The 131,925-nt window shown below is 43.6% G+C and overlaps 3 protein-coding genes, 1 long non-coding RNA gene and 1 pseudogene across 5 annotated transcripts; 2 read left to right on the forward strand and 3 right to left on the reverse strand.

The window, feature by feature from the left end:
• The first annotated feature begins 33,926 nt into the window (after nt 1-33,926).
• LOC101472818 (trace amine-associated receptor 13c-like) lies at nt 33,927-35,071 on the forward strand. The gene is made up of 2 exons (XM_023155376.3): nt 33,927-34,090; nt 34,255-35,071. The coding sequence occupies exons 1-2, from the start codon at nt 33,927-33,929 to the stop codon at nt 35,069-35,071; spliced, it is 981 nt and encodes a 326-aa protein (XP_023011144.3).
• A 23,615-nt stretch (nt 35,072-58,686) lies between these two features.
• LOC111501640 (trace amine-associated receptor 13c-like) lies at nt 58,687-59,832 on the forward strand (annotated as a pseudogene).
• A 2,587-nt stretch (nt 59,833-62,419) lies between these two features.
• On the reverse strand, nt 62,420-63,233 carry LOC143413003 (uncharacterized). Its single transcript, XM_076875090.1, has one exon. The coding sequence runs from the start codon at nt 63,219-63,221 to the stop codon at nt 62,475-62,477; it is 747 nt and encodes a 248-aa protein (XP_076731205.1). The 5' UTR covers nt 63,222-63,233; the 3' UTR covers nt 62,420-62,474.
• Nucleotides 63,234-69,650: 6,417 nt separating this feature from the next.
• LOC143413033 (uncharacterized) lies at nt 69,651-72,054 on the reverse strand. Of its 2 annotated transcripts, XR_013093590.1 has the most exons (5): nt 71,921-72,054; nt 71,342-71,388; nt 70,880-70,972; nt 70,114-70,247; nt 69,651-70,028 (listed from the first exon to the last, which is right to left on the reverse strand). It is a non-coding gene; the product is annotated as an uncharacterized LOC143413033 (long non-coding RNA). The 2 variants fall into 2 exon arrangements; XR_013093589.1 differs by lacking the exon at nt 69,651-70,028 and having other exon boundaries at nt 70,091-70,247.
• An 18,636-nt stretch (nt 72,055-90,690) lies between these two features.
• On the reverse strand, nt 90,691-92,567 carry LOC106676738 (trace amine-associated receptor 13c-like). Its single transcript, XM_014413938.3, has 3 exons — nt 92,404-92,567; nt 91,711-92,288; nt 90,691-90,704 (listed from the first exon to the last, which is right to left on the reverse strand). The coding sequence occupies exons 1-3, from the start codon at nt 92,565-92,567 to the stop codon at nt 90,691-90,693; spliced, it is 756 nt and encodes a 251-aa protein (XP_014269424.3).
• Between the last annotated feature and the right edge of the window lie 39,358 nt (nt 92,568-131,925).

The following is a 131,925-nucleotide window of genomic DNA, read 5'->3' on the forward strand; positions in this document are numbered from 1 at the left end:
TAAGCCAAATGGCTCCCTGACCTAAGTTGGGCAATGGGTGTGGCTTGTGGCTCAGCTGCAGAGGAGGGATAGGACAGTGATTTCAGGGGACAGTGCCAGGAGAGGATGGTTGACAATTGGTGATTATTGTTTAATCATGCCCCTCATACTTAGAAAGTGCGCTGGGACTCAGAGGAAGGAGAGATGAAGAGGAGATGAGAGACAACTGTCTGCCTACAGTCTGCATGTAAACAGTTTGTGTGAAAGAACAGTGTGAAACAGCTGGCAAGAATGTCAAAAGTCAATAACACAAGTATGGAGGCCTCTCTCCCCTCACCACACTCCCTGCGGGTGGCTAATGCCCTCAGGCATCGATGCTTTGGTGGTTTTTGGTGTCCAGGGCTGGGCGCTCAGGTATGTACTGGCTCACTCCCAGTGGCTGCTTGGCTGGGCCTGGCATCCATGGCTCGGTCGAACGCCTTCGGGGGGTGGGGGGGCCCTCAGTCCTCTTGGCCTGGGGCTTAGTCCACTCCGGCGCAGCTGGGCTATGGCTCCCCACACCCTCTATGTGTTATAGTGGCGCCTAACTGTCTAGTAAAACATGCCAAACCCACAAAGCAAACAACCAGCGGAGGTACAGGCATAAATGGTGACGGAGCTAGCTGCAATCCAATGGGAACAGGAGGATGCCGAAGTTGTGGTGCTGAGCCCCCTGGTGGTAGCAAGGAGCCACTTCAGTGATGTTTGCCTGGTGATCATAGACTAGCTGGGGCTTGTGCGGGAGGACCACTGATGACAATTCCAGGGAGGTCAAATGGGGCTAGAGGATCGACCTTTCGCTTGTGCTAGGAGGCTGCATTACACAATGATAATGTGACTGCTGCCCAGCCCCAAAGAGGGAGAAGCTTGTTACTGAGCCTCGATGCTCGAGCAGTTCATGGAGGGGCAGGAACGGCGAAGGCGTGTCTTCTGCCACTAACCAGCGAGAGATATGTACAGTGTGCCGGTATGGTGCCAAGGGGGCATATGCAGGGCTATGATGGACTCGAGCTGTACGCCCAGGGGCATTGTTGGAAGCAGAGTGTGGAGGTTAGGCGTGTGCATAGAGCAATCTGCAACTATTCCACAGTGCTCGTGGAAATCCAATGTAGCAGAAAAATGCAAAGACTCAAGGTTGCTGTTAGCTCCTGCCTGGCACATCTCTTATGAATTGGCCATAGTTCAGTATGTAGGGGTGACCAATAGCGACATGTGAAGTCATTAATTCCAGTAATTCACTCCATGAAAGATTTTTTACTAGAGAAGATGTGACAACACTCTACGTTCGTCCTTTGACCAAGTGAATAAAAATAATGGTCAAATGGTGTGTCCTGACATAGCATTGATATTTTCACATTTTTTGATGATTAGGGAAATGTTATATCCAGTGAGTCACAACACACAGAAAGTGTCAGGGTTTCTGGGTCTTTGACCCAGTATTCTTAGTTCATGTTCACTGTTTATATTCTGTCGGCTTCACCTCCTGTTTTATTGTGTTAGCCTTGGTCCATGTGCATTATGTTCCGTCCTCTTCCCGTTTATCATTAGTTCATTATGTTCAGCTGTGTACTCACCAGGTTCTAATCTCTCATCACTCAGCCTGTGTATTTATGTCCCTCAGTGCAACCAGTCCAATGTCGTGTCATTGATGTTCGTGATGTTGTCCTCGCCGTTGTTAGGTTGTCCTCTGTTCAGTTCCGTCAGGTCAGCCGGTCAGTTGTCAGTCAGTCTTTCATTCATCCATTCAGTCAGTCGTCCAGCCGGCCAGCCGTTTCCTACCTCTGTTCTGTTTGTTCACTCCGTTGACAATAAAACACCAATCTTCACCTACCTGTGAGTCCAGCGTTTGGGTCCTCCTTCTTTCGTCCACGACCTCACCCTGACAGAATGACATGACCCGTGCCACGAAGACACGATGTGGACCCAGCGGACTCGGACCTCTTCGAGCGGCAGGACGCAGCGCTCTCCATTTGGGCGGAGAACCTCAGGTGGAAACAGCGGCTCTTCTCAGAGAGGGAGCACGTCTTCGAGGGGACTCGTCTGGCTCTGGGCGGGCCTCGGAGACGCCGCGGTCCCCCACCTGCTGCCTCACCTGCAGCGGAGCATTCGCCGCGGAGAGCGGGCATCACAGGCCAAGCTTCGGCCGCTCGCTCTCCCGCTGCTCCGCTCCTCGCTCGCCCGCCAGCCGTTCTACTCACCGGACCTTCAACCTCGCCATGGCACAGCGGCTCCGCCTACCACCTCGGCTCAATGGAGGCTCCTGTGCCAGAGGCTCATCTGTTTACCACGCACACGCCACCGTAACATGGACTGTTTCCAGCCACTCCCGGCGGTGAGTCCCAGTGACTGTTTGCCACCTTCCTCAGTTGACTCTTCACATCAGATAAATAATAGACGCCTCTCCGATTCATGGGGAACGTCCCTCTTGGACGACAATGTGGACTGGGTAGACTTTTTCTGCTCTGTTTCCCCAAGGACAGCTCAGTTAAAGACTGTAAATAGCGGTGGCAGGAAGACCAGAACACTCCCCAATAAACCCGTCAGTATCACTCACCCAGTCGTTGTTTCCACACCCGTTATTCAGCCATTTCCCACCAGCACGGGGGCCCAGCCTACGCCCACACCAGTGCCAGCCCCCAGGAGGAGGGCAGCTGTGACCCGGTCTGCCTCCACACCTGCTTCTGTTTCGCAGGTGGGGGTGACAGGTGTCCAGCCACCTTCCGTGCCCGTCCCAGCGCCCAGGTTGAGGGCAACCAGAACCCAGCTTGACCCCCCTGGAGGCTTGGAAGAGCTAACCGGTCCACCTGCCACTTCACCTCTTCATCCACCTCCTGATCCAGCTTTTCATGCCCTCGCACTATCACTGGTTAGGCTAGCTGAGGTGTCCCCTGCTCAGGCCCCAGCTTTACTAGCCCAGGCTGCATTGTTGTCCCCTTCACTAGCTCGATCTGTAGCTCAGCCATTAGCCACACCAACCTCAGCTCCGTCGTCAGCCTCGCCTGCTGTTCAGCATCCATTCCAGTCAGTTCCCTCGCCTGCTGTTCAGCTTCCAGTTCAGTCAGTTCACTCACCTGCTCTCCAGTCCGCTCCTGTCCAGTCACCTGTGGCTCAGTCCCCTGTCCAGTCAGTCCAGTCTGCTCCTGTCCAGTCAGTAGTCCAGTTGCCTCCTGTCCAGTCAGTTTCCCAGTCGCCTGTCCACCATCCCGTCCAGTTCCCGGACCTGCAGCCACAGCACCCAGAGCCAGCTGTGAGCTCTCCTGCTCCTCAGCCAGGGGTTTCCGCACCCGCTGGCCCGGCCGCTCCTCAGCCAGGGGTTTCCGCACCCGCTGGCCCGGCCGCTCCTCAGCCAGAGGCTTCCGCGCCTACTGGCCCTGCCTGTCTCCAGCCAGAGGCGTCCGCTTCAGCCGCTCCCGGCCCGGCCTCTGCCTCAGCTGCACCCACGCCCGGCCCGGCCTCTGCCTCAGCTGCACCCACGCCCGGCCCGGCCTCTGCCTCAGCTGTACCCACGCCCGGTCCGGCGTCGGCCTCTGCTTCTGCTCTGCCTGGCCCGGCCTCAGAGCCTTCGTCTTCGTCTGGCTCGGCCTCAGAGCCTTCGTCTGGCCCGGCCTCAGAACCTTCGTCTTCGTCTGGCCCGGCCTCATAACCTTCGTCTTCGTCTGGCCCGGCCTCAGAACCTTCGTCTTTGTCTGGCCCGGCCTCAGAGTCTTCGTCCTCGTCTGGCCCGGCCTCAGAGTCTTCGTCCTCGTCTGGCCAAGTTTCAGCCTGTGCTTCGTCTGGTCCGGCCCCGCCGTCGTCTGGTCCTGCCTCGTCTGGTCCGGCCCCCGCATCGCCGTCGTCTGGTCCTGCCTCGTCTGGTCCGGCCCCCGCATCGCCGTCGTCTGGTCCTGCCCCCGCATCGTCTGGTCCTGCCCCCGCATCGCCTGGTCCTGCCTCGCCTGGTCCTGCCTCGTCTGGTCCTGCCTCGTCTGGTCCTGCCTCGTCTGGTCCTGCGCCCTCCGGGCCATGGCCGGCACGCCTAACACCAGAGAGCCGCCGCTGCCTTTCGCACGGCCGGCCCCCTGTACTGCTCCCTCGCCGCCGCCGCTGCCTTCCGCGCGGCCGGCCCCCTGAACTGCTCCCTCGCCGCCGCCGCTGCCTTCCGCGCGGCCGGCCCCCTGAACTGCTCCCTCGCCGCCGCCGCTGCCTTCCGCGCGGCCGGCCCCCGGACCGCCTTCGCCTGAGTGGCCGCCGTCGCCTTCCGCGCGGCCGGCCCCCGGACCCTCTTCGCCTGAGTGGCCGCCGTCGCCTTCCGCACGGCCGGCCCCCAGACCGCCTTCGCCTGAGTGGCCGCCGTCGCCTTCCGCACGGCCGGCCCCCGGACCAGCGCTGTCATCGTCGCCGTCGCCTTCCGCACGGTCGGCCCCAGGACCAGCGCTGTCATCGTCGCCGTCGCCTTCCGCACGGTCGGCCCCCGGACCAGCGTTGTCATCGTCGCCGTTGCCGTCCGCACGGTCGGCCTCCCGAACTGTCTCTGTGTGGACTCCGTCCCTCCGTCCTGGGCCCCCTCCGCCCGCCCTGTTCTGGTTTTTCGTTCTTTTGGCCGTCGGGTGCCGGCCTTTGCGGGGGGGGGGGTACTGTCAGGGTTTCTGGGTCTTTGACCCAGTATTCTTAGTTCATGTTCACTGTTTATATTCTGTCGGCTTCACCTCCTGTTTTATTGTGTTAGCCTTGGTCCATGTGCATTATGTTCTGTCCTCTTCCCGTTTATCATTAGTTCATTATGTTCAGCTGTGTACTCACCAGGTTCTAATCTCTCATCACTCAGCCTGTGTATTTATGTCCCTCAGTGCAACCAGTCCAATGTCGTGTCATTGATGTTCGTGATGTTGTCCTCGCCGTTGTTAGGTTGTCCTCTGTTCAGTTCCGTCAGGTCAGCCGGTCAGTTGTCAGTCAGTCTTTCATTCATCCATTCAGTCAGTCGTCCAGCCGGCCAGCCGTTTCCTACCTCTGTTCTGTTTGTTCACTCCGTTGACAATAAAACACCAATCTTCACCTACCTGTGAGTCCAGCGTTTGGGTCCTCCTTCTTTCGTCCACGACCTCACCCTGACAGAAAGAGGACAACCAGCTGGCTTATTATACCTGATGGCTGGTCGCACGGTATATGATAAAACTCTAGACAGGCGGATGTGTGCTGGTGGTGTGCAAAAATGGTGGAAGAGAATTCCACAACCGTGGTGCCACTGCCTGAAAGGCAGGTTTTAAATCAAGTGTGTGGGGCCACCAGCAGTCTCTGAACTGATTACCTTAGAGTTCGGAAAAATGAATGCGGTTTCAGCAGGTCAGATAAATATTGGGGAGCTTGTCTATGTAGGGCCCTAAAGGTTAGAACTAAAATTTTAAAATGAAACCTAAAACTTACAGGCAACTGTCCTTATTCTTTACTTGAGGATGAGAACAAACAAACACTGGTCTAGATGAGTTCAGTCAAACAATGATTTTATTGAACACACGCGTGGGGGAGATGTATAAAGTAGCATCATCAGCATAGATCTCCGCTAGAAAGCACACTTCAAAATGGTTTTGATATGTCAGGGTTCAGCCCCTTGTGTCAGCAAATAACATGCATTAGTTACAGTTAGTGACAGTTAAACAAGTTTCCGTTATCAGCAACATTTTTACCATACATGGCGTTTTCAACCGTCTTACCCTCCAGATGTTTCCTGTTGATTTGCACTTCTTATACTTTATCTGTACCAACTGTTGCTATGCAGGCACAAATGCAGTTACAAGCCAAAAATATATCTCACCTCTGACCTAAAACTCATCTACTGTTATTTGTGTCTGTAAGTGTCATCGTCCGCAGCCCAGCGTCCGAGGAGCTGATGGGATGCCCACGGGCGTGGCTGTTAACTCCACGCCTGCATCCCATCCCAGGCGATCATCAGGTGGACTATTTGATTCAGCCCAGCCTGCTGCTCCACGCCAGTCCGTAGTCATCTCACAGCGGTAACGCACACCTGCGGGAAAGCGATTGTGAGAACTCATCTGTCTGAACTAGCGCTAATTCTGTCCTGTGCCCTCAGATAAACAACTCGGCGTGTTTTTTGAGCCACCTGCCTGTCCACCTGCCTGTCTGGAATTTGGATCGCCTTCAGTACTCGCCACCTCGACTTTCCTGGAGCTCCCCCGTGGACCCTCACCCCTCCCTCCGGCTCCCACGGCCCCGCTGTCACCGTAAGACTCATACTCTTCCCCCATATATGCTGCTATTCCCCCGCGCCCCTATAATTCTTGTCCTTTTTCTGGCTGTCCTGTTTCACGCTGACAGCATCAATGTTCTCAAAGTTTACATTATCTGCAATGTCCTGTCGATGCATCCCATAGACGATCAGTGGCCTCATTGCAGCATCTGTACACTCCAGCAAGAACAATGAAAGCATCCAGGTATTCCTCATCATGTCGCCATGGACTTTTTTTCCTTCAAGGTTTATCATAGTATGATGATTCTTTCTAGTGACAATGGTATAAATATCTCAAAACATCTCTTGATGTCACTGACTTTGGTCAGAGCAAACCTTGTGATTCCAGGGGTCATTTTGATGACATTTGCAGCAGCTGCCCTGCCATGTACATTATGAGGTACTGAGCTCCAAAAGATCTTACCATTCTTGGACTTGAATCTTTCAGCAGAAGTAGTTTCAGCACCAGCGACCTCCACCTCTGATCAGATGTGTCTGTGTCTTCTGGATGATAGTCCACATTGTCTTCCTCCTTAGAAACCTGCCCATCTGAATCGCTATGCTGCTCTGTGTCCTCTCCTTCATTTTCACCAAAAATATGATCCAGAACTTAGCTCACTGTGAATCTTCTTCTCATTTTTTGTATGCTGCAAATTGTAAATGTGCACTCTGGAAGTCAAATGGCCACTCAAATAGTGAATTCACCTCACATGCCCATGTTTATTTTGTTTTGTTTTTGTGCAGGTATACTGCAAAAAACATGCAAAATAAGAATCCCCTAAAGCTCATATTATTAGGAGAGGCGCTTGCTGTAAGTGTTTTAGCTGACAGTGCACTTATGATTTCAGTTTTGGCTTTAATTATTGCTTTATACTCATAATATTATACCTGGGTCGAAACCGACCCTAACAACACAAAGGTCATAATTTCAACTAGGGCATTTTATAATTTAGTGAAAATATTTTTTTTGTTTTATTTTGTAGAAATAGAGGTTCCTGACAAAGTCAAAAAGCCTTGATACAATAAACAAATGTATGTGATTTTTTTATGCATTTGAAATTTAAAATGGGTCGGTGCTGACCCTAACACGAGAGGAGGGATAAAGAGAAAAAACAAAACAAAAACAAAACAAAAACAGATGAACAGGAAAATGATGTTGTTTTGGGTGTGCTATTCAGAGAGGGGAGGAACACCGGGGCCAGGCCCTGTGTCAGCCTTCTCTCCCCCTTTTTTTGTTTTTTCTTACTATATAATCAACTCATGACCCGCCAAGTTGACAGGACAACACAGGTACATGTTAAAATTGTTAAGGCCATGTTTAAAAGCCCAAAAAGGAATTTTCTTTCATTCAGTAATCATTTGTATTAATCAATCAGCAGAAAACATGTCACAATTTGACTCTTTTTACCACTAATTTGTCGTGTCATCACTGGTTGGTCAGACCAGTGTCTTTTTTTTTTTTGAAGTTAAGTTGTTGTCCTGCAACCCAGAGAGTTTATTTGTTAGTAGTGGGTAAACTTTATCATTTAACAACAGGTGTATGTTACGTTTCGCTGCTTTAACCTTGCTGGAAAATCTTTACGTGTTCATGAATGTAAGCTGTTTCTTCATTGCATGTGTGTGCGTTTGTAGGTGGGTTAATTTAACTCTTTTCTCAAACAAGGCATTTCTCTAACACGTGCCTCTCTCACATTTCTCTGCTTGTGTGTGTTTTTGTTTCACCTTTTGTTGTGATGCTCCGGACGCCTTCCCAACCTCCACAAGTCTGTTGGCCCCAATTTTATGTGTTCAAAATTTCTCTTAATTTCTCCTCTAATTCCCTGCTAGCTGCTGTCTTTTCCACAGCTGCTGATTCTTGCTGAGTGTTGGTTTCTGTTATAGACAGTGTTGTTGTTGTTAATGTATGTTTGGGGGCGTTGAACCCCGGAACCTTCAGAGGTTTTTCAGGGTTCTCCCTGCCGGAATGTTATGTGTGGGACAGTTTCCTGTATGTGTGTGACTAGCTGTGGTTGTTTCAAAAAGTGGTCAGTAAACGTCCTAAAACTGGCACTTGAGTTTCCGAGCATTTTTATCCTGAGGTTATAACACCTTTTTGGCGACGAGGATAAAAGCCGAACGCGGACAGTTTTGAGTTTTTGCTACGGATTTTGCAGTCGGACTACCGCTTCGCATCTATGGCTACGATCGGATCGCTCACGGAGTTCGCCGAGGGAGACGGCGACTGGATTGAATATGTCGAGAGGCTTGAACACTTTTTCTTGGCAAATGACATTTCGGATGAAGAAAAAAAAAGGTCAGTTCTTCTCAGTGCGTGTGGAGCGAGGACCTACAAGTTGATACGTAACCTGACGACGCCTCGGAAACCCGGGGACTTCAGTTTCAAAGAACTGGTGACGTTGGTGCAAAATCATCACTGCCCGAAACCCTCCGTGATTGTTCAGCGGTTCAAATTCCACACTCATTCACGCAAGCCGGGAGTTTCGGTGGCTGCGTATGTGACGGAGCTGAGACAGTTATCAGAGCACTGTGAGTTTGGAGGTGTGCTGGATGACATGCTCCGCGACAGGTTGGTGTGTGGTATAAATGATGATGGCATGCAGCGTCGGTTGTTGGGGGAGCCCACACTGGACTTTAAGAAAGCTTTGGAAATTGCTCAGGCAATAGAAACGGCAGCTAATAACACTAAAGACATTCGGAAAGCTAACAACAATATGCACTCAAACGAGGTGCATCATGTATCTCGGAGTGTGAGGGGCAAACCGAGGGAGCTTCTGGAGTGTTACCGGTGTGGGGGGGCACACTTTGCCAAGGACTGTGTTTTCAAAGACAGTACCTGCCATAACTGCAAGAAAAAGGGGCACTTAGCCAAGAAATGCAGGGGCACTAAGGAGAAATCAAAGAAGGAATGGAAGACAAAACACAAACTAAACACTCATCACCTGCAGGGCATGGCGCCTGAGGAGGATGAGTGTGTTTTCAACATGTTTAATCTGGTTGGCTTTAATAAGTGCTGTGCGGAGCCCATCTATGCCACTATCCAGGTAAATGGGAAGGAGCTACAAATGGAGGTGGATACAGGGGCTTCAGCTTCGGTGATCAGCCAAGCTACCTACCACAGCTTGTGGCACTCGGGCGGGGCACCAGCCCTCCAAGCGACTGAGATAAGCCTTAGACAGTACACAGGTGAATGCATTCCCCTGCTTGGTGCTATAGAGGTGCATGCAGCATATCAGGGTCAAGAAGCTGCAGCAACACTGCTGGTGGTGAAAGGGGAGGGGCCTAGTCTGCTGGGTCGTGACCTTCTGCAGAAAATCCGCCTGAACTGGAGGGAAATCAGGTATGTAAGGGTAATAGCAGAGTTACTGGGAAAGTATGCAGATGTGTTCAAGAATGAATTGGGCACTCTCCGGGGCACCACTGTGAAGCTGTGTGTGGACCCTTTTGCCCGGCCACGCTTTTTCAAACCACGCACTGTACCATACGCCATGAAGGCCAAGGTGGAAGCAGAGTTGGAGAGACTACAACAGATAGGGGTCATTGAGCCAATAGAGTTCTCGGACTGGGCAGCCCCGATCGTACCAGTGTTGAAAGAGGACGGAGGGGTGCGTATATGCGGTGATTACAAACTGACAGTGAACCAAGCCTCTCAGCTTGACGCCTACCCTCTGCCTCGAGTGGATGACCTGTTTGCCACACTGGCGGGTGGTCGGACATTCACAAAGTTGGATATGAGTCATGCTTACCAGCAGTTGCTGCTGGATGAGGAATCAAAAAAATATGTGACAATAAACACACACAAGGGGCTGTTCAAGTACAACCACCTGGTGTTTGGCGTTGCATCCAGTCCGGCTATCTTTCAGCGCACCATGGACAATCTTCTGCAAAACATTCCTGGTGTTGCTGTTTACTTGGATGACATTTTAGTTACAGGTAAAACAGAAGAGGAGCATCTGCGTAACCTTGAGCAGGTGTTGAAGAAGCTCTCAGAAGCTGGGTTGCGTTTGAAGCGCAGTAAGTGTGTTTTCCAAGCCCCTAGCGTGACATACCTGGGTCATCGCATCTCTGCACAGGGCCTGTCCCCACTGGAAGAGAAAGTGAGGGCAGTAAAAGAAGCCCCGAGTCCAAAGAATGTAGCTGAACTAAGATCATTCTTGGGCTTAGTGAACTATTATGGGAAGTTTTTGCCTGACCTCTCCAGCATGCTTGCTCCCCTGTATGGGCTGCTGCACAAAGACAGTCAGTGGAGGTGGTCCCAAGCAGAGGAGAAGGCCTTCAGACAGGTAAAAGAACTGTTACAATCGGCACCACTCCTGGTGCATTTTGATCCGGAGAAGGAGGTGGTCCTGTCCTGTGATGCCTCCCCGTATGGCATAGGAGCTGTTCTTTCCCATCGCATGGAAGAGGGGGAAGAGAAACCGGTCGGATATGCGTCACGCACGCTCACAGCAGCAGAAAAGGGCTATTCACAGCTTGAGAAGGAAGGCTTAGCAATAGTTTTTGCTGTGAAACGATTTCATCAGTACCTGTATGGCCGCCCATTTACTGTTGTTACAGACCATAAGCCCCTCCTGAGTCTCTTTAGTGAAACAAAAGGCATCCCACCCATGGCTTCAGCCCGGGTTCAGCGCTGGGCATTAACACTGTCGGCATACCAGTATCGCATTGTTTATAAGGCGGGACCTGAAAATGCGAATGCAGATGCTTTCAGCCGCCTCCCCCTCCCGGAGGTCCCCGACCAGTTGAACTTGCCCCCAGAAACTGTGTTTTTGCTGGACAAGTTGGCGAAATCTCCGGTCTGTGCTAAAAACATCAAAGCATGGACTGAACGGGATCCAGAGTTATCTCGGGTTAAACAGTGGCTGTTGCAGGGCTGGCCAGCAACAGTGGAGCAAGATCAGCTCAAACCGTATGCCAAGCGTCAGCAGGAGCTCAGTGTTCAAGATGGCTGCATCCTGTGGGGTTCCCGAGTCATTGTTCCGCCTCCAGGTCGGTCACAGATCATTGAAGTGTTGCATGAGGCTCATCCAGGGATTTCTCGGATGAAAAGTCTGGCAAGGTCATTCGTGTGGTGGCCAGGAATGGACAGTGCCTTGGAAGACAAGGTAAAAGCCTGTTCTCAATGTCAGTCAAACCAAAAAATGCCACCACCTGCCCCACTCCACCCATGGGAGTGGCCTGACCGTCCATGGTCCAGGCTTCATCTAGATTTTGCTGGCCCCTTTTTGGGCCACATGTTCCTGGTGTTGGTGGATGCGCATTCAAAATGGCTGGATGCCCACATAATGCCGACCATCACAGCCCCAGTCGTCACAGACACACTCCGGAGAATCTTTGCAACACATGGATTACCAGAGGCAGTGGTCACGGACAATGGGCCCACGTTCACAAGTGGGGTCTTCCAAGAATTTATGGAGAGAAATGGGATCCGACATATCCGCACAGCACCCTACCACCCTGCCTCCATTGGCTTAGCGGAGCGCGCCGTGGAGACACTGAAAGACGGTCTAAAAAAAATGCCAGGTCTTTCCATAGAAAAGAGGCTCTGCCGTTTCCTGTTTCAGTATCGCATCACACCTCATACAACCACAAGCTTGTCCCCAGCGGAGTTGCTGATGGGGAGGAAGCCCAGATCTCATCTGGACCTTCTTCGCCCAGATGTGGGAGCCAGAGTCACCCACTCACAAGGTGGGCAGAAGGTGAGACATGATCTACATGCCAGAGGCTGTGTTTTCAAGCAGGGAGACTGTGTGTATATCAAAAACTTTACGGGTGGCTCACGGTGGCTGCCTGGCGTCATTCACCACAGTTCAGGGCCAGTATCTTTTGTGGTGGAGTTGTTGGATGGCAGACAAGTTCGCAGGCACAAGGATCATGTGAGAGCCCGCACGGATGGAGCTGAGAAGAGGGCTCAGAGTGGTTCGTACGCACGTGGTGGAGACAGGGCTGTGGACATTGGGGGGCCTCAGAGTGGTTCGCACGCACATGGTGGAGACAGGGCTGTGGACATTGTGGGGCCTCAGAGTGGTTCACCCGAAGGGGAAGTCGTGTCAGCAGCCCCTGAAATCGGGATTGGTTATTCAGTATCACCAGAAGGGCTGGTGGAGCAATCTAAGTCACCTGAGCCGAACCCGGCCACAGGAGCTCAGCAGGCTCCTAGCCTAGAGAACCCAGCAGCAGGACTGAGAAGGTCAAAGAGGCAGCACAAGCCCCCTGATAGACTGAATTGTTAAAGTAATGTGGTGTTGAATTCTCCCTCTCTTTTCGTACTTATGCATAATTGCTATGTTGTGGGTTTTTGCTTAAGGGGGGGGAAGTGTTATAGACAATGTTGTTGTTGTTAATGTATGTTTGGGGGCGTTGAACCCCGGAACCTTCAGAGGTTTTTCAGGGTTCTCCCTGCCGGAATGTTATGTGTGGGACAGTTTCCTGTATGTGTGCGACTAACTGTGGTTGTTTCAAAAAGTGGTCAGTAAACGTCCTAAAACTGGCACTTGAGTTTCCGAGCATTTTTATCCTGAGGTTATAACAGTTTCCATTACTAGAATTTTGCTTCGGCCACTGTGCATGTGGGGGCAGTTGGTCCAGGCCCGTTGCCACCTGTATCAACATACTAAGAGATTTATTTAATATCATTTTCATCACTGTTAAATAGACCAGCAGGCAACACGCCCACCTTTACAGTGCAGACTACATGCCAGTCTCCCAACACACTCCTCTCTCTACTTCTCAATAATTCTCCACTCTCCCTTTATTTCTCCTTTCTCTACGTCAATTTTAAAACCCAACATATTTCACACCACAAAACTGAAACAAATCACCCCCGTATTTATCACACAATCTTACTCTGCCGACTGAAGTGCCGGTCTAAATCATGCACGATTTGTCTCTTCTCTATCAAAACCCAGTACGGGTCGACAGCAACACCTCCAGCCCAAGAACACGGAATACGGGGGCTCCCCAAGGATGTGTGTTGAGCTCCCTTCTCTTCACTCTGCTGACCCACGACGAGATCTACTACAGGGGTGAAGTTAACCATCTGCCAGAGTGGTACAGCAACAACAACCTGTCCCTGAATATGGAGAAGACCAAGAGCGACTCTACTTCCTCTGCAAACTGAGAAGCACAAGAGATTCAACCCCCATTATGAGCACCTTTTACAGAGGCACAGTTGAGAGTATCCTCACCAGCTGCATCACTGTGTGGTATGACTCCTGCATTGGGTTCTGCAGGAAAAAATGACAACGGGTAGTGAGAGCAGCTGAGAGCATTGTGGGGACCTCTCTTGCCTCCCTCCCCAGGAGATCTACTGCACCTGCCTCATCTGGAAGGTCCTCTCCATTACAGGTGACTCCACTCATCCCTTCAACAGCGTCTTCAGTTTGCTGCCATCAGGAAGGATACTGAAGAGCCTCCGGGCCAGAACCAGCAGACTGAGAGACAGCTTCGTCCATTGGGCTGTCAGGATGCTGACCATCTCTGAATCGAGAAGGGGGGCCCAAGGGTACATCTTTCGACATCCTACAATGCTGTGATTGTAGCCATTCCCCACTTTCTGTGAAAGGTACTCATGGCCATTGATCAGTAGGCTTTGATTAGTTGTCATTGATCAATGGTCATAAGAATTTGCATACTAACAATCATGGAACTAACCCCCCAGCACATTGTTCATTCAGTGGCGCTAGTTTCCTTCACTATGCAAATGTACTGTTTATAAGGTTGGGGAAACCTGCAGTCAGCTGAGACTGAAGAAGTCACTTGGATGAGTGACGAAACGTTTCTCCAACTGAAAATGTCCAGATGAACAGAATCAACCTTTTGGGATTAACTTACCTGGATGATTAAGCACGCATCAAGACGTTATTTTATTAAACATTTTAAAATGTTAGCAGCACAAACAAACATTTTTGCAGCACAAACCAGCACAAACGTTTGACATCAATTTTGTTTGATTCCATTAATATGGAGGGGCTGGTTGACCTCTAGAAATTTTTGTTAATATCTTTAAAATGATAGCGGCACAAACAAAAATTTCTGCAGCACAAACCAGCACAAACGTAGCACAAACGTTTGATATCAATTTTGTTTGATTTGGGTAATGTGAGGGGGCTGGTTGACCTTTTGACCTTTACCTTTTCATTAATATCTTTAAAACAGAGGCAGCACAAACGAAAATTTTAGCAGCACAAACCAGCACAAACGTAGCACAGTTGATTGACACCCATTTTGTTTGATTTGGGTAATGTGGGGGGGCTGGTTGACCTCTGATGACCTCTAGAAATTTTTATTAATATCTTTAAAATGATAGCAGCACAAATGAAAATTTTTGCAGCACAAACCAGCACAAACGTAGCACAAACGTTTGATACCACTTTTATTGGATTTGGGTAATGTAGGGGGACTGGTTGACCTCTGATGACCTCTAGAAATTTTTATTAATATCTTTAAAATGATAGCAGCACAAACGAAAAATTTTGCAGCACAAACCAGCACAAACGTAGCACAAACATTTGACATCAATTTTGTTTGATTTGGGTAATGTGGGGGGGCTGGTTGACGTTTTGACCTTTACCTTTTCATTAATATCTTTAAAACAGAAGCAGCACAAACGTAGCACAGTTGATTGACACCCATTTAGTTTGATTCCATTAATATGGGGGGGCTGGTTGACCTCTGATGACCTCTAGAAATTTTTATTAATATCTTTAAAATGATAGCAGCACAAACAAAAATTTTTGCAGAACAAACGTAGCACAAACGTAGCACAAACGTTTGATACCACTTTTGTTGGATTTGAAGAAGGTGGGGGGGGGCCAACTTCACTCACATCTCCTCGACATGTGCAAAAATGAATGCTGGTTCAAAATGACCCAGGACCATAACAGAGAGATGTCATTACGAAGGCAGATAAAACAATTGTCTCGTACGATGTTACAACTCTCTTCAGTTTTTTTTATCACAAAAAAAGCAAATGATAAAAAAAAACATTGAAGAAAAAAATTAATACAATATCAAAGAACAAAATGGTTATATTTATTAAAGAAGGAGCTCAAAAAATGATAATAAAAAAAAAAACCAACACAGCAAGGACTGCATAAATCAAATCTAAATATGACAAAATTTGTTAAAATATGGGTATTATGGTATTTTGAGATTTTGGTATGAGAAGTGGTGTGTTCATGTCTGCTCCTCCTTGGATTGGAACATATTAATAATAAAATAATGTCTTCTCACCCATTTACTTAGTAGCTGACTCCATGGCCCTAGGTACAAAGGCACGTGTTATACACATGTTAAGGACAACATCCTTACCTTCCAGCAGACAAGAGTAGTAGAACAGTTTTGTTAACCCTTTAGGACCTACCATAGACCCAAGTCCACCAGAGCTTATATTATATTTTTACATGCCGTGGAGCCATTTTTGGGAGCATTTCAAGTTGATATACATCAATACAACCAAATTTATAGCCCAAATTTTAATAATATGTATGCATTAAGTGCATAATAATTACATAAATTGCAAAAAAAAAAAGCAATAAACTACAAAAAATTTAAAATAGTTTTTGTTTTTTTAACATATATTTCTAGTTAGAGAAATTTAAGAGGCTTATCCCTCAAAACTGTAAATACAAAAAAGTTGCACAAAATAGTTTACACCACAGGAAATTTATTTTGAGTGTCTTCATAGTTTTTTTTTTAAATACACCAATTTTTTATATACTGCAGGAAAAACGAAAATAAACATTATAATGCAAATTTGCAAAAAAACAGCATATGCATCAAAATAAACTATTTCCAGCAGTGCAATATGAGTCCTCAGCATCCCAGAAACGACACAGAAAGTCATAAAGTCAAACATAACTTTTAAAAACACCAGTATAGGCTCATAAGGCCCGATGGTAAAAAACTACATTTCCGCAAAATGACATCACTTCCGGTTTCGGGCAGGTCATGGCGGACATGCGATAGTTCACGCTGATGGACGTAGGAAGTGTTTCTGGAATATTATGTTTTTGTTGCTGCAAATGCTTTTTATTCAGTTTTTGCAAAGCTATATGTGGAAGGAAACTGTGACCGAGGACAAGCTGATGGCATAAGATGTAAGTACAACTCCTCCGGTTTCATATGCAAAAAAATTATTGCGCTAGCTTACGTGGTTGCAGTGCTACCGGGATTTAAAAATAGTTACACAAAACAGAGCGTGCCCACTCCAACTGGCTTTAAAGGGTTAAATTGCTGCTTCGAAATAAAGTGAGCCTTCTGGAGTTTAATTACCTGGGTTACCGAGCATCAAAAAAATATGATGGAATGCCGGAAATATACAAAATATTAAGGGAAAATGTTTTTGTATACCTGAACCAGTCATTTTGAACCAGCGTTCTTAGTTGTTGTTTTTTTTTTTGTTCATTATTTATCTCATGGTCCCTAGGTAGTTCAGTTTAGTTTTTTAGATTTCCCATCGTGTCTTTACACCCTGTGTCCCCCTCCGTGTATCTGTGAGTTCCCATGCCTCCGTTTTCCTCCTTGTGTTTTATTTCATATTTTCCCCAGCCCGTTATGTCTGTGCTCTCCACGTGTTCTCTCTTTCCCTCTGGTCTGTGTATCTTTGCCAGTGGCGGTCCTAGCCTGTTTGGCGCCCTGAGCGAACTCTCTCTCTCTGGCGTCACGTTCAGTGAGAGACTGAGATTACCAAAAAGTGCTACTGAACAACGCAGGAAATCATTCCTGCCCGTGGTCATCTCCCTGTACAACTCCTCGATCTAATACACTGTAAAAACTGCAATAGTTTCACCCTTTTTGCACACACTCTTTTCTACTCAGTAATATTCTTGTCAATTTTCTTGACATTTATTTAAAATCCTTTCTGTTCATCCTTGATATTTATAATTGAGTGATCTGTATATATTAGTGCTATTTCTTAAATGTGTAAAATCTGGAATATAATGTATTGTTTGGAGTTTAGTCTGTTACTATTTTTACCATTCCTTCTTGGAGCAACTGTGACCCACATAATTTCCTTAGGGATTAATAAAGTATTCTGATTCTGATTCTACACCTTAGTTCACAGATATGCTTTGTCTAGGGTTTATTTCTGGGATTTCACACAACCCAGAATTCAAATCATGAATACATAATGGGCTTGGATTTACAACATTAGAAATTAAATGTGCTATATTTCGAAGCAGCCCCCCCTCCCTTTTCGACAGGTTGTGTGTGAGACTTTAAATCATCAAACTGTAATTATAAATTTTAAATTGTTATTGATCCCTTTACCCCGAGTCCTAAAATGTATATTTATTTTCCTACTCTTCATATATTTATTGTTTGTTTACTTGCACTGCTGTAAATGGAGTCTTGTCGTCTCGTCTCTCTATATACTGTACTGTATATAGCGGAGATGACAAAGTTTACTTTGACTTCAGCGCAGCAGCGAGCAGGCGCACCGAGGGCTCTCGCGCTCACTTTTTGCCTATAGAATTTCGAAAAAACATTGTTGATAAATTCTTTATCATAATATCTGGTGTTTTCATGTTTATTGGTTTGTTTTTATTTTGTTTTATTTTGCGAGTTGGCTATCAGATGCCGCTCCGGCCAGCCAGAGAATCCCCTGCCACCCCATCCTTTCCTCCCTGTGCCACAAGCAGAAGTCGCACCTCGCAAACGGAGGGCGCCCTTACTCCCAGCAAAAGGCTATCAGAACACCAATCGGTGCCTATGCCATCCCCAAAATGCACTGGCATGATGTCGAGGCAGCATGACTACATGTTACAAAGTATTGTTAATGTAATCACATTGCATTTTTTAGTAATGTAGTAATGTAACACATTACTGTGCGTAATTCCATTAGAATTACAATTATATCATTACTCATATTCCAAAGGTTCTTTAGTTGTCTGTACACTGGCCTAATAAAAATAAAAATAAATCAAACAAACATGCCGTTGTCTTTCGGCGCAGTTGTGCTCCAATCCACTGATTTCAGTGTGTGTGTCGAGTAAAATAGTGCACTTGTCTATAACTGGTGATGAGTGCCAATATGGACCTTACTTTTGCTTTGAATGAACAAAAAAACAAGTGCGTGATGCAAACTCTGTATAGGGCAGAAACAACTACATTATCCTGCCGATAGAACTTCACTTGTATAACTATGCATGTGACAAATAAAGAACCTTGAACTTTGAACCATCTACAGAGACAGTATACTAATGCAAATCTAGCCAAAAATCAGTCAGTGCAGTGAGTCAATGCAGACCCCTACCCAGCAGCCAGACCCTGAACAGGTAACAAAGACAGTGATGTGCAGTCAAGCTTGAGGCTTCTTCAAGCTTGTGTTTTTTAGAGTAGAACCATTGTGGTGATCGCTTTGCAGCTTCTCTAGGCTGGTTTTCATCTTTGCTTCATCTGGCTGGTTTTGTGTTCATATGTTAAAAGTTAAAAGAAAGATTTTATGTCTGTCTTCATTAAGGCAGGGAGTCATCTGCGTGTTTAGGAACGTCAGGTTTATATTATTAACTGGTAATTATAATTTTCCTCCTCCTCCTCTTCACTTCTCTTGCTGCAGACTTTTGTATAAACTGATTATCTTATCACATTAGAGTATTTTTAATGTAGGCAAATTACTTTTTTGTCTTCATTTCCAGCTATAAAGCTATATTCATACTGAATGCTGCTGTTTCTCAGAAACTGCAGCTTACATCCCTGCTCTCTGCTGAGACACATGAAAGAACACAACAGACAAGGATGGGGAGGAGCAATGTGTACACGCTGTCTATTTGTGCACATGCATGACAAGAGTGCTGTTTCCATTGACATGTCTCCTTTGTATGAAATTGAGTAACATACTGAAGATAAAGGAGAAACTCTGAAACTAAAATATAGTTCCTATAATGCTACTAGCAGTCTAATACATATACTAATGTTGGTTGCCATTGACATGAATAATATTTGTATCAGTCCAAATATTTCAGAAATGAAGTCCGTCAGTAGAGTTATTACAGTCTTTTCTTCCCCATCTCTGAGCCACACGGGTTTCTGTTCTTTACTTATGGGTGTTACTTCTCTGTTAGTAACTTTTTTGTAATAGAAAACATAAAAAAACAACAACAAAAAAACAATGGGGCTTTCATTCTCAGTCTTTCATTCTGTGTACATGATATTGGTGTCACAGGAGCCAGACTTCAATATTTTAAGTGTAACAATTTGTTTAACAGATTTTCTGAACCAGGGGTAAAATAAAGCATAGATTAGAGGGTTTAGACAGGAGTTTAAATAGAACAAACACATTACAAATGCAACAGATGAAGCACTGAGCATGGCATCTTGACCTGAGAGTGTGACACCAAAGTATGGGCAGAGACATATTAGAAACACAATGATAAGAACACTGATGGTCCTTACTGCTTTCATTTCAGATTTCTTAACATTTGTACTTACTGACCTCTCGTGTGTCAGAGCTGCAATATGTGACCGCAGGGCACGAGCTTGAGTCATAGCCACAACAAATACGTTTAGATAAAGAACTACAATCACAGTGACAGGACCAATAATGGACAGCAATAGATCTGCAACTCCAAAAGCATGGCCAACAACAACCACACACTCCCCATAGCAGGAATTATACCTGCCAGGTTGCACCAGGTTGTCTTTTAGCACAAGACAGTGGAAGACTGAAGAACAAATCCAACACAGATAAACACATGCTTTTGTTCTTTTTGGGGTGACTTTGGTAGAGTAATGGAGAGGGTAACAAATAGCCACATAACGGTCAATTGATATGAGAACCATGGTTCCTATTGATGCAGAGGTAATAATGTAGTCCAAGAGAAAATACATACTACACATGAATTCACCAAGAAACCAGCAACCATCTATAATCATAATTTGAAATAAAATCAGGAGACCCACCAGGCAATCAGAGACAGCCAAAGATAGGAGGAGGAGATTGGTGGGGGTGTGCAGCTTCCTGAAGACAAAAGACAGCGACATAGTTATTATTATTATTATTATTTGTAGCAACAAGTACAATTTTATACAGATAAAAGGAAAAAGCATTTAGCTCAGACTCACTCAGATAGGATATCATATCATTTTCATCTCTTAGCCATAAAATCTTACTGTCTGCATATGTCTAACAAAATTATTACTTGAAATGTGAGATGGAGATGATGACCAGCAGATTAAGAGTCACAGTGAGCAAAGAAATGGAGGACAGGGTAATATAAATAAGGATAGAAAATGTATAAGGACGCATGGTCTTCCTGCAGGAGGAGTTGAGGAGTTGTGGAAAGCAGAGTTCAGCTTCTTCAAAGGTTTTCATCATTAGATAAAGGAGGTTCCAGCTTTCTGCCTGAAGCTCTTTGTTCTGTACCTGATTTATTTTCTTTGCTCACATTGCTCCTCCCTCTTTCCCACTGGTGGCAGTTTTCTTTCAGTATGTTTACAACTATGTCAAATCCTGCATAGTTTCATTGTGTATTGAGGTTTTTAAACTTTTTCCAGTGAAGTTCATGTACTTGATAGATTGCATGCATTACCTACAGGCCAACCCTGTTCTTCGACCTCAAAACCCCGAAGTCTTCGACCCATTACTATCAGCCGTACCCTTGCTAGAACTTAGGAGATGCTACTTTGTCATTTATTTACCCTTCCACTGGTGCACATGCTCTGCCTCTACCTTCCCTGCCTATGAGGCGCTATAGGAAGCGGGGCAAACTGAGTGGGTTCCATGTTCGCTTTAAGGTCTACCCTAAGGCACATGCTGCGGCTAACTCCTATTCCACTTTGGATATTTTGCAACCTCCTTTCTCCATTCAGGACCAGTTGTCCTTCAGACTGATTAGCCACCGTTGGATTTGTCCAGTAGGATGACAATCTTACCCAGCTCGCCCAGTGGTTTGTTCGCCTGCTCGGACATGGATTGGGACTCCCTAAACGATCTTTTTCTCACCTTGTGGTTGGATTCTTTGTTCCTGATGGAAACTTGGATTCGCATCATTCTTACACAGTGGGTGAGTGAAGCGACACATTTAAAGGGCCATTCGTTGGACTTGGTCATTTCATACGCTCAGGATATCTGTATTAAGAGCAATGATAATGTTGGCATCTCTGACCATTTTTTGTTTATGGTCGATGCTGAGTACAATGCAATAGAACTGACTTCTGCAGGCCCTCGTCGCCCTGTATGTATATTTAATTCTGAGACTGTGCCTTTTTTGATCCTGATAGCACGGACACTAAGTCTTTTACTCCGTGATCAACCCTTGTCCCAGAAGGTCAGATTTGGTTTCCTCAGCCCTCTGTGAGCAATTTTTAAATCATTTTACAAGAAAAATTCTATCTCTTAAGCCTTCATTTTTACACCCCTCTGTGGTGAATCCTCTTCGTGCTCAAGTAGGAAGAGGTAGGAAGTAGGAAGTAGTTCATTCTCCACCCTCAAGAGATTATTGGACAGGTGAGAAGTTCGAAATCTGAACGTGACATTTCTCCCATTATTAAGGATGGTTTTGATGTAATTGGGCCTTATATTCTATCTTTGATGAGCCTATCATTAATGGTGGGCTGTGTCCCGATTGCCTTTAAACACACAACAGTGCAGCCTGTTCTAAAAAAAAGGCAGCCTTGACCAGAATGATCCTGCGAACTATAGACCAATCTCCAAACTCCCGTTCTTATCTAAAGTACTAGAGAAAATTGTGTTTTGTTGTGTGTCATGCTGTAGGCATTAAGGGTTCTGCCCTTAACCGGTTTAAATCCTATCTCTCGGATCTTTTTCTATCACAATGGGATGTTACTCATCCACCGTGGCCCCTCTTTGTTGTGGTTTGCCCCAGGGTTCTGTGCTGGGCCCTTTGTTGTTTTCTTTGTACATGCTACCTCTGGGCTCTATTTTTGATAAATATAAAACCTCCTCCTTGAATCTCTACCTTTTCGTGGTGGAGGGGTTTGTGTGTCCCAGGGATCCCAGGGGCTATGTTGTCTGGGGGCTTTTGGCCCCTGGTAGGGTCTCCCATGGCAAATTGGTCCTGGGTGAGGAACCAGACAAAGAGCGATTCAGAAGATCCTTATGAAAAGAATATCGAGGGAACAGTTTACCCTGCCCGGGATTGGGTTACTGGGGCCCCGCCCTGGAGCCAGTCCCGGGGAGGGTGCCCGAGGGCGAGCGTCTGGTGGCCGGGCCTTAGTCCATGGGGCCCGGCCGGGCACTAGTCCATGGGGCCCGGCCGGGCACAGCCCGAAGAGAAGACATGGGCCCATTCTCCCGCAGGCCCACCACCCGCAGGAGGCACCATAGGGGTCGGGTGCATTGTGTGCCGGGTGGCGGACAGGAGCGGAGGCCCTGGCGGACTGACCCCCGGCTGCCAAGACTGGCAATAGGGACATGGAACCTCCCCGGTGGGGAATTAGCTTGACTTAGTGCGTGAGGTTGAGAGGTACCGGCTAGATATAGTCGGGCTCACCTCTACGCATGGCTTGGGCTCTGGAACCAGTCTCCTGGAGAGGGGCTGGACTCTGTCTCAGTCTGGAGTTGCCCCTGGTGAGAGGCGGCGGGCTGGGGTGGGTATTCTAAAATCCCCTCGGCTTGCTGCCGGTACATTGGGGTTTTTCCCGGTGGATGAGAGGGTTTGTTCCCTGCGCCTTAGGGTCGGGGAACGGGTCCTGACTGTCATCTGCGCTTATGCGCCGAGTGGCAGTTCGGAGTTCACAGCCTTCTTAGAGTCCCTGGGGGGGGGGGGGGTGCTGGAAGGTGCTCCACCTGGAGACTCTGTTGTCCTGCTAGGAGACTTCAATGCTCACGTGGGTAACGGCAGCGAGACCTGGAGGGGCGTGATTGGTTCCCTGACCTGAACCCGAGCGGTGCTTTGTTATTGGACTTCTGTGCTAATCACAGTTTGGCCATAACGAACACCCTGTTCGAACATAAGAGTGTCCATAAGTCCACGTGGCACCAGGACGCTCTAGGCCGTAGGTCAATGATCGATTTTGTAATCATATCACCAGACCTGCGACCATATGTTCTGGACACTCGGGTAAAGAGAGGGGCTGAGCTGTCAACTGATCACCACCTGGTGGTGAGTTGGATCAGGTGGCGGGGGAGGATGCTGGACAGACCTGGTGCACCTAAACGCGTAGTGAGGGTGTGCTGGGAACGTCTAGCAGAGGCCCCAGTCCGCGAGATCTTCAACGCACACCTCCGGCAGAGCTTCAACAGCATTCTGAGGGAGACTGGGGACATTGAGTCCGAATGGACAATGTTCAGCGTCTCCATTGCCGAAGCTGCTGCATTGAGCTGCGGCCGTAAGGTGGTTGGTGCCTGCCGTGGTCGTAATCCCCAAACCAAATGGTGGACACCAGAGGTGAAGGGAGCCACCAGGCTGAAGAAGGAGTCCTATCGGGCTTGGTTAGCCTGTGGGACTCCGGAGGCAGCCGACAGGTATCGACAGGCCAAGCGGAATGCGGCTCGGGCAGTGGCTGAAGCAAAAACTCGGGTGTGGGAGGAGTTCGGAGAGGCCATGGAAAAAGACTTTCGGACTGCCTCGAAGAGATTCTGGCAAACCGTCAGGCGTCTCAGGAGGGGAAAGCGGTGCTCAATCTGCACTGTGTATAGTGCTGGCGGAGCGCTGCTGACGTCGACTAAGAAAATTGTCAGAAGGAAGGAATACTTCGAGGACCTCCTTAATCCCACTGACACATCTTCCGAGGAGGAAGCAGAGTCTGGGGATAAGGGGAATGACCCGCCAATTTCCGGGGGCGAGGTCACTGAGGCAGTTAAACAACTCCTTGGTGGCAGAGCCCCTGGTGTTGATGAGGTCCGCCCCGAGTTCCTGAAGGCTCTGGACGTTGTAGGGCTGTCCTGGTTGACACACCTCTGCAATGTTGCATGGAGATTAGGGGCAGTACCCGTGGACTGGCAGACCGGGGTGGTGGTATCCATCTCTAAGAAGGGGGACCGGAGGGTGTGTTGCAACTACAGGGGGATCACACTCCTCAGCCTCCCTGGGAAAGTCTATGCCAGGGTGCTGGAAAGGAGAGTTTGTCCGCTAGTCGAACCTCGGGTACAGGAGGAACAATGTTTTTCGTCCTGGTCGCGGATCACTGGACCAGCTCTTTATCCTCTCGAGGATACTTGAGGGTGCATGGGAGTTTGCCCAACCAGTCTACATGTTACGTCTCTTCGAGGGCAGGAGGGGATAACACAACAACTCCGGAAACTCGGTACAGGTGTTATGAAAAAGGTTTAATGGCAGCGCTCTCACAGATTAAATAACCCAGATTCAAACAACAAATGTGGGGGAGAAAGGGACAGTTAGGTTGTGCCAAAAAAAACACCAAAAAGACAAAACCAAAACTTAGCTGAGCTATTATCCTAGAAAAGCAAAAAGAAGAGGGAAAGACCCTAAACCTCAACTCAAAACAAGCTCAAAATTACATGGGTGGCACCAACCTACTTACCTAGTGTTTCTAACAAAAAGACTCTACGTGAGTAAGTGTATGGGGTCCCCAAACTTACCTAGTCCACTTTACTCCCACCACAATTATCAAACAAAAGAAAGACAGCAGCGAACCGTCACACATGTGCCAAACAATTCAAAGGAGGGAAGAGAGCTACGCCCAGCCACAGGTGAGTCTCTTTATCAAGGTGTGCACTCCTGGATTGTCCAATCAGGGTCTCGCTCCTCTAATTAGTTGGACATCCCCAGATTGACATCAGCCTGCAGTCTGCGACCTAAGGGAACGGCAAACAAAAGGAGAGGGAAAGAAAACATACAGCCTGCAGACACGTAACACCCCCACCCTTACAAGTCCAAAAAAAAAGTTTGGATCCTTCAAACACAAACAAAAACCCTAAACAGACTACAGGGCATGGGATAGTGCATCAGCCAGGACATTTTCTGTCCCTTTTTTATGGCAGATTTGAAGGTTATACTCTTGAATGATTAAAGACCACCTCATAAGCTGACGATTGTTATTGTACATCCTTGAAAGGAAAACGAGCGGATTGTGGTCTGTAAAGACTTTTATGGGTTCTACACTTAATCCAAGATAAACCTCAAAATGTTGCAGAGCCAACAGAACGGCAAGAGTTTCTTGTTCGATTGTTGAATACGTTCTCTGAGGAAGAGTGAACTTCTTTGAGAAGTAGCACACAGGGTGATCGAGTCCATCCTGATTTTCCTGTAGAAGGACAGCACCTACCCCAACAGCGCTAGCATCGACCTCCAACTTGAATGGTCGGCTGAAGTCTGGGGCGGAGAGAACAGGTGAACATGAAAGCAATCCTTTAAGATTCTCAAAGGCATGTTGGCATTCATCAGACCAGGAAAATGGAGCGGATGGACTGGTCAAGGCAGTCAACGGGGCAGCTACTGTTGAGAAGTTCTTACAGAACCGGCGATAATATCCAGCCATTCCAAGAAAACAACGTAGCTCCCTTCTTGTAGATAGAACTGGAAAGGTTGAAATGGCATGAATCTTTGCATCCACTGGGCATACCTTTCCTCCGCCAACTTGTTGGCCTAGATAGAGAATGGTGCTTTTACCAAACTCACACTTGGCAAGGTTCAAAGTCAGCGAGGCAGCTGAGAGGCATTCAAACACAGCTGACAAAGTAGCAAGATGCTCTGCCCATTCACTGGAATACACGACTATGTCGTCCAGATACACCCGGCAGTTTGGAACATCACCCAGTACTTTGTTCACTAGCCTCTGAAATGTAGCTGGCGCATTACATAACCCAAATGGCATGACTGTGTACTGGAGGAAACTGTCTGGAGTTACAAAAGCGGATATCTCTGACGCCCTTTTGGTTAAAGGAATCTGCCAGTAACCTTTCAACATATCCAGTTTAGTAATAAATGTGGCAGGTCCGATGTCATCGATGCAATCATCGATGAGGGGCAAGGGGTATGCGTCAGGAACTGTCACAGCATTCACTCTGCGGAAGTCCGTACAGAACCGTGGACTCCCATCAGCTTTAATGTCCAACAAACAAGGGGAACTCCAGGGGCTGCAACTGGGTATGGCAAGTCCATTCTTAATTAGATACTCTACTTCCTTTTTCATAGCCTCCCTTTTGATGGGATTGACTCTGTATGCATGCTGTTTAACCGGTGCAGGATTGGTAAGAACAATGTCATGGGATATCAAACTCGTCTGGGTAGGAATATCCCCAAACATACACCGGAACGACACAATCAGGTTCTGAATGTCTTCAGCCTGATCAAGTGACAGGTGAGACAAATAGTGGGGCAAGTCAGACAGAATCTCACCATTACTTAGTCTCGTACCCTGTGACGCATCTTTGCGCCAGATCGCATCCTCCTCACTGCTTTCATTGGCCATCTCTGAAGTTACGCATGCTACAGGAGAGCTAGATGTAACCTTGTGCGGAGTGAGGGGATCATCTTCATTCTGTCTCGTAAGATAATGTTTCATCATGTTAACATGGCATACTCTGGTCTTGCGACGACGATCAGGTGTTTGAACAACATAATTTGTCTCACTAAGTTTCTTTTCCACAACATATGGTCCCGAAAACTTTGTTCTCAGAGAAGAGCCCAGGATGGGGAGCAAAGCTAGAACCTGATCACCAGGTTTAAACTGACGAACAACTGCTCTCCGATCATAGTGTTTTTTCATCCTTATCATCCTTATCCTACATGTGTTTTGTGGACTTGGAGAAGGCATTCGACCGTGTCCCTTGGGGTGTCCTGTGGGAGGTGTTGCGGGAGTACGGGGTGTCTGGCCCATTGCTACGGGCCATTTGATCCCTATACAACCGTTGCAAGAGCTTGGTTTGCATTGCCGGCAATAAGTTGGACTCGTTCCCGGTGGGTGATGGGCTCCGCCAGGGCTGCCTTTTGTCTCCGGTTCTGTTCATAATTTTTATGGACAGGATTTCTAGGCGCAGCCAAGTGGCGGAGGGCTTTCGCTTTGGTGGCCTCAGAATCTCATCTCTGATTTTTGCAGATGATGTGGTTCTGTTGGCTTCATCGGGTGAGGGCCTCCAGCTCGCACTGGAGCGGTTCGCAGCCGAGTGTGAAGCAGCGGGAATGAGGATCAGCACCTCCAAATCTGAGGCCATGGTTCTCAGCCGGAAAAGGGTGGAGTGTCCACTCCGGGTCGGGGATGAGTTCCTGCCCCAAGTGGAGGAGTTGAAGTATCTCTGGGTCTTGTTCGCGAGTGATGGGAGAAGGAAGCCGGAGATCGACAGACGGATTGGGGCTGCAGCTGCAGTAATGCGGACGCTGCACCGGTCCGTCGTGGTGAAGAGAGAGCGTAAGGGAGTGTAAAAGCGAAGCTCTCAATTTACCGGTCGATCTACGTCCCTACCCTCACCTATGGCCACGAGCTGTGGGTAGAACGAGATCGCGGATACAAGCGGCAGAAATGAGCTTCCTCCGAAGAGTGGCTGGCCTCTCCCTTAGAGATAGGGTGAGAAGTTCGGCCATCCGGGAGGGGCTCAGAGTAGAGCCGCTGCTGCTCCACATCGAAAGGAGCCAGCTGAGGTGGTTCGGGCATCTGACAAGGATGCCCCCTGGGCGCCTCCTGGGTGAGGTAGTTCCAGGCATGTCCCACCGGGAGGAGGCCCCGGGGCAGACCCAGGACACGCTGGAGAGATTATATCTCTCGGCTAGCCTGGGAACGCCTTGGTGTTCCCGCGGATAAGCTGGAGGAGGTGGCTGGGGAGAGGGAGGTCTGGGCCTCTTTGCTTAGGCTGCTGCCCTCGCGACCCAGCCTCGGATAAGCGGATGAAGATGGATGGATGGATGGATAAAACCTCTTACCACTGTTATGCTGATGACATTAGAATTTTCTTTCAATTGATTCATGATTTGTCATCTTCATTGGAATGCTTGTTAGATTGCTGTTATTTTGAATGAAAACAAAACTGAGATTGTAGTGTTTGATAGGCATATCCCTCGGGACTAGTTAGCCATTCTATTTGTCCCCCTTGCTAGCTTCTTCTCTGACACTGTAAGCAATCTAGGTGTTTTCCTGGACAGTTCATTTAAGCTTGTTAAACAAGTGTCCTCAGTAGTCAAATCTGGCTTTTCAATTGCACAATCTCTAAAGCCAAACATTTTATACAGCACAATGACCTTGAAAAACGTATCCATGCTTTTGTGACTTCCAGATTAGAATACTGCAATTCCCTTTACTTTGGCCAATACGTCCATTTCCATAGACTTTAGCTTGCTCAAAATGCTGCAGCTCGTCTCCTAACTGGAACTGGAAAATTTGCTTCCATTACTCCAGTTCTTGTTGACTTTGGCTACCCATCAAATATCGTGTTGATTTTAAAATCTTGTTGCTTACTTTTAAAATTATAAATAACGTTGCGCCTAGCTATCTTGCTAACCTTCTTAGCTTGTATACTCCTCATCGAGCCTTAACCCTCTGGGGTCAACGGACGCGCTGGCGCGTCAAAATCACAAGACCAATTTAAGACGACACAGCTACAAGATGCAGCGACTCAGAGTCTCCATTTCAACCTGGATCAAAAGTGCGGAATTCAAACTATATACCAGTTCTTGAATTGTGTTGATGGGCCACGTAATACCAGAGTTATGATAAAAAAGATACACGCAGTGTTTCATTCTGAAGAAAACAGTTGTGTTTACAGCGGGAAGAACTGTAAAAACGGCGTTTTCTACGGACAGCGCTAGCAAACACTCTCCACTTATGGTTGAAAAAAGAAAAAGAAAAAACACCCTTTCCCTATTGGTGTTAAAGTTTACCTTGTCAGCCAATCAAAAACTGATATGGCAACATGTGGCACTTGGTTGTTTAGGGAGAAGGGGCAGTTTTAGGAGCGACACCTGCGACGGAAAGCGGGCAAGGGAAAGAAAGACAGAGTGAGTTTTCATATGTGAGACATTAGTGACGTTTAGCGTGTTTAGAGGCTGTAGTTAGTGTGTTGTGTAGTTATTGTGTGTCAGTTATACTGCTGAATGTCACATTTGCTCCAAAAAAGCCATCAGAGGTAGATTCCAGTGTAAACGCTGTCCCCACATGGAAAACTGGACTGACACACCTCCTGTTGTCAGACCTGCAGGGTTTAGGACTGTGCTGTTCTCCTCTGTATTATATTGGACACAACCTATTTTTTTGGACTGGCACAAATAATTTGTGTGCCTTCTTATTTGATGCAGCACACCTGATTGTTCAGTAAATAGTTTTAAATTGTTATATAAAAAACGCCCGAGGGCTTGGCTGCATTTTTACGTAAATAGTACCATATAACTTTGTTGTTTGCAAAACTTGTGTATAATTTTTAGAAATGTACAATTTCTATTTGCATTTCAAGTTATGAAAATGATTCGTTAAACATGTTTTTTGAATTTTTTTGTCTGGATTTAGATCAATTGTGCTAATATAGTATACCAAAATGAAAAAAATAACTCAAATTTCAGATATTTGAGGTTATGCTGAAAATAATGATACCAAACAAGGCAAGATAAGTGGTTTTTAAAGGTGTAATATAGAGGCAAAATCAAAAAGTAGTGAAAACGGCCAATTATACCCTGGACCCCAGAGGGTTAAGATCCTCTGGTCAATTACTCTTTGTCCAACCTAGGTCCCACCTGAAGACCAAGGGGGATTGTGCTGTTGTCTCAGCTGCACTGAACCTCTGGAATAGTCTTCCTGTTACTATTCGTGCCTCGGACTCTATTCAATCTTTCAAAACACGGTTGAAAACATACTTATTTAATTTATTTAATATCCCTCTAGCTAGTGCCCTTATTTCATCTATTTGAACCTTTTTACATTTTAACCTTCTTACTACATTTTGACTTTTTACTGCATTATTGCTGATTTTTCTAGATATGATTTTTATATTTATGAATTAACTCTATCTGTTACCCGTGGCCTGACATCTATTTTATTTAGCCTATACTCCTGGTTTAATTAGTGCTTCCCATCTGTTAGTATTAGTAGCTGTCGCGGTTCTGGGTCGGTTCGACTCAGCATTTTGGAGTTGTTATGTTTTGGCTTTGAATAATGGATTATTCCTGTATACTGGTGGTGGTGGTGATGATTATGATGATGATAGATTATTATTAGAGTTCCATGTTTCTGTTTATGTGTGTTTCAGGATTTTTGTCTCATGTTTAGCATTTAGGTTCCAAGTGTTATATTCAGTCTGTCTCTCAGTTTCAAGGCTGCGTCTTTGTGTAGTGAGGTCTTGTTTCCTGTTGTCTGCGTCTCTTGTGAATGTGTTCAATTTTACCTCTTGTCTCGTCTCGTTAATTGCTCCCAGCTGTGTCCACCACCTGTGTGTAATCTCCCTGTGTTTCTCTGTGTGTATTTAAGTCGTGTCTTCTGTTATTGTAGTTGCTGGTCTGTCTGTGTGTTCACCATGTCTCACCCGTGTGTTCTCCCTGCTGTCCATCGTCATTCTCCTCTACTCGTTCTCATTCTCGTTCAGGTTCATGCTCTGTGGTTTAGTTGTGTCCAGTATAGTTTAGTTTGTCTTTGTTTGCCATTTTTTCCCTGTGATGTGTATTAAATAAACCACCGTCACACCTTTACAAGTGCCTGCAATTGGATCCTCCTTTATCATCTCCACACGGCTCACTCCACTCGCCGTGACAGTAGTAGTGTTTGCTTTTTGTACTTTGTTAATGTTTTATAACAATGTCTTGTTGGATTATTGTGAAACACTTGGGTATGCCTTTGGTTTTAAATGTGCTATATAAATAAAATTGTATTGTATAAAAGTAACTTTTATGTTAACAACAAAAAAGCATCTGATGTCCCAGGACCAAAAGCTCAGTACCAAAGATTGGACCAGAATTAAATTCAAAATCCTGCTCCTCACATACAAGGTGTTAAATAATCAGGCCCGATCTTATCTTAATGACCTTGTAGTACCATATCACCCTATTAGAGCACTTCGCTCTCGCTCTGCAGGCCTACTTGTTGTTCCTAGAGTATTTAAAAGTAGAATGGGAGGGAGAGCCTTCAGTTTTCAGGCCCCTCTTGTCACGGACCGCCGGGGCAGACCGTGTGGAGTGAGTGGAGGACCCAAGAGCAAACAGAGGTGAGGACACAAAACCGGACTTAACAGAAGGCGAGCCTTTATTTAGGGCCGAAAACTTAAGGAACAAGGCAGCAAAGCAACTGAGGGAAAACCTGAACATAGACTGGGAAAACTATGGCTAAACAAAGTACAAACTAGGACTAGTTAAGGCTGGGGAACTATGACAAGGGGTAGGGGAGATAACACAGACGACGCGACGCAGACTACATGAAACACAGAGACTAAATACACATGAGGGATGATCAGGGGAAGTGGCCACACATGGGATCACAGCTGACACACATGAACCTAACGACAGGACAGGAGGAGTGAGCTGAATACACAGACAATGAATACAGACTTACAAAGTAAAACAGGAAACATGGAAATTAGACACGACAAGAACTAAACATAACCACGCAGACAGGACTCATGACCCAGGGAAACTTAGTACAGGGGAGATGACATAGCTGACAGCATGAACTTGACAGTACAAGACACACAGACATAAACACACGAAGGGCAAGGGAGACTTAATGCAAGGGTAATATATACAAATGGCTGGACTACCTTAAAGAACCTAAACAAACAATAAACATCAAAATAGGCTAAACATAACACACTGGGTCACACGACCCAGGACCATGACACCTCTTCTGTGGAACCAGCTTCCAGTTTGGATTCAGGAGACAGACACTATCTCTACTTTCAAGATTAGCCTTCAAACTTTCCTTTTTGCTAAAGCATATAGTTAGGGCTGGACCAGGTGACCCTGAATCCTCCCTTAGTTATGCTGCAATAGATGTAGGCTGCCGGGGATTCCCATGATGCATTGAGTAGTTCTTCTTTTCTCACTTTGTGTTAACAGACCTCTCTGCACTGAATCACACTTATCATTAACCTCTGTCTCTCTTCCACAGCATGTCTTTATCCTGTCTTCCTTCTCTCACCAATATAAAGCACCTTAAGGTGATTGCTGCTGTGAGTTTGCGATATGTAAATAAAATAAAATTGAACTGACTCAAGTGCAGGAACCCAAAGCAGTGACAGCGAAATGTTTTACATTGTTTATTTGTTAAACTCAAAACTTCAAAGTGTGACAGGGACAAAGGCAACAAAACACAGAACATGACGTTGCAAGGCCTTTACAGGCTAGGTAGACATGGATTTAAAAGGGGGAATTGGGCCAGAGATGCAGACTGGACCGTGGCAGTTAAGCAGTCACACTGAGGAGAGAGGACAGCGGAGTTAGCTAGGTAGTGAATAGAATAGAACAGAATAGAATAACTTTTATTGTCACTGTTACAAGAACAATGAAAGGCTATTTGGCATTTCTCCATGTGTGTGAAGTACACAATAGCTTAAGTATTTACACAATAACAAACAAATTTACATTTACTGAAGAAAGATATGTACAAGTTATACATACACCTGCAAACATACGGATACACCCATACAAACATACACACACATACATACATACATATATGTATATATACACATGTATGTCTGTGTACATACATACACACATATTTCCACATAAACACTTACATATATATACATACACATACATGCCATCTGAGGAGCAGGTGCATTGAGAGGTGCAGTGTGATCAGTGATATTGCACATTGAGTGGGGGGAGGGGGGGCTGTTGCAACTATACTAAATAAGGTTATAATAAATACAGTTTAAAGAGGTAGGAATGTTGGTTGCATTGAAGTATAAATAGAAATCCGATTCATAAATAAGGTGTAATGTCCATGAGTGTTGGCAGTGCAGTTATCCTCCAATCAGGGTGGAGGTAGGGGATGTTTGACAGCCTGTGGGTAAAAACTTCTGTTGAGTCTGTTTGTCTTCAACCTGATGGACCTGTAGCGTTTACCAGAGGGAAGGGGGGGAAAAGTGAGTGTCCAGGGTGCGAGGGGTCTTTGATGATGATACTGGCTTTCTGCTGAAGTCTGCCAGTATAGATGTCTCTGAGGGGGGTTGGTGAAGTGCAGATTGCCCGCTCCGCTGCCCTCACCACCCACTGCAGTTTCCTCTCATCCTCCACTGCGCACTTAGGAGCCTGATAGAAAATTCCAGCCGCACACCCTGACTAATTATCATGAAGGTCCTCCAAAGTAGCTGTGATCTGACATTCAGTGACACGTGACCATTGGGATCCATGTGGTGTCTAGCACCAGGATATTGATAGCAGATCTATCCTGTTCTATTTGCTGAAGTGTGGTGCTTTTCTGAGGAATGTTCCAGCTTAAGACCTTGGGCTCTTTTTGTGTTTCTCAAGGTTTTCCTGGACAGGTAAGGTTTATGAATCAATTAAAATGCCATTTTTGATCCAGTTTAAAAATAAGCAGTTCCATGTTATGCAATCACGACATCCAAAAATGAATGAGGTCAGATGGGAAAAATAGGAGGACGGACATTAGTGTGATGCACAGGAGAAAAAAGGGGCTCGGTCACGAAGCTGTTTGTGCTCAAGAGCCTCACTTGTCTTGGTTTTCTTGTACTTTATATTATTAACATCACATTTTGACTTATTCGCAGAGGGAAAAAATATCAGAGAATGTGTTGCGTCAGAAGGCAAATGTGGGAGGAAGGGTGGTGATACAAAAAAGGGGCTCAGTCACAAAGCTGTTTGTGCTGAACAGCTGTCTTTCTCTAATAATGGAAGAAACTGAACTCTGCTTTCCACAACTCCTCAACTCCTCTTGTGTGCGGCAAAAGCGCCCACAAATTGAGGCTGTGTGTATTTACACCCTGCTATCATCTATCTCTCTGCTTACTGCAGTACTGAACCTACTTGTCATCATCTCCATCGCTCACTTCAAGTACTGACCTATTTAAATTAGAGACTTTTTTTTAGTGTTAAAAAATCATTTTTGCTTGTGAAGTTTCTTTTTATATGATGCTTTTGTCTTTTCCTCATAGTTCTAATGTTTTAACTGTTATACTAGCGATGCTATTACCAATGTAATGCTTTATTTTAATCCAGGCAGCTGCACACCCCAACCAACCTCCTCCTCCTCTCTCTGGCCGTCTCAGATTTCTTCGTGGGCCTCATCATGGCTTTTGAGATTAGCCTCCTAGATGGCTGCTGGTTTCTTGGTGACCACATGTGTGCTCTGTATAGCAGTTTAGATTACATTGTTACTTCTGCTTCAGTAGGAACTATGGTACTCATATCAGCTGACCGCTATGTAGCCATTTGCGACCCTCTGCATTATCCCACCAAAATTACTATAAAAAGAGTCTCAGTCTCTATTTGTACTTGCTGGGCTTGTTCAATTCTGTATAACAGTCTTATCATGAAGGATAATTTCAAGCAGCCAGGGAGGTATAATTCTTGTTCTGGTGATTGTGTAGTTGTCATTGATTACTTTGTGGGAATTTTTGACTTTGTTTTGACCTTTGTCGGCCCTGTGATTGTCATCATAGTTCTGTATCTAAGAGTATTTGTGGTGGCTGTGTCTCAGGCTCGGGCAATGCGCTCTCATATCACTGCTCTCAGACTCCAGGGGTCAGAGACGGTGCATGCTAAGAAATCTGAGCTGAAAGCTGCCAGGACTCTCGGTGTACTTGTTATTGCCTTTCTGATATGTCTTTTCCCATTTTTCTGTTCCTCAATGGTAGGCCAGAATAGTTTCTTTGATATTAGATCTGTACCTTTTGAGCTCTTGCTGTTCTATTTTAACTCTTGTCTGAACCCATTAATCTACACTTTTTGCTACCCCTGGTTTCTGAAATCTATCAAGCTCATTGTGACATTTAAGATATTTAGGCATGGCTCCAGTGAGGCCAGTATACTATAGGGAAAAGTGATGTTATCACTGACACGGTGAAAAAAGATAAATTATGATTAATTTACACTAAGTACAATTCCAGAAGTCTGATAAAATGGATTTGTTTACATTGTTTCCATTATTAATGTACTAGTCCTCTGGTCCACAATGACAAAATTCTGTGTTTTGTCCATAATTTAAATGATTGTAAATCCATCAAAATTAAATTGGAATGCACAAACAATTTCTGAGAATTGTACATGGTACTCTAATTTATCTGCAGCCTACAGATGAGACAAAAAATGTTGGTCTTAGTAAATAAATACATATATGAATAGTCATTCTTATTCTACCAGTGAAATTCACACATTTAGTAAGTAAGTAAGTAAAATTTTATTTATATAGCACATTTCTAGATAGAAATCACAAAGTGCTTTACAAGATATAATAGATTATAAAAACAAACAAACAAACAAGATACAAACAAAGTTAGCAAAAAGCAGTTTTAAAAAGATGTGTTTTTAGCTGTTTTTTAAAAGTAATCAATGAATCAGCGGATCGTAAGTCCTGAGGAAGGGAATTCCACAGTCTGGCGGCCACAGTAGCGAAAGCTCTATCACCCCTAGTTTTCAGTCTCGTATACTGAGTGACAAGTAGGCCCTGACTACTCGACCTCAGAGACCTACTAGGGGCATAGGGCTGTAAAAGTTCAATAATATATGGTGGTGCTTGTTGTTGAAGAGCCTTAAAAGTTAAAACCAAAATCTTAAAATGGACTCTAGATTCGACAGGAAGCCAATGTAACTGCTTAAGCAACGGTGTTATATGTGAAAATTTAGAAGCTTTCGTCAAAAGTCTTGCTGCAGCATTCTGAACGATCTGCAGACGCTCCAAGGAACCTTTGTTTAAACAAGTAAACAGGGAATTGCAATAGTCCAGTCGTGATGAGATAAAAGCATGAATAACAATCTCCAGTTCGGTATAGGATATTATAGAGCTCAATTTAGAAATATTTCTTAAATGATAAAAGCAGGACCGAACAAGAGATTTAACATGACTATCTAGCGTAAGAGCAGGATCAAGGATAATCCCTAAGTTCCTGACAGATGGTTTTACAAACGCTGAAAGAGGACCAAGAGCATTTATTATACTAGGTATATGTCTATCTGGGGCACATAAGAGGACTTCGGTTTTATTTTCATTTAGTTGGAGGAAGTTTTCAGCCATCTAGCCTTTAATGGTTTCCAAGCACACATTTAAAAGCCGCAGCTTAGAAGCCTCTTCCAGTTTAAAAGATATATAGAGTTGGATATCGTCCGCATAACAATGGTAACAAATATCCTCAAAAGGGCTCAAAATGTGCTGGAGAGGGAGTAAATAAACTAGAAACAGTAATGGCCCCAGCACAGAGCCTTGTGGCACACCAAAAGACAGAGACGCAGAAGATGATCTATACTTAGAAACTGCCACAGAGGAAAATCGGTCAGAGAGATACGAGGAGAACCATTTCAATGCAGTCCCAGAGACACCGACCCAGTATTTCAGCCTGTTAAGTAAAATATAGTGGTCAACAGTATCAAAGGCCGCCGTAAGATCCAACATTAAGAGAACAGAACATTTACCTCCATCGCTTTGTAACAAAATGTCATTAGAAACTCTAAGAAGGGCTGTTTCAGTGGAATGAACTTTACGAAAGCCAGACTGAAATTTGTCGAAAATACTATATTTATCTAAAACTGCTGTAAGCTGCTTAGCCACGATCTTCTCTAGAATCTTAGCAATTAACGGAATTTTTGAGATTGGTCTATAATTGCTAGTGAGAGATGGGTCCAGCATAGGCTTTTTTAACAAGGGATGTATAACAGCAGTTTTAAAATAGGCAGGGACTATGCCCGAGGCCAAGGAGGTATTAATTATAGTAAGAATACAGGGACCAGTAGAGTAAAAGACATTTTTGAATAATGATGCAGGTAAGAAATCAAGAGAGCAAGAGGATAATTTTGTTGCACTAACTATTTTTCCCAGCTCTGGTAGTGAAACAGGTGAAAAACCTTCTAAAACAACAGGCCGAGCTGGAGTGGGAACTGACAGCGCAGACGCTGAAAAAGACAAGTTTTTCCTTATGTTGCTAATTTTTTCTAAAAAGAAAGCAAGAAAAGTTTCACAATCTTCAACAGAAGAAATAATGGCAGCAGGTGGAGCAGGAGTAATAATATTAGTAATAGTATCAAATAAAACTTTAGGATTACCTCTGCTCTTTGCAACCAACTGAGAAAAGTAAGCAGCCCTCGCAACTCTAATAGCATTGTTAAAGGAGGCTAAAAGATCCTTTAAATAAAGGAGATGAACATTTAAGTGAGTTTTCCTACATAACCGCTCAGCTTTACGACAATTACATTTTATAAGACGAATGTTGTCATTTAACCAGGGTACAGACTTGGAAACAGGCACAGGTCTCATTTTAATCGGACAGATTTCATCTAAGATCGAAAGACAATGATAACTGAATAGATCTATAGAAAAATCAACATCGTTTTGTGGGGATAATGTTAAATTAAAAGCATCAGAGAACTTCTGTGCTGAGGAGGAGTTTAAGGTGCGGGAAATAACTGTCCGATGAACAGGAGACATAGGCTCATAAAAAGACATATTAAAAAAGACACAATAATGGTCAGAAATAAAAATGTCCTAAGAACAAATATAATCAATATTCAGACCCAAAGAAAAAACAAGGTCCAGTGTATGGCCTTTGTTATGTGTAGGACCAGATACATGTTGGATAAAATGAAAAGAGTCCATGATGCTGGTAAAACCCCTAGCAAAGAGGTCGGACTGATCATCAACATGTATATTAAAATCTCCCACAATTTAGACAACCTCATAGTAGAGGACAGAAAATCACTAAACTCAGCTAAGAACGAGCTGTTTGGGCCAGGAGGGCGATAAACCAACGCACAGTAAAAAGGATCCTTCTTTCCGATTTTGATAAGCTGCAGTTCAAAAGACAGAAAGTGTCCAACTTTCACTGAATGGCAGTTAAAACGGCTCCGAAATGCCACCGCGAGGCCTCCTCCACGACCAGATCCTCGAGGCTGGCAAATGACAGAGAAGCCATTTGGGCACATTTCAATAGTAGACGAATAATCCGAACCCCGTTGCCAGGTCTCAGTCAAAAACAGGAAGTCCAGATTTTTAGAAACAATAAAATCGTTAAGCACAAACGATTTATTCGTCAAAGATCGGGCATTAAAGAGCGCCATAGACAGCGGGGTGAAAACGTTGTTGGAAGAAGCTCAAGTTTCTCGAATTAAAGGGCGTAAATTCTCGGGATCAGAGCCTTCACGTTCATATATTCCACTCACCGAGGGGATGAAAGGCCAGTCGGCAGGAGAGTCTGGATGAACCCTTCTGAGACAACACAGCCTCGGAGAGCCGGGCCCCCTATATCCAAGTAGGGCCTTGGGAGACAGATTTCTCTCCGTATAGTCATGTGCGTAGGCAACAGAAAACGCCCGACATCGCTTTCCAATCAGCCCCCGCCGCCAGAGGAGCCTAAACTTCACCTGGATGCCCGATCTCTTTCCTCTTCTTCTCCGTAGTCTACGGGGAACGCTGAAAGCGCTGGCCGAAGATCCAGTCACAGGCAGAGGGTGGAAGGTACCAAAGGAGTGCGGGGGAAAGTGGGGAGAATGGAAAGTCCCACAAAAGGAAGAAGAAAAAACATCTTTGGCCGTCATTGACGAACGGATGGATAACAGCGTCAGACGATCGTAGACCAAGGCAGCCAGTACATCATTAAAACAGTTAAAAAACAGCAGAGTAGAAAGAAAAAACACAACAATAGAGCGAGACCAACTACACCCGGCAGCGGCGAAGCCAAACACAGGCACCATCATGCCGGAAAATAGATCCAGATAATGAGATTTCCCATTTGAATTGTTGACCTTAATATCAGTTTCCATAACATAAGAACATAAAAAACAAACATTCCCTGGAGCTCAACAGCATCCCTCCATCTACACTGTTTTTCCTCGGGGAAATTAAGTCACTTTGTAGTATTTTAAGGTTAAAATGTGGCTTCTACATCAGTCTGTGCTCACTATCAATTTTACACACATATGAACTTGAGTGACAGCTTTTTCTTAATCCATAAGGTTAAATATGTTGTTGGTCCAGGTATATAAACTTCACCGCTATGGGAAGGCTTTCCACAAGGTTTAGGAGTGTGTATATGGGAGTTTTTGACTATTATTACACATCAAACCTTGTCTTTATGAGACTTACCTTTTGTATTGATGCCCATGTTGGTGAGACACAGCAACAATCTAAATGACTGTGGCTAATATGATGTAATGATATGATGCTGGCTATGGATAATAAACAGATACTGACCACTTACTAGACATGCAACTGCAGCATCCTCTAAAATGTGTTAACATCTGTTTTAGCTCTGTTGCCTCAAGGACTGTTTTTTTAATCTTTATAATCTCATACCACAAAACCTACATTCAGTCTGGATTTATTGAGCTTCTGTATTGTAATTTTTAGCTTTCAAAGCTATTTATGTGATACTGTTAATATCTTATCTTGTAAAGACATGATTATACCCCGTAAGCTTACTAAAGTGTACCCTAACAATAAGCCGTGGGTCATCAAAAGCGTCAAATCCTGTTTACGGAAAAAGAGACAGGCTTTTAAAGAGGGGGCTGTTACTGACTTTCAGACAGCCACCAAAGATCTGAAAGTTGAGATCTTGAAAGCAAAACAGAGCTACAAAAACTGTAATATATGTTTCCACTGATTGCCGATCACGCTTCAACTGGATCGTCCTCGGTCAGAAGGAATGGTACTCCACAGTGATGTAGTTCAAATAACTTTTATAAGGAGGCAGCAGATGACATCAACAGCAGGGCTCGCAAAATTTTAAACTCTTTAGTTTTTGGTAGCCCGAAATAAATTTGAGTAGCCCGAATAAAAAAAGATTATTTTTATTGTATAATATTGTAAAGGAAACAAAACATCAATCAAAAAATTGTTAAAACACAAATTACAACAACTGTGTAAACATTACAATCAACTCAAATATCTGGTTCTAATTAAACAGAATTTTCTGTGAACTTGTAAGAACTGTGTAGAACATGAATTAGTCTGTGTCAGATCCTGAATCTGAAATTTCCACTGAAGTCTCGGATGAGAAAATGCCACTCGACGTTGAGGGCATAGCATCTCCTTCATCAGCTTTCTCTTCCTGTGCATTGCCCTCCATTTCACTGCTCTTTGTTCTTGTCGGGGTTTTATGATCCAGGTGTCTTGAACCTTTTCCAGAAAACATCCATAAATGAATCGACTTGTCAGGGCAAAAAGATTCAACTGTTTCCCCATTAATGGAGAGTTGCATGCAGTCATTCAGTGTTTCAGGGTGTAGAGAGGTACGATGTGTTGTCTTCACTCGGTTCATGCAAGAAAATCCTCTCTCACAGATGGCTGTCGATGGACTAAGTGTCAGCATTAATTTCACCAGCAACAAGATATGAGAGAGATGTTCTGGATTCTCAGAGAGGAGATCTCTGTACAAGCAATCTACTTTGCGACCCCGGCGTTCTGCAAGCCACACTTTTAGATCCATCCATTCTTGTGGAATTTTCTCTTTCTCTTCTGCATCTAGCAAACAGGCAAAATGTGTGACAAGATAATCCACCTCTTCATCCCCATAATTTGCTAGTTCTTCTCTGGGGTAGGGAAGAGTGGAAGGGTCAAAAACCTTGAAACAAGAGAGAGGCTTTTCCACGCAGATTTTTAAATCTGTTGTCCATGTACTTGACTGTGTTATCAATAATCTTCTGGATCTCTGCACCAAAGGTGCCTCTGCCTGTGCCCTCACCTCTGCTAGCAGAGGCTGACTTTTTGTTACCGAGTTCCACAGTAGCAAATGCTACCATCCTGGTTCGCTGTGAACTTTGTGTCCAAGGTTTTCTGATATTCTCCTGGTTTTGTTTTTAGGCTGAGTAAGCGTGATGTTGTGCTCTCAACTAACTGATTTGTTCGTGTGATGTTTAGGTTATCATGCTGAAAATCAGTAGAGCACTTGGATAAGATGGTACTGTAGTCCAACATGAAATGCAGGAAGCGAACAAATTTCTCAGTCTTCATCTCCTGCACCACCCCCTTAGCCTTGGCTGCATTCTCGGCTTTGACATCACTTCCTTCTGCCATGTTCTCCATATGAACAACAGTGGGAGTGTAATTTTTTTCCACAGCCTTTAGACATCTCAGCCGGCTTGGAAGCCACCGTGTGCTCTTCAGCCCACTGAAATGTGCCAGCCTTTCATTTAGCAGTTCACTTATTTCTGTCAGCTCTCTTCGCTTCTTTGGGGAATAGTAGTACATCTTAAAGATGGTTTTCAGTGTATCTTCAAATTTCACCAGGTACTCACAGCCTTTCACGCTATCCAGCACAGCTAGCTCTAGTTTGTGTGCCACACAGTGGATTGTTATGATGTGGGGTATCCTCTGTTTCAGTCTCCCAGCTACTCCTGTTTTCTCACCCATCATCACTGCAGCACCATCAAAATTTGCACACACTACTTTCTTTTTCCATGTGTCCTCTCTGATACCCATGGTGTTCACTGCTTCATCAATAGCCTCTAAAATACCTGCAGCATTTGCACTCTTGACTGGCTGACATTTGATCATGTATGTGGCTATGTCACCATTATCCCTCACATACCTGATGTGAACCAACTCCTGTTCTATTATACCAGTGTCTGTACTGCCATCTGCAAGAATGGATAAGAACCTGCTTTCTTGAATTTCCTTTTCAATCTGGTCTCTTGAAGTTTGTGCTATTGCTCCAATAAACTCTCTGCAAGCATGGTCATTGAGGTAAGTGGAACCAAGATCGAGGCCATTTGCTTTCTGAAGTTTGCAAAGACTGCTAAATTTTGCCAGTGGTAGTTCACTCTTTGCAACATAGTACGCAGTTCTAAACAGCTTTTTCAGGACTTCTTGTTGTGCTTGGTTTATTTTTAGTATGGTTTTTGCAATTGGTGTTTGTTCTGGGACAGATGCTGCAGACTGAGCACCAATGCATTTCTTGTGATGCAGAGATTTCTCATGAGTTCTGATGGGGTCTTTCCTAAAATTACTGGTCCCAGTAACAAAGGCGCTTGTTGACTCAGCAATAGAGGGAAACTCACGACACACCCGGCAGAACATCATGTTATTTACCTTGTCATATTCCAGCCACAGAAATTCTTTTGTCCATGAATCCAAAAAACTGCGCTTTCTTTTTGCCTCGTAATCTGATTTATCATAACTTTTCCGCTTTGTGGTAGGCCTTTCTTTGCCTGTCCCTTCTTCATCCTGACCTGTCTTTTTTGGCTCAGCAGAACTAAAATACCTGCGTAAATCCATCTGTCTTTACACATGCCAGAGATTTTTTTTTTTAAATTCTCTGCGCAGTCAACCTCTAGCACGTTTAAGCTTGCTGCGGGAGATTTCACGTGCCACGTTTGAAGAGTAAGCTAGTGAGTGATGTTGTGTCCTGTCTGACTATACCATATTGCACCATGGGTGGTGTCGTGAAATAAGAGGAAAGTGCAGTCGGGAAATTGTAGAGTTAGAATATAGTTAAGACGGCTATCTGATAACTCGATATGTCTCCCTGTTACCTCTACGATGTAAAGTTATGTGCTGCATTCATTAAAGAGCACTGTTCTTTGATGAGGACTCAGCTAATTACTCAGCTACATTTGCGAAAGAAAGCAAAGGCATTGTCATATAGTTTTACTTCCTATGATAGCCCGACAGGCAGGGCTGAGATAGATTTTGGTAGCCCGACTGGAAATATCACTAGCCCCGGGACGTCGGGCTAGCGATTTTGCGAGCCCTGAACAGGATGTACAGCGTTGGTAGGGAGGTGATTGCATTACAGTATTCACATGCAGGTAAAGGGAGTGTGAGTGTGTATATGGGTGTGTGTGGTCATCTGTAAACAGAAAGAACAAACATTTGTATTAACCACTATGGATAGCAGTGTACCCCTTATACAGTACTGTGGGTTTCTGGCGTAATGTTATACAATCTGCCATAACCTCATGGCCACTAGATGGCACCCTAAGACCATAAATGAATTTCTGGCTCGTATTTACATTGGCAAACCAGACCTCTGCAGATTACAACGATTCAGAGAATAAACATAGTAAATAGTTACATCTACCTACAACCACGATGTTTGACAGTAAGTCGTATATGAAATGAAATATGGGCTGAACACAAGGCTGCCTGTAGTACGCCAAAAAAACGCATCTTAGCGATAGCAACGGGACTAGCTTCTCACGTAGCAAATGACGCAGATAAAGTCAAACGAGCATCACTCTCATCTTACAATACTCACATGGTAAGCACGCACACAGTATTAACTCACACAGGAATGCAAGTAAATACGTTACTCCTCCGACACACCTCTCATCTGTGCAGAACTGCGCAGAACATGTTCCCAACAGGAAGTACAGATACCAACGTGCATCATGGGTAACGTAGTCTAAAACAGTTACAGTAAACAAGTGGACTTTTAACAAAAACCTTCTAGAAAGCAAATTTGCTGCAAAAAATTTGGGGTCTGCCTGGACTTCTTGTTATTCTCTTTTTATTAAACAACCTATATAAACACAAATAATCCAAAATAAACATATAATCAAGAACAGACGTAAATAATAAAAAAATAAAAAAATAAAAATAAGAAAAACAGACGGGTGTACCCTCTAGTGTGTATGTACTCGCACACACATATTCACTCACACACCCATATTCTTAAGCATACATACACATACCTACTTACATATGTGTTCACTTGTAGTCTCATACATACTAACATATACATATAAACACATAACGATTCAGAAATGTGGCATATATAGTTACAGAGATTCAAACAAGATCGGGTCTCCTTAACCGGATGTAGTGTTTCCATTTACCCCAAATTTCACTAAATATATCCAACTGGAGTCTTTCAATGAAGGTAATTCTTTCCATTTTAAACATCCCATGTACAGTCTCATGCCAATCACCCAGTGATGGAATTTTCACACTAAGCCATTTCTTGGTAATAATTTTACGGGCAGCCAAACTCAGGATACCATACAACTGCTTAAACATTTTATCTACATTTACTGAGTATAAATATCCAAACAAAAGTTCGTCCCAATTAAAGGGAAGCTGCATACCAAAAATAATCTGCAACTCAGAGTGGATCAATACCCAAAAAATGTTGATCCTTGGGCAAGACCAGAACAGATGAAAATGTTTTACTCCTTGGGCCCCACAATTTCTCCAGCAATTAGAGTGATTAAAATAATGTTTACTTTGTGCAGGGGTAATAAAAAACCTACAGATACTCTTCCAACCGTAACATCTCCATGTATTAGAACTAGAAATTCTCCACTGAAAAGCGCACTGCTCATACCAAATGTTATCTGATATTGCTATATTTGTTTCATTTTCCCATTTTTTTTTGATGTAGGTAGTATTCCACTTCTTAACCTCTTGTATACCCTTGTACAATCTTGAAATCACCTTAAGGCCTGTGTCAGCCTGATAAGCCTTGACAAATATACTCAGAACAGGTAAAGAAAAAAGATCTGTTCTCTTAGGTATAAAATTATATAGATGATGCCTAATTTGTAAGAACCTAAAAAAGTCCGTTTTACTTAACTGGTATTGATCTTTTATTGATTGGAAGTCCCTAAGAATTCCCTTATCGTAAAACATACAATATGCCGTTAAACCTTGTCCAGACCATTTTTTATATCTTACGTCTAATTCATTAGGTAAAAAATCACTGTCAAAAGCGCACCATCTTAAAATCCTAACCTCTTCAATCCAATCATTCTTATTAAGAAATTGTAACCAGAGTTTTAAAGGTAGGTTAATCCATTGGTTTCCTTGATGAATTTGTTTTTTAATAAGTGTCACATCCCCTAGAATTGCCTGAATTGGAGAATCTTTTAAGGTCACTGTTTCTAGTTCTTTCCATCTCGCTTGATAATCTACATTACACCAACACACTAATGTCCTCAATTGAGCAGAAATATAATAGTCTTTCAAACATGGGAACCCCAACCCTCCTTTGTCTTTAGCCAACTGAATAGTTTGGTACTTAATCCGTGGTTTTTTCCCCTGCCATATAAACCTAGAGATTATTTTGTCCCATTCCCGAAATTGTTTGTCAGTTATTTCTACAGGGAGTGTTTGGAACAGGTAGAGCATCCTGGGCAAGATATTCATTTTAACTGTATCTATACGTGATTCAAAATTTAAAAATGGTAATAAATTCCATCTTTTAATATCCTCATTTATTTTATAACTTAAAGGATTAAAGTTTGCATTGTATATCTTAGACAGATCTTTAGTAATATTTACTCCAAGATACTTCATCTGCTCCGTTTCCCATTTCAAATTGGCTTTAGCCTTAATTTCATAATTGGGCTCATAGTTAAAAGTTAATATCTGAGTCTTCGATATATTTAGTTTATAACCTGATATTGAACTAAAGATCTCCAGAAGTGACAATAGCTTGGGGAAAGTAGTGTTTGGATTTGTCAAATAAATCAAAATATCGTCAGCAAACAAGGAAATCTTATGCTCTCGACCCCTAATCTTGACTCCAGTAATAGTATTGCTTTGTATTACACTTTGACTCAGGGCCTCTATGAAGAGAGCAAAGAGTGAGGGGCTTAGAGGACAACCCTGACGTGTCCCTCTCTGTAGGTTAAAAACATTTGAAAGCGCCCCGTTAACTTTGATTCTTGCCTTTGGTGATTTATATAATGCTTGTATAATCCTGATAAACGATTGATGGAATCCGAATTTATCCATGACTTTGTATAAAAATTCCCAATTAACCCGATCGAAGGCCTTTTCTGCATCTAAGCTCATAAGGACCATCTGAATTTTATTTTTCCTAACATAATCAATAACGTGTAGTGTTCGGCGAACACTATCTTGCGTTTGTCTCTGCTTAATAAAACCAGTCTGATCCAAACTAATTATCTGAACAAGAATATTTTCAATTCTTTTGGCAAGAATGTATGTAAATATCTTAAAGTCCTGGTTAAGAACACTAATGGGGCGGTAATTTCCACAGTCAAGCCTGTCCTTTCCTTCTTTAGCTATTATAGAGATAGAAGCCTCATTCCAAGATGGGGGAATTACTCCCGTCTTTAAAATATAGTTGAATGATGTTCTCATCAAAGGAATCAGTACCTCTTTCATTTCTTTATACCAGTCTGATGGGAATCCATCTGGGCCTGGGAATTTATTCGGTTTCAATTTTGTAATAGCTTTTTTAATTTCAAATTCAGATATGTCCTTGATTAGGGTTATATTCTGTTTTTCATTCAACTTTGGTAAGTCGAATGAATCTAAAAAAGATATCATACCTTTAATATCCACTCTAGGTTGTGTATATAGTTCTTTGTAGAATTTTAGGAAGGCTGACTGTATATCTTCAAGTTTATACACAATGTTATTTGTTTGAGGGTCCTTTATTTTATATATTGTATTTTCTAATTGTTGTTTTTTTAATTTATAAGCCAGTAATTTAGCAGATTTGCCTCCTACCTCATAGTATCTTTGTTTTAAAAAAACCATATTTTTTTGTATTTCACTTGAAAAAATTTCATCGATTTCATTTTTCTTCTTTTGTATTTCTAATTGTAAGTTTGTAACTGCGCTTATTTTATGGGCATCTTCAAGATATTGTAGTTGTGTCTGGAGTTTTCTTAAATGCTCATTTCTCTTCTTTTTTAAATTAGCGCTGTAACCTATGAGTTTTCCTCTTATCACTGCTTTTAGGGCGTCCCATAGAATACTTGGGGAAACTTCTTCATTATTATTTTCCGCTATATAATCTATTATATCTTGACTAATTTGTTCTTTCATCGTGCTTAGAATACTTGTATTTAATCTCCAGGATGTAACTCTTCTTTCGTATCCAAGCACTACTTCCAGGTACAATGGGGCATGGTCTGATAAATCCATCACTCCTATCCTGCAATTGATCACCCTGCTAAAATCTTTTTGGTACATAAAAAAATAATCCAATCTAGAATAAAATGAATGAGGGTGAGAAAAAAAGGTATAATCCTTCTTGTTGGGGTTTAGTTCTCTCCATACATCTATGAGCCCTACGTCCTTTAAGATTAATTTGATGTTTTTGGTTGTTTTATTCAATCCCGGAGCGTGTGGGTTTGATGAGTCCAAGGACGGGTTGAGGCGAACATTCCAATCTCCTCCCAAAATCAGAGTACCTTGTGCCTCTCCAACAATCAATTCAAAAACCTTTTTGAAAAATTTTATCTCTGATCCTGGGGGAGCATATACATTTATAAGAGTAATCAGTATACCCTCCAGGTACCCTTTGACTAACACAAACCTCCCCTCCTTATCACTGATTTCTTGGATGCATTCAAAATTTAACCTACTAGAGATTAGAATTACCACACCCCTTTTAGGACTCTGAGGGCAGGAAGAGGAATACTGATTAAATTTCCATTTCTTTAATTTATCATGTTCGAGCTTCGATAAGTGAGATTCCTGTATAAAGGCAACTTCTATTTGTTCTCTTTTTATTTTTGACATAATTTTAGTTCTTTTAATATGGCTCCCCAGACCATTTACATTAAATGACACTATTTTAGTTACCTTACAGGGCATTGATGTACGACCTTATATAATTCCAATCTCTGTACATAGCCAAAGATCGAAAGGTACTCCCCCAAAACAGAAAAAAAAAGAGAAAAAAGAAAAGAAGAAAAAAAAAAAAGAAAAAAAACCCCCCAAAAAAAACCATTATACAACGAAAACATATAATCATGTTGACTTCCAAAAACATAATCGCTATATTAGCTATATTTGGTGAGGGAAAAACTCTTCTGTCCACTTGTGGAAGAGTGCCCTCTCCGGCACACAGGCCGAAAGCCCAGTGGTCTGTAGGGTCCAACTTATTGTGCAAATAGATGACCCGACTTTAATGTAATTTTATATGCCCTCTTTATAAGATTAACTAATTATATAACAAAACAAGTAAATCGAAATAAAATTCATATTCTCAGTTCATCTTAGGTCTCAATATTCTTGAGTTTACCTCTAGTATAGTGCTCCGTCACACACTTGCTGTTTATCCACTGTCATCTTGGTGCCTAAATATCTGAAGGCGTTCCTTGAAACCCAGCTTTGGAGTCGAGTTTCCACCTTTCTTCTTCGTACTTGTTTGCCAAGTGTGCTGTTTTATTTGATCCAAGAATGAGTCTCTGTCTTTCACAACTTCTACCGATAATCCCCTCTTCACCATATCGGTAGTCGCTTCGTGCGCCGTGTTGTACGTCACAATTCCCTCTCTGTAGAACACCCTTAGCTTGGCCGGGAAAGGCGTCTGGAAGCGAATATTGTTCTCTTTAAGCACCTTCTTCGCTGTCGCATATTCCTTTCTTCTTCTTTGTATCTCCGGGGCATAGTCATTGTCCACATATATCCTAGAATCCATAAAGTTGAAGCCCTTAGCCTGCCATGCCTTCTTAATAATGTCTTCTTTGTTACGATAACTTGTGAGTTTAACTACAATTGAGCGTGGAGGGGCTCCTTCCGGGGGTTTTTTGCCACCGGCTCGATGTGCTCTTTCAATTCCCAACACCGTGGGGCGGGAGAGACTCATTGTCTTTTCAAATAGAACCTCTACAAAATTGACAACGGATGGAAATTTGTCCTCTTCCCCTTCCCTCACGCCATATATTCTAAGATTCTTGCGACGTGACCGTCCCTCTAATTCCAGTAGCTTAGATTCGCATCGCAACTGAAAATTTGCCATTTCAATTAGCAGCTCCTCCGAGGCCTGGATTCGAGTCTCCATTACGTCTATGCGTCCCTCTGCTTCGTCGAGTCTTATACCAATGCCGATGACCTTCTCCCTTATAGCATTAAACTGATCATTTGTGTCTTTTCTAAAAGCACATAATTCTTTTAATATCATGTCCATCGTAGCTGGGTGGTCCTTCGCTGTGGCGTTAGCATCGGGTTGCTGGTCTTCTTCCATATTGCTGCTAGCTTGCGACGAAGCATCTTCTTCCGCTTCAGTACGTTCTCCTACATCCTTTTTCTTGGATTTTCTGGGCATTTCTATTCCTTGGTATAGTACCCCACAAAGATAAATCCAAACTTTTTATGTTTCGAGTTAGGTAAATTGGGGTAGAAAAAATGTCGGGAGCAACTATCCTACACCGCCATCACACGACCCGCCAAACCGGAAGTCCTGCCTGGACTTGTATGAAAATCACAGCAGGGTTTCAAAATCCCCAGAGCAGCAGTCAGATCATTTTAGGTGGCTTTAATTCAGACACAGATTTTGCTCTTTGAATATGTTTTATACAGGGAGTGCAGAATTATTAGGCAAATGAGTATTTTGTCCACATCATCCTCTTCATGCATGTTGTCTTACTCCAAGCTGTATAGGCTCAAAAGCCTACTACCAATTAAGCATATTAGGTGATGTGCATCTCTGTAATGAGAAGGGGTGTGGTCTAATGACATCAACACCCTATATCAGGTGTGCATAATTATTAGGCAACGTCCTTTCCTTTGGCAAAATGGGTCAAAAGAAGGACTTGACAGGCTCAGAAAAGTCAAAAATAGTGAGATATCTTGCAGAGGGATGCAGCAGTCTCAAAATTGCAAAGCTTCTGAAGCGTGATCATCAAACAATCAAGCGTTTCATTCAAAATAGTCAACAGGGTCGCAAGAAGCGTGTGGAAAAACCAAGGCGCAAAATAACTGCCCATGAACTGAGAAAAGTCAAGCGTGCAGCTGCCAAGATGCCACTTGCCACCAGTTTGGCCATATTTCAGAGCTGCAACATCACTGGAGTGCCCAAAAGCACAAGGTGTGCAATACTCAGAGACATGGCCAAGGTAAGAAAGGCTGAAAGACGACCACCACTGAACAAGACACACAAGCTGAAACGTCAAGACTGGGCCAAGAAATATCTCAAGACTGGTTTTTCTAAGGTTTTATGGACTGATGAAATGAGAGTGAGTCTTGATGGGCCAGATGGATGGGCCCGTGGCTGGATTGGTAAAGGGCAGAGAGCTCCAGTCCGACTCAGACGCCAGCAAGGTGGAGGTGGAGTACTGGTTTGGGCTGGTATCATCAAAGATGAGCTTGTGGGGCCTTTTCGGGTTGAGGATGGAGTCAAGCTCAACTCCCAGTCCTACTGCCAGTTTCTGGAAGACACCTTCTTCAAGCAGTGGTACAGGAAGAAGTCTGCATCCTTCAAGAAAAACATGATTTTCATGCAGGACAATGCTCCATCACACGCGTCCAAGTACTCCACAGCGTGGCTGGCAAGAAAGGGTATAAAAGAAGAAAAACTAATGACATGGCCTCCTTGTTCACCTGATCTGAACCCCATTGAGAACCTGTGGTCCATCATCAAATGTGAGATTTACAAGGAGGGAAAACAGTACACCTCTCTGAACAGTGTCTGGGAGGCTGTGGTTGCTGCTGCACGCAATGTTGATGGTGAACAGATCAAAACACTGACAGAACCCATGGATGGCAGGCTTTTGAGTGTCCTTGCAAAGAAAGGTGGCTATATTGGTCGCTGATTTGTTTTTGTTTTGTTTTTGAATGTCAGAAATGTATATTTGTGAATGTGGAGATGTTATATTGGTGTCACTGGTAAAAATAAATAATTGAAATGGGTATATATTTGTTTTTTGTTAAGTTGCCTAATAATTATGCACAGTAATAGTGACCTGCACACACAGATATCCCCCTAAAATAGCTCAAACTAAAAACAAACTAAAAACTACTTCCAAAAACATTCAGCTTTGATATTAATGAGTTTTTTGGGTTCATTGAGAACATGGTTGTTGTTCAATAATAAAATTATTCCTCAAAAATTGCCTGATTGAACATCAGCTAGATCCAATGCAATTTGCATATAGACCCAATAGAGGAGTGGAGGAGGTGCTTTTGACTCTACTAAATTTGATTTAATAACGCTCTATATTAACAGTTACACACTATATAAAACAACTTTATAGAATAATATTTGTTCGCAGATGTTGGCAGTAGAGCAGAATATGGCCAAAAATATTTATCACGATATATATTTGAAAATTTGCGATAACGATATAACCGACGACATAATTGATACGAGACAAAATACAACTCCACAACATTACTAGCGCAAAAAGACAACCTTCCATTTATTTTCACTTAAACAAGAAGCTGGTTTTTATGTACATTAAAGCTTTATAAAAATGTAACAGTGCAAATGCAAATTCCTTGCTGAAAGTTTAACCAAAAGGCATTTCCAGTAGAAATGGGCTGACATATCCTGAGCATAACCATGTATAATATCCACTGAAGTTAAAAAGATGCCTCTGCTTCAGCCTCGTCTGGTCCAGCCTCAGCTTCCGTCTCACCTGGTGCTGCGAAGGCCACGCAGCCTTCAGGTCCCCAACTGCCGCCTCAACATCGTCAGTCATCTGCCAGGCCGCATGTTGGGCATCTTCGCCACCATGGCCGGCCTCCGGAACTACTTTCACGCCACTGCCTACTGCGTGGCCGGCCTCCGGACCTGCCCCACTGCCGCTGCCTGTCACACGGTCGGCCCCCGGAACTGAACTGTTTTGGCCTCCGGCGCTGTCGACCTCCGGGTCGGCCCCCTGAACTTGTCATTCTGGGCCTTTTTGGACTATGTCCCTCCGTCCTGGACCCCCGCCGCCCGCCCTGGTTGGGTCGTTTTCTGTTTTTAGGGGGTTTTTTTGGGGGGGGGGGGGTTGAGCAGTTTTTGTGTTTCTGTTGGGCTGTCTGGAGCCAGCCCTTGAGGGGGGGGGGGGGGGGGGGGGGGGGGGTACTGTCATGGTCCTGAGTCTGAGGACTCAGTGTTTTGGGTTTCCTTATGCTTTTGTTCATTCAGAGTATGTATTCTGTGATTTTGCCATTTGTTAGGTTTCTGTTCTTTGCCTGCCTGCTCCCACTTCTCTGTGTTCCCTCTGTCTGTCCATGGTGTTATTGTGTCTGCTCATGAGTCTGCCTGTCAAGTTCAGTGTCCTGTCTGGTTCTCTGTGTCTGTTAGTTTCCTGTTTTATTCTGAAAGTTCATGTCTCATGTCAGTGTGTTCAGTTTTACCTCTCCCCTGTCTCGTTAGCCTAATTGCTCCCAGCTGTGTCTCCCGCCTGTGGCCCATTCCCTGATTACTCCCCGTGTATTTAAGCCCTGTGTTTTCCTGTGCTCTCTGTCGTGTCGTCTGTTTAATTCCATGTCAGTCTGTGTTATGACATGCATAGGTTCTTTCTCTTCAGCACCCTCTGCTGGTCATAATGGGAATACTCACCAGCTTTTATTTTGGTGGGGCTTTTCTGTGTTCCTGTGGGTAGAGGAAACGGGAAGCTGGTCGCTTGTTAGCCTGCAGAATATGTTGTTGCTCTTTAAAACGTTTCTGCCTTGGAGAGTTATTGCTTGTGAGTATTAATGTACAACATGTTTACAAGTTTATTTGGTGCATTTATATTACATAGATTTGTTTAGAAACCAGTTATTTCATGTGCTATGTTTATCTTTGAGGAAGCTAAACTCGCTAAGTTGTATTGTGATCAATACTGAGTCGCTGTTGATTACACATACTATATAACAGTATAGTTCATATCCTAGAAGTGTGTGTAAAAAGGAAAAGACATCTTGTGACATTTACTTTGTGTTTGTTTTTAGTTTTACGGGAAGAAAAGGATGTCAATCATTGAACTACTGACGAAGTAAAAAGCCTTAAACTTACTTCCGCCTCCAATGTTCATTGAAACCGTTAGCTGTCTGTCAAGTTGGGCAAAGGGACGCACAATAAGGACAGAACAGTCTGCATTATTCTATGTTACTCGGTACTCATTCTGCGTCTCTCTGCCATCTCTCTTTGTGCATTTTGCTCCTCCTCCTCCCGTGCGTGTTTGGTTTAAGTTTTGTTCGTTAGTTTTCCCAGTTTAGGTTTGTTTACTCCCCGCTCTGCTCTTCCTGTTTTGTCACCTTCTCACCACTGTAAATAAACACTCACTCGCACCCCAGCCAGTACCTGCATTTTGGATCCTTTTTTCACACACCACACAACTGCCCCCAGCCGTGACAAAAGAGGTGCTTTGCAACATTAAACTGCAGTGTGCAGTACGTATTTTTCGGACCATAAGGTGCACAGGATTATAAGGCACATTAAGCGAAACAAAGCAGTCAGATAAATCAAACTTTATTCAACTCATTCTTCTTGCTTCCTCCACTTCTGTACCATTGATTCATTAATGAATGAATTCTGCTCTATTCCCATGTTGTTGCAGTATATTAATGACTAACCTCGTACTGTGGATGGATTATCTCAGTTGTTCTCCTGACTGAAGTTTGGTCCGTTTACAGCATCCTGCCATGCGATTGCATTTGTCTCTAACTATCAGGAACTTTAACGTTAACTTTTGTGAGTGGAAAAGTGTTAGTGTTCGTCCTCCAGCTTCACTGTTTATGTTATGCTAACATAGCTGTGTCGCTAGCGATCAGGTAGCACATCATTATATACCAGCTAGCCCAACTTCAGTAACCCTAAACGTCACTGCTGTTTAGTTTCCTGTCTTCATTTATGTTGGAAGTGATAGCAGAGCTGTACGTTTGAATTTTTCCAGAAATCTCTCACTCAGAACATGCAATATCATGCTTAGGTAACTAGTGTGGCGAGACGAGGTTGGGATATAAAGTAAATACTCTTCAGTTTTAAAGAACGACAACGCCACCCTGGGAATTTCACCCAGAGAATACTGGAAATAACACTAAATCACCAAAAAGGCACTTAGGTTCGCTATACTCAATCCAGAGACGAGGTTCAATAATAAACAAATTGACAATTTATTGGTAATTATTTAAAACACCGAATAAAAGCATAATCATAAATATTCAAGTACAAATATGCTTAAAAAGGTATTCAGAGCTGAGGCTTACCAGTGGAGGGGCAGGGATGCCACACACAACTAAAGAAAGAAAACACACCAAAACACAAGTGCAACACACTATCACACACACTCACACTAATAAACTAGACAAGGCAGGTGTGTACACTCAAGGGATCCCACCACCAAGGCACCCTAGTCTCCTCCACGTCGGCACTCCGCATCTGAATAAAAGAAACAAAGAAAATTTTAATATATTACAACAAACTAATGTGTAGCACCAGGGGATAACCCAACTGCAGGACCACACTGGTGATCTACAGCTAGAGAAAGGGCCTCCCACCAGTGGTGTAACAGAAAATCCAAACTACAAATCAAAAAGCAATAAAACAACATACAATCTGAATAAAACTCTAAAATCTGGAGCAAACGGAATCGCCGTACTGCTCCAACTTGCCGTCCACACGACGAAAAGTTAACAGTCAATCAATATGCACGCCAGCTGACTCAGATAACCGGCATGCATATGGCCGTTGTCCACGCCGACGTCCACTGTAAAAGCTGACAGCAGCAGGGAGAGAATTCTCACAACGGGAACAGACGGTAAAAGCACAGCAAGGCAAAACAGCAGCACTTCAGTTCGCGTAGCTTGGCACAAAACTAAGGCCCACACTTCCTGCGAAACATAATAAATAATTACTATAAAAGAACAATAGAAGGCAGAGAGCGTAACAAAAGTTGATTATGTACCAAGTAAGCCGTGTCATAGAACGTAAGCAGAATAGCTCAGAGGAGGCTATTCTGCTATAGCTACGACCAGCCGCGATGGAGGCTTCAGAAGAATAACCCGCAAATGATCTCCACCACACCGAGGGGAAGTCAGGTGACCAAAAAGGAGATCACAGGCAAGCGACGCAGAGACACTCAAATGGCCACTATTTATACCAGCGCCCCCTAATGGGCCAGGCTGAAAGTGGGTTGGACCGAAGGATAACATTCATCCTGCCACACTAGCAAAACTAGCGAGCTAACTTCCGCTAGCTTCCTGCTAACTTCTAACTCCGTTAAATGTAATAAATTTTGTTTTCATGGATGCCTGGAAGTTAAACTTCATAGTTTCACCTGGTTAAGCAGCAATGCTGATCATTTTATTAAAGATGAAATAATTTAGACAGTTTCTCAGTGATGCTGCAGTGTTCGTTTGACCTGAAGAATTCGGAGTTTAGGACCCAGATTACTCCCAGATTTAAGAGCATCTTAGTCCGACAAATACGATAATAACGACGGCCGCTTGCATGTTCTGCAAAAAAATGTGCTTTGTCATGTATCTGACTGACAAACACCAAACCAGTTCCACATCACTGAAGTTGCACCATTTTTACAAACCAATTCTGGTTCATCTGTTTCACTCAACAATCGGCCATGTGCGTATGAAAACAAAGGCACTGCGCATGCGGGTTTTATTCATATTCTATCGCGATATTTCATTTTCCTATCATTGCCTAACATTATATTGGTATTACCGTGAACGGTATAATATGGCCCAGCCCTAGTTGGCAACTATCAGCGAATAGTTATCAGCTATTTTGAAACAAAAAAAGACTTTTTATCCATAACAAAAACTCCATAACAGCAAATGAACTGTGAAGCAGAAAATACAAATGCTATTTATAGTCTCCACACAACAATGATAAGAAAAATAAACTGTGCCAATATGGCATGTTTGGTATTACAGGGATACACATGTTAATGTGATCTCTGGTCTCCCACTCAGAGACACAGGTCTCCGAGTATCCAGCATTCAGACGGCTACCTGAGGACACTCATGTGAGAGAAAATCTGCTCACACAGACATGTAGAGCCAAGTACTGTCAATAAGACCTCTGTATTGTTCTGAAGACAGTTAAACTAGTCAGGTAGTGATGTCCAGCAGGTGAAAATGCAAGCTCCATGAACATGCACAGCTATGGATTCCAGCTGCGTTCGTAGTTCTCCAACCCCACAGAGTCGAACTTTCCAGTTCGATCAGCTGCATTTCGATGTCCTCTGTGTCCAGATGGTGAGACAAATCCAGCTGCTCATTAAAGCTTTCTGGTTTGATCAGTCTTGAGTCTACAGATGTATCCGTGTATTTCCGTGGTGCTGATGCTGCGCTGAGCGGACAGCTCCTGAAGCATTTGAAGTGTCGCAATGTGGAAATTTCAGTATCGCTTGAAAACAATGCCAGCTAGCGCAACGTCCCTCTGGGCTAAGGTAGGGTAGGCTAAGTTGTTTTTAGCCAATTACAAGCTGAATGTGGTTGTTGGGGTTGTTAGCTAAGATACCATCATTAAGAAGTGGCACAACTAATGTGTCTATGCGAGCTAATTTGCGATGTGCACCTCATTTATTGGTTAATGCACATTTTCAGATTAATTCACTGCGTGTTGTGCCATCAGTTAACCCTTCGCATGCCAGCTATGGCATGCATGCCCAGGGTTGCAGACCCCTGATGTAGAGAGTAAAGGGACTTTTGCAAGACTTCTTTTCATCAATTTTTCTTCTGCTTTTAATGCAATACAGCCCCATATTTTAATTAAAATACTTTTAGAACAGTTTGAAATCAAGAAAAAGCTGGTGGGCTGGATTCTAGATTAAATGGGGTTCTGTCTGAGTGTTCTCCTCCACAGGTTCTCCTCAAGGGTGTGTCTTATCGCCCTTATTATTCATTCTTTATCCAGTCTTTAAGTGATGACGTGATAAATCCTGCTTCTGGGCCCAAAGTAGTCAGCATAGGCTGTTGCATGTGTTTTTAACATGTTTTAATGCTTTGTATCTTGTTCTATTTAATTTCAACAAGCCCCTAAAAACAGTCAGTGATCACTGTCGGCTTCTCTTGGTTTTCATTACCTCTAATCATTGTAAAGCTCAGTTTTTAAACCCTTACAGCCCATACAGCAGTATATTAATGACTAACCTCGTATTGTGGATGGATTTTCTCGGTTGTTCTCCTGACTGACGTTTGGTCCGTTTACAGCATCCTGCCATGAGATTCCATTTGCCCCTATCCATTGAAAACTCTCACATTAACTTTTATTGAGTGGAAAAAAGTCCTCCACCAGCCTGTCCAAAAATTCACATCCCAGGGCTTTTTTCTGGCATCCCAGACGTTCAGGCTGTCGACAGACAGCAACGAGACTGCTCATTACATGCAAAGGCTACATCCTAATATGAAAAATTATTTTTATCAGCGCACATACAAGCAATGGCCATGTGACTTTGCACAAATTACAGTTTTCAAAGAATCAACTCTGACAGAAACATCAAGACTCTTCGTAGTGTGACAGGTGAGACCTGAGTCTGGGAACCGGCCCTCGTATATAGGGCTGGGTTTTCCCCTTTCATATGCACAGGTGCAGGTAATTAGTTGATCTTTTGTGTGAATCTGGAGCTGTGTGAATGCCTGGTCTAAGCCGTACGATTTGGCCTTTTAACTTTTCTAAGACAGCTTAATGTGGGTGGCATAGCCTTCTATTGGAGATGTGGATCACAGAAAACGTTCTGCTCAAGTTTTGGTAAAGTTTTCTTTGCAAGCTCCTTTGGTCTCAATGTTGAAAGTTATTTTTACCCCTTTAGGAAAAAAGACTGTTTCATGCCTGTAGGGAAACTTGTAGTGGACTCTGCCCACTCTTGCCAATACTTATTAAGATGTGACCCTAACCTAGAGACAGATGGCCAAGCTTCTACTGCTGGGGTGGATTTCTGACTGACTGGGCTGAGGTCCTTAAACGCCTATGGCCATTGTAATTTGTTTTAAAACTGGTTTAACTTGACAGCAAAGAGCTGAGGACTGTTCTTATTTTTGTGGTTGCTTATTTTGTTTATTTATTGCTATTTTATTGTATTAGAAAGCACCAATTAATGCATTGATTGTGTTTTAGAGTGATTTAATCACTTCTTATCATTGCAGACAGTGAACGCACTGCATGGAAATTTAGATTTTTCTCATTGCTTTTTGCATGTACCATGGTGAGCTTGAGTGGTGATGGGCATTGAACGCACAGTGATCTACACTTGAATCTAAACGAGCAAAAATATACACAAGAAAATTGTCCAATGTGACACATGGTGTTGGGCATTAATATATTCCCTGCAGTGCTTATCCTGTCTTCTTCATGCTATCATAAAATTTTCTAGTTTTTAATGTATCTAATAAAGTAGATCTTTGTTTATTGTTTATTAAATTGTAAATTGTTTGATTGGTGCTACTGTATAGAAATATTTTGTATTAGCATTAAGCCTTGTGAACTGACTCAGTTCCTATTACAACAGCACCTCCCACAGGTCACACTAGAGTATAACAGTTATAGTCAGGGAGGGGACCAGAGTAATGTCTCGGAACTAAAGAAATACCAAGTGGAAATGGACACAAGCAAAAGGAGAGCATGCAAACTCTCTCAGAGGACCTGTATTTAAGTGTCATTGAAGAGATACGAACCAGGAACACTGTCGCTGTGAAGCAGCGTGCCAGGGTTCCTGGGTGTTCTCCCACTGTTTTCAGTTGTTTCATGTTCCTCAAAAGAGGAGGGACTTTAATCATCAAGTGAGAAAGAATCTTAGAAGAGGGACAACGTTATAACATTTGAGTTTGTTAGAAAGGTGTCAGGGGCTCATAAGCACTTCTAACTGATGATGGCAGAAACTGAACTCTGCTTTCCAAATCTCAACTCCTCCTGCAGTAGAGTAAAGCGTTCTCCCTCGGACTCAGTGCTTATTTATGTAATCCTAACCATCATTTCTCTTCTTACTGTGGCTCTAAACCTGCTGGTCATCATCTCCATCTCCCACTTCAAGTAGATACTTAATACATTTATAAGTCTAGCAGTTGTACAGGAGAAAATGACTGACATAAAATAAGTTAAACAGAACAACTTTTTGACAATGTTTTGATGTGGATGATCGGCTGGAATAATTGATGCTACAAATAATATATATTTTTCTATCTCTTATCTCTCCAGGCAGCTCCACACTCCTACAAACCACCTCCTCCTCTCCCTGGCAGTCTCTGATTTCTTTGTGGGTCTCAATATGTGCTTTCAAAGTATGCTCGTAGATGGTTGTTGGTATCTTGGTGACCTCATGTGTGTCTTGTATTATGTTTTCGACATAGTTGTTACTTCTGCCTCAGTAGGAACCATGGTGCTCATTTCAGTTGACCGTTATGTGGCCATTTGTGATCCTCTTCATTATCCCACCAAAGTCACTCCAAAAAGAGTTCAGACCTGTGTCTTAATGTGTTGGATTTGCTCGCTCCTAGTAGTCGGTGTGCTCTTGAAGGATAACCTGGATAAACCAGGTAGATTTAATTCCTGCTTTGGAGAGTGTGTGATTTATGTTGACTTTGCAATACAAGTTACCGATCTTATTTTGACAATTCTCCTTCCCATTACTGTCATCGTAATTTTGTATGTAAGAGTATTTGCCGTGGCCGTGTTTCAGATTCGGGCCATGCAACCTCATGTTGCAGCTGTCACACAGAGGGGGAAAGTAAGTCCAAAAAAATCTGAACTGAAAGCAGCTAGGACTCTTGGCATTGTTATTGTTGCATTTCTGATATGCCTATTCCCATATTACAGTGTAATACTCTCAGGCCAGGACACACTGCTTGATATTTCATCCGTTACCTTTTTTTTATGTTTGTTTTATTTTAATTCCTGTCTCAACCCTATCATCTATGCCTTTTTCTACCCATGGTTTAGAAAATCTGTTAAACTTATTGTTACATTTCAAATAGTCAAGTCTGGCTCCAGTGATGCCAGCATGCTGTGACTGAAATAAGCCCTTCAAGTCAAGCCAAATAAATAAAATAATATTTCCATATTTCAAATTGCAAATATATATTATATTATATATAAACTGCAATAGAAAAGAAGAAGATTACTTCTTCTTTTCTATTGTTGGCAGCCAGTTAGCCTGTGGCCTCAAATACATCAAAAATATTTGTTTTGGTTCCTTAGCCTCTAAAAACTTAAAATTGCAAAATAAGATAAAAGCAAAAGCAAGTAAAAGCAAGTGCCCCAGATAGATAGATAGATAGATAGATAGATAGATAGATAGATAGATAGATAGATAGATAGATAGATAAAATCTCAGAAAAATAATTACATCAATTGTATGTTGTATATACTTATTAGAGGTACTTGAGCAGCTTGACAACATTTTAAAATTTTACGCAGCGCAGTACTTTTTTGTTGGTACTATTATATAATATCAGAATGCCATGATGTCAGTTTCTGCTGTATATCCAGCCTCTCTCAGTATTTAATCTCTTCATATAATCTTTGATTAATCATCCTGGGTCCTGTGGGAGCCATACGATGTTTCTTTCTGTACTATATTCTTGATATCAATATTTGTCAATCCATTGTAATGCACTTGCAATTATTTGTGACATGCTCTGAAAGTCTTCTCTAAATAAATAAAATTGCTGCATTGTTCTTGAAAGAAAAAAAATAGCATAAGCTTAAAAGGAAACACGACGGGCTACCGCGATATCATTATTTACATAATAATTGTGATAGTGAGCAATAGAATGCATACTGTCATCAAGTGTTGACATATTCAACTAATTTATTTGTTTGTATGATCTGGATTTGACTATTTAGAGATAAAAATGATTGGTTATTATAAATATATTATGCTTATGTAAGGCTCTAGACTAACTTTTTGCCACGGTTACACTGGTCAATCGCAACGCTCAACACCACAGTTTTACATGTGCACTTTTTTGGGGGGAAATTGCGGTCTATATAGACAATATTCATTTGTAAACAATTAATTAACAAACTTGTCAACAAAGAGTTATTTATTTGGAGCACATTTCTACAAAAAAGATAAGTTACTGAAAAAGTGCTTGTGCTTAAAGTGCTTTGGCACTCTTTGGCAACATTGTAGACAATGTTAAACTTAATCATCACATTGGCCTCCTCTGACAACCTGTTTGCGGCTGCCTGCCGCTGAAAGGCAGTGGCGAGAGGGGACTCTTGGGCAGTGCATTTATCACAGCATATAATGTGTTTTCTGGATACACTGTGATTTTTCAGCGTTCAGAGACTGATGGCTCCATGTCAGAGCACTGTCTACGGATCAGGCCTTAACAAAAATTGTATCAACAGTTCTTTTCATCTTTTCTTTTTACCCACAGCTGCATCCACTCTGTCGGGCCTATGCTGCTCACTAGGGCTGGGTATCATCACTGATTTCTATAATCCATTCGATTCCAATTCACAAGGTCCCAATTCGATTCAATTTTGCCTGAGATAGTCAGAAATTTATATTTCTGATCATTTATCAGTACTGATACTGTGAGACTTTATCATAGGTGTAACATCACAGCAGATGCCTTGTGTCAAAGTAACTGAGAATAAAACACAGAAAAACATGAAGGAGCTTTTCCTGGCCTGGCTTTTTAAAGCAGATAACCTTAAAAATATTCTGAAATTTTGCATAATCTTAAAAAGTTTAAATTTCTTCAGTATTGAACAGCAGAAATTAGGCTTTCTTGTCCAAGGACATTTAAGTAAGAAAAGAAAAAAAAAAAACACAGCGGCCGACAGCGCTGTAAACAATGGTAGACTGGTGGGTAATAATGAGTAAATGAATAATGCAGAAAACAGAGATTTGAGATGGGAAGCTGTTCTTGAAGTACACACAGTGAGCTGTGCATGAAGTTTGATTTTTATCGTGGTGGAAGCAAAACAGCAAACATCAGAGGGAATTAATGACCGCGGTTAAGTGAGCCGTCATTTGTGAGCCATGGTCAAGCCAGCCGCTTCTTATCCGCCGCATGAATTTTCTTGCGCTTCTACACCAATATTTACGGTAGCGCCTTTTCTCGTTATTTCCCGATCGAAAGCCTAGACCCACGCACACGTGCGCGCATGCGAACAATCACACACGCACGCGCCCACACAAATTGCAATGGGATAGCCCAATACAGCCATCGGGACAGTTTGGTTGCATATTGAAATATTCATTAAAAATCATTCAATTCAATTCAATTCAATTCAATTTTATTTATATAGCGCCAAATCACAACAAAAGTCGCCTCAAGCCGCTTCATAGATACAGAGAAAAACCCAACAATCATATGACCCCCTATGAGCAAGCACTTTGGCGACAGTGGGAAGGAAAAACTCCCTTTTAACAGGAAGAAACCTCCGGCAGAACCAGGCTCAGGGAGGGGCGGCCATCTGCTGCGACCGGTTGGGGTGAGAGAAGGAAGACAGGATAAAAGACATGCTGTGGAAGAGAGACAGAGGTTAATAACAGATATGATTCAATGCAGAGAGGTCTGTTAATACATAGTGAGTGAGAAAGGTGACTGGAAAGGAAAAACTCAATGCATCATGGGAATCCCCCGGCAGCCTACGTCTATTGCAGCATAACTAAGGGAGGATTCAGGGTCACCTGGTCCAGCCCTAACTATATGCTTTAGCAAAAAGGAAAGTTTTAAGCCTAATCTTGAAAGTAGAGATAGTGTCTGTCTCCCGAATCCAAACTGGAAGCTGGTTCCACAGAAGAGGGGCCTGAAAACTGAAGGCTCTGCCTCCCATTCTACTTTTAAATACTCTAGGAACAACAAGTAGGCCTGCAGAGCGAGAGCGAAGTGCTCTAATAGGCTGATATGGTACTACAAGGTCATTAAGATAAGATCGGGCCTGATTATTTAAGACCTTGTATGTGAGGAGCAGGATTTTGAATTCAATTCTGGATTTAACAGGAAGCCAATGAAGGGAAGCCAAAACAGGAGAAATATGCTCTCTCTTTCTAGTCCCTGTCAGGACTCTTGCTGCAGCATTTTGGATTAGCTGAAGGCTTTTCAGTGAGTTTTTTGGACATCCTGATAATAATGAATTACAGTAGTCCAGCCTGGAAGTAATAAATGCATGAACTAGTTTTTCAGCGTCACTCTGAGACAGGATATTTCTAATTTTAGAGATGTTGCACAAATGGAAGAAAGCAGTCTTACATATTTGTTTAATATGTGCTTTGAAGGACATGTCCTGGTCAAAAATGACTCCAAGGTTCCTCACAGTGTTACTGGAGGCCAAGGTAATGCCATCCAGAGTAAGAATCTGGTTAGATACCATATTTCTAAGATTTTCAGGGCCGAGTACAATAACCTCAGTTTTATCTGAATTAAGAAGCAGAAAGTTAGCGGCCATCCAGGTCTTTATGTCTTTAAGACATTCCTGCAGTTTAACTCATTGGTGTGTGTTATCTGGCTTCATGGACAGATAGAGCTGGGTGTCATCGGCATAGCAGTGAAAATGTATGCTATGTCTTCTAATGATGCTGCCTAAGGGAAGCATGTATAATGTAAACAGAATTGGTCCTAGCACTGAACCCTGTGGAACTCCATAATTAACCTCAGTGTGTGAAGAGGACTCTCCATTTACATGCACAAACTGGAGTCTATTAGATAGATATGATACAAACCACTGCAGCACAGTACCTGTAATACCTACAGCATGTTCTAATCGCTCTAATAGGATATTATGGTCAACAGTATCGAATGCTGCACTAAGGTCTAGCAGGACAAGCACAGAGATGAGTCCACTGTCAGAGGCCATAAGAAGATCATTTGTAACCTTCACTAAAGCTGTTTCTGTGCTGTGATGAGCTCTGAAACCTGACTGAAACTCTTCAAATAAACCATTCCTCTGCAGATGATCTGTTAGTTGTTTGACAACTACTCTTTCAAGGATTTTTGATATGAAAGGAAGGTTGGAGATTGGCCTATAATTAGCTAAGACTGCTGGGTTTAACTACAGCCAGCTTGAAGGCCTGTGGTACATAGCTGATTATTAGAGATAGGTTGATCATATTTAAGATCGAAGAATTAATTAATGGCAGGACTTCTTTGAGCAGTTTTGTAGGAATGGGGTCTAAAAGACACGTTGATGATTTGGAGGAAGTAATTATTGAAGTTAACTCAGAAAGATCAATTGGAGAAAAAGAGTCTAACTTAACATCTAACTTAACTTAACTTTTTTTTTTTTTTTTTTTTTTTTTTTTTTTTTCTTGTGCGCATGCGCCAACCAGCGTGCAGCCTGTTACAGTCGCTCCTGCTTTTCTCTTAGTTTAGCTCTTTTTTCTTACGTATTCTTTTTTTTTTCTGACTTGTATTTTCCTCCGTTTTCTATCTCTTACTCAATCATGTGGATTGAGAGAGTTTTTGTTCTTCTGGTGGCCGTGGAACTGTTACTTTTATCATGGAACGGGACCGCGGCACATCTCCTACACGCACGGACTGTCTACTCCAGAGATCAGCTGATCGCCCTGATGCCGGCCGGCTCGCTGGCCAGGCCCGCAGAAGTGCCCGCAGAAGTACCAGCTGAAATTTGGAGGAAAACACATCGGGGATGCAGAGGTCAAGGACAGAAGAGAAGAAAAAAGGTGACGGTGAGACAGCGGAGGCTCGAAGCGAGGAGGAGGTTTAAACCGTGTCTGCCGTCTATCGTGATGGGAAATGTGCGATCGTTGGCAAGTAAAATCGACGAGCTCTCAGCACTGGTACGGAGTCAGAGGGAATACCGAGAGTGTAGCCTGATGTGTTTCACCGAATCATGGCTGCACCAGGTCATTCCCGATGAGAATGCTTCCGTGGAAGGCTTCCACACTGTTCGGGCGGACAGGGACAGCATCGCTAGCGGTAAGCGTAAAGGAGGTGGGCTTGCTGTTTTAGTTAACAACCGGTGGTGTAACCCTGCCAACATAACAATCAAAGAAAGGATTTGTTGCCCGGACACTGAACTGTGTGCTGTTGGACTCAGGCCGTATTATTTACCCAGGGAATTCTCTCACGTCATCTTGGTGGCTGTTTATGTTCCCCCCTCTGCTAACCCCACAGCTGCATGTGACACTATCCACTCTGCCATAGCTCGGCTACAGACTCAGCACCCGAGTGCCTTTATTGTGATCTCGGGTGACTTCAACCATGTATCACTGGACAATACACTACCAACATTCAAACAATATGTGGACTGTCCCACCAGGGGAGAGAAAACTTTAGACTTACTGTATGCTAACGTCAAGGATGCATACAGCTCCTCCTCCCTCCCCCCACTTGGTAGGTCAGATCATAACCTGATTCACCTCACCCCCCGCTATGTGCCAATTGTGAGGAGGGAACCTGTGACCACCAGGACTGTTAGGAGGTGGTCAGAGGAGGCAATAGCGGAACTACAGGGCTGTTTCGAGGTGACCGACTGGGAAACACTCTGTGAGCCTCACGCCGAGGACATCAATGGGCTTACTGAGTGTATCACAGGCTACATAACTTTCTGCACCGACTCCATTGTTCCAGCTCAGACTGTTCATTGTTACCCAAATAACAAGCCGTGGGTGACTAAGGACATCAAAGCCCTCCTCAACAACAAGAAGAGGGCTTTCAGAGGGGGCAACAAAGAGGAGGTGAGGAAGGTCCAGGTGTTACTAAAGGACAAGATCAGAGAGGCTAAGGACAATTACAGGAGGAAGCTGGAGTGGAAACTCCAGCAGAACAGCATGAGAGAGGTGTGGAGGGGCATGAAGACCATCACTGGATTCAGGCCAACCAACAGCAGGGGAGCTGAGGGAGGTGAGAATAGAGCCGACGAGTTGAATCTGTTTTTCAATAGATTCGACACCACAGTGTCTGCTCCCACCCCCACAACCTCACCTGCAGTCAGCCTGGAATCCAGAGCCACACCACTGTGCCAGCCTCTCTCTTCACATGTTGCCTCCTGTGAGATTCCTGACACCCCTCCCCCACCCATCACCTTCACTCAATACCAGGTTGAGATGCAAATGAGGAGACTTCACTCAGGCAAGTCTGCTGGACCAGACGGAGTGAGTCCCCTTGTCCTCAAGGCCTGTGCCCCCCAGCTGTGTGGAGTCTTTCATAAACTGTTTATGCTGAGTCTGAGTCTGCAGAGGGTCCCGGTGATGTGGAAGACATCATGCCTCGTCCCTGTACCAAAGACGCCTCGTCCCAGTGGCCCCCAGGATTACAGGCCCGTGGCACTGACCTCCCACATCATGAAGACCCTGGAAAGGCTCATCCTGGACCAGCTGCGACCCATAGTAAGACCACATCTGGATCCCCTTCAGTTCGCTTATCAGCCTCGTCTCGGAACTGAGGACGCCATCATCTACCTGCTCAATCGTGTCTACACCCATCTGGACCAGCCGGCGAGCACTGTGAGGGTCATGTTTTTTGACTTTTCCAGTGCTTTCAACACCATCAGGCCGACCCTCCTGGGTGATAAGTTAGCAGCGATGCAGGTGGATGCTTCTCTGGTGTCCTGGATTGTTGATTACCTGACAGGAAGACCACAATATGTACGTCTCCCACAGTGTGTGTCTGACAAGGTGATTAGCAACACAGGGGCACCACAGGGGACTGTCCTCTCCCCCTTCCTCTTCACCCTCTACACCACAGACTTCAGCCACTGCACAGAGACCTGCCATCTTCAGAAGTTTTCTGATGACTCTGCGGTGGTTGGATGCATCAGCAGGGATGATGAGACAGAGTACCGGGCTGTGGTCGACTCCTTTGTCACGTGGTGTGAGCAGAATCATCTGCAGCTCAACGTGGCAAAGACCAAGGAACTGATCGTGGACTTCAGGAAGACCAGGAAACACTTGACCCCTGTTTCAATCCAGGGGGTCAGTGTTGACATTGTGGAGGACTATAAATACCTTGGAGTACACATTGACAATAAACTGGACTGGGCTAAAAACACCACAGCACTTTACAGGAAGGGCCAGAGTCGTCTCTATTTTTTGAGGCGACTGAGGTCCTTCAACATCTGCCAGAAAATGCTGAGGATTTTCTATGAGTCTGTGGTGGCCAGTGCGATCCTCTATGCTGTTGCATGCTGGGGGAGCAGGCTGAGGGTCGCAGATGCCAACAGACTTAATAAACTGATCCGTAAGGCCAGCAATGTTGTGGGGATGGAGCTGGACTCCCTCAAGGTGGTGTCGGAGAGGCGGATGCTGTCCAAGATAAAGACAATGTTGGATAACACCTCCCACCCACTCCATGACATGTTGGTCAGTCACAGGAGCTCGTTCAGTGAGAGACTGAGATTACCGAAAAGCACCACTGAACGACACAGGAAATCATTCCTGCCTGTGGCCATCTCCCTGTACAATGCATCCACTTAACACACTGTTTGCTGCTACAGCTACACATGTTTCTTTTCCAAATATTTATTTATGAGTGACTTATGTATGTATGTATGTATATATATGTATATATTGTACTATTCTTAGTTAGCGTATTGTCTGTCTTGTCTTAATGTTGGTTTAAAATGGAGCACTGTAACAAAAAATAATTTCCCCCAGGGATCAATAAAGTATTCTGATTCTGATTCTGATTCTGATCAATGGTACTGAAAGTAGCTGTAGATAATATTACATCTGTGGGATGATTACTGGTAATTTTTTCTCTAATGATAAAAATGTTATTTGTGAAGAAGTTCATGAAGTCATTACTAGTTAACGTTAAAGGGATGGTTGGCTCACAAGAGCTCTGACGTTTTGTCAGCCTGGCTACAGAGCTGAAGAGAAACCTGGGGTTGTTCTTATTTTCTTCAATCAGTGATGAATAGTAAGATGTTCTGGCTTTGCGGAGGGCTTTCTTATAAAGCAGCAAACTATTTCTCCAGGCTAAATGATGATCCTCTAAATTTGTGACACGCCATTTCCTCTCCAGATTACGAGTCATCTGCTTTAGGCTACGTGTTTGAGAATTATACCACGGAGTCAAATACTTCTGATTAGAGACCTTAGTTTTCACAGGAGCTACAGTATCCAGAGTCGTACGTAGTGAGGAGGTGAAATTATTAACAAGATAATCGACCTCTGTTGGGGTAGTGTTCAGATAGCTGCTCTGCTCTGTGTTGGTACAGGGCATTGAAGATGATAACAGTGGGTGGATTATATTCTTAAACTTAGTTACAGCGCTTTCAGAAAGACATCTACTTTGATAAAGTCTACTCTCCACCGCTGTGTGATCAATTATTGTAAATGTAAATGTTATCAGGAAATGATCAGACAGGAGAGGGTTTTCAGGAAACACTGTTAAATGTTCAGTTTCTATGCCATATGTTAAAACAAGATCTAGAGTGTGATTAAAGTGGTGGGTGGGTTCTTTTACATTTTGGGAGAAGCCAATTGAGTCTAATAACAGATTAAATGCCATGTTGAGGCTGTCATTTTTAGCATTTTAGCATTCTTGATAGTTGATGTCCAGATTTCAACACAATCCTCCTCTGGAACACCTACTGAACCTCTGGGCCAGGTTTCATCCAGATCTACTGTAATATTCTTCAAAAATTGAAGAACATTTATAATCAATTTAATACAGTATAATTATGTCATTTTCAAAATTTCATTTAAAATCATCCTTAATAGTTGAGGCCCAACTTTCAACACATTCCCCCTCTGGAACACCTACTGTACCTCTGGGCCACATTTCATGCAGATCTACTGTAATATTCCTCAGAAATTAAAGGGCATTTATATTCAATGCAATACAGTCAATACACTTTTATTGTATTTTTTGTATTTTCAAAAAAATCATTAAAATTCTTCCTTAATAGTTGACACCTACTGTACCACTGGACCAGGTTTCATCCAGATCTACTGTAATATTTCTCAGAAATTCAAGGAAACATGTATTCAATGCAATACAGTCAACACAATAGAATTGTGTCAATTTCAAAAATTCATTAAAAATCTTCCTCAATAGTTGATGTCCAACTTTCAACACATTCTTCCTCTGGGACTCCTACTGTACCTCTGGACCAAGTTTCATCCAGATCTATTGTAATATTCCTCAGAAATTAAAGGAAACTTGTATTTAATGGCATTTTATTTTATCGCTCCTGGCCCTCCTATATGTACTATGAGTCTTACCCAGTAGATAATGTACAGTTCAGATGGAGCTGACGGGACTTGCTCAGTCCTACATACCTCAAAACTTTCCAGGTGTCTTCCCTGCTAACACTGATAAAATAAGCAAACCTGAGAAGCACTGCAGGTCAAATCCTATCAGTCCCACGTGTTAACAGTAGCTCCTCTATTGAACTCTCTACACTCAAATAAATAACTCTTTAAATGAACATAAAAAAATCATGGAAAGAATTTCCACGTGATTAAATTGCTTTATTTTAGCATTATGCAATTCTGTTACTCCAACTTAATGCACTCAAGTTGGACCAACTTAATTAAAGATTGATGAATCAACGTATTTACTGCATTTTGATCCAATATATTTTAATAGTGTTGATCCAACTTAAAGAGTTTTGTTCCAACTCAATTCAGTAGGTTTTCTCCAACTAATTTACTAAATTTGGTCCCAGCTTAAGTTAATTGAGTTGAACCAACTCATACAAATTAAGTTATTCCAACACAAGTCTTTAATGCTAATAGAAAGCAATTTAATCACATGGAAATTCTTTCCATGATTATTTTAAGTTAATTTAAAGAGTAATTTTTTGGAGCATTTAACAAAGTCTAGAGTCTGGTTAACATACATTTCACTATTACATCTAAAAGGTAAATAAAAATTTGTCATACACATCTTTTTGTTTTCTCCAATTTATTGAATTTATAGCAAATTTCACATAATGTATAATGAATACATGAAATGCAAGTACAAGTTACATAACAGAAAAAAAGTAGTGGACAAAGTGGAAAGTTAACCTGTTAAAACAATTTTTTAACAACAATGAATGGCTGAAGCAGGTGATTTTCCGATGACCAATACAACTACTTTGAAGGTCAACAGATGCACTTTCAAAAAAGAAAATATCTGCAATAATTTTAGGTTCATGGTCCAGATACATGGTGTAGCTGTTGTAATGGGAACATTTCTCAACGAGAAAATAGTGTTTTGAGAACCTGTACTTTGTGTGCTGTTGGATAGTTCGTGTGCATCTAATTCCATAAGAATCTTCTGCAGGACCTCAAAGGTGTACCTGAGTTCCAGAGGGTAGCTCAGGTTCAGTGAATAGACCAGACCAAGCAACATTATCACTGCAAAAACTACATTGCCCAACTCACCCATCACTTCCACCCCCTCTAGAACAATCACAACATCCTGAGGGTCATCGCCAGGCTCCGCACCCTCTGACCGAATGACACAGATTCCAAAGACTGTCTCTGCTATGGCAGTGGCGATGCTTTTTATCAACTTCCTGTGACAATAAAACAAACAAAAAAAAGATAATGATTTCTCACTAATGTCCATTGCAAACAGTTTTAAAAGTAAATATCTGTTTTACATTAATGTAAAATACCTAAAAGCTTTATTCATTAAAGCCTTATAATAATGTAAATGTAATCAAAAATGACTGCCCGATATTTTTCCTGACTCATGAGAAGTTCATTCAATACCTCAACAATGTCCTGTCTTTCAAAATCTTGTGATAGGGGTGACTGTGGCACAGGAGGTAGAGCAAGTTGTCTACTGGTTTAATCCCTGGCTTCTCTAATCTGATACTAAAACTATCAATGGGTAACATACTGAACCCCAAGTTGCTCCTGATACATCCATTGAAGTGTAAATGTTACATAAAAATCTTGTATGAATGTGTGTATGAATGAGGTTATTATAATGATATTATAATAATGATAGTATAAAACACTTAAGAATGGTGTGTGTAGTATCCAGTGAGAAACTTAAAGCTCTTACTTTTCCTATTTTAAAAAGTATTTTTTACAGCCAACGGTAATTTATAGGAAAACCCCATCCCCTGAAACTCTTTTATGTAGTTCAAGCTTATCTTTGATCATCTCCTTAGTTAAGGATACAGGCAAGTTAACATACCAGGCAATTCTTCACCAGCTTCTCAGGATCTTCATTCAGGTACACGCAAAGACCTTTGGCGATGTATTCTCTTCTGATTTCAACAGCATCAGTCTTTATACACAGAGGGGGGAAAAACAAATATATACGGAAATCCATCTCAACGACCTAGCAGTGGGATTAAAGAACTTTTAGTTGAATTACCAGGAATTTGTGAGAAATACAGAGGCTATTGTTTTACGGTCGTAATCTTTTCAAATAGTATTTATGCATTTTAGACAAGTCTGTCATTTTAATATTGTTTTGTAATTTGTGTATTAATTTAATCATGCCATACCCCCAATTCAAGAAAGTTTAGATGATGTGTACATAAAATCAGAATGCAATGTTTTCTTGGTCTCAAAACTATATGTCACCTACAAATGAATATATTACATTTTTAACATGGGAATGTGATAATTTTTAAGAAAAATATTAGCTCACCATGAATTTGATGAACTGGCCTGCCAGCTCTCCAGACCTTTCACCACCTGATAAGATTAAACATTTATTATCTTTACAGGAGGGAACTGCAAGTCTCCAAGTTTATTAAGTAGAAAATTTTAAATTTCAAAAAAATTAAAAAACAGGAAAACATATCTGTTCATGTTTTGTCTTTCCTCCTCAGTGTACTAAAAACACATAAATTGTTAAATAAACCACTGTCCATCAGTTGCAACTTACAAACTTACAAATTTCAACAACCCACACGTAAAATGTAAATTTATCACAACAGTCTCTGTGGTAGAGCCAAACTAGCTTATGTGCAGAGGTTAAGTTATAAACAATATCTATATTTGGAGTAGCTAAGTCTTTCATATTAGGCTCATGCTAGCATGACATTGTGCTATATTCTTGCACTAACGTGTTAGCTAGCTAGAATGGCATAAACAAACAGATTTTTTTTTTAAAAAACAAAAAAACAAATGTGAATAAATAGAACTGAAAAGAATCGACAAACTAATGATACCTTTGTGCAAAAAGTATTTTCATCAAGATGGATGAAGATAGATTCACTCTTACCTTTCCAAGATGACCGTGAAGCAAACCATGTGCTTTCCTGCCTCTTGTTGTTTAGAATCTCACGTGATCTTGTGATATCGCGAGTCTTTAAGGCAGCTAACCACTCTTGTTAGATTTTATCATGTCATATCAACAAGAATAAATTTAAGAGGCGCTAAGTTGGTAAATTTCTTGTAGATCTTATATGATTTTATTACGTTCACCTTAGAAACATAAATTCATTGTGTTCAAATTACATGTTAGAGTCTTGTAAATGCAATAACCACCAAATTTCACTTTTTTGAGTGTAATCCTAAGTGAAAACAAAACACAAATTATTGTTTTTAATAGTCACATTCCCCTGAACCAGCTAACTGATACACTGGGGTCCTATGTAGGCCATCTCTCTTATACCGTTAGAAATCTTGGAGTGGTCCTGGATAGCTCCCTCAAGCAAGTCTCCACAGTTGTGAAAATGAGTTTTTACCAACTACACCAAATTTCCAAGGCAAAGCCCTATATTCCACATAAAGACCTTAAAAAGCTTATCCACACTTTCATTACTACTAATAATAATGGATTGCATTTATATAGCGCTTTACAAGTCACATTCACACGCTGGTGGAAGCAAGCTACAGTTGTAGCCACAGCTGCCCTGGGGCAGACTGACAGAAGCGACGCTGCCATATTGCGCCATCGGCCCCTCTGGCCAACACCAGTAGTAGGGTAGGGTAAAGTGTCTTGCCCAAGGACACAATTAGTTCAAATTGCCGCAGCACATCTCTTAACTGGCTCCAGAAGGCATAATCACTTCACCCCTGCCCTAGCCAAGCTACACTGGCTCCCCATCAAATACTGTATCGTTTTTAAAATCCTTTTGTATACTTTTAAAATTTTAAATAACTTGGTGCTATTAAATCCCATTCTTTGTATTCTTCAACGGCCAAGAGAGACACGGCTCAAAGTGGTCTAATTCAAAAGATCTTTAATTTTACATTCCGGAAAATGGAGACTTAGCACACCCAGTGTAAATTCACTCAGTAGAAAAAGAGGCGGCTAGCGTCCGTCCCAGTGCGTTAAAGCAGGATTAATAGAATCGGTGTTTCATCCACGGCAGTGTGTGATCCATCTTAGTTATTAGGAAAAAAGTGGCGGTGTGTGATCCGTCCCTGTGCGTTAAAGCAGGAAACGTGTGTTACTATTAGTTAGAAAGCGGGGTTTAAGGCCTTGTCGCAGCTGAGGGCCGTGGGTGTGTTGAGAGTTTGGCAACTCAACCCATCTTCGGACGCGTTGTTGGGACCTGTGGGACAGGAGCCAGGTTGGTAACCTTGGTACCGGGGGCGCCCTAAACAGAGGTGGGACCAAGTCATTGTTTTGCAAGTCTCAAGTAAGTCTCAAGTCTTTATCCTCAAGTCTCAAGTCAAGTCTCAAGTAATGTCAGGCAAGTCAGAGTCGAGTCTCAAGTCACTGGTGTAAAAGTCCGAGTCAAGTCACAAGTCTGAAATTTTGAATTTCAAGTCCTTTCGAGTCTTTAAAAAAAAAACGAAAAAAAGCATGTTGCAGTTATATGCTAAATGTAAATATTAGACCATGTAATTTTTAAATCTGTGTTTTTCTCAACACATGACAAAATAGTGAACTTAGAAAATATACACAAATTGTGAAATTGCACCTCTTTAAAATGCAGCTCAATTAAACCTAGCTCCAAGAATAATTTTCACCGACAGTTCTGAGATAAGCTGCATGTTATTCTTGGATGCGGTTGTAGGACCGGCTTTAAAATCGCATGACAAAAATATCATACATAAATAAATGATATTTTTTTTAAAATATCATTAAAAAAAAACTGCATCACCAACGTAGCCTGGAAAACATTTGCTAGTTAGATGAAGTCAGCTATCTCATCGTAGCATATTTATATGCATATTTATAATTATACGGTTCTTGGAGTGAGCGCATACACTCATGAAGTTTAGTAACTTCAGGTCACTGCAACAAGCCCAGGTACAGTTTACCGACGGATGGGTGCAGGACCTTGAAATGCACCGTGTAGAAAGTAAAGACCATCGTACGTATCATAAGTTTACCAGTCTCACAAATCGTCTTCATAAATACACATTCCTTAACCGTTTATTAATAGGACCTTTGAGCTCAACGGTAATTAATTAGCAGTGGAAATAATTTCTGGTAGCATCACAGAAATGTAGCAGTGACAATAATACTGTATGCTGTAATCGTACTGGGCAATTGGTGATACAAAAAACCTGTTTTATCCTGTGAATAAAAGTATATGTTTTTGTCAGTGTACCATAATAACAGAAACGAAACGCAATATTGTGTCAGGACAATTCACTGTTCATGCACAATAAACAAAGGAGCATAGCGCAACAATTTCTGTTCAGCGCCAGACTTGCTTGTAACCTATATCACCAATTATGTTAAGAAAAATGACGCATTAACTACAAAACTCTGACCTTTGTGTAAATGCTTGGAGCAGACTAACCTGTGAGCTGGAGTGTTCTGGGACGTTATATTTGATCTTTGAATGGCTGCAATCCAGTCGCCTCTTTGTTACTTCGGAAACATGGCTGAACAATTTCTCCTCAACGAGGTAATCCGATAACAACCGATCTCTTTACCCGTCGGCTTCCCGTGGCTGTCATGCGACCGGCTATTGCAGTTAATAATACAACAGCTTCTTGACATTTTTGTGTTTCTTTTTATCGCTGTATAACTGATTTTAATTGAAAGCCTGCGTGCGCTAGTACCGCTTGACACGAGTTCCCAGAATCCTTTGCGGTTCTACCCGTGAATGACGTCACATTTTCAATCTCTATATAATATGCATGTTAAATTTTATATTTGGGGTGAAATATCAAGTCTTTTCAAGTAAACCGGTTCAAGTCCAATTCAAGTCCCAGGTCATTGGTGTAAAAGTCCAAGTCAAGTCACAAGTCTTAGAACATTTTTTCAAGTCAAGTCTAAAGTCATAAAATTAATGACTCGAGTCTGACTCGAGTCCAAGTCATGTGACTCGAGTCCACACCTCTGGCCCTAAATAACTAAAGCTAGGTGTTGGATTCTAGTCGTGGTTGATAACCTGCATGAGAGTGGGGGCAAGTTGCTTCGTAGTGAGAGAACAACTGCTTGGCTCGTCCCACTGATTGCAGTGTGTGTAGATTGCGTGTGTGTGTGAAAGCGCAGTTAGAGTATGTGTCTCGTCTGAAGTACGGGAGTCAATTAAAGTAACAAAAAGAATTTGTGTCTAAAAGTGTGTGTTTGTGGTGTGCAGAAATCGCGGCAGGAGGTTGTGTCACGAGTTGTTGCAAACTGTGAAGTCAATTGGGGGGTTGAATTTGGTTTTATATTTTTTAGGGGAAGAGAAACCGTGGTATCGAGTCCGTGGCGCAGTTTGAATAATTTGTGAGGTGCACAAGGGCGGAAGGAGGAGGAATAATAAGGAGGAGCTCGGAGGGTCCCGACGAAAACAAACGACGACATCTGGTGGTAAGTAACGTAATTCCAGGCGAGTTAAAAATAATGGCTGAGCAAGAGGAGATTATTAGAGAAGGAGTGAGGAGTCCAACAGAGGGAGAAATGCAATGGAAAACTGTTGATAAGCAAAAAGCAAAATTAGGGGAAGCATTGAAGATCACCATGACCAGACATTTGACAGGTAAGAATGATAAAATACTGGAAATGGGGAAGGAAATAATGAGTGTATGTGATCAAGCTGGAATAAAAGGTGATATGCGATGTTCTCTTGCAAAGGTTTTATTGGAAGTGGCCAAGGTATCCGAGGAGAAGGAGGAGAAACTCAGGAGAGAGTTGGGTGGAGCACATACTTTGGAGAAGAGGGGAGTTAGGAAACAAATAAAAGAGGAGGAGGAGAAACGAGCCAGGCTGGCTGTATGGGGAATCAGCTGGCAAGGACTGGAGCACTGGATGAGGGAACCTGTGGAAGAAGAAGGTAAGTTAAGACCTGGTGGTCTTTCACACCCTCACCCCACAGCCCCTCCTTTTTCAGCACGTCCTCCACCATATTGTGGTAATTATCCAACATTGAGTATTGAGGATGGCAGGAGAATGAAGAGGGAACGGTGCTGCGCCTAACTGGAGGGCAGGCGGAGTGTGACTATGAGGACCAGCACCACCCTAAGCCGCAGCAACAAAACATAGTAATAGGACCTACAAAGACAGCGCTACCTGCTGGTCATACTCAGACCAACTTGGAACAAAAAGATGGTGAGGACGAGGAAGGAGAGGAAGAACAGTCTGGTGCAGCCGGAGCAACAGCTAGGACTCCTCTGGAATTATTACCCGAAGAGGTAGAGAAACTGGTGGACATGGTGAGTAAACGGTTCGAAGAAGAACAATTTGGGGAAAAATTTAAGAAGCGAAAGGTAAAAGCTAAAGGGAGTGGAGTCTTAGGTCCAGATGTGAGGAAGAAGGTGCATCTTAAGGTGCAAATACCTAAGGTAAGAGGTGTTGATTCCTGGGATGGTTGGATACAGGGCACTCTGGAAGAGGATATAGATGAGTGTAGTGTGATTCAGAGTGCAGGAGGGGATGAAGATGACTCAAGAGGATGGCCCACGTTTGGATCTCGAAGACAGAAAGAGGAGATGGAGGAGCAATGGCTTCGCAGTGGAGGAGAGCTTGGAGGTCATCCGATGTGGAGAAGAAGTCAAATGAAAGCGGCAGAAAAACCCCAGGGGGAAGTCTTGCGACACCCCAGTTCTGCATTAGGAATGCTCCTAGTGGTTGCAGCAGGAGGTGAGAGAAGATATAAACCATATGGGGTAGGGGATGTTACATCCCTGGCGCAGATGCTCCCACCCATTATTGATGGAGGCGCGGGCTGGCTGAGACAACTTGATAAAGTGACATCAGGCACACAGCTCGCCTTGGGGGATTTTCGAGCCATAGATCAATCAATCAATCAATCAATCAATCAAAGTTTTATTTGTCACAAGCAGGTTGCCCTGCAGTGAAATGGGACCCCCCCCCCCGACCTTACACACATAACACAGACATCACATGGGGTTACAAGTCGGAGATCAGTAGCGTTGCAGAAAAACACTGAAATGTACACAACAACGGGAAGGTACAAGAGGAAAAAAAGGAGACCTCCACTCATGCTGTGCTTCCATGGTAGGACAGCACAAAAACGGGAAACAAAAAAAATCCAAAAAAAACTCCTCTGCACAAAAAAGCACATGAATGTCCACAGCACAACATTGTGAAAGACATGACAAGCCACAGGATTGGGAAGGGGATGAGGAGTAACCCCAGGCAACACAGCAGCCATCCTGCAACGGCGCCATCTCCAGCGTGGGCCCGGACCCGCCTCGTGTTCCCAGTGGGCAACAAGCATCGAAGGCGTTGGAAAGGGAGGGGGATGAGTGAGTGCTTATCAGTGTAAGTGTATGTGTGTGCGTGTCCAGAGTTCAGCTGAGACAGTGTCCTTCGCCCTATCAGGCTAAGTAAACAGTCCTCCAGCCAATAGTCATCACACAGTCGTTATCAAATTCTCTTTTAGGTTTTAGAGAACGACAGTGAGAGACTGTTCCAGGGAAAGTAATGCACACGAGACAAGACAAGGACACAGAGGCTAAGCAGGGAAGATAAGGGAAAGGAGGAGAGGAGAAAAAGTGCGACCGCCTTCGCTGAGAGCCAAAGGAGAAAAAAAAAATAAGCTGGCCGGTGTATGACAGTTACTGCACTGGAGCAGCTGTCACCACTAGACCAGACTCTACACCCTTTTTTAGAGTGCAGGAGCAGATTGGGAATGCTGTGCGCCAACAATATCCAACCCCGAATGCGTCGGCCATTATTAAGTTAGAGTGGAACCTTGATCAAAATTCTAGAGATTATGTAGAACAGGTGAAAGAGAAGTGGTTGCAGAACACGGGTTATAACCCTTCCACACGTGACCTTCATCAGGTTTGGTTTAGACAGGCAGTGCTAGAGGGAGTACCAGAACAGGTAAGAGAAAAATTTTTAGATGACCCTGATTTAGAAGGGGCAGACGCACATCGCTGGGAGAGACACTTGGTGCATCATTTGGATAAATATAAGCAAATCAAGGATAAAAAGAAAGGGGAGTTGGAGGAGCTTCAAGAACAATTGCTTAAACTTAACTTGGGAGAAGCGAAACACAAGGTAAGTGAAAAGAAAAAAGAGAATAAATTAACACCCAAGGTGATGGTAGCTCAAGACTGCCCTCCTGAGCCAAAAATACCTGAATTGAACCCAAATATTTATCCAATGAATCCCTGGACACATTATGATGGTTTGCAGAGCGCACCCATGGCCAGTTGGGGAGGTAATGTGTGGGCCGGTAGAGGAAGGGCAAGAGGTCGTGGTGGCCCGGTGGGTGTGAGAGGCACCCTGGGGTATGGAAGGGGTGCGCCTGGAGCGGGTCATGGGCCTAGAGGTGTATGCCCCACCCATTGACCCATACCACGTGACACTCTTTTATAATCGCGAAAATATTGAGTGGTATGAAGACCTGTTCCATGAATTCCTGGAGGGGAAAGCATGGCAGGTCTCTACCAGGGATATTTATGTTGGACCGCAGGGGGTAGCAGCCCTGGTCCACTTGGCGAAAGAACAAAAGAGCTGGTTAAAGGTGGGGGGTTTGGAGCCTTCCACGTCTCAATGGAACACGCCCATTTTGCCAGTGGAAAAGCATGGCACAGGTAAATACCGCACGGCTCATGATTTGCGGGCTATTAGTGCAATTTTGAAAACTAAAACTGTGCTGGTTCCTAATCCATTTACTGCATTGACTAATCTCTCCCCAGAGCAGCGTTGGTTTACATGCATTGACCTGGCAAATGCCTTCTTTTGTTTACCTTCGCACCACTCTCTGCGTGATATGTTTTCTTTCTCTTACAGGGGTCAACAGTTAAGGTATACTCGGTTGCCACAGGGATTTGCTCTGTCACCGGGGATTTTTAACCAAGTGTTGAAGCAGATGTTGGAACCGTGTGTGATGCCGGCTGGCTGCACTCTGGTTCAAATATGGATGACCTCCTGATTGCCGCTCCCACGGCAGATGCTTGCTTTCAGGCCACCATGACCGTGCTCAGGAGACGGGCGGAGGCGGGCTTTAAAGTGAGTAAAGAAAAATTACAGTTGGTGAGACCACAGGTGACTTTCTTAGGGAGAGAGGTTAAACAGCATATGGTGGGGATGGTGGCTGCTCATAGAAGTGCCATTCTCCCCGGAGACTGTGAAAGAGATGCTTTCTTTTTTAGGTCTCACAGGCTACAGCCGGCATTACATTCCAGACTATGTGGGCCGCACTAAGCCTTTGCGTGATTTGGTGAAGCAGCATGGAATGAGAGACCTGACTGCTAAGTTGAACTGGACTACTGACGCTGAACAATGCTTCATTTCTTTGAAACAGGACCTTTCTCGTGCAGTAGATTTAGCTGTGCCAGATTACAACAGGGACTTCTTGGATGTTTCTGAAACAAAAGGGGTGTTGAATGGCGTTTTGTTCAGAAAAAAGGGGGAGGCAGACAGGTTTTAATGTACATCAGTGTATGTTTAGACAACATGGAGAAAAGGCACCCTACATGCACTCAGCATGTAGCTGGAGTGGCAAAGGCCATCCAGAAAGTAGCACATACTGTATAGTCAGAGGACACTCACTGAGAGTTTTAACAACACACAGTGTGGTGGCTTATGTTAACTCACAGGCCTTCACCATGACCCCACTTAGACAACAGAAGCTCAGCAAAGTGCTGGAGGCTCCAAATTTGACTTTCACACATGAAGGGATAAACATGGCAGACCAAATGTGGTCAGGGGAACCGCACGCCTGCGCCCAGGCGGTCTGGAGAGAAGAGAAAAGACCAGATCTCAAAGCGGAAGCCATGGAAGGAGCAAAGGATCTCTTCACAGATGGCTGCTGCTTTAGGGATGAGAAGGAGGGGCTCAAGGCAGGCTATGCAGTGGTAAGTAAGAGAGGGGAGCAGCTGGAGGTGATCAAAGCAGCAAAGTTGGAAGGGCAGCAGTCAGCGCAGAGAGCAGAGGTGGTTGCACTGATTGAAGCTCTGAAATATGCTCAAGGAAAAAAGATAAACATTTACACTGATTCAGCCTGTGCCTTTGGAGCTGCACATGTGGAGCTGAGTCAGTGGAAGAGAGCTGGATTCCTCACTACCAATCAACAACCAATCAAACATGAGAAGGAGATGAAGGCCCTGGAAGAAGCCCTGGAAGGACCCCTGGAGGTAGCAATAATAAAGTGCAAGGGGCGCGATGATTCAGCCACTTGGGTTGCTCGAGGTAATCGAGCAATGGATGAAGCAGGCAAAAAGGTGGTTGGCTACACGGGGATCAGACAAATGGTAAGTTTGCGAATGGATTGGGAAGAAAATCCAGGGCTGGAACGCGAAGAGATCATAAAAGAACAAGAGAAGGCCTCTCCAGAAGAAAAGTCACTCTGGAAAGAGATAGGAGCCATAAAGGTAAGCAACATTTGGAGGGGGCCACATGGAAGACCAGTGTTGACTGCAGATTTGGCAGAGAAGAAGATTAGAGAGGCTCATGGCCTTGGGCATGTGGGTGTGGCCCAGATGGAGAGGAATCTCTGTCATTGGTGGCACCCATTCCTGAAGGACATGTTGAGGGAACATGTGCGAACCTGCCTTATCTGTGGCCATCACAGTCCTAAACCTACAGTGAAACCAGAGATGGTAAGTTTCCCCTGACACAGAGGCCGGGCCAGGAAATAGTGATTGACTACACAGACATGGTGACACCAGTGAGGGGTTTTAGATACCTGCTGGTATGTGTGGATAGTTTGACAGGGTGGCCAGAGGCGTGGCCAGCCCAGAGAGAAGACAGCACCACAGTCATTAAGTGTTTGGTAAATCATTATATTCCCTGGCATGGATTCCCAGAGAGAATTAGATCAGATAATGGGACACATTTTAAGAATAAACATTTGCAGGAAGTGGAATCCATGTTAGGGTTGCAACACAGGTTTGGGACAGTTTATCATCCACAGTCTCAAGGTAAGGTTGAGCGAATGAATCAAAATTTAAAAAATAAATTGGCTAAGATCTGTGCACAGACTAAAATGGATCGGGTTGATGCGTTACCAATAGCACTCATGAGTAGGGATGGGTATCGTTTAGGTTTTATCCGATACCGGTGCCAAATCGGTACTTTTGAAACGGTGCGGGTGCTCAAACGGTGCTCAAACCGGTGCTTAAAGAATGGAGAACACAAAATTGGTCCAAAAACCTCTCATGTTCAGCTGTTTTTTGTAAAAAGATAACAATGTTAGCCTTTTCTGCAGCTATGGGGCATATATGGTATCACTCTTGGCTGGAAGCAGTGCTTAAACAATGGAAAAAACACAAACTTTGTCCAAAAACCTCTCATGTTTAACTGTTTTCCACTTTTTCTTTGGTCATTTTAGCCTTTTTGGCCAGGGTGAAGGGAGTATCTGCCATCAAACAAGAAGACAGCCGCATGTAACTACGACGGTGTTTGCTAGTTCACCTTACATGCATTAATGTAATAACGTGGTTAGCCTCCTCAACGTAAATTACACACGAACAACATTAAGCTATTCATGCAGAGAAGAACGGCTGCTGCAGCATCATCATCATCATCATTCCTGCAGGACGCACTGGATGACGCAGACTGGGACATGTTTCGGTGCAGCTCTGATGACATCAACATGTTTACGGAAGCGGTTGTGGGATTTATCGGGAAACTAGCGGACGACACAGCAGAAAGAACTATCATCCGAACGTTTCCCAACCAGAAGCCGTGGGTGAATAAAAACATCCGCGACGCTCTGAGATCACGCACCGCTGCCTACAATGAAGGGCTTGTCTCCGGTAATATGGACCTATACAAGGCTGCGTCCTACAACGTGCGCAGCGCGGTCCGAAAGGCAAAGCGGAGCTACGGGGAAAAACTAGAGTCACAGCTACGACAGTGCGACTCTAGGAGCCTGTGGAAAGGACTGCGGACTATAACGGACTATAAACGACCAGCTTCTTCAATGATGAATGCCGATGCTTCACTGGCTGATGAGCTGAACACGTTTTATGCTCGCTTCGACGCCGCAGCAATTAAAACAACAAACGGCTGCGCGCGCTCGGAGTGCACCAGTGAAGAAAATGCATTCGTCATCACAGAGCATGCCGTGAGGAACACCTTCAGGAGGGTGAACACCAGGAAGGCAGCAGGACCAGATGCAATCCCTGGCCGGGTCCTTAGAGCCTGCGCTGATCAACTAGCACCGGTGTTCACGGAGATCTTCAACCTCTCCCTGGCCCAAGCTGTGGTTCCCACGTGCTTCAAACGGTCCATTATTGTCCCTGTTCCAAAGAAACAACAGCCCGCTTGCCACAATGACTACCGTCCAGTAGCACTGACTTCAATTGTGATGAAGTGTTTTGAAAGACTGATGAGAGATCACATCACTTCTTCACTTCCTGCCACCATCGACTCACTTCAGTTTGCTTACCGGACTAATCGTTCCACAGACGATGCCATATCTCACCTGCTCCACACATCCCTGAGTCACCTGGACACTGGCAGAGGGAATTATGTTAGGATGCTGTTCGTGGACTACAGTTCAGCATTCAACACAATAATTCCCTCTAAGCTTTTCACCAAGTTGACGGATCTAGGACTCAGCTCATCACTGTGTCAGTGGATCCTCAACTTCCTCACAGACAGACCCCAATCAGTGAAGGTGGGAAAACAAGTCTCCCCCTCCATCTCACTCAGCACTGGAGTGCCTCAGGGCTGTGTTTTAAGCCCCCTGCTGTACTCACTGTACACTTATGACTGTGTAGCCACATCCGACACCACCTCCATTGTCAAGTTTGCTGACAACACTGCTGTTGTGGGCCTGATCTCCGACAACATCGAGACGGCCTACCTGGAGGAGATTAGGAACCTGGAGACCTGGTGCCAGGAGAATAACCTCCTCCTAAACATCAGCAAGACTAAGGAGCTGATCGTGGACGTCACTACAAAGCAGGCGAGGAATTACAAACCCCTCATCATCAGTGGCACGCCAGTGGAGAGAGTGGACAGTTTCCGATACCTGGGTGTCCACATCACTCAGGACCTGTCATGGTCCTGTCACATCAACAACCTGGTTAAGAAAGCCCGTCAGCGTCTCTTCTTCCTCAGAAGACTTAGAGACTTCCATCTGCCACTGAAGGTGCTCAAGAACTTCTACTCCTGCACCATCGAGAGCGTCCTGACGGCAAACATCTGCACCTGGTTTGGGAACAGCACCAAGCAGGACAGACGAGATCTGCAAAGGGTGGTGCGCTCGGCAGAACGCATCATTCAATCAGAGCTCCCTGACCTGCTGTCCATCTACACCAAGCGGTGCAAGTCCAAAGCTAAGAAGATTATGATGGACCTCTCCCATCCCAACAATGGACTCTTCTCACTGTTGAGGTCTGGGAAGCGCTTTCGCTCCCTTAAGGCCAAAACAGAGAGAATGAAGAGGAGCTTCTTCCCCCAGGCTATTCGGGGCCTGAACCAGGTGTAGGACTGGACTCTCCCAAACACGTCACTATAAGACTGGACTCTCACACACGTCACCACACGCACCACCACACATTTCCTATAATCCTATAATTCCTATAATTTATAATCCTTATCTTTATAATCTCTTCTGCTATTTGCACATTCTTTACTGTAAATTCCTAAGTTAATTTGTAAATTTTTGTAGTAAATTGTAAATATTGTAGAACTTTTCTTCTGTCATTTAATGGTCGGGCATTGTACAGCTACAAGCATTTCACCCCCATGTCATACTGTGTATGGTTGTGTGTGTGTGACAAATAAAATTTGAATTTGAATTTGAATAGAAGTGTATCACAGCTCAGCAAAAAAAAAGCACCGAAATAAAGCACCGAAATGTGCGGTGCTTTTCGGTCTGGTTACTACCGTTTATGTCAGAACCGGTGCCATGATGGCACCGGACACCGGTACCCATCCCTACTCATGAGCATTAGATGCTCAGTAAATCAGTCCACCGGGTTTACTCCTTATGAGTTGTTCACTGGGAGACAATTTCCTGGCCCCACTGCAGGGGTGCCAGCTTTAAGACAAGAAATGCCTACATTTGAACATTTAAAGCAATTTAAAACACTAAAAGCTCTTGTCTTAAGTTTTGCATCACAGGTGACTGCAGGCCAAGGACAGGAGCAGACAGTGCCAGAGGCAAAGTGGGTGTGGCTGAAGGTCTACAAACGAAAGAAAGAAAACCTGGTACCACTGGAGCCAGTGTGCTGTAGCGGAAGAGCCTAAGAGCTCGGAAAGACTCTCTGCAAAGGAAAAGAGGGGGAACTCGGCTGAGACCCCCCACATGGATCCCAGCCCAGGGACAGAATAAATCCCTCATCCATGCAACGACTGAAGGGTAGTCTACCCCAGAAGTTGAAGAAAGAAGAGCAACAGAGAATCACCCGACTCAGAAGATAAAGGTTTTTTTTAAAAAAAACAACAACAAACAAAACAAAACAAAAAAAGAACAAGTGAAATTACATTGGACAGAAAAGGGATGAGAGAAACAACCAAAATGGGGTTATGGGGAAATTGGAGAGCAATGGTAGTGTTAGGAGTGATAACTGTCGTAATTGTAACTGTGATTTTTCTTGAAAGTGAATTGCCCAGAGACAGATCTGAGTCCACTCCGGGGATACCCCCTTCACAGGCCACGGCGGAGCGAACCAAACGCAGCAAAACAGGTAAATCTGATGAGTGTTTGGATTACTATGGCGGTATAGAGCTGGACTACGTTAAAGGGTCCACTACTTCGTATACATTCGATCTTTGTGCTGTCATTAAATGTAAAGGCTTAAGTAGTTCATGGCGGGGATATGATGTTTGGGTAGGTTACAATCCAATGGTAGATATAGAGTGTAATAATCAGAAGCTTTGCTACCCCTAACACACTTATTGGAAGGGCCCTTGTGATTACTGGTCTACCATAGTGGAGTATTCTGGCATGTGGCGCCCCTACAAGGACACCCAAATACTTGAAGTAGATTATACAAGACTCAAACCTAAACAGCTCATTTCAATGGCCACTGGCTATCGTGACAGCAATCTGTGGCTAGACTGGCTCATCCAAAATGCTAGAGAACAAAATGTTTCAGATTGTGTGGCGTGCGCAGCTGCTCGCCCACATCTTTTTACAGAACCAGCTCCCCTATATCCTGAAGACCAGTGGGGATTTGAGTGCATGCTTAGACTCACGAGAGAAGCGGTTTCTGAAGGTAATTGTACTACGTTAGCTAGTTTGTCTCCACCAATAGGTAATGACACTGTACTTGGTCCTTTCACACCAAGAAAAGCCAACTATACGTGTTTTAACTTTACCTTGTCTTTCCCTGACAGACATGAGCATGAGGCCGGGGAGATTAACGCCGATTGGTGCACTGTGACGTACCTGGCCAGAGGAAAGCTATCAAGAGACACTGGCACCGAAATAGGCCTGTGGGCACGTGCTGGTTTGTATTATTATTGTGGTGGGTACAGATTATATGTTAGAATTCCTAGTGGGACTTCTGGTCTCTGTGCTATGGTACGTTTAGGTGCACCTCTCGTTTTAGTAGGTGAAAAGGGGGTGCGGCTGGGTAAGCCCAGCACCGCTCAATTGACAGCCAGATGGAGACGCCATGTGTTGGGCAAGCGGTCATCAGGATCGTTTGACCTTACATTAGGATCACCAACATACATAGATGCCATTGGAGTCCCTAGGGGTGTGCCTAATGAATTTAAGTTAGGATTTGAAAATCTTCCCATAATTTCTGCATTTTTTCCAGTAACTCCAAATAAGAATGTGGATCGTATTAATTATGTGCACTATAATGTCCTGAGATTGGCGAACCTGACCAGGGACGCGGTTGAAGGGCTTGCTGAGCAGTTGGGTCCAACATCTTTAATGGCAGTACAAAATCGGATGGCGTTAGATATGTTGTTGGGAGAAAAAGGGGGCGTTTGCGCGATGTTTGGGGATATGTTTTGTACTTTTATTCCAAATAATACAGCTCCCGATGGCTCTGTGACCCGAGCGCTGGAAGGTCTGAGGACATTGTCCATCACAATGCATGAGCATTCGGGAGTGGATAACCCGTTGGAAGCATGGATGACCTCTGTCTTTGGGCAATGGAAAGGTTTCATTATGTCAATTATGGTTTCTTTGTCTGTTTTTATTGCAGTATTAGTGACATGTGGGTGTAGTTGTGTGCCTTGTATCAGAGCTTTGCTTGTAAGACTCATCAATCGTGCTGTGGGAGAATCTGATACAAAGGCCGACACCATGATGCCACTTTTGGGAAATGGGGAGTCACAGTATGAAAACATTATGGTGAGAGATTTAGTTTAGTTTTATCTGCCATAGGGCAGATAAAAAGGGGGGTTTGTAGAAATGTTTAGCTTATTTTAGAGTTTAGAAATGTGTTAACATAGAATCTAGAATTATTGTAGAGACACTGACACTGCCCTCAATGTAATAAAGGCCTGATTGTGTCATGAACTTAGGAGTAGAGTATAGGAGACCCTCCCCAGTTGAACTGTGAAAGTAAAACAGAGAGGAGTTAATGCTGAGTGGAAATTCCCCAGAGAATGTTTGGGTGGGGGTCTCAACATTTATAACAGGATAACTGTGGTCTGGAAGGGAGATGGGTTTTTTATGACCTCTAGGGAGCCACCTACACCCACAGTGTTTTAACTGTCACGCACACACATCCACACGCACACTCACTCATGTGCGCTCTCATAGGCATTCATGTGCTCGTGCACATAGACACAGACAGAGTTTGCAGCACACTGTGGGGGGATTTTATGATAGGGTCAACCCTACAAAACTGTGTTTCACAGACAAAGGAGTGAAGATTTTGCAGAGGGGCACCGGCCTGGCAAGTCTTCCCTTCTAGAAGATGCATGCTTAAGTGGGGATAAATGAAGATGAGTAAAGATGAGTAAAGATGAGTAAAAGATGAGTAAAGATGAATAAAGTTTTGTGAAAATGACTACTGAGTCCGGTGCCGTCTCTGGATGCTCGAGGAATAAAAAGAACCGGGGTGAAACTGATTTCGTAACAAGACTCACACAACCGCAGTGCTGGGTTACATCAAACACTGCATGGACACTGTCACCACGGAAAAGCGGGTCCGGTTCTACCCCAACCGTAAACCCTGGATGACAAGCAAGGTTCAGGCACCGTTAAAGGCACGCAACTCTGCATACAGAGGGGACCAGGACATGTACAGCAGAGCAAGAGCAGACCTTAAAAAAGGCATCAGAGCAGCAAAACTGGACTATTCAAACAAGCTCTCAGATCACCTCTCTGATAACAACTCCAGGAAAGTATAGGAGGGCCTGAAACACATCACCAATTACAAAGCCAATGGGACAAATATAGATAATATGGACATCTCGTTAGCGGAGGAACTTAACCACTTTTTTGCCCGCTTCGAGAAAACTGCAGTCACCCCCACCATGCACACCACCCTGCCCACAGTGTCCTCTGAGCACAGCCCCCACACATTTAGCCTCCAACAACATCAGGTCCGCAATGTGTTCAGAGCAGTAAATCAGAGGAAAGCTGCTGGCCCCGATGGAATACCTGGTAGAGGGCTCAAAGCCTGTGCCGACCAGCTGGCTCCTGTGTTCACCAGACTATTCAACCTCTCCCTGACACATGCCTCTGTCCCTCACTGCCTGAAATCATCAACAATAGTCCCAGTCCCCAAGTCCACCACCATCAGTAGCCTCAGTGACTACAGACCCATCGCACTGACTCCAGCGGTTGTAAAGTGCTTTGAGAAGCTGGTCCTAAAACACATAAAGGACAGCCTCCCACCCAGCTTCGACCCCCACCAGTTTGCCTACAAGGCAAATAGGTCCACAGAGGATGCAATTTCCACTGCTGTCCACTCCGCTCTTCATCACCTGGAGAATCCTGGGACATCAGTAAGGATGCTCTTCGTTGATTTCAGCTCAGCCTTCAATACTATCATCCCAGACATTCTTATATTTTTTATATATTTTATTTATTGACTCTATTTAATTTGTAAAATATGTGTATACACACACACACACGTAGAAAAACATTTAGTATACACATCCAGAATTTTTTTATTTATTTTTTTGTTGTTGCATATACTATTATGTATTGTACATATATTTATTAGTTTCAGATTTAGCCATTCGTATATTTTGCCTGTTTATGTTATTGTATTTTGAACAACTCTGTTGCTTGTGAAGCTCGCACACAAGAATTTCACTCGCATGTGCTGTACCAATGTACCTGCACATGTGATGTGACAATAAAAGTGATTTGATTTGATTTGATTTGACAAGCTGGTAAACTTGGACTCCCCCCCCCTCCACATGTGCATGGATCAAAAACTTCCTCACAGACCGTTCACAATCAGTCAAGGTTGGCAACCAGCGATCATCCACCCTGTCACTCAGCACTGGCTCACCACAGGGATGTGTGCTGAGTCCACTATTATACACCATCTACACCAGTGACTGCACCCCTACGCACCCCTGCAACATCATCATCAAATTTGCAGACGACACCACTCTGATGGGGCTCATCACCAACGATGATGACACCGCCTACAGGGATGAGGTCCAGCGACTGTCAGAATGGTGTAACTACAATAACTTCACCCTAAACACCAAGAAAACCAAGGAAGTGGTCATGGACTTCCGAAAAACAAGGACTTATCCCCCTCCCCTATCCATAAAAGGTGACTATGTGGAGAGGGTGTCCTCCTTTAAGTTCCTCGGCACCCACATATCTGAGGACCTATGCTGGTCCACAAACACATCAGCCCTAGTAAAGAAAGCCCAGCAGCACCTCCATTTCTTGAGGGTTCTGAGATGGAACAGGCTGCAGACTGAACTCCACCTCCACCCTAACCACCACCTCTTCAACATCCTGCCCTCTGGAAAAAGGCTCAGATCCATCAGGTGCAAAACCAACAGACTAAAGAACAGCTTCTTCCCGTGTGTAAAGACTTCCCCAACACATCCACCCTGACACTGCTGTTGATCATCTCTGTGCAATATTTTTGGCTCATGTGCAATTATTTTGGTCCACACCATGTATATAGTTCCGTTCACATATGTATACATATACACTGTTTTTTTTTATTCTATTTATTTAATTATTTATTTATTTTCTGTGCAAGAAACTGCACAATGACAATAAAAAGCTCTAAGTCTAAGTCTAAGTCAAATATTATGTTAGTGCGATCTGCCTTATTACAAGCCTGCCATTACTGTGCATTTAGGTGATCATGATGAGAGAGACAGAGTCTGGCTCAGATGCTGGCAGTTCTCGCTGCAGTCTGCCAGTAGCGTCTCCTTTCAGGCCAGGATAGACGAATGTCACCGAGCAGTGACTCAGTTTGTGGTCAAAGGCTTGCACCCATTTGCCACAGCAGATGATTTTCAGTAAGTGAATGTGTTTAATTGTAGGCAGGGACATTACTGGATATTCTTGTGTAATTGCTACAGAATAATTTATGTTATACTTTGTTATTGCTACAGAAGAATATTTATTTTATTATTTTACATTTACATTTTTTTTTCCTGGGGACCCTGTGACACCCATTGAAGAGCTGTAGGCTGTGGATCTCTTAAGATCTCACTGTTGGGTTTGTAAGGCCATGTTACTCCTAAATTTCTATCTTGTTCAAAGAAAAGATATAAAACAAAGTTCTAAGCTAATCAACCTTAGTGTTCTCCTTTCTTAAAAAGAATCAATAAGAGAATCGATAAAGAATGGAATCGTGAAAATCTTATCAATACCCATCCCTAGTCACGTATAATGATGGTTTTGTAGCTGAGTTCTTATCTTCTCGCATTTCTGCAGTCACCCACTAATCTACCGAAGTTGAAACTAATTTTTAACATATTGTTCAAGCTTATATTTTCATTTACCTTGGCTATGGAATAATACTTTAATCCTTATGATAGGTTTGTAGCTTGAACCTATCCGCTGGAACGTTGAGGACAATATAATTACACAGCGAAGCAAGACACGAGTAGGCAAAGTTCTTCATGTTACTCGTGCACGGGAGAGAACCGGACAGGCGCCGTTCCTTCGCTTGACCCCAGTTGCTCTCGCCCGCTCTCCCGTACCACTGTTCTTTTATTGAGGTTACATGAATATGCATCGGTTCATTAACATATGACGTCTACATAGGTATACATGTGAAAAAAAGAATACTGTGTTTGTGTGTGTGTGCGTGTGTGTGTGCGTGTGTGTGTGTGTGTGTGTGTGTGTGTGTGTGTGAGAGATCCAGATGTGACCCTGTGAAGACTCCCCAAAGCTGGTGCCAGGAGTCTAGCGGTCCATCTGAACAAAAGGCTCTTATACTTAAACAGATATACGTGTGCTTGCTATACCATAAATCAGCAAGAGAAGATACAACCTCTCCTAGGAGGTGTAATCTACGCCAGAACACTCTGTAGAGGGAGTGAACGCACTCCCCCTTCATGCTACACAGAGCTGTTACAGACCTTCTAGGATGAGACATTCTTTCAATCTACAAATGATTATACACCTCTAAGCATATATGGTTAAATATTTCTAAGCATAAATGACAATCAACAATACAAATCTAACACCTTAATTATTTGAAAATAGGAAAAGCTTTGTTTTAGCACTCTGACCATAAAGCTAGATGGTTTCACAACTTCACAACTGAAAGTTTACTCACTTGCAATTGTGATGACAAGACTTCTGCTTCTCTCTACCTCACATCACCTGACAAGGTAATGTATAGAAACACAGATAGTGTATGAAATATGCTTAGTGGGTGATGGGAATCCCCCACCCAGCAGCCTAAAGGATATTTCCAGACTGCCTAATCCAGACCTCTTTTGTTTTGGTTATTCTTTGTATTTTGGTCTTGTGATGGTGTCACAAATTCAGAAATAACCCACTTTGAACTTCTGTTTCCTCTGTTCATACATCATAGTTTGCATTAAAATAGATGTTTTTATAATATTAAAAAACATTTGAAAGAGCCTTACTTTCTATATTACCTGACTGCTAATTTTCACTACAAGTACTACAATACTACAGTGGTTCAAAATGATGCCTATTGCTTTGGATCTGCAGAAAGTTAGGCCTAACTCACACAGTTATGAACATTAAACTCAATGAATGAAATTTGTTCAGTATTTCTTTGGTTTGGTTTTACAGAAAAAAAGAATTTAAAAAAATTATGTAAAGTGAATTCAAGGAAACAGTGAAGGCTGTAATAATTAAGAATTTCTGTTTGAACACATTATCTACTGTTCCCTGATTCAAAGCACAAGGGGTTGATTTCAGGGTAGTGATGAGGGCAATAGTAAAGAGGCATTTATGGGCAAACACATTTTTACTTTATTTTGTTTCTTGGTTTAGTTACGACACGGATATGTGAGCAATGTTGCAATCTGAAAATATAACACTGCTTGTTTGGGCTGACTTACTCGTAAACTGCTGCTAAAACAGTAGAGACCTCGTTTTAGTCACTATTCTGTCACTTTGACTATGTTGGCATTCCTGGAGCCAGACTTCAGTATTTGAAATGTAACAATAAGCTTAATAGATTTTCTAAACCAGGGGTAGAATAAGGCATAGATGATAGGGTTGAGGCACGAATTAAAATAGAAAAGACACAAAACAAATGCAGAAGATGATCCGTTGAGGAAGGCATTCTGGCCTGTGAGTGTGACACAATAAAATGGTAAGGCGCATGACAAGAATGCAATTACAACAATACCAAGAGTCCTGGCTGCTTTCATCTCTGATTTCTTTGGATTTCCCTTCCTTGAACACTGGTATGTGACACCTGCAGTATGAGTCCGCATGGCCCGAACCTGAGACACAACCACTACAAATATTCTCAAATACAGAACTATAATGACAGTAATAGGAAGTAGGAAGTTCAAAGCAAGATCTGCAACATATTCAATAAAGTTAATATGGACAACACACTCTCCCACACAAGAATTAAACCTGCTTTGCTGTTTCAAGTTGTCCTTTAAGAGGAAACTACCAGCAAGGGCAGAAAAGCTCCAACACAGTGAAACACAGATCTGAACTCTTTTTGCAGTGACTTTGGTGGGATAATGCAGAGGATCACAAATGGCCACATAACGGTCAACTGATATCAGTACCATGGTTCCTATTGAGGAAGGGGTGTTAATTGTGCCAATAACATAATACAGAATACACATGAAGTCACCAAAATACCAGCAGCCGTCTATAAACATTATGTAAAAGAGCAAATAGAGACCCACAAAGAAATCGGAGACAGCCAGAGAGAGGAGGAGGAAGTTGGTGGGATTATGGAGCTGCCTAGAGAAAAAAAGAACTTGTTACTTGCAGCATAAATTCATAGTTGTTATTTTTTTTAAAGTTTTTCCTTAAAAAAAAGCTATTAATCTTTTAACTTTATAAAATATGTGGCTACTTGAAGTGGGAGATGGAGATGATGACCAGCAGGTTAAGAGTTGCAGTGAGCACAGAGATAGAAGATATTATCATGTAAATGAGCGTGGAAACTGAGACAGGATGCAGAGCCTTTCTGCAAGAGGAGTTGAGCAGATGTGGAAAGCAGAATTCAACCCCCTCCATCATCATCACAGGAGGTGAGCTGATTAGGTTTATCTTGTTCTTTTACTCCTCCCATGTTCTCTTCATTAAAAAAGGTCCCTCCTTCCACATATTTCCCATGTTGCTGTCTGTGTTTATTGTGCTATGGTGTGTTGATATCTGTGCATTCCTGTATTATCCTTCTGTGTTACACATTTCCATGTTTTTTTTCCTCGCTACCTAGCCTGACCTGTCTCCCCAATGTGATGTTTGTGTATTGTATGTACGGTCGGCAAGGTCTGTCATCTCGGTTGTGGGAAAAAGACCTGCAACTGACAAATAAAGGCCATCTCATCTCATCTCATATTGAGCCCTATGTACATTTGCTCCATAAGGGTTCACAGACCAATTTTAGTATCTGTAATGGACAATGGTGTTGAAAAATTGTTTGCCTCCTTCCTGAATTCCTTTTTTTTTGGTATATTTGTCACACCCAAATGTTTCAGATCATCAAACAAATTAAAATATAAGACAAAGATTACACAAGAAAACAAAATGAAGTTTCATAATGAAGAGCTTTATTATTAGGGGGCAAAAAAATCAAATTCCAATCAAGCGTGTTGGAGGAATTTTGGCCCACCCATCTTTGCAGAATTGTTGTAATTCAGCCACATTGAAGGGTTTTAAGAGAAAATACGATAAGGTAAAATAAGATAAGATAAGATAACCTTTATTAGTCCCACACGTGGGAATTTTGTTTTGTCACAGCAGAAAATGGACAGTGCAAAGTTATATAGCAAAAATTAGAGAACACTGGAATACAATAAGAATATAAAGAAAGATACTGTACACAACTTTACAGAATAGAATAGAATAAAATAAAATACTGTATGCAATAGAATCAAATCAAATCAAATAATATATACAATAGGATAAAAATAGAATACAAATCCTATATACAACTGAGTTAAAATACAACTTTATCATAAAAAGAGTATTGCACTTAGTCTTATTGCACATGTGTGGGTTTGTGTGTGTTTGATCAGCTGCAAAAGTCTTTGTTGTGGAGTCTGACACCATGGGGGAAACCTGTCCTGTGAAATCCCGTGGGTGCCGCAGCCTGCCACTGAAGGAGCTGCTCAGTGCTGTCAGAGTCTCCTGCATGGGGTGGGAGATGTTGTCCAACAGGGATGACACCATTCTCCTGTCACTCACTACCTCCAATGGGTCCAGAGGGCATCCTAGAACAGAGCTGGCCCTGTGGATCAGCCTGTTCAGTCTCTTCCTGTCCCTGGCAGAGATGTTGCTTCCCCAGCAGACTGCACCATAAAACATGGCTGAGGCCACCACAGAGTCATAGAAGATGTGTTGCCCTTAAGGCATTTCTCTGAATAAATAGGTTCATAAGTTTGAAATAAATAATTCTAAAAAGATTTGCCATTAAAAAATTAATATGTGTTGTTAAAATGAATAATTCATGCTTTACATACGTTTTGTTTAAAAGGAAAATATCGCTAAAATGTATTTCCTGTTCTGGCGGGGCACTTCCGGTTTTGGTCAAGCACTCGGTTTTGCTGAGAAACAGGCTCCTCATGCTAAAGGCAGTATGGAGATGTAATCAAATGCCATCTACTCCGAATTATCAGGCTGGAACGCCGTAAGTTACTTTATATGACAGTTCATACAGATAGCTTTGGATATTAATGTATATTTTGCTAACATGAATGTTTTAGTGAGAGTAATGCACTTTATTGATGTAAACATGCTTCTGCCTGTTGAGATGGAGTTTATTTTCTGTCATTTCAGTTTTCACCACATGTTCATGGAGACAATTAAACAAGCTGCAACTAAACTCCAGGGTCTTCATTTGTGGTTTAACTCGGTGTCACCAACATCCTCGTTGAAAACACTACAGAAGGTCTTCAGGAGTGAGCCCTTCACTCCAAAAGACCTGAGTCTCTGCAGCAGGCACAGCCTGCTCTGCCCTTTGCTGTAGAGGGCGTCTGAGTTATGAGTCCAGTCCAGTTTATTGTTTAGATAAACACCAAGGTATCTGTAGCTGTCCACAGCCACCTTGGATGTTCAGTGTTTGCAGTGGAGGATGCTTGTGCCTGCGGAAGTCTACCACCAGCTCCTTGGTTTTATTAGTGCCACTCCAAAGTCTTCAGTTTGTTTTCTCAAGGCATTAAGAGATGGTGTTTTTTGGACCATTGTCCTGCTGCAGAACCCAAGTGCACTTCAGCTTGAGGTCACAAACAGATGGCTAGACATTGGAACATGGGTTGTACTCAGTAGGTGTACTGCAAAAGTACAGCACCTGCGCCCTAAGCACTGGCATCCAGCTCTAACTTGAACACGCGAGTAAAGTCAGGGGCACCTAAAACTGGGGGACAGCACAACAGGGCTTTGGCTGAGTCAAATGCTTACTGACAGTCCACAAAAGGAGGTGTGACGGACTTGTCAACGCAGTCAAGGGAGTAACCGCTGTGGCAAAACCCACGGTAGTAGCCACACATACCCAGAAAACGGCGAAGTTGACGCCGTGTTGTTGGTACTGGGAAATCCAAAATGGCCTGGACTTTGGCCGTGAGAGGGCGTACCTGCCCCTGTCCCACCTGTTTCCCCAGATAGGTAACCACAGCTTTGCCGAACTCGCACTTGGCAAGATTCACTGTCAAACAGGCATCGTTCAACTGGGCAAAAACTTCCCGCACCATGTCCATGTGCTCTGGCCATGTTGGTGAATAAACTACAATATCATCTTAATAAACCTCACAGCCATGGACACCCAATAGCACAATATTCATCGGTCTTTGGAACGTGGCTGGAGCATTTCTTAACCCAAACGGCATCACAGTATATTGCAGGAAGTGGTCTGGTGTCACAAAAGCAGAGATCTCAGCCGCCCGTGGTGAAAGGGGCACCTGCCAATAACCTTTCAAAAGATCCAGCTTTGTGACAAATCTGGCTGAACCCACCCTATCTACGCAATCATCCATACGTGGGAGCGGAAAAGAGTCTGGTTTAGTGACGGCATTTACTTTGCGGTAATCATTACAGAAGCGTGGAGTTTGGTCAGATTTAGGCACCAAAAGGGTAGGTGAACTCCAGGGGCTGAAGCTAGGGACTGCAAAACCATTCTTCAGCAAGTATTCCACCTCATAACAGCCCGCTTTACTGGGTTGACCCGGTAGGCATGCTGCTTAATGGGCCTGTGGTCACCAACATCTTTATCATGCTCAAGCATGGTGGTTTGAGTCTCTTTTTGTCACTAAAAAGCATGGCATGGCCACAAATCAGACTATATATATGTCCTGCTTGAGGGGCTCATCCAAGTAAAACAAATGAGCCTCAAGATCCTCCAGGATTTTTGAATTCTCTAAGCGTCCCCCAGAACTTGGTCCCTGGTGCTCATGCAACCCATCCACCGCAGGTTGGTAGGAGGGTGATCCCACCGTCACAACAGGGGAGCCCATGTTGGTGCGCTTGGGGGTTTTCCTATCATACCTCTCCTTCATATTGCTCTGGGCATTAGAAAGCGAGCTACGTGCCAACTCACACGCAGCGTGCAACCTCTCCCTAAACAAACTCACATAATCAAGTATATTGTGCACAGGTCTCGGCTGGTCTGCAAGCCACCTCTCCTGGAGCAGACGTAAGGGTCCACGCACAGTGTGTCCAAAAACCAACTCCGCCGGGCTAAAACCCAGGGACTCTTGTGTGGCTTCTCGAATGGCAAACAGCAACAATGGCAGGCCCACATCCCATTCTGAATCAGTTTCAACACAGTACTTCCGCAACATGGCCTTTAGAGTCTGATGGAACCGCTCCAATGCCCCCTGAGTTTCTGGGTGATAAGCACTAGTCACCCGGTGCTTAACAGACAGTTCAAACATAACTTGAGCAAAAACCCTAGACAGGAAATTAGATCCCTGGTCGGTTTGAATGTATTTCGGTAACCCAAATGTAGAAAAAAACTGAACTAGTGCTTTCACAATGGCCTTTGCCCTGAGCGATCGCAGTAGAATATCTTCTGGAAACCGTGTGGTCGCACACATTACGGTAAGTACATACTGGTAACCTGCCTTGGTCTTCGGCAAGGGCCCTACACAGTCCACTATGACATGTTCGAAGGGCTCACCTATTGCAGGGATAGGATGTAAAGGGGCAGGAGGGATGACCTGATTGGGCTTGCCAGACACCTGACAAACATGACAGGACCGACAATAAAGAGCCACATCAGATTTAAGCCCTGGCCAAAAAAAATAGCGGAGCACTCTGTCATACATTTTTCTAATCCCTAAGTGGCCCGACAGATGATGCTCATGGGCAAGACTCAAAACCTGGGGTCGGTACTCCGTCGACACCACAATCTGAGTGACCACATCACCCTCTAACCCAGACACCGGAGTCCACTTGTGCAACAGAACCCCGCGGTCAAATTGGTAGGATGCAGGACCAGGTACAGCCACCTGCTGCTGGGCAGCAGATCGGCAGGCAGACAAATTATCATTAGACTGTTGAGCCTCAACAACCTGCTCCCTGTTCACCGCCAAACACAAGTCCTCTGAAACTACACTAAAAACTTTAGATTTGTCACCGTCTACCTCCGGGGAAGGGCTATTATGTGACTCAGAACCATCCAAGAACGTCTCAGGATGCCACCAATGACACAAGTTTCTCTCCATCTGTGCTACCCCCACGTGGGCAAGCCCGTGGGCCTCATTCACCTTCTGTTTCGCCATTTTGGCTGTTAACACGGGGCGCCCGTCTGGCCCCCTCCACAAGCGTCCATCCTGCCAGGCTTCTTTGTTTTTCCACACCCCCTTTTCCTCTGGGGATGCCTCCTCCTGAGCCTGTTTGACTTCCTCAGTCATGTTAGTGGACACTTCCTCTTCTGCAGTTACCTGTATCATTTGTCTCCGTCCTTTGTAGCCTGCCGCCTCCTTTGCGGCTTCATCTGCTTTCTGATTTCCTTTTGCCACCATGCTGGTTCCTTGTGAGCAGAGATGGGCAGTAACGCGTTACTTGTAACGCGTTACTGTAATCTGATTACTTTTTTCAAGTAACGAGTAAAGTAAGGGATTACTATTGCAAAATCGGTAATTAGATTACCGTTACTTTCCCGTAGGAACGCTGCGTTACTGCGTTACTAAAACCGTGATTTTTTTTGCGAGAATGTCTCATGACAGTGACGTAAGCAAGTGCGACGTTGGTGACAGCAGCTGTGTGCAGATCAACAATGGATAATATATCGAGTGCGGGAGAGAGTATGAGCGTGCAGCGTTTAAAGTGTGGAAGTACTGACCTTACTTTGAGTTTGATTCCATAAAAAGTGACAAAAACATTAGCGTCCATCGTGCGTGGGAAGAAAACTTCTTTTTACAGCGAAAAAAACCCCTAAACTTCCGAGCAAGCACCGAGTAGCTACGACGTGATGGGAAACTCACAGAGACACTCGCGCGGATTCTTCAACTGACCGCAGCACACCTGCACCAGGGTAACCCTCCGCCTACCCTGCTCCTGCTTTACAGGTGAAAATAGAGCAAAAGGACCGCTGAGTCTTTGACTTTATTTATTTTCTGCTGTGTTTTACTTGCATCTGTTTGAAAGAGTGAGTGTAAACACAAAAAATATTTTATTTTATGTGCTGGAATGTGTAGAAAATAGGTTTAAATGTTAAACTAATTTATTCAATTCAGAGAATGTTGCATATAATTAAATGTTTTGCTTGATGCATAAAGTTAAAAGATTAAAACTGATAAAACAAGTTAAAAAAAGAGACTTTTCCATTTGATTACATTTTGTATGATGGATTATGTAGAAAAAGTAGAATTGGGCTGAAAGATCTATCGCTTTATCACCTCTTCAGGTTGTAAATCGTGTTTTTAAAAAGTAACTAAGTAACTAAGTAACTAAGTAATTAATTACTCTTGAAAATAAGTAATCAGTAAAGTAACGGGATTACTTTTTGGGGGGAGTAATCAGTAATTAGTTACTGATTACTTTTTTCAAGTAACTTGACCAACACTGCTTGTGAGTGCGCTTTGCATTTTATGATACTCACCTCATCTGGGTCAGCCAAGGCCTTCTCCAGTTCCCAGTTTCGGTGTCAGGTGTCCAAGGCAACTCAGCTTTAAGATTTCGAATGCCAACTTGCTTCATTAGGCCCCTTAAAGGGGCAGTTTTACCTGCATAATCCAGAATGAACTGTCGGCTGTCACCTGTCAAACCAAGAAAAGAAAGCATTTCTCTCACAGTTCGCGGTTTTGTATGTGTCAGAATTTGGTCTGTGTGTGTGTTCATCAAACCTGCTGATTTGTGTGCGATTACCTGGCCAAAAATGTTACCTCAGGTCGAACTAACTGCAACTTTTCTTTACTCACTTTGAAGCCACCCTCCGCCAATCGATTCAACACAACGAGCGAGGCTGCTGCACAATCCGCTGCTGACGGGGCTGCAATGAGAAGATCAAATTACATGTTGACAGGGCCTCTTTGAGCACCTGATTGAAAATGCCTGGAGAAAGCGCAAAGCCTTGTGGCAAACGTGTGTATTTGAATTGCTGACCTCTGTATGTGAATGGGAAAATGTCCCTGAGTGACTCATGTAGTGGAAGACAAAAGAATGCATTTGCCAGGTCAATACACATGAACCACTTTTGGTCACACGTGATAGCTGATAATGCTGTGTATGGGTTTGGTACAGGCGCAGTGTTAGTAAGCAGTATGGCACCACCACGTCACCAAGGAGACGAGCCCAAGCACGTGTAACCACACATGCCGGGAAAACTGTGGAGTCGCCAAGTCCAGAAGAGGTATGACAAAAATTATCCAGAGTAGGACATTCAGTGACTTCAGGAGTGGCCGGAAACACCTTTCCCCAGCCAAGTCGTTTCCCAGACTAAGATCAATGCCTTCAATTGGCAGCTGATCTTGCACCCCCACCCGCACTGCGCCCGATACAAAGGGCGAGGTCAAGGTAACAGTATGAAGCGGCATGCGCAAAATACTCATCTTAATCCCCCACACCAACAAATCAGAGCCACAATATGACTGCTGAGAGAAAGGCACAATTCCACGCAGAATTTCTACAGAATGCTTTGGCCCCCGTATCCCTTAATATGGTGATTGGAACCTGGTCCGCTGCATCACCAGACAGTGACAAAAGGTCTGAACACCTCATCTATCGCCACCGGAAAAACCCCATCTGGCACTGGCCCAGGGCGGTCCACAGTAGAACAACACTGTACTGGATGTGGTTTTAGTCTGCGATACCTCCTTTGTCCTTAGCACTGGACAAAAAATAATGAGGTGACCGAGTTCATGACAATAGAAACATCTGCGGTCCCCACCCGCCACTGTAGGGCTACGCCTTGAAAGCAGGGGAGATCGTTTCTGACGGTACGCTTCAGGCACCAACTCAAAAGCACGCAACACAGCAGCCTTAACAACCTCATAATCCAAACTTTCAGTTGCCGAGAGACTAGCACACACCTCCTGAGCCCTACCCACCAGCCAACATTGCAGCAGCAAGGCCCAGACCTCCTCCGGCCATTTCAACGCAGTAGCAACACGCTCAAAAGCAGCAAAGAATGAATCCACATCAGACTCACTGAAAGGTGGCACCAATTTAATGTGCTTACCCACATCAGAATCTTGATGGGGAGCTTGGGTGAGACCAGTTGTGGGTGGCGCAGGCATAGGGCTACGTGGCGGAGGCTGGCGTTCTAGCTCTAGCGCTCTCACCCGAAGGTGCATTGCCTCCACCTCCAACTTGTGATTACTCAACTCCACCTCCTTAATGCGGAGCATCAGCTGGAGCTCCTCAGCTGACGTCCCCACTGTAGGAATAGGAGGAGCTACAGCAGAAGAGGTTACAGGAGGAGTAGTGGAAAAAACAGGTAAAGGAGCTAGCGGCTCCACAGCAGCCTCGCCCGCCTCACTGGCAACCGCCACACCCACCAACAGGCCCCGCTCACCCAAGGCCACAGCCGCCGCAATTCGTCCTTCTTCACCACCACCGGAGCATGCACATCAAAACGGCCGGCAATAAGCAGCAAATCCTCCTTTCTACACCTGTTCAACTGCTGCAAGGTAGGAGTCTTAGCGAACTTATCCAAATCAAACTCCATTTGCGGCCACCAACACAAACCAGCCACCAAACAATAGGCACACAAAGCAACAAACACCACACCCCTACACGGGGTGGCTGTGGCTCAGGTGGTAGAGCAGATCAGCTACTGATCGGAAGGTTGATGGTTTGATCCTTGGTATCCCCAGTCTGCATGCCAAATATCCTAGGGCAAGATACTAACCTCAAGTTGCCCTTCAATACTTCATCGGAGTATGAATGCAGTTTAGGTTGCACTTGAGTTTAAAAATGGGTGTGAATGGGTGAATGAGGCATGTTGTATAGAGTGCTTTGAGTACTGCGGGAGAGTAGAAAAGCACTATATAAGAATCAGTCCATTTACCATTTACACGAACCCCACGAAACACAAACGAGCAAGGACGAGCCCCCAATTATGTTACACACTGGCCTTGGGGGGTTGGAGTGCAACACGAGAAAAATAATAAAAATAAGTAAATCACACAGCCACAGCTTTGCAATGACTAGTCGTTTTATTAACTTGACAGGTAGCGAGCGTCAGGGTGGGCATGGCCAAAACAAGAAAACAAAACACACTGGAAATGAATCAGAACTAACTTACCTATAGTGAGTCAACCCCAAAAGAAAATACAAACCTCTAACCTGTCTCCCTACCCGAAACAGGAGAAAAAGGTTGTAAAAGAAACGACTTCCCACCCCTACAGCTACTATGTCCAGATAAACGACTTTCGAAGGGCCCCAAACGTGCAGCTCACTGGAAACCGGAAGTAGGAGAAGGGGCTGCCGGCTCAGTCAGGTCCCAATTTGTAGCTGGCCTCATTCCCTCTTCCACCAATGGTCAGCCTCCATCTGGAAACTTACATAACACAGACATCACAGAGTACAAACAATGCCCCCACATGGTGTGGTGAGTAACAGCACCACACGGCAACAATAATGTCACGGTTTGCCGGGGCAAACCGTGTGGAATTATGTAGGACCAGGACGCGGCAGCTCTGGTGCAGGTGAGTATTTATTAACGAAAGAAATACAAACAACAAAGGCACTGGGAACATGAAACTCAAACCTAAACTGGGATAAACTAACCAAAACAAACCAGAAACGAAGATGCAAGGCGATCCGGGGAAATACACATGGAGAGATGCAGGGAGACCGAGGGAAACAACACAGACGAACCAGCAACTACCATGACAGAAGACACAACTTAAATACACTCAGAGAACACAGGGAGATTACACACAGGTGGGGAACACAGCTGGGAGTGATTACGTGACGAGACTAGGGAGGCAAACTGAAAACACTCACATAAGACGCAGACCTTCACAATAAAACAGGAAACACATACACGCAATGACTTAACCCACCAACTTAACACAGTCTGGGGGACACAGAACATAGGAACATGAACCATGAAACAGAGGAGTACAAACACCCAAGGCAACCAAAACCACAGAATACTAATAAACTAAACATAAACACGGAGTCGCAGACTCCGGACCATGACAAATAACCTGGGTCATAACAACCCCAACAGTCAGGAGCACACTAAAATAAATCTGAGGTTTAAATAGGCAAGGCTCCTTTAAAATGCTGAGTAACGATGTACTAATGATGTGCACCTGACATGAAACACCTGTGTGATTTTAATCATTTTAAGAGGGATAATTCCGTGTTCTCCAGCACACAGCTGCAGTTTTTCAGCAGCATCCCCCACACACAAAAAACCCCCCAACAACAACAACCTAAGGTTCCTGGCACACTCTTTTATGCAGGGGAGGTGAGTTGAGCTGTTGTTGCTCCGGTGTGTCTCAGCTTCCCCTGCCGCAGATCCCTCCAGTATGCAGACCTCCGGCTCGGCATGAGCAGGTCCAGACAGTGCGCAGATCTCTGACTTGGCCAGGGTAGGTTCCTGGAGTGCTGATCTCCAGAATAGCATAAGAGTTGCCTCCCTCCCCCATGTAGCTAAGGGATGCTGGTGGGGCCGGCGGCGGTGTCGGCCAGGAAACTGTCCCAAGCTACCAGAGTCCCTATCAGCTGCATCCGGTCCTGCAGCTGTTCCACCTGATGGCAAAACACTGCTCCCTCTGTGTGGCCATGAGTTCGGCAACCATTTGGGCCAGCACTTGGGTCCGGCGACTGGCTGGTCCGGTCCTGGTTCCGCCATCCCAGCACCTGGGTTTTGGCACCTTGCGGGTGAGGCTTGATGAGCTGATGGAGCTATCCAGAAAAGTTGGAGCAACTGTTTTCAAGGCTTCCATTGCTGTAGAACAGCTTTAAATTGTTATTATATACTGTATACACACACATTAAAAAAAATCACCTCTTGCCTCTGTGGGTGGTCAATCCTTTAAACTCCAGTCCTCTACCAGAGGCCTGGGAGCTTGAGTGTCCTGCACAGTATCTTAGCTGTTCCTAAGACTGTGCTCTTTTGGACAGAGATCTCCGGTATTGGTCCTGGGATCTGCTGGAGCTTCTTGCTTAGCTCGGAGTCACTGCACCTAGGTCTCCAATTACCACTGGGACCACTTTTACCTTCACCCTCCACATCTTCTCGAGTCCTTGTTAGTTCCCAACCTTCTTGTGTTCCATCTTCCTATGGCCATCTTCTTCTGCTTGTCCACCACCACAATGTCTGGTTGGTTAGCCACCATGATTTTCTTCGTCTGTATCTGGAAGTCCCACAGGCTCTTAGCTCAGTCATTCTCCACCAGCTGAGGGGGTATCTCCCATTTGGAATTTGGAATTCCAGGCCATACAGAGCACAGATGTTTCTGTGCTCAGTAATTCACATTTGTTGCTTAAATACTCTGCTTACCAATGATTTTTTAAACCTTATAGACTCATTTAATCTTGTTCAATCAGTCAAAGGCCCAACTCACGAATGCTGTCATACTCTGGATCTTGTACTTTTTTACAGCCTGTCACTCTTTGACACTGAAATCTGTAACATACAGTAAATTTTTCAGAACACATGCCTGCCCTATTTGAGGTTCCCTTTTCAGGGTAGCCTGGTAGATCTACTGTGCCCAAACTCCCATCTTGTACAATCAATTCAAATACAGCAGATCCCTTCACCTGCTCTTATAAAAATCTAAATCAGGCATTACCTGTTAACAGGTCCACTCAGCTGTTTTAATATTATTAGACCTCAGTGCTGCTTTTGACACAGTAGATCACAGGATTCTTATCACTCGAATGGAACAATGTGCTGGAATTAAAGGGCTTGCTTTGGAATGGTTTAAATCCTACTTATCTAATCGAACTTTCTCTCTTAGATTCAGAGACACTTTGTCTCCAAGGACCACACCTTTTTGGGGTGTCCTCCAGGGCTCTATCCTTGGTCCAGTCCTATTTTCAATTTATATGCTTCCGTTGGGATTAATTATTAAAAAATATGGTATTTCATTTGATTGCTACGCAGATGACTCTCAGATTTACCTACCACTGAAACGAAAATCGGTGAATCCTCTGAAGGGACTGTTTGATTGTCTAGAAGATATCAAGCCACGGATGGCTCTAAATTTTCTAAATCTAAATGAACAGAAAATTCAAGTCATTGTCTTTGCTCCTTCTGACCATTATGACCTTGGCCCCTTAGAAAACTACACTGTAAAAAAAAAAATCCTAAAAAAACAGTAATATTCCGGCAGCTGGGGCTCCAAAATAATACCAGAAAATAACAGAAAATAACTTTCTCATAAAAATACGGTTATTTTCAGTAATGACAATACAGTTTGTTGCCCTAATTTTACATGGGATTTTGCCTTTTTCAAGTGCTTTTAAAAATTAAATTAAGAACATTTTAACGTGATTAAACAATGAAATTTACTATAAACAAGGTCAATGAATGCGGAAATATGAATAATAATACTTAAATGTACAGAAATATACAGTTAACAGTTGGTTTAAATAATAATGGATTGCATTTATATAGCACTTTTCGAGACCCTCAAAGCGCTTTACAATTCCACTATTCATTCACTCTCACATTCACACACTGGTGGGGGCAGCTACAGTTGTAGTCACAGCTGCCCTGTGGCAGACTGACAGAAGCAAGGCTGCCATATCGCAGCATCAGTCCCTCTGGCCATCACCAGTAGGTGGTAGGTGAAGTGTCTTGCCCAAGGACACAACGACCAAGACCATCCAAGCCGGGGCTCGAACCAGCAACCTTCTGATTACAAGGCAAACTGCCAACTCTTGAGCCTCGAACGCCCTATATAACATCATTTGATGTAAAAAAAAAGTTTATAAGAATCATTTTATATATTTTTCCATAGCATTACATTTGAATTTAACAGTTCAATCTTTCAAATAACGGACAAATATCTGTGAAATTATGATACATTTGTGAATGTATTTTAACAATCTAAATATGCACATGTACAGACAAATATATCTAAAAAACAAGAAAATTATGTTTTATTACATTTACAATGATTTTACGTTATTTTACATTTGAAATGTAAAATCACAGTCTAATTATGTAAATTTAATGATACTGTGAAATACACAGTAAAATACTTTTATATTACAATTTTTTTTACAGTGTATAAAAACCATTTGCAAGAAAATTAGGGGTGATTTTTGACAGCAATTTAAGATTTGGTAAACAGATAAATAATGTAGTCAAAACCAGCTTCTTTCATCTTCGCCTAATTACAAAAGTTAAGCCCTTTCTCTGTTTCAGAGATTTTGGGAAAGCGACCCATGGCTTCATCTTATCTCGCCTCGACTTCTGTAATAGCCTCTACTCTGGTGTTACCTCTTCATCAATTGGCCGACTGCAGCTAGTCCAAAACGCTGCAGCACGGTACACTTAAGCGAGATCATATATCTCCTATACTTGCATCACTACACTGGCTGCCAGTCAGCTTTTGAATTGACTTTAAGATCTTAACACTTGTTTTTAAGACATTGCATAAACTAGCCCCTACATATCTTGCTGACCTCCTAACCTGGTATTCTCCCCCAAGATCCTTGAGGTCTGCAGACCAAATGCTTTTGGTTGTCCCTAGGTCCAGATTAAAACATAGAGGAGATCGGGAATTTGCTGTGACTGCCCCCAAACTGTGAAATACATTGCCTTTGCATATCAGGTCCTCCCCAACACTGGATACTTTTAAAATCTGTCTGAAGACTGGTTTGTATTCTATGGCTTTTGATTCATCATGAGTTTTTTACTATTATTCTTTTTATGATTTTATTCTCTTCTAAAACACTATTCTATTTTTCTTTGTTTATGTCTTCTGCTTCGTCCATGTTATTGTACAGTACTTTGTTCAACACTTTTTAAAAAGTGCTATATAAATAAATCTGAACTTGAACTGTTTATGTATGTTAGTATTTGAGTATAGAAATCTACATCTAATACTACTTTACATTACTTTACTGTATACAATAAAGTATAAAACACAAATATGTGGTGCTAATTATGAGATATTAGCCATAACAAATCCCAATGCAATCCAGCTGCTAAACAGCTACAATCTTATATCAGACAAGAACAAGACAAAATTCATCTTCAAAAAGTCCAGTAACTGGTCTCTGGAGTTCTCAGATGTTTACAGACTGTTGTTAAAAGAAGAGGAAATGCTACACTGTGGTAAACATAGCCTGACCTTTTACATTTTACACAGCATGTCATGTTTTTTGGATTTGGTTTTCAATCTTATTTTCCATAATCAGAAGTTATAAAACTGTTTTTAAATGACCTGACTAAGAATTAAACACTAGCAAATGTGTGATGGGATGTGGGCTAGATTGTCAGTGCAAAATCGCAAAACTAAACGACAATCATAATATTGATACAATGGAAAAACAGTGTTAATGTCTCGTTTATCCTCCAGGGGAAGCAGTGTGGAGGAGCATTCATTTACACGCTTGCTACACTATATATTTATACCTTTTAAATTTGTTCAGGAATTGTATAATTATGATACAATCAGCATTTCTATTAACTATTGATATAGATATATGTTTGCAGCAAATAAAATACAGATTGTGCACACCAAACAAACCATACCGAAAGTGATGTGTGTATTCTGTGGTTATTGCTGACTTGTGTTCCTGAACATAAAAGCATAAAATGATTATTTCATTGCACTGCTAATGTAAAATGCAAAATCCATATTTAAACACATTCCCATTGCGCATTAACATGAACGTGTATGTATTCCTTCCTTTTTTTTGCCTATCTCGTTTGGCTCTTTTGCCATCAGAAATATTGTCTAAAGGCGAAGAAAGATGCCCAACGGATTTACTTTACCAAATTGACCAGTTAACTCTGTCAAACGCTTTTTCTGCATCTAAAGAAAATATTGTAATTTCAAGGCTTTTACTGTATGAGTAGTCTATCAAATTAAGTAATCTACAGTGAGGCAAAAAAGTATTTAGTCAGCCACCGATTGTGCAAGTTCCCCCACCTAAAATGATGACAGAGGTCAGTAATTTGCACCAGAGGTACACTTCAACTGTGAGAGACAGAATGTGAAAGAAAAATCCATGAATCCACATGGTAGGATTTGTAAAGAATTTATTCGTAAATCAGGGTGGAAAATAAGTATTTGGTCACCTCAAACAAGGAAAATCTCTGGCTCTCACAGACCTGTAACGTCTTCTGTAAGAAGCTTTTCTGTCCCCCACTCGTTACCTGTATGAATGGCACCTGTTTGAACTCATCATCTGTATAAAAGACACCTGTCCACAGCCTCAAACAGTCAGACTCCAAACGCCGCCATGGCCAAGACCAAAGAGCTTTCGAAGGACACCAGGAAAAGTATTGTAGACCTGCACCAGACTGGGAAGAGTGAATCTACAATAGGCAAGCAGCTTGGTGTGAAAAAATCAACTGTGGGAGCAATCATCAGAAAATGGAAGACATACAAGACCACTGATAATCTGCCACGATCTGGGGCTCCACGCAAGATCTCATCCCGTGGGGTCAAAATGATCATGAGAACGGTGAGCAAAGATCCCAGAACCACACGGGGGGACCTGGTGAATGACCTGCAGAGAGCTGGGACCAAAGTAACAAAGGTCACCATCAGTAACACACTACAACGGCAGGGAATCAAATCCCGCAGTGCCAGACGTGTTCCGCTGCTGAAGCCAGTGCATGTCCAGGCCCGTCTGAAGTTTGCCAGAGAGCACATGGATGATACAGCAGAGGATTGGGAGAATGTCATGTGGTCAGATGAAACCAAAGTAGAACTTTTTGGTATAAGCTCAACTCGTCGTGTTTGGAGGAAGAAGAATACTGAGTTGCATCCCAAGAACACCATACCTACTGTGAAGCATGGGGGTGGAAACATCATGCTATGGGGCTGTTTTTCTGCCAAGGGGACAGGACGACTGATCCGTGTTAAGGACAGAATGAATGGGGCCATGTATCGTGAGATTTTGAGCCAAAACCTCCTTCCATCAGTGAGAACTTTGAAGATGAAACGAGGCTGGGTCTTCCAACATGACAATGATCCAAAACACACCGCCCGGGCAACAAAGGAGTGGCTCCGTAAGAAGCATTTGAAAGTCCTGGAGTGGCCTAGCCAGTCTCCAGACCTCAACCCCATAGAAAATCTGTGGCGGGAGTTGAAAGTCCGTGTTGCTCGGCGACAGCCCCAAAACATCACTGCTCTCGAGAAGATCTGCATGGAGGAATGGGCCAAAATACCAGCTACTGTGTGTGCAAACCTGGTAAAGACCTATAGTAAACGTTTGACCTCTGTTATTGCCAACAAAGGTTATGTTACAAAGTATTGAGTTGTATTTTTGTTATTGACCAAATACTTATTTTCCACCCTGATTTACCAATAAATTCTTTACAAATCCTACCATGTGGATTCATGGATTTTTTTTTCACATTCTGTCTCTCACAGTTGAAGTGTACCTCTGGTGCAAATTACTGACCTTTGTCATCATTTTAGGTGGGGGAACTTGCACAATCGGTGGCTGACTAAATACTTTTTTGCCCCACTGTACGTGTATTTGTTGATGAGTGCCTACCTTTCATGAAACCAGTTTGGTCAGGATGAATTAAGAGGGGGGTTATTTTCTCTAATCTCTTTGAGAGAGCTTTGCAGATTATTTTAAGGTCTACATTTATAAGGGATATTGGACGATAGCTTGAGGGATATACAGGGTCTTTGCCTGGTTTTAGCAGGAGATTAATGTTTGCAGAATTCATATTTGATGGAAGTCTGCCCTTTTCTTTAATTTCCAACAACGTTCTGTAGAAAACTGGTGCTAGAATCGACCAGAATTCTTTGTAGAATTCTGCAGGAAAGCCGTCTGGACCTGGAGCCTTATTATTGGGCGTACTTATCAGGGCTTCCTGGAGTTCACCTGATGTCAGTGGTGAATCCAGTGCAATTGCTTGAGTGTCCAATAATTTTGGAAGAGTTATGTTGTCCAAAAACTGATTAATTTCATTTTTAGATGGGTTTATTTGTGGTGAATACGTTTTATAGAAATCCCTGAAAATGTTGTTTATTTGTATCGGTTCATATATTGTGTTCCCAGATGAATCTTGAACAGCACCTATAGTTGTTTTTTCTTTTTTTCTTTTTAGCTGGTTTGCTAGAAATTGACCGGATTTATTACCATGTTCATAATTTTGTAGGCGTAGTCTTTGTACTAAGAATTTTGGTTTTTTTTTTATCAATTATCTCATTTAATTCTAGTTTTGTTTTGCGTATTTTGTTCAATGTTTCCTGATCTTGGTGGGACACGTAGGCTTCTTCTAGTGATTTGATGTTTTTTTCTAATTCCTGAATATTTTTGTTTTCTTAGTTTCTTTTTATGTGATGAGAAAGAAATTATTTTACCTCTCAACACAGCTTTCCCTGCTTCCCATCAGTGTTGGTCAAGTTACTTGAAAAAGGTAATCAGTAACTAATTACAGATTACTTCCCCAAAAAAGTTCAATTTCAATTCAATTTTATTTATATAGCGCCAAATCACAACAAAAGTCGCCTCAAGGCGCTTCATAGATACAGAGAAAAAGCCAACAATCATATGACCCCCTATGAGCAGCACTTTGGCGACAGTGGGAAGGAAAAACTCCCTTTTAACAGGAAGAAACCTCCGGCAGAACCAGACTCAGGGAGGGGCGGGGCCATCTGCTGTGATTGGTTGGGGTGAGAGAAGGAAGACAGGATAAAGACATGCTGTGGAAGAGAGACAGAGGTTAATAACAGATATGATATGAACCAGCTTCCAGTTTGGATTCGGGAGACAGACACTATCTCTACTTTTAAGATTAGGCTTAAAACTTTCCTTTTCTCTAAAGCATATAGTTAGGGCTGGATCAGGTGACCCTGAATCCTCCCTTTGTTATGCTGCAATAGATGTAGGCTGCCGGGGGATTCCCATGATGCATTGAGTTTTTCCTTTCCAGTCACCTTTCTCACTCACTATGTATTAACAGACCTCTCTGCATTGAATCATATCTGTTATTAATCTCTGTCTCTCTTCCACAGCATGTCTTTATCCTGTCTTCCTTCTCTCACCCCAACCGGTCGCAGCAGATGGCCACCCCTCCCTGAGCCTGGTTCTGCCGGAGGTTTCTTCCTGTTAAAAGGGAGTTTTTCCTTCCCACTGTCGCCAAAGTGCTTGCTCATAGGGGGTCATATGATTGTTGGGTTTTTCTCTGTATCTATGAAGCGCCTTGAGGCGACTTTTGTTGTGATTTGGCGCTATATAAATAAAATTGAATTGAATTGAATATGATTCAATGCAGAGAGGTCTGTTAATACATAGTGAGTGAGAAAGGTGACTGGAAAGGAAAAACTCAATGCATCATGGGAATCCCCGGCAGCCTACACCTATTGCAGCATAACTAAGGGAGGATTCAGGGTCACCTGGTCCAGCCCTAACTATATGCTTTAGCAAAAAGGAAAGTTTGAAGCCTAATCTTGAAAGTAGAGATAGTGTCTGTCTCCTGAATCCAAACTGGAAGCTGGTTCCACTGAAGAGGGGCCTGAAAACTGAAGGCTCTGCCTCCCATTCTACTTTTAAATACTCTAGGAACAACAAGTAGGCCTGCAGAGCGAGAGCGAAGTGCTCTAATAGGGTGATATGGTACTACAAGGTCATTAAGATAAGATGGGGCCTGATTATTTAAGACCTTGTATGTGAGGAGCAGGATTTTGAATTCTGGATTTAACAGGAAGCCAATGAAGGGAAGCCAAAACAGGAGAAATCTGCTCTCTCTTTCTAGTCCCTGTCAGGACTCTTGCTGCAGCATTTTGGATTAGCTGAAGGCTTTTCAGGGAGTTTTTAGTAATCCCGTTACTTTACTGATTACTTATTTTCAAAAGTAATTAATTACTTAGTTACTTTTTAAAAACACGATTTACAACCTGAATAGGTGATAAATAGATCTTTCAGCCCAATTCTACTTTTTCTGCATAATTCATCATACAAAATGTAATCAAATGGAAAAGTCTCTTTTTAAAACTTGTTTTATTAGCTTTAATCTTTTAACTTTATGCATCAAGCAAACATTTAATTATATGCAACATTCTCTGACTTGAATAAATTAGTTTATCATTTAAACCTATTTTCTGCACATTCCAGCACATAAAATAAAATGTTTTGTGTGTTTACACTCAGTTTTTCCAAATAGATGCAAGTAAAACACAGCAGAAAATAAATAAAGTCAAAGACTCAGCGGTCCTGTTGCTCTATTTTCACCTGTAAAGCAGGACTGAGGTAGGCGGAGGTTTACCCTGGTGCAGGTGTGCCGCAGCGGTCAGTTGAAGAATCCGCGAGTTTCTCTGTGAATTTCCCATTACGTCGTAGCTACTCGGTGCTTGTTTAGGGGTTTTTTTTTTCGCTGTAAAAAGAAGTTTTCTTCCCACACAGTGAACAGCGGACACTAATGTTTTTGTCACTTTTTATGGAATCAAACTCAAAGTAAGGTCAGTACTTCCACGCTTTAAATGCTGCACGCTAGGGCTGGGCAATATATCAAAAATTTATCGTTACCGAAATTTATGACTCTCATCGACGTCATTTTGCCCATGTCGGTAAATTCGGTATTTAAAAAAAAAAAGAAAAGGCATGTGCAGGTTGGCGATGTTCATGTCCCTTTAAGACGCTGTGCTACGTTACAGACTTGACGGGGTGGAGTCACATGACTCTACTACCTGAAACAAGACGAGACACGGGTGAACAAATGGAGGACGATTTAAATGTTGAAGCAGCAGCGACGGAGGTAGAGCTGGTGGAGGAGGAAGAGGAGACGCTTGTTAACAAAAAAAAATGCATCATCAATCGTTTGGCAACATTTTGGATTCAACAAGGATGATATTGATCAAAAAATTGTTAAATGTAAACTCTGCAAAAAGACTGTTGCGTCAAGTCAAGGTAACACAACCAACCTCTTCCACCACCTGCAGCACAACCATGTGATTCAATTCGAAGACATAAAAAAGGCTCAAAGTGAGAAGAGAGTAGGAGGACCAGCAAAAACGTCTTCCTCCACCAGGCAGCGGTCAATAACCGAAGCATTTGCTAGTCCTCAACTATATGAGCGAACTTCAAAAAGATGGCAAGAAATCACAAATGCTTTAGGCTACCACATAGCAAAAGACATGGCTTCTATTGCTACAGCGGAACGCAACGGGTTCAGACACTTCATGAAAATAATTGACAAGAAATACGAACTCCCATCACGAAAATATTTTTCAAAAACTATCATTCCCAGCATGTACAGCACAGAGAGGAAAAAGGTTGCTGCTGAATTGAGATACGTTAAGCACGTTGCAGCCACATCTGATCTCTGGTCCAGCCGCACAATGGAGCCGTATATTAGTCTCACAGTTCATTACATCGACAACAAATGGGAGCTGCGTACCAGAGTGCTCGAGATGGCCTATTTTCCATCTGATCACACGGGGGAGATGGTTGGACAGGGGTTGAGAGCGATGCTGTCTGCATGGGACATCAGTGAAGAGGACCTTGTTGCTATAACAACTGACAATGGCCCAAATATTGTGAAAGCTGTCAAGCTCAATAAATGGACACAGGTGCAATGTTTTGGGCACAGGCTGCACCTGGCAATCGGTAAGTGTGTACATCTTAATATATTTGGGTGGTGACATCTGGTGTGTTTTAAAGTGACTTTAATTCTGTGCGTCATATTCAAAATTGAAAGTATTAATGTTTGAATAATGTTTATATAGGCATAAAAATACTTAAGACTTGGAAATTGACAAGAGTCTATAATGAGTTTCAAGATGGCGCCAGTGTGTGTGGCTCGCCGTCTGGCTCTTCCTCTGTTGTGTTTGCTTATGTTGTTTTTTATTGCTAGAGTCAACCCTCTTTTAATGTACAATCGCCAAAAACTTTTGGACCTCCGACTAGTTGCCAGTGATCTTACCAATACAACTTATAATGGACATAAGGCGTTACCTCCATTCCTGTCTGGGATACCAGCTAACCTCTGTCGGACCCTGGCCCCAGCCTCACGGCGAAAGCGTTTCAGACGCCGGGGCAAACGTAGCGGTCTACTCGTGAAACTTAAGGCGTACTTGGTGCGCTCTTCTCCGGCTCTTTGGAACGAACGTGGATCGGTACCTTGTCATGCCTTTTCTCCGTGCTCTCTGGAGCCCATCGATGCCTGGCTGGTGCCCGTTGTTGGCTCGGATCAGATGTCCCAGCCACGAAAGATTTCCCCTCATCTTCGTCAGCACGGTGCGAACCTACAGAACCTGCGGCCGCTGCGTCGGGTCTCGCTGTCAGCCACGAACACGCTGACCTCCACCAGGTTTGGAATGGTGAACACTAGATCGCTGAGTAATAAAACTTTTATTTTAAGGGATTTATTTACGACCCAAGGACTGGATTTCCTCTGTATAACTGAGACATGGTTGAGGGCCGGTGAGTCCAGCGCTTTTACAGATCTCTTACCTGATGACTGCTGCTTCTTAAACTCTCCTCGAATATCAGGCAGAGGAGGAGGACTAGCGGTTGTTTTTAAGAAGCAGTATAAATGTAAACCACTGCCATTATTAACCTCACCTAGTAGCTTTGAACTGAGCATGTTTGAGCTAGGTCGGTCTCACACAGTGCTCTGTGCTGTGGTTTACAGACCCCCAAAATACAATAAGAACTTCTTAAATGACTTTTCTGATCTGTTGGCTGAAATTATGCCAAAATATGATCATGTCCTTATTATTGGGGACTTCAATATTCATGTGTGCTGCCCTGACAAGCCAATGGCAAAGGACTTTTTAAATCTTATTGACTCTTTTGATCTTGTGCAACCTGTGTCTGTGCCTACACAAAAATATGGGCACACGTTGGATCTTGTTTTAACTCACAATTTACCTGTCTCTAACTTAGAGGTTTGTGATGTTGTATGGTCAGACCATAGGCCTGTCCTGTTTGAGGTTTTCCTTCCTTGTACTAAAGTTAATCTTCCTCCTGTTGCTGCTAGGAGCTGTCGTATTTTTAACCCTTCCTCTGCTGGACAGTTCTCTATTGTTTTTAATCAGAACGGCGGCCTTCCTGATTTCATATGCAATGATACAGAAGAGCTGAGTACGTGGTTTTATTCTGTCTGCCAAACTGCTTTAGATTCAGTGGCCCCCTTTAAGCTTAAGCAAGTTAAAGCCAAATCTGAACCCTGGCTGAATGAAGACACCCGGGCTGCCAGAAGAAAGTGCAGGAGAGCTGAACGTAAATGGAAGAAGGATCAACTTCAGGTGTCATACCAAATGTTACAAGATTACTGGAATTCTTACCAGAAAACTGTAAAAGACGCTAAGAGGAAACATTTTGCTGCTATTATTCAGGCAAATTGTCGTAAGCCTCATGTCTTATTTAAGACTATTGACATGGTCCTTCATGCTCCACAGACTGTTGGTGTCGAGTCTTCTCAGGAAATTTGTGAAAACTTCCTGCACTTTTTTATTGATAAAGTGCTATCTGTCAAAGCGCAGACTTCCCAGTCCGTTCCCGACCCTTCTACCCCTGTCCCTAGTTCTGCTGTCTTTGACAGGTTCGAGCCAGTTTCCTTGCTCTGCCTGCAGGAGTTGGTTGCTCACATGAAGCCCTCAGGTTCCCCTTATGATGCTCTCCCTCCTCGATTTTTCAAAGAGGTTTTTCTCACTATAGCATCAGCTGTACAATCCATTGTAAATAGTAGTCTGTCCTCTGGTGTTGTACCTGTCAATCTCAAACATGCAGTGATTCAGCCTCTACTCAAGAAACCTGCTCTTGATCCTGATATTATTGCGAATTACAGACCTATTTCCAAACTGCCTTTTATCTCAAAGATTCTTGAAAAGGTAGTTTACAAGCAATTAATGTCCTTCCTAGAAGAACACGGTATTTTAGAAGTTTTCCAATCTGGTTTTAAAGCTTTACATAGTACTGAATCTGCCCTTTTAAGAGTTTTTAATGATGTGTTTTTGGCAAATGACTCAGGTGACTGTGTTATTATTGTGCTGTTAGATTTAACTGCTGCTTTTGATACAGTGGATCATAATATTTTAATTTCCCGTTTAGAGCAGTTGGTGGGTATGCGGAGTACCGCACTGCAGTGGCTCAGATCCTATTTGGCAGAGCGAACTTTCTCTGTGAAACTAGGGGAGTTTGTATCCTCTACTGCTTCTCTTCAATGTGGGGTTCCACAGGGTTCAGTTTTAGGCCCGCTTCTTTTCTCTCTATATCTCCTACCCCTTGGGTCTATTTTCAGGAAACATGGGATTTCTTTCCACTGCTACGCCGATGACTCCCAGATTTATTTCCCACTTAAAAAGATAAATGGCTTCTCAGTAGACCCGCTGCTCAGATGCCTTGATGAAATAAGGACTTGGATGGCTTTGAACTTTTTACATTTTAATGAACAGAAAACAGAAGTGATGGTTTTTGGTGGCGCTTCTGAGGCCACTATTATAGACCTTGGTTCACTGGCACAGTATGTTAAACCAGTCATCACTAATCTGGGAGTTAAAATAGAGGCAAATCTTAAACTTGAAAGCCAGGTCAGAGCTGTTGTAAGATCTAGCTTTTTTCATTTGAGGGAATTAGCCAAAATAAAGCCTATCTTATCGAAACAGCATTTTCAGACAGTAATCCATGCCTTTGTTACTTCTAGGCTGGATTATTGTAACGCACTTTATTTTGGGGTTAGTGATGCGTCCATTAGGCGCCTGCAGGTTGTGCAAAATGCTGCAGCACGTCTTTTAACTGGAACAAAAAAGTTTGAGCACATTACCCCTATTTTAATTTCACTCCACTGGCTACCTGTACATTTTAGGATTGTTTTTAAAATTCTCTTATTTGCTTTTAAATCTCTTAATGGCCTGGCCCCCCCCTACCTCTCGGAGCTACTACAACCATATACACCTGCCCGTTCCCTTAGGTCCGCCAATCAGCAACTCCTTAAGGTACCGAAAACTAAGTATAAATTTAAAGGTGATCGTGCTTTTGCTGTAGCTGCTCCAAAGTTGTGGAATGATCTGCCCTTGCATGTTAGGCAGGCCTCTTCTCTCTCTGAATTTAAAAGTCTTCTTAAAACATATTTATTCGCTGAAGCCTTTGGCATTGATTAGAGGGGTTGACTCAATTTGTTTTAACATGTTTCAATTTATTGTATCTATTTATTTTATCGTATCTCATTTTAATTTTCTTTACGTATGCTATTAACATGTACAGCACTTTGTGAAACTCTGGTTTTATGTTAAAGTGCTTTAGAAATAAAGTTGGTATGGTATGGTAAGACTGCTGAGCAGCAGTGTATCCAAAAAGTTTTTACAGAAGACTTATTGTGAGCCAGTGTTGATCATGTTGTGCTGTGAAATGTAGCAAAATACATGATTTTTAAAATGTTTTATTACTGTGCCAACCCTTTTTAACTTTGTAAATATGGTCTGGGAGGTCTTATTTAATTCTTACTTTATTATTTGTTTACAAGTTATAGTACCTCAAGGCCTTAGCAGAGATAGGCCTTTGTCCATGATGGCATTACATTTGCACAATCATTGTTTACTTTGTGAATAGCCAATGTGAAACATATTTATTATTAAACTATTTTGTTTACAAGGGATACACATTTTTTAGAGAGCATGGTTACATATTGTATCCTACACTTTTTATTTTGTTCAGTTAATAAATCTTAACCACTAAAAGTACTTACTACTATTGTCTTCATTTATTTTCAGTGACATTTTACAGCCCTTTAAAGTGGTAATAATATAATTGCAATGAATAGGTCTAGGGGGAATAATATTATGAAAATAACTGGAGGAACTATGCTGCCTGCCACAGCCCCATCAAATGAAGAAAAAAAAACGCTTGTTTTTTTGGCACTTGGGGTGGTTATCGTCCATTTATCGTTATCGAGGTTAACTGCTCAATTTATCGTGCTATTGATTTTAGGCCATATCGCCCAGCCCTACTGCACGCTCATACTTTCTCCCACAATCGATATGTGATCCACTGTTGATCTGCACACAGCTGTTGTCATTAACGTCACACTCGCATACGTCACTGTCGTGAGACATTCTCGCAAAAAAAATCACGGTTTTAGTAACACAGTAACGCAGCGTTCCTACAGGAAAGTAACGGTAATCTAATTACTGTTTTTGCAATAGTAATCCCTTACTTGTGATGGACATGCGAGAAAAAAGTATATTCCTTACTGGTGGGGTGAAGGGAGCGCCATGCATCGAAAAGACCAAAGTCGCTCATGTACTGTTTGATTATATTTGTGGACTGCCAGTTACGCTGAGTTCCTGTTGTTTTGAGCCTATCCATGTCTTCATTTAGTCCCAGGTTGAGGTCACCGCCAAGAATGAGTGTGCAATCAAGGTGTTCAGAGAGTGCACTGAAAAAACCGTGAAAGAATGAGGGATCATCAACATTTGGACCATATACACTTACAATACATAGCTTTTTATCACGTATAGATAGTTTAATGATTAAGAATCTGCCCTCTGGATCTATAACTGTATCGAGTACTGTGAAATTAATATTTTTATGTATTAAAATTGCTACTCCTCTTTGTCTAGAATTATAACAAGCTGAGAACACATTGGGAAACTCAGGTGTTTTAAGTTCATTCGAACCTCTAAGACATAGGTGTCAAACTCTGGCCCACGGGCCAGATGTAATTAGGCCAAATTTGGCCCGCGAAGCCACACTAAATTACTATTAGAGCTGGCCTACTGGTATTATACAGCTAATATATATATTGTTTAGTATTAAGCTTTGCTTGCTCCATATTCAGTTTTTCAGCAAAACGTGTTTGAGTCCATAAGAAAAGATTCATTCTTAAATCTAGAGGAAGATTCTTTTTTCAATAAATATTAATGTTAGCCCGCGGCTTTGTTCCGGTTGTTCCACAGACCTCTTAGAGCAGGGTGAGTTTGACACCCCTGCTCTAAGAGGTCTGTGGGTCTCTTGTAAAAGGACAACATCTGCCTGTAGATTTTTGAGTTGGTTAAATATTTTTAACCTCTTTTCTCTGGAGCCAGCTCCATTTATATTCCATGTAATGAACCTCAGTGCACCCATAGATGTTTGTGTGTAACTAGGGATGTATGCTGTGTGCGTCGCTTAGACAGGTGGAGAGAATACGTCACTTGTTCATAAATAAGGAGAAGGAGAGAGAGAAAAAATGTGTGGCGAGATGCTCCCTGAGTCTGACTATGTGTGTGCATATTTACTAATATGAGTAGGCTTGGCTTAAGTGTGTGTATCCTATATGACTGTGTGCGCTGTCTGACTGATGTAAATGTGCTGCCGTTGAGCGCATGGTGCGTATGTGTCGAAATAAAGGATGTTGTTTGTGGATGAGTGTCGAAGCAGGTGATCGAGGCAGTGAAAGGAATAAAGAAAGAAACCAAGGAAAGGGGTGAGCAGCATAAAACCAAGAGGGGGAAAAAGAGGGGGGGGAACGAGAAGAAAAAAACCGGAAACATTCCAATTAAATCCCTGACGGAGAGTGACGGTGTTGATTCTGCTATGAAATCACACTTAAGATGCGATTTGATGAGTGGTGTGAGTGGATAGGGAAATGGTGTAGCTGATTCTTATCTGGTGTGAGGTTAATACAGCCACGGAGTGATGTTGGGGTCGCGGTGGAGCTGTCCGTCCACGTACAGCCGGTCCACAGCGATGACAGCGCGGGAGCCCTTCTGGATGAAGCCGCGTCGGATTGGGAAGAGGACCCTGCGTCGTTCCAAGATCTCTTTGGGGAACTGGTCGTTCACGCTGAAGTCCGTTCCTTTTAATTCCCTGCCGCGGCTTTTCACCTGTTGCTTTTGTTTGAAGTGGCCGAATTTGGCCATGATAGGACGTGGTCTCCCGGCCGTAGCCTGAATGGGGCCGAGGCGATGCAGTCTATCAAAGAAGATGTTCTTCACCGTGTCCTCTGGCAGCTTCAGGTGGGTTTTGATGAAGCTTTTTACCGTGGTCTCCGCGTCCTCTCCAGCGGCTTCTGGAATACCAGAAAATACCAGATTATCACGCATGCTACGAGCTTGTAGATCAATAACTGTTTCTTTTATTTTTTTATTTTCTCTATTGAGCTGGGTAACATTTTCTGTGAGACATTTCACTAACTCCCTTAGCGGGGCACTTTCAGCAGCGAGCGTTTCCACCTGCTGCTGGCTGTACTCCAGGGATTCTCGCAAGCATTTAAATTCTCGGTGAAGAATCTCCACCAAGGACAGCCTTGCATCGAAACTGGACAATCGTTGGTCGATTGACTCCAGTATGTCAGCGATATCTTTGCCGGCTGGCATCATGAGATCCTGGAAGCACTGATCGATGCCTCTAAACTCTCCCCGTTGTTCTCCAGGGTGTTGGAGATGATTTAGACAAATATTGTTAGTTATAAGACAATTGATAAGTGTATTTGGTAATACTGAAGCTTAAAGGAATTTGTTCATTTCTAAACTACCATTTGTTTTAATTTTCCACCAAAATCTCCGGCGTCTGACGTCAGTTACACCATGAGTCGCTTACCTTGTCCGTCACTTACCTCCTTTTTGGTGCCACAAAGAACCTTTCAAACAATGGTTCTTTGAAGAACCTTTAAAGGTGCCCCAAAGAGCCATCAAGAAATGGTTCTTTGGGGCACCTTTAATGTTTTTTCAAAGAACCTTTTTTAAAATTGTTCTTTACGAGCTGTGCTCGTAAAATAAATACGAGCACAGCATAGACGTATATTAATGGTTTATTGCCATTTCGTAGTTACCAAAAGACAAAAAGGCATTTTAACCCTCAGCACAACATCACTACTAATACATGTCACATATTAGTCATTTAAACAGTAATAATTCAATATTTTTACTATATTATAAATAAATATATATAAATACTATATCTATAGATAACACAACAATTAATACATGTATTGTTTAATTAATAAAACATAAAAAAGTGATAAAACACATTAGAAATAGCAATAGCTTCATAGCAGACCATTAAATCAACACATTTTCATCAGCAGATGCTTGTATGTTCATTAAAAATATTTCAACAACAAGTTTATGATTAAACAACAACAAGTTTTTGATTAAAATTATCAATGAACTTCAGCGTTATGTAAGGTAAGTTTCATGTCCTTTGTTAGACCAGTTTAGGATAATGTCTCTGACGTATGTTTCATATCAAATATATCCATTCGTCCATCCATCCATCTTCCTCCGCTTTATCCAAGGCCGGGTTGCGGGGGCAGCAGCCTAAGCAAAGAGGCCCAGACCTCCCTCTCCCCAGCCACCTCCTCCAGCTTGTCCGGGGGAATACCAAGGCGTTCCCAGGCCAGCCGAGAGATATAATCTCTCCAGCGTGTCCTGGGTCTGCCTCCTCCCGGTGGGACATGCCTGGAACACCTCGCCCAGGAGGCGCCCAGGGGGCATCCTCGTCAGATGCCCGAACCACCTCAGCTGGCTCCTTTCGATGTGGAGCAGCAGCTGCTCTACTCTGAGCCCCTCCCGGATGGCCGAACTTCTCACCCTATCTCTAAGGGAGAGGCCAGCCACCCTTCGGAGGAAGCTCATTTCTGCCGCTTGTATCCGCGATCTCGTTCTTTTGGTCACTACCCACAGCTCGTGGCCATAGTTGAGGGTAGGGACGTAGATCGACCGGTAAATTGAGAGCTTCGCTTTTACACTCAGCTCCCTCTTCACCACGACTGACCGGTGCAGCGTCCGCATTACTGCAGCTGCAGCCCCAATCCGTCTATCCATCTCCGGCTCCCTTCTCCCATCACTCGCGAACAAGACCCCGAGATACTTGAACTCCTCCACTTGGGGCAGGAACTCATCCCCGACCCGGAGTGGGCACTCCACCCTTTTCCGGCTGAGAACCATGGCCTCAGATTTGGAGGTGCTGATCCTCCCGCTGCTTCACACTCGGCTGCGAACCATTCCAGTGCGAGCTGGAGGCCCTCACCCGATGAAGCCAACAGAACCACATCATCCGCAAAAATCAGAGATGAGATTCTGAGGCCACCAAAGCGAAAGCCCTCCGCCACTTGGCTGCACCTAGAAATCCTGTCCATAAAAATTATGAACAGAACTGGAGACAAAGGGCAGCCCTGGCGGAGCCCATCACCCACCGGGAACGAGTCCGACTTATTGCCGGCAATGCGAACCAAGCTCTTGCATCGGTTGTATAGGGATCGAATGGCCCATAGCAATGGGCCAGACACCCCATACTCCCGCAACACCTCCCACAGGACACCCCGAGGGACACGGTCGAATGCCTTCTCCAAGTCCACAAAACACATGTAGACTGGTTGGGCAAACTCCCATGCACCCTCAAGTATCCTCGAGAGGATAAAGAGCTGGTCCAGTGTTCCGCGACCAGGACGAAAACCGCATTGTTCCTCCTGTATCCGAGGTTCGACTAGCGGACGAACTCTCCTTTCCAGCACCCTGGCATAGACTTTCCCAGGGAGGCTGAGGAGTGTGATCCCCCTGTAGTTGGAACACACCCTCCGGTCCCCCTTCTTAAAGATGGGGACCACCACCCCGGTCTGCCAGTCCACAGGTACTGCCCCTGATCTCCACGCAACATTGCAGAGGCGTGTCAACCAGGACAGCCCTACAACGTCCAGAGCCTTCAGGAACTCGGGGCGGACCTCATCAACACCAGGGGCTCTGCCACCAAGGAGTTGTTTAACTGCCTCAGTGACCTCGCCCCTGGAAATTGGCGGGTCATTCCCCTCATCCCCAGACTCTGCTTCCTCCTCGGAAGACATGTCAGTGGGATTAAGGAGGTCCTCGACGTATTCCTTCCATTGCCCGACAATTTTCTCAGTCGACGTCAGCAGCGCTCCGCCAGCACTATACACATTGCAGGTAGAGCACCGCTTTCCCCTCCTGAGACGCCTGATGGTTTGCCAGAATCTCTTCGAGGCAGTCCGAAAGTCTTTTTCCATGGCCTCTCCGAACTCCTCCCACACCCGAGTTTTTGCTTCAGCCACTGCCCGAGCCGCATTCCGCTTGGCCTGTCGATACCTGTCGGCTGCCTCCGGAGTCCCACAGGCTAACCAAGCCCGATAGGACTCCTTCTTCAGCCTGGTGGCTCCCTTCACCTCTGGTGTCCACCATTTGGTTCGGGGATTACCAACACGGCAGGCACCAACCACCTTGCGGCCGCAGCTCAATGCAGCAGCTTCGGCAATGGAGACGCTGAACATGGTCCATTCGGACTCAATGTCCCCAGTCTCCCTCGGAATGCTGTTGAAGCTCTGCTGGAGGTGTGCGTTAAAGATCTCGCGGACTGGGGCCTCTGCTAGATGTTCCCAGCACACCCTCACTACGCGTTTAGGTGCACCAGGTCTGTCCAACGTCCTTCCCCGCCACCTGATCCAACTCACCACCAGGTGGTGATCAGTTGACAGCTCAGCCCCTCTCTTTACCCGAGTGTCCAGAACATATGGTCGCAGGTCTGGTGATACGATTACAAAATCGATCATCGACCTACGGCCTAGAGTATCCTGGTGCCACGTGCACTTATGGACACTCTTATGTTCGAACAGGGTGTTCGTTATGGCCAAACTGTGATTAGCACAGAAGTCCAATAACAAAGCACCGCTCGGGTTCAGATCAGGGAGGCCGTTCCTCCCAATCACGCCCCTCCAGGTCTCGCTGTCGTTACCCACGTGAGCATTGAAGTCTCCCAGCAGGACAACAGAGTCTCCAGGTGGAGCACCTTCCAGCACCCCCCCAGGGACTCTAAGAAGGCTGTGTACTCCGAGCTGCCACTCGGCGCATAAGCGCAGATGACAGTCAGGACCCGTTCCCCGACCCTAAGGCGCAGGGAACAAACCCTCTCGTCCACCGGGAAAAACCCCAACGTACCGGCAGCAAGCCGAGGGGATATTAGAATACCCACCCCAGCCCGCCGCCTCTCACCAGGGGCAACTCCAGACTGAGACAGAGTCCAGCCCCTCTCCAGGAGACTGGTTCCAGAGCCCAAGCAATGCGTAGAGGTGAGCCCAACTATATCTAGCCGGTACCTCTCAACCTCACGCACTAACTCAGGCTCCTTCCCCACCAGAAAGGTGACATTCCATGTCCCTATTGCCAGTCTTGGCAGCCGGGGGTCAGTCCGCCAGGGCCTCCGCTCCTGGCCGCCACCTGGCACACAATGCACCCGACCCCTATAGCGCCTCCTGCGGGTGGTGGGCCTGCGGGAGGATGGGCCCATGTCTCCTCTTCGGGCTGTGCCCGGCCGGGCCCCATGGACTAAGGCCCGGCCACCAGACGCTCGCCCTCGGGCACCCTCCCCGGGCCTGGCTCCAGGGCGGGGCCCCGGTAACCCTATCCCGGGCAGGGTAAACTGTTCCCTCGATATTCTTTTCATAAGGGTCTTCTGAATCGCTCTTTGTCTGGTCCCTCACCCAGGACCAATTTGCCATGGGAGACCCTACCAGGGGGCAAAAGCCCCCAGACAATATAGCCCCTGGGATCCCTGGGACACACAAACCCCTCCACCACGATAAGGTAGCGATTCAAGGAGGAGTATATATGTCATATCAAAACAAGCCCAGTTGTTTCAGTTTTTCTCTGGTGTTTCCTGTCAGCTGGTCAACCTCACTCAGGCGGACATCCATATCAGCCAACCAAACGACAAGTTCCTCCCTTTGTGCTTCAAACCCCTCCCACTCTGAGACAAGGAGCTGAGAGAGAGAGAAAAAGAGTCAATTATAAAGAAGAGAGAAAAGTGAAACCCTCCTCAGAAGGTCTGACTCGCATACCTGCAGTTGACCTGTGATGGACTCCAGTTTGGCGTTCACGTCATCCCTCGCCGATGCCAACAGCCGAGTCTGCAGGGTGCCCTGGAAGACCTGAGTTAATGTTCGACTCCTCCTGGTCAGGCTCTCCAGCTGGATGAGCCGAGGTCTCCCCTCTCGCCGCTGCCTCTGAACACACAAACACAAATTGCATGTGAAGCAGGAGGTGCAGATTTTTTGTGTTATTCTTTTCTAAATCCAGGCTAGATCACGTGGAGGTATTTGGAAAACTTTTTTGGCAAGCGGACGACTGTTGTCTCGCAGAAAGTCAAATCAAATGTATGTGATACACAATAAATTCACAAGAACACATAAAAAATAAGTCCAGTTCTTGCCTGATTTCAAGTGAATTCTCCATCAAAACAGGGTGACAGAAGTAAAACGAGTGCACAAAGCCTCACTTTGTACAAGCCTGCTATTAAAGTTCTCTTCTATGCAGAAGACTTTCCTGTTTTCAAGGCACAACTTGGATCTGCTGTACGAACCTTATGGATACACACTAAATGAAACAGTAGTGTGCATGACTCCAGATTCTGATCCCTCATCCTAATATGGTCCCAACATAGCAACAGCAATAAAGCAAATGTTGAGGCTTCAAAATACAAAGTCCATAAACCAATGGCTGACATGGGTTTTATCATAAAGGTGATAGATATACAACATATGTTCTTAAGACTAAAAGTATAATACAGATTTTAGTCTGAGAGATTTGATGTTCATTTACCTGCAGATGCACTATACGTGCTGCTCTGTGGTTTTCCACAACATTTTGCACATCACTATTTAATACAGAAAGTAAGTGAACTAAAACAAGTCATGTTTCTTTGTGAGAGGACCATATTAATGAAACAAACCTCAATGACATCACAGAGATCCCTAAAGATGCTCCTGCTGCTTCTCTTCCTCCTCATCCTAAGCTTCCTTCTCCTTGTCCTCGACTTCCATCCAATTGTGATTCAATCTAATTGTGTTTCTCCCCCTCCTCTTCCTCATTTTGTTGGAGCTGTGAACAGAATTAGGGTGAATCTGAATTAATTTGTGCAAACAAGAAAAATCTACAGCTTTTCGGTCAGAGGTGCTCTTGTGATTTAAGCCGGGTAGATTTATGTGTTGATGCTTCAGCTCTACGACTGGCTGCTGAGTGATATTTACACCCCGGCTGGATTATAAACTTTAACCACGTGCTGAACTTTGGCCCAGCCTTGATACCTGATACCTCCTGTTAGTATAATGACCTCTTCTTGGCTTAATGCAGTGGTTGCCAGACTTTTTACAGGAAAAATGTTGCCCCCCCCCGCGTGCACGCACACGCACAAACACATCCTCCAACCACACACATATTTTGCTCGTTTGTGGTTTATTTCTCACCTCAAACATTTAGTAAACAATTAAGCAAATACAAGTAATCTGCAAAAAATTACAGGCAGTAATAAAACAAACTACTAACTCTTTTACGCTGCGTCCGCACCTACACGGGTGTTTTTGAAAACGCAGCTGTGTCGTCCACGTAGACGGCGTTTCGAATCACCGAAAACAGAGATTTTTTAAAACTCCTTTTTTACGTTTACGTGTGGACGAGGAATACAGAGTTCGTCACGCAACATCACAGGTATGTGCCTTTTTTCACGTCAGCTGTGCGCCACGTTATTGTTTACATGAGATGAATTGCAGAATGACAGATAGAGACGAAATACTGTTAATCTGACTGTCTTCAGTTTCTACCTCAGAATTAGGAAGACATTCAAAAGGGCTGTTGGGGGGGGGAGTAAATATATTTTACAGTGTTTATTTATCGGGTAAAATACGTTAAATGTCACCGTTATTATTGGCCGGCCCGGAAACAGCGGGGGTGTCCAAATTCAGAGGCTGCTTCCACCTGAGGACCGGCCTTCGTGGTCTAAAGAAAGCCGGGTAGTACGTCATGCGCTTCCTCGGTGGAGTGAAACTGCCGTCTGCTCCTTGCTATCTCAAATATAACCGGGCACTGACGTAAGCTCTCGACCATCTCACACTTTGTTTAATCAGTTTTCTGTTTGACGTTTATGCAGCTGTGTGAAAACCCCAGCGGACCCCTCCCAATGGATTAATAAAATTAAATTTAATCTAATCTAATAACTTGGGAGAAATTCGGGATTCTCCCGGAAAAATCGGGAGGGTTGGCATGTATGGTTGTGGCAACATTAACTTCGTCAAACACCTCAGAGTAAATCATATCACAGAATATGATGAGCACATGTTGAGGCGAACTGAAGAGGAGGAGAGGGACAGGTGCTGCTAGGGCGAGACAGACGTCTGTCACGGAGTCCTTTAGTGCTGCAGGCAGGCAACGTGTTCAAATAGCAAATAGTCCAAATAACAACTTCAGTTTTTTATTTCTATATGATGAACTCTGCATCATTAAGTGATAAGAACAAGTAATCTGATGTCCTGTGATCATGATGACGCTACAATTTGAGATACAATAAATAAAATAAGTTTTTGTACAAAGTATCGTATCGGATCAGTATCGTCGACACCATCCTGAATATTATTTGGTATCGGATCGGAAAGGAAATCAGTGGCATCGCACATCACTAGTGTTCGCACGATCTGCCTGTGCATCCCAACGACTGACCCCCTCCGTCCCTCCCGGGAGGTTGCCATAGTACGACGTGTTCTGACGTCTCTCTCTCTCCCTGTCATTTGGGTTAAAAACACATATTAACAAATTGCTCAGTGATGAACAAGTGCTCAGATCCTTTACCTAAGCAGTGCGCTTTGTCATAACTCATTGACATTCTGTTGTGCAATTGTTATTTACTTGTATTTTATAATTTGACTTTACATACTGCTGGGTGGTTTGTAAAGTTTACAATAACTAGTATTATCATTATGCTATATTTTCTAAGATATATAATAATCTCAAAAGTAATGCCTTGAAGCAGAAAATAGTAATGCTTTATTAAAACTTAAAACTAAAGTACAGTGTTTGAATGTGTGTATTGTGTCTACTGTTTGTTAACTCACCATATTCATAAACATCTTAATAATAAATTTCATATTCTATTACCACATTATTTGTGATCAATGGGTTTGCTGGGTTAGGTGTGTGTGTGTGTGTGGGGGGGGGGGGGTCTTTAGGCTTTGGCCTCCACACCTGCCACCAGTATATTTTTAAGCAAGTATTTCTAACTTTATTTGAATATTCAGTTTCCTACCATCTGCTCTTAAAGGGTAATCACCAGGTAACCCGCCCTCCCCCCTCGCACACACATGCACACAAACAAAACACACAGTAGAATTCACAGCCTCGTTATAGTGAGTAAATATTTAAGCCATTTACACCACCAACTTAGACAGCTAAGGATGAAGAACCTTTTGTTCTTTAAAGAACCATTTGTAATAGCTAAGGAACCATCTACAAAATAAAAAGGTTCTTTGACGAGAGTGGAGTGAATGAAGATGAGACACAAGTCTTCATAGTGACTCTGGAGTATGCATGTGCATTTTTCATGAAGAAGTTAAAGGATCTTGATCAATTCTTGATTAATATTGTTTATTACAGCTGGTAATAATCAATATTGATACATTATTACAAATAATTGATGCAATTTTTCATTAACAGCTGAAGAAGATGTCAGATATCAACTTATTTTTTCACATTTTGACCTTTACAGTGTATTTGACTAACTGAGGAGTGATAGGATTTTAATTCTACAGTATGTTGGCATCACAAGAGTCAGGCTGCAAAATCTGCAATGTAACTATCAGTTTAACAGTCTTCCTAAACCAGGGATAGAAAAACGCATAGATAAGTGGATTTAGACAGGAATTACAATAAAGTAACCAGACCCCAAAAACTGAAAATTCCACACTGGTTGATGTGTCCTGCCCTGCGAGAGAGGGATAAAAGTAAGGACAGAAACACATCAGAAACACAGCCACAACAACACCAATAGTTGTAGCTGCTTTTCTCTCAGACTTCTTAATGGCAACGTGAACTGAACCCTTTGAAGTAACAAAGGCAACATGAGATCTCATAGCCTGAGCCTGAGACACAGCCACCAGAAATACTCTCATGTACAGAAATATGATCACAGCAGTGGGGCCGATGAAGGTAACTACGACATCAAAAGCACCAGTTATGAAATTAATTACAACTATGCATTCCCCGTCACAAGAATTATATCTGTCTGGCTGCTTCAGAAAGTTGTTTAGTATTGTGCCGTTATACAGCAGTGAACAGGCCCAACACAGACAGACACTGATTTGGACTTTTCTCTCAGTAACTGTGGTGGGGTAGGACAAGGGGTCACAAATAGCTACATACCGGTCAAATGAAATAAGCACCATGTTTCCTACTGAGGCAGATGTGAGAACAAAAGAGGCATAGTAAAACAGTCCACACATGAAGGTGCCCAAAAACCAGCAGCCCCCTAAAAGGAGGATTCGAGGCGGCATCAGCAGGAGGCCAACAAGGAGGTCTGAGACAGCGAGAGAGAGGAGGAAGAGGTTGGTTTGGTTGTGAAGCTGCCTGAGAAGAAAAAAACAGAAAGAAAGATGTAACATAATATTAATAAACCTGCAGCAGGTGGAAGGCTACAGTAATGCACCAGTTCTGAAAGTAAAACAACATACAATAAACAATCCAGTGCAACAAAGTAGGGCAAACCTCTCGTTTCCACATCATTCTGAGAGGAGGAGGTCAGAATATAAAATCATTTCAGTTAAATAGTACAAACATTTATCACATCAGCTGTTCCTTTGTAAAAGAGAGCTATCACAGTTTAGTAAATGTGAAGTACTCTGTAGCTAATCCAAGTATGCTCAAGTCAAACACAATATATCACAGTAAAGTTTACTTTAACACCTGAAGTGGGAGATAGAGATGATGACCAGGATGTTGAGAGTCACTGTGAGCAGAGAGATGCAGCAAAGCAGAATGTAGAGAAAAATGGTCTGATTGTGATGTTGCAGCGGCTTCCTACAGGAGGTGTTGAGGAGCTGTGGAAAGCAGAATTGTTGTCCATACACGTTCTCCATGAGCAGAAAGGGAAAAGAAGATGAAAGCTGCTGAACACTGGCACCTTTCTGACTAAAGCTATCCGTGTAATGTGACTTACCTTACTCCTCCTACTCCTTTTCTCCATCCACCACAGAAAATCTCTTGTGTGATATTCTCTAACGCTTTCACTGGAAATGCACGTCCTGAGATTTACTTATGTTTCACAGCTTGACAAAAATAAAAACACACCTATTCCACCGATACATCATTTCATTTCCTGCTGTTTCTCCTGGATTTCAGGAGCACGAGTCTAAGAAGGGATGCCTATGCCTCCTGTCCAGCCACCTATGCTTCTTTTTCTGGGCTCCAAAGACATAATGTCACCAGCATGTCATGGGTCTACCACAGGGTCTTGTGATAAACATTCCCCAAACACCTCATCCAAGTGTCCGAGAAGCATCATATCCAGATGTCTGACCCATTTCACCGGCTTCCTTTTGCTGTGAAGGAGTAACAGTTCTCTTCTCAATCAGAATCAAAATCAGAAAACTTTATTAATCCCGAAGTAAATAATGTTGTTACAGTTGCTCCAAGAGAAAAAGAACAGTAACAGACTGAACTAATTAAATAATACAATATATTACAAAGTTACAAAATAAAAGAAATAGGTCTAATATAGCTCAATTACAAATATAAATACCAAAAGTACTGCACAAAGTTCTTCTTTTTTAGAGTCTTTTCACTAGAAAACTAAAATATCTTTGATATCAGCAGTAGCTCCCACTCGATCCTTGCAAAACCGCACAAGGACACCCAGAAGGCTGTTGTTGATATGCCTTGCATAAACTATTGTCTCATCCCAGGTCAATTCTTCAGCATTCGACTGAGTGAAGCAAGAGGGTGGCTGGCTTGCTGTCTGTTGTTGGGGAGTCGTGGTCTTGGAGAATGAAAAGGTGGTGGCGCTACCCAACTATTTGTTTCATCCTGGTAGAAACGCTTTTCAGCTATTTTGAGGAAGGCCAGCTCTTTTATGGAGTAAAACCCTTTTTCATCTGTTTGTGTCTCCCACTTTATCAAACGACCTATTATATGTTCCAGACTTGGAAGAGTTTGTCACTGAGCAACCTTGAGAGCTGAAGCTTTCCTTTACTGGGATGCTGTTTTGACATGGTAAGAAATAGCTCGATTTGCTGTTTCTTTTGAAAACAAACATACTGGACAACTGGACCCTCTGTGTTGGATTTGTGGGCTCCCATCTGGAACACTTGCCTTGGGGGTGTCAGGGCTCGGTAGCCAGCAGTGAGAAATGAAACCAAAAGCAGAGCTTAGTGATTAGAAGATTTTATTTACAGAAACAAAGTACAACACAATGACCAAGAACTAAGGCTATGAAACCGGATTCGAGCAAATGAACTATGAATGTGCAAGTGTGGGGATTATATCATTTTATATCAGGTTGATTCTTTTACATCTTTTTATTTAGCTTTGAGCAGTGTCATTTATTCCATTTATTAAACATAGTTTCAATCAGGTTATTACGCACATTGCATTTGTGCTCATGATAGAGTTGAGCATACAGTCTAAGGAAGGCTCAGCGCCATGTCTGAACTGATATGTTGATGCAATGACCTGCATGCTGTGAATGAAGGCCTAACACGCTTACATACACGTATGAAGTATCATTTCTAGGGTAAAGGTGAAAGACTTTGTCTCTGCTTAGCAACTAGTGATCCGGGGTCCACAGGAAACATCTGGGGGGACCAGACAACCAAATAAGGAGGAAATGCTGTTGAACACGGAAACTTGTTGAACTGTCGTTAATTATAACCTGTACATGTGATGTTTTTTCTGACGCCAGAAGGGGCGTTAACCCTGACATAATAAAACCACGCTGAAAGTATGTTTTGATGGAAGATCTGCATTGACAATATAGAGCTGTATCTTTCCACACACGTGTTTAATAAAATCATTGTTTTGACGCACTTGGACCAGTGGTCGTTTGTCTCACACCTCAATCACGGGTCGGGACACAAGCTAGAGTATTAAACACATCTAACATGGACTATGAAACTCCAGACCAGGCAGACATGAGCTTAAACTGGCTGGGTCAGCAGGAAAAGTGTGGTTCAAGAATCAGCGGTCTAGGGCACTGAAACACAGGGAAAGGAGAGTCAGGGTGGTTGTGGGAAGTGGTGAGCAAAGTTCAGCTGAAAACGTCTAAGCCTTAGTTGCCTCAGAAAATGGATATGACTCTGGCCCTTCCTGTAAAGTGCAGTGGTGTTTTTAACCAGTCCAGTTTATTATCAGTGTGTACTCGAGGTATTTATAGCCCTCCACAATGTCCACATCAACCCGCTGGATTGAAACAGGGGTCACAGTTTTCCTGGTCTTCCTGAAGTCCACTATCAATTCCTTGGTCTTTGCCACGTTGAGCTGCAGCTGATTCTGATCGCACCACCTGACAAAGGAGTCGACCACAGCCCGGTACTCTGTCTCATCACTCTCAGTGATGCATCCAACCACCGCAGAGTCATCAGAAAACCTCTGAAGGTGGCAGGACTCTGTGCAGTGTAGATGGTGAAGAGGAAGGGGTGCCCCTGTGTTATTGGTCACCTTATCAGACACACAATAAAGAAGACGCACATACTGTGACTTTCCTGTCACATACTCAACAATCCAGGACAAGACAAGCATCCGCATTCATTGCTGTTAGCTTATCACCCAGGAGAGTTGGCACAGTGCTCGCCTTCTGGTCCAGTCTTCATGAGCCTGGACATGAGTGAAAGTGACAGGTGGGGGGAGGGGTGTCAGGACTCACAGGAGGCTGTGGCCATGTCCACACTAATACGTTTTCGTTTGAAAACATCTTTTTGTCTCCGTTTTGGCCTCCACACTGAGGTTTTCGGTCAAGGAAAACGGAGCTTTTTGAAAAAGCAGAAACAATTGAAAACGCTGTTTTCACGTGGCCGCAGACTTTTGGAAAGATGACGCATTTTAGTTATATGATGCAGTCATGTGACCAATTAAACTGAGACAGC

The sequence above is a fragment of the Maylandia zebra genome, linkage group LG16 (assembly GCF_041146795.1).
Source record: "Maylandia zebra isolate NMK-2024a linkage group LG16, Mzebra_GT3a, whole genome shotgun sequence".
NCBI classification, from domain to species: domain Eukaryota; kingdom Metazoa; phylum Chordata; class Actinopteri; order Cichliformes; family Cichlidae; genus Maylandia; species Maylandia zebra.

Excerpts from the sequence above, each read along its gene's own strand:
- LOC143413003 (XM_076875090.1), bottom strand. The coding sequence starts at position 63,221 with ATGGCCGCTAACTTTCTGCTTCTTAATTCAGATAAAACTGAGGTTATT.
- LOC101472818 (XM_023155376.3), top strand. The coding sequence starts at position 33,927 with ATGGAAGAAACTGAACTCTGCTTTCCACAACTCCTCAACTCCTCTTGT. Across the intron at positions 34,091-34,254 it reads ATCTCCATCGCTCACTTCAA|GCAGCTGCACACCCCAACCA; the intron begins GTACTGACCTAT and ends ATTTTAATCCAG.
- LOC106676738 (XM_014413938.3), bottom strand. The coding sequence starts at position 92,567 with ATGGAGGGGGTTGAATTCTGCTTTCCACATCTGCTCAACTCCTCTTGC. Across the intron at positions 92,289-92,403 it reads ATCTCCATCTCCCACTTCAA|GCAGCTCCATAATCCCACCA; the intron begins GTAGCCACATAT and ends TTTTTTCTCTAG.